This window comes from Lacerta agilis, chromosome 15 (genome assembly GCF_009819535.1).
Source record: "Lacerta agilis isolate rLacAgi1 chromosome 15, rLacAgi1.pri, whole genome shotgun sequence".
Lineage (NCBI taxonomy): Eukaryota > Metazoa > Chordata > Lepidosauria > Squamata > Lacertidae > Lacerta > Lacerta agilis.
The window spans coordinates 28,221,489-28,347,972 of record NC_046326.1 but is presented as its reverse complement, the minus strand read 5'-3'; the positions used below and the strand labels follow the sequence as shown (position 1 = coordinate 28,347,972).

Below are 126,484 nucleotides of genomic sequence, written 5' to 3'. Positions count from 1 at the left end.
CTTTTCCAACACTACAGTACCCTTTTAGAGGTGAGGCAACCAGAACCGTAGACACTATTGCAAAGTGAGTGCAAGGTCTCGCTCCTGGTCAGACACCACCAGCACCAGAAACTGTTAGTCTATGATTGCGGAGTCTATGGTATTCTTCTGAAACTTTTAACAACATTAATGCCAGCATTTCTATGTTGCAATGGGTATTTTGATTCATTTAAAACTTCGCATTTTACAGCATACATTTGTGTACCATGGGTTTTGAGTATGTGGTGCAGCCTTTCCAATGAGCTGCAGGAGAAGAGAAGGAGGACTGCAGGGCCTCTCTATCAGTGCTGTGGAAAGACCAGCAACTTGTGGCACCTTCTCTTCTGGAAATCTTTTGGCTTTAGCTGCTCATTACCCTAACTTTGTTAATTTAAAGAAACAGTGCCCAGATTTTGGATTCTCCTCCTCCCTCCCCAACCCATTTTCCTTATGCGTCATGCTTTTTTAGACAATAAGCCTTGAGGCTAGAGACTGAGCGAGTATACATTGTGTGATAATGTGCATTCAAGGCTGCAGATAGGCATCTTTTTTTGGGATGCTGTACACACAATGCCATCCCCATGTTGTCTCTGTTCCACTGTATTTGCCAATCCAAAGCACATTCTGCTGAAACGGTTTTAATCTGTTTTGTGCCGAGAATGCATTTCTCAAGCACTTCCTGCCTACATGTGCATTTGTGAATTATGCTTACAACTTCCACAAACTAAAATGCATTCATCAGCCCTCTGCTGATGCACTTTAAATAAGCTTTCCAAGCTGAGTTCAGCCTCTCCTCTCTGCCCTCTTGGGTAAATTTAAGGACCTCCCTTGCAAGGTCTTCTTAGATAAGGGACTTCAGATTTTATTTTATTTTCCAATTAGGGAATTGAAACCAGGATCTTTCATATGCACACATTTGCTCCACCATGGAGCTTCACCCCACCTAATCCCCACAGACACCACGAACAAGTCAGTTTCCCCACCTCTCTCTCTCTCTCGAACAATTTTTTAATGAGAAAACGATCCAGGACATTTGGTGTCACCTAAGTTTTGCTGATGCAGGGGAAAGCCTCCAACACCAACTAGATGAAGTAGGTGAGTAATTTTGGTGAAGCACACATGGGATCTCCTGGAGACATGCATGATCAGCAAGAGCAGAGAAGGGGGGGGAACCTGTGCCCCCAAAGGGGGCTCAGTCAGCAACAGGAGCAGCAGCTACCTATTGTCCTGCTGCTGCTGCTGCTGCTGCTGCTGCTGCTGCTCCTCCTCCTCCTCCTCCTCCTCCTCAAGAGAAGGATCCCATCTGAGGAAGAAAGAGGGAAGGCCTGAAGCTGGCAAGGGAATAAAGACGCTGTGCTGTAAAGCTGCCTTCAGGAGCCTCCCCTGAATCCCTGCTCGAAGAACACCTCATTCATCACTTTTAAACCGAGTGGCTCACTTGCCGGAGATGGGGGCGGGAGGACAAAAGGAGCAACAATGGTTGGCGCTTGCAGCCAGGCAGCCAGCCGCAAACTGACACATCGGCCTACTGTTCCAGCTCACTGGGGAAGAAAGGAATTTCTGTATAAATCACACCAACCATCAGGTTTCTCACTTCCTGTCCACAGGACTTCCCGGCTCTCAGAACCCAACAGTATGAAGGGACTCTCTCTCTCTATATATATATATATTTGGGGGGGGGGAATAGGAGAATTTAAATTTTTAAAAAATATATATAAAGAGAGTTTCTTTCAGCTAATAATGAAGTGAACAGTATATTAAGAAGGAAAACATTCAGCATTAACCTTGGAGGGGGAAAGACAGAAAACCTTTTCATAATGCCCTGGCCACAAAACAACAACTGCCAGTTAAATCAGCTCCGTTCCCCAGCCACTGCCAACATAAACTCAGGGGCAGCCATAGGAGAACATTTGAACCAACATCTTCCCCTCTTCTCACTCCCCCGCCCCACCAGGAAATAAAAAATAATAATAACTCAGGAAGGCTGAAGGTGCCAGCCATAGGCTTCAGAGCAGCACTTCTGCTGGCGCCACAGAGCAAGCAGACTCTGCTTTGAGCTCCAGACATGGCAGTGGAACCATAAAGAGGAGGTTGCCCTGCTCCGCACTTCTTAATTCGCCTTTGCTACAGCCTGTCAGTCAGGCAGGATGAGAAGTCCTTGCTGTGAAAAGGCACCCATGCAATTCTGCTCAGGGGGTGGTGGTGGGGAACAGTAAGCGTGGAAGACGGATTTGAAAGATCCATTCGGAAGAATGACACCTCAATGCGGGGACTCTGGTTTGGGGGTGAGGAAAGAACTCTTTCCCTCCCCGTGTTAAATTGGGCCACTGACGTATTCTCTTTTAATCCCTTCCCCTGTATGGTTCAACTTGGCTCAGAATGAATAATTTCCAGAGTGTGAGTATGTGTTACTCTGTTGCAGCAGAAACAAAGCATCTTAAAGACCAACCTTTAGAATTTTAGGGATTAAAAAAAAAATTATTATGGCATAAGTTTCCCTGGACGACAGGCTACCTCGACAGACACATGAAATGTTACCCCGCCACAAAATGTAGTGGTGGTCTTGACGGCCGTTGGTGCTTTTGAAACTGAATCGGACAAATTCATGGAAGAGGAGGAAGACGAGATCTAGTAAATTAGTTGTACTTAACATTTACACAGACAGCACCTTCCAGTCCTCAAAGTTCTCGCAGGCATCTAGTTTTAATCCTCACAACCACCCTTTAAAGTTAGGAATAAACATCCCCCATACTGCGGATGGAGGAAAGAGAAGCAGGGCAGACTGCCAGGCAAGTCTGTTAATGGCCATAAGTCACACTGGCTAAAGGGGATGGAGACATACACACACACACACCACAGTTGCTGAGGGACAGCTTTTATCCACTGCTTGTGGACTAGATGGCCTGATACACAGGGCTCCCTCTTAGATGATGGATAGCTAAGAAAGTTAACAGGACTGTAGGAGTTACCAACTTGTAAGCAGGGTGGCTGATCTTTGATAAGTCCTGCCATGGGGTGGAGGCAGGGATGCTAGGCTGCCAACTTGTTTTTTAATGGAGCATCAATAGTGACATAGTACAGGGCAGAGTGTATAAAATAAAGAGGCAGCCAAATGAGAGGGAAATGGAAATTGTGCATGAATGCAGTGACGTATTTTGGTTTTATTTATTTATTTTCCATTTACTTCCAACAATTTGTATGCTGTTTAATCACAGCTATTTCTAAGTGTTGCACAAGAGACCCAACACAATAAAGGTTGGAAATAAGTTAAAACTGTAAAATCAGAATTCAATTTAAAAGTCTGCTGGAGTTTTTAAAAGAAGAATCCAGTAAGCACCAGAAGTTCAACATGGTGTGTGTGTATGTCCTATGTGACCTCAAGTGGTCTGAGGACTTAAAGAATTAAGACAAGACCTTCCAAAAATAAAAGGAGGCAAGTTCTGAGCTAGATATATTGCAGCCAGAGAACACATCACTGAGGTGCTCTGGGAGATTTTTACAAGCAGAAAGGGGAAAGTGGACAGAGTTATTTAAGACAGCCTTGGACCTTTGTAGAGCTAGCAGTGGTGGTTAGATGAGAAAAGCTCCTAGGCTGTGTGTGTGTGTTTGGCTCAGATAGGGGAAGAGAGGTCTTTCGGCCTCTTTTTAGCCCTGAGGAGGAGCAGGAAGTGAGGTCCTTGGTGGAACTACATAACCACGCAGACCTCAAATTCTACATGCTGCCAAATGAAAGTGCAGTGCCTCAAAATAAAGTATACCATTAACAAATCAACCTGAAGCAGGAACACCAAGGTAGACATATTCAGTTATGTCAAATCTGCACAATTCATTCCAATTAAGGGAGTTTTGACCAATATGCCCTGAAATAAATGGGTGCCTGGATTTGAGCACAGAGAACCTGACTGAAATGAAGCAGGTGGAGGAAAGAAAAAGAGAAAACTGATAGCTAAGGCAAGTTATCAAAGGATCTGCCGCCACCTGCTGGTTTATACAGTTCTTCAGAGCCACAGGATGGCTGCAACCCACCCGCCACCACAGCACGAGGAAGGATCTGTTTGCTCAACTTGCACACACAGTGATATATGCAAGGAAGGTTTATTATTTCTATAAGTGCAGGAATATAACATTGTCAGAAAAAAGCACCTGGCATAGCGAGTTATTTAGCAGGGATTTTGGATACAATGCCCCAAACAGTAAATTCATAATCAGGTAATCCAAATTCTGCACCAAGGAAACAGAACATCAATCTTACAATAAGCTTCTTTTCTGCGGTGAATAGAGGTGCTCTATTGCCCTCCATTTTGCCCGAGCGAGCCAGGCATATCCTCCAAACAAGTTCTCAAATCCACAGACACAGGATAGATAGGTTTTGTCTGGCAGGACATCAGTCAGAGCATCAACATTAAGAATCATATACAGAAACGCCATGATGATGTCTTACTAGGCAAATGGGGGACAGTGGCTTCCATCTACAGACACTCATCATCCACAATGAATGGACACCAGCCATGCTGACATTTTCAGCTCAGAAACAAGTTTTATTTTCTACAACTAGGAAAAAAACATTTCTACTGTAACCATCTTTTCAGATAAGCAAAAACCATGGCTGCCTACTTTCACCAGCCTGAGTCCAGGGCAATGAGGGAAGTTAAGGAAATCTGATTTGTATCCAAACAGAGTAATCTGCTACCTGTGTCTGGCTAACAGGAGGAGTTCCTTCAAAACAATGAGAGAATGCTGAGCAAATACCTTCTTTTCAAAAGAAGGCTCTTAGTAGTCTTGACTTCAGAATGCCACTAACAAAGTATACATACAAATTGTGCTTATATATATATATATATATATATATAAAACAACCATATACCGGTAATCTTCTCAGCTCCAAGTACTCGGAATGAGGAAGGCCTTTTCCATATGGATTTTCAAAAAACAAGAAGGCAGTTGTTGGCTGTACTGAAGTGGGATCCCTTCCCATTATAGAAAAGTTTCTTCCTTCTGCATAGATGGATTCTGAAATGACCAGCATATCATGACTCAAAAAACCCATGCATTTCAGTTTGTCAGGACATGGTCGCTTTTAAAAAATGACAGCAATTAAAACACAGTGACCTATATTACATAGTGAGCTATCAAGGGCCCAAGCCCTTGTATCATTGCAATGTAATGGCTAGAATGGTCAGAAATCTTAAAACAGGTACTAATTTTGAGATAGGAAACCAAGGGTTAACCTTTAAACCTTCACACCCAAGGAGCTACAAACAAGTACCATAGCCCAAATCTACACCTAATAATACCACAAAGGGCTACTGCTAACACATTTTCCTTTGCTCAGGTAGTGTCCACCATTTTCAGCTCCCTGTATTTCCACTCCTTTCTTTCAATAGCTTCCATATTAGTATGGACCGACCTACGTACATATATCTGAAACTCCATGGGGGAAAGGCATAGCTTCCCACTTCTCCAATCACTACTCCTCCATTCTCAGTCAACCTCCCGGTCCCCTCTTCCCCCACAAACTGCTTTGCAGCCTAAAAAAGGGATGTTGGGGTACAGTTGCAAGTGGCAGCATGTAACATCTAGATTGGTCCAGAGCCTCGGTTACTCAATCTGGCTCTTGTCCATTGGGTTCCTGGCTGGCACAGCAACCTACAATTCTGTTTGGCAAGCCAAGTGTGTTGCTGCTTGTGGGTGTGCATAAACAGATTGTGTAGCATTTAGGAACCTCGCTATAGCAAGTGACTGAAGTGCCATCATGTAACACCCAGCCAGCTTCACACCTCCTTTTGACACCACCCAGAAGTCACAAAGAAATCCCATTCAGAAGCAAACAAGAGTTCAGCCAAGAATCTTCTGTCATCCTCTTTGAATACATCATGTCTGAAGAAGTCTTTACACTGAGCTAATTAAAGAGAGAGAAGTAGGCAAGCTGAAACCCTTTAGTCATTCTGAGTAGCATTTGATCGGCTTGTCTCTTTCATTCCCACCCAGTGGCTACACAATCAAAAAGGAGGCTCGAGGGGCTGCACAGATAAGATGGGCTGGATCAGCTTCAAAGAAAGGATGCTCCTGCAGGTACCAGAATAGCAGGCAGCTACTAGGACATTCTGCTGAAAAAACATTTCCTGCTTTCGCCAACAAATCTGCATGAACAACTAACCTAATTACACTAGCAACCATGTTCCAAATTCAAATAATCTTATCCTTACCAACCCATTCTAAGATCACACACATACGTGTTTTTAAGTGAATTCCATCATTCTGCAACCCCACCCCACCTGTTCATAATAAAGTTGTTCAGCTTTTGCTCTAGCTGCTTTTAACAATCAAATATGAACTTTAACACTTATCCTATCACCTGCTGACTGGCAGTGACTAAAACAGAAAGCAGGCTTTGTTCACCTAGGGTAGCCAACCATGTAATCTGGAACGACAGTGAAGAATGCAGATGCTTTTTGTTGTAATACCATTATCTAAATCACTGTATTTTCAGAGCTGGTTGTTGATAAATGAAAGGCACTTTTTATCCTGCATTGTTGAGTGGCACAATATAAGGGCTGCTACTGATAGGTAAATTTACATGATGTTACAGTCTTAAAGAGGGGTTCATGCCATCATTGGCAAGGATTCAAAAGACTAGCTCATTTTAAGAGTGCAGAGGACTGTGCTTGTGTTTCTTGAACAGCACATGCAATGCAGCAAGCCGATTTTGAAGCTGTTGAGTACAGTATTTTTGCAGTGGAGCTGAGAAGCAGTTTGTAATAGTTCTAGGAAGAAAGGTCAGGGAGGCAGGGCTATTACTTAAGTTACCATCCACTTACAGACATTCTCATTTCAGGGCAGGGTGAGGGGACTAGTCAACCATGTATCCTGTTTACAGTGGAATTCTGCTATAATGAACCATGAGAACTGGCATTTGTATCTAGCAGGAACAGGCAGCTGCCCAAGACGTTACCAAGATCTACCAAGAACAGTAACCTAAAATAGCCTCACCAACCTGGTGCCATCCCTGATGCTTTGGACTACAAATCTCATCAGCATCACCAAACATGACTGTATGATGCTGGAGGTGATGGGAGTTGTAGTGCAAAATATTTGGATGGCACCAGGCTGGCAAAGGCTGCCCTAAAGTTGGGCAGAGTGGCTAAGGACTATGGAAGTAGTAGGAAGATGAGGGGCTATACAGTGCATGGCAACAGTCATATTTCTGCTCAACATCCAAGGGGTGAAAAAAGCGAGAGAGTAGCAGAGGACATGTCCTGCCTCATAAGCCCTACAAAAATCTAGAGCAAGTTCCAGAGTGCAGTTGTCTCAGAAGACAACTCTCTTGGCACCTGCCTACCACTAAATGCCTTGCTGTTCATACATGCTCCTGCTACAATCTTCAGACAACACAAGGAGGGAGCTTAGTACCAAGATGAAACTGAGAAACAGAAGAGGCTCAGAGCCTGTTACCTTCAGGTTTTCTCCTGCTGAAGGAGAGTTGAGGGGGCCAAACATCCTGCAGCACATTTCCTTCTCCTTCAGCATGTAATTTCTGTAACAGCTGCAAAACAGGGCAAATTGTATGATCACAGGGTGTCCACCAGCCAAGTTTAAAAAACAACAAGGTCTTGAAATTAAGCCTGCCCAGAACTTGAGTTCTTCCTCAGAAATAGGAGGCGAACTGTTCCAGCACAGGCACAGCAGCTGCATCTGGCCACTTTTTGCCCTTATTTCAATGCTCAAAACCCACATCTCCTTTAACATAGCTCACTGTGTGCACAGCTTTGGTGATGTCTGAAACAAAGGCTTCGCCAAACAAAAGTCGAACCCAGGATTTAGTCTCAACTGTAGAACATGGCCAGTATGATTAAACTTAAGTTATAGTTATTCATGAACAGAGCAGCTCAGCAGCTGAGAGATCTTGCTTTATGCATGAAACTCCACAATACTTTTCAGTAGTGTTTATACCTATGCAGAACACCGGCCAAGTATGGAAGCCAGAGCTGCTCTTACTAAAACACGGCCAGAAATTCATGTGTTCAGGACAACCAAGGCTCACAGATCTGCTGGCGATCTATTTCCAAGCATGTTTCGGGAGGGGGGGGGGCAGCTTTTGAGGACCAAGGAATTCCCCCTCATGGCCTGTGCACTTCCCAGCCCAGGGAAAGGAAGCACACAAATGAGGGAGCAGAGGGACAGGTGGCCTCGGCAAGCAGATGTTTTGTCAGTCTTTTGCCGATGAAGAAAGCCATCTTATGTGAAGGATAAACATTGCCCAAGCCTCTCCTAACAGAACAGGGAAAGGCTGCCTGTCAAATGACAGGTAAGGCAAAGCCACAAAGGCTACTTGCCTCCTGTCAGGAGTAGCCCAGCTACTCACAAGGAGAGGGAGAGAGGAAGCCATGCTCATGAGCAGGGCAGGGAGAGCTGCTCTTCAAGGGAAGAAAGCTCACGAAGTTATAGGGAACCAGAGCCCCTTTTGCAAACGGACTCCTCCTCCTCCTCCTCATCCAGCTTATCACAGGAATTGTCTCCAAACGAGGGAGCGGAGCAAGGGCTCCGTGACACTGCTGAAAGACCCAGCACCACCAGCCAGACAAGGTCGGACAGAAGCTCACAGCTTCCGACACAGGCACCGCGCAAGGGGAGCTAGAGGACCCAGGAGACATCATTTCAGGGTGCCGAAAATCTGGTGTTGGGTGGGAAGAAGAAGGAATGTACTTCCGGATTCTGGTAGTGATTGAACGGTCATGTTTTTGATTATCTCCGCTTGTAAATAGCAATGCTTAATAAATAGCTTCAGTTTTTCAAAAGAGGCTCGGTTGTTACTCATGAGCAGCACTGGGGAAGAGCCTGACACCTCCATAAGGCATTCATTCAAAGAGAGCCAGGGAATTGCCTTATTATCCCTTCCCAGTACTGCCATGGAAGGATAACTCTATTCGCTCACACTCTACATACAGCACTGCCACGGTTTTGATAACCACACAGGGTTTTTTTCTGGATTGAACAGAACTCCTGAGAATGCTCCCAAAGGTGGAAAGGGGGTGGTACCCATGATCCTGAGGCCTACCCCACTGCAAGGACATTGACCAGTTTACAGTTTACAGAGTTTGTGATTCAATACCCCTAACCGCTTCTTGTGCTCCCACTTACTCAGTCTGCTAGACAGTTTAAACACTGCAAGAGTATAGAAGCTTCAACGCCACAAGGAATAAATCTGGACAATTATATACAGAGATAGCAATTCACAGCTAACCAATTATCCTAACTTCAGTAAGGAAATAGCTCCCTCACCTGGCCAGCTTTTTCAATTCATTGTTAATGGAATGGTTGAAGGGCTGCTGTTTTTGAGCTTTCACCAAAAAATCCCGAGCTCTCTCATACTCTGCCAGAGAGAAACATGCCTAGTAGACAAAAGAATCATTATTATTTTTTAATTTGGTATGGTGTTCCTCGGGGGGGTGGGGGGTGGAAATCCCAGCATGGCCACAAAGTTAACAACTAGCAAAGAGAAAACTCACCAGTACAAGCAATGTACAGAAAGCCCAGGAAAGGAAAAGTTGTGCATGGTCAGGTGTGCACCTGGAAACTTAAAACTTGTTGAATCAACTGCCCTAAAGAAATCCGGGCTGCCACCCCATAGATAGAATGATGCAAGTAGAAGGGAGCTCAAGTGGAAAGTTTTGAGTGGGAGGTGTGCCTCAGTCTTATCCCGCAAGGGATACTGTGCTCAGCCTGGCAATGATAAATAAAATGTTCAAGGGAAGGAGTTTGAAAAAGGTGTTTGAAAGTGGAAAAGATTTTGCTGCAGAAAGTGCTTGCAGAGGCTAGATGGCTACCTCTCTGCATCTCCTACATTAGACTAAGTGGCCTCTGGGGTTTCTTCCAGGTTCAGGTGCTCTCTTCCATTATTTTTACTGCCCACACCCCCCATCAGGCATTTGAAACTTGGAAGACTAAGCCCACAGCTGCTCCTCCTCCTCACCTGAGCACACCTGAAGAGGGCTTTGGCATTCTTTTCATCCAGCTTCAAGGCCTTCTCTCCATAGGCAAGGGCCCGAGCTGGCTGCTCCAGTTTCAGGTAAGTAAAAGACAAGTTCAGGAAGACCAGAATCTTGGCAGCATCAACTTTGACTTGCTCAGCTTCTTCAGCATTCACACGGCGCAGCAGCGAAGAGGCCTAATCAGGGATCGCAAACATGTGCTGTCATAGTCTTACACAAAACTTATATTGATTGTTGTACACACTGGGCTGTGTGGATGTTGACTTAGGAGACAAACATTTCCACATAAGAAAAATGCTATCAAGCAAAAATATTCTCTCATTTGTGGGCCAGTTACATATTTACATTGTAGATTTTGAAAAAAAATATGGGCAAAACTATTTTTCCGCATTAGGAATCTAAAGCAACTCTGATGGGAAAGCATAAAATAAGATTACAATGAACAATTAAGGTGGTTAAATGACAATACAGTGCTTTTAAACCATTCAACTAAACTTTCTCTTCCATCAGATCACCAACTCCTTTCACATTTTACATTTCAAAATAATTCCAGGAGGTGATCAATTCCCATCTCAAACTTCCGGGGCAAAACATTACAGCAGCCTTCACCAATCTGGCAGTCTTCCAGATGTTTTGAGCTACAACTCCCACCAGCCCAGTCAGCACACTCTGTCTTGGGCAGCTAACAAAGGAAGCAGGGTGAAGGAGAGAGGAAGTAAGTATAATATGCAAAGTTAAGTGTGCTGGCCGGGGCTGATGGGAGCTGTAGCCCAAAAGCTCTGGAGGGTACCAGACTGGCGAAGGATGACCTAAAGAAATTCTCTGACTTCTAGAGACCAGCCCTGCCTTTTGCTTGACCAGAAAGGACTTCTTGTTGTTCAGTCGTGTCCGACTCTTCGTGACCCCATGGACCAGAGCACGCCAGGCCCCCCTATCCTCCACTGCCTCCCACAGTTTGGCCAAACTCATGTTAGTAGCTTCAAGAACACTGTCCAACCATCTCATCCTCTGTCGTCCCCTTCTCCTTGTGCCCTCCATCTTTCCCAACATCAGGGTCTTTTCTAGGGAGTCTTCTCTTCTCATGAGGTGGTCAAAGTACTGGAGCCTCAGCTTCAGGATCTGCCCTTCCAGTGAGCACTCGGGGCTGATTTCTTTAAGGATGGATATGTTTGATCTTTTGCAGTCCATGGGACTCTCAAGAGTCTTCTCCAGCACCATAATTCAAAAGCATCAATTCTCCGGCGATCAGCCTTCTTCATGGTCCAGCTCTCACTTCCGTACATTACTACTGGGAAAACCATAGCTTTAACTATACATACCTTTGTCGGCAAGGTGATGTCTCTGTTTTTTAAGATGCTGTCTAGGTTTGTCCAGAAAGGACTACCAAGGTACAAATACTAGCATGTTGCGGAATGGAAAATAATTGCAGCAGGCCTAAATTAAATTTCCCTTTTGCATTACTTGTGAATCACTTGCCCCCACCTTTCTCATTTGCTTTACTTACCCGTTTGTATCTTTCTCTGGCATCCATGAAGTGCTTCTGTCGGAAGAGGTAATTGCCAAATTCCCGCTCGGTTTCAGCCACCTTCAGCACTTTCTCCAGTGGAAACTGGTCCTGTTGCTCCTGTGAAGAGAAGCCACAATCTGGTCATGGAGGTTAGTATTGCTGCACGCCACCGCAATGTTGCACACCGTCCCAATCTCTGAGTGCTGCAATATTCCAGGGATTCCAGGTTTCTTCAGAATGAGGGACAGCTGAGAATGTGGTGTCTGTATGATGCATTGTTTATTTACACACATATATACAATCTGATCCTACAATGGAGGGGTTCACAGCAATAACACCCTTGAAGTATTGCTTCTCTCAGTCACAGCCTTTGATTCAAACAGAAATCAGGCATAGCTCCATCTCCCAGCTTGCAGCCCAGCTTCTAGCTCACTCCCCATTCTGGCCTTTGTCTTTCTAATCGCCAGTGAGTTGTATGGTGCTTTATAGTATCTTTTAAAAACTGCTCGGTAACCATCTTTGGTGAAGGGTAGTACAGAAATCTCTTAATAAAAATAAAGAAAAACTAGCAAACTTACAGGAGTCAGATTAAAGAACTGGTCAGATTCTGCTGAGTCCAGAAAATCCAGAAGCTCAATCTCAAACAAGACTGTGGCATTGGGAGGGATCAAAGGAGGGCAGCCCGCAGCTCCAAAAGCGTAACTTGGCTTGAACAAAAATCTTGCCAGCTCTCCTTTCTTCATTGTCAGCAGACCAATCTCCATTCCCCCAAGAGTGATGTCTGGGAAAGCAAAAAAGGGCAAGGTTTGTTTCACAAATGTATGTACTGCAGTACTAGTCACAGCAGAAGACATCCTCCCTGATCCAAGGTACAATTCAGATTGGGCCTGACCCAGGGCAATTTGGCCCCAACTGAGGCCCCCAGAAAAATCAAATCTTTGGATGCATGAAATGTGGAGAGCAATCCTAGCCACCCTCTTAAAGGATCCCATATAGTTTGCTTACTATCATAGAAACTAGGCATGAATGCACCTAACAAGTCCAGTTTTTGTATTGAAGTGCTAGTGCGCACACACAATTTTATTATCTCTTAGGAACACATGGTCATTTTGGGCTTACCTTCACCAAGTTTCATGAGTCTATGATTCCTTTTGTAGCAGTTTGTGTCAAAGGGTCTGTCCATGTGTTCCAAGTAACCTGAAAATTTCACTGAGAAAGTTAAAAGTTAGAGGAGAGAAAATCAGTTTCAGTTAGGAAGGTTGAACATAGTTTCTATTTTCATTCATAACAGACAACTATTATATGTGTGTCTGAAGAAGTGTGCATGCACACGAAAGCTTGTACCAAGAACAAACTTAGTTGGTCTCTAAGGTGCTAGTGGACAGTTTATTTTTATATATATATTTTAACTGCGTCAGACCAACACGGCTACCTACCTGAATCTAGACAACTACTAGCAATCCTTGTTTCCAATAAGCCATGCTGTATTGTTCCAGGAGCTTGCTGAGAGCACATTGATTTCATCCATTATGGAAAAATTGCAAAATTAGAATTATGGTGTAGCATTTGCTCATGCTTTTTCAGGTTCTGTAATATTCATCAAACTACATTTTCCTGTATTCATTTAAAAACCTGAAGGCAAAAACCTAAGGGCTCCCCAGTAGCCTTAGAAGCTACTCAGTCTTTCCCAACCTGCTGCCTGGGTCCCATGGGACTGATAGGAATGGTAGTCCATAACACCTGAAGGGCAGCAAGTTGGGGAATATTGCATTAAAGTCTAAAGGACTTATATGACCAAAGAGTACCTGCTCACTTCCACCATACTCTTGGGTGCTAAAAAAGCACAAAAGAGCTTCAAACTGGGAGTTTGGGGTTGCTTATTAAATGGAAACCACAAACAAAATCTACAGTTTACACATGAGATTTTAGGTCATTGGCTAAATACGTAATCCATGCTTGGCTAAAGTACTAATACCATTCTTATTTAAATGTTAACATTCAGATTCAGAAAGCCACCCTCAACATGGCTAAAAGTAGCTTGTGAGGGAAAGTGCACAGGAAATCCTTCCACATAGTCCATATTAAATTGCACAATAAAGTGCTTCTTGGCGGGTTATAAAGGGAGTTAATGGAAATCAATAACTTGTGGTATAAACCACTATTCAAATGTCAAACTGGATGGTGCAGATGTCAACTGAAAAGACAAGTTAACTTGTTAAAAGAACAAAATCCACTTCAATTTGAGTCAAGACCAAACTAGGCATGAACATGTCTAGTTTTTTCTCTCATTTAAACAACAGAACTGTGGTGCAGAGTGCTCATCCTTTCCCCTTCATCAACATGGTCCTGATCCACATTCTCACACCCCAGCTCCTATTGGTCCCACAAGTCAGCTTTTGGCAAGAGGAGGGATTAACATCCAGGCCACAGCAAGAAATGGACAAGTGGCTGTTGAATGCAATACTATGCATTTAGAGGGGCTTACCCATTGCCTTAGTATGCCTGCTTAACACCACAACCATAGACTTGTCAGCACAAGGTTCTTTTACCTAATATGGATGCATCAGGAGGCACCGTTTCACCAGAGCCGGCACGGATAATCTCTTTCAACACTCCATGGTCTCCAGTAACATCCTGCATCCGTTGACCCAGCCGGTGGTAAGAAGACTTTGGAAACAAGGGCATGGCAAAGCATAATGTTATTTATGGACTGCTTAATGCCAAGACAGGCTTCTGTTGTATTATTAGCATTAATGTTGTATTGTGAATATGGATTTCTTCAAATGTCTTTTTAAATCTGGTCAAAGCTCAGTGGCAGAGGACCTGCTTTGCATGTAGAAGTTCCCAGGTTCAATCCCTAACAGGATCTTCCAGACAGGGTTGGGGAGTGACCCCCGAGTCTGAAACCCTGGAGAGCCAACCTAGATAACACTTGGAAGTACTCTGACTCTGTACAAGGCAACTTCCTAATGAATGAAACTATTGCTTAATGCCACAGCCTAGAATAAACAATGGAGCAGTATGACATATTCAATGGATACACACACACACACACACACACAGAGAGAGAGAGAGAGAGAGAGAGAAGTATTTGATCCCCTGCTAAATTTGCCCATTTGCCCTCTGACGAAGAAATGACCAGTCCATAATTTTAATGGTATTTTATTGTAGCTGTGAAAGACAGAATAACAGGAAAAAACCCCAGAAACCCAGAAGACAAAAGCCAGAGATTGATGTGCATTATAATGAGTGAAATAAGTATTTGATCCCTTTGCAAAAGATGACTTAGTACTTGGTGGCAAAACCCTTGCTGGCAATTACAGAGGTCAGACGTTTCTTGTAGGTGGCCACCAGGTTTGCACACATCTCAGGAGGTATTTTGTCCCACTCCTCTATGCAGATCTTCTTCAAGTCAGTAAGATTTCAAGGCTGATATGTAGCTACTCAAACTTTCAGCTCCCTCCACAGATTTTCGATGGGATTAAGGTCTGGAGACTGGCTAGGCCACTGCAGGACCTTAATGTGCTTCTCCTTGAGCCACTCCTTTGTTGCCGTGGCCTTGTGTTTTGGGTCATTGTCATGCTGGAATACCCATCTTCGACCCATTTTCAATGCCCTGGCTGAGGGAAGGAGGTGCTCACCCAAGATTTGATGATACATGGTCCTGTCCATCGTCCCTTCGATGCAGTGAAGGTGTCCTGTTCCCTTAGCAGAAAAACACCCCCAAAGCATAATATGTCCATGTTTGACGGTGGCGATGGTTTTCTTGGGGTCGTAGGCAGCATTCCTCTTCCTCCAAACACGGCGAGTTGAGCTGATGCCTAAGAGCTCGATTTTGGTCTCATCTCACCACAACACTTTCACCCAGTTCTCCTCTGGGTCATTCAGATGTGCATTGGCAAACTGCAGACAGGCCTTGTGGGCTTTGCAAGATCTCAGTCCTTCACAGCGTAGCATGTTACCAGCTGTTTTCATGGTGACTATGGTCCCAGCTGCCCTGAGATCATTGACAAGTCCCCCCCCCCATGTAGGTCTGGACTGCTTCATCACTGTTCTCATGATCATTGCAACTCCACGAGATGAGATCTTGCATGGAGCCCCAGACCGAGGGAGGTTGGCAATTATTTTGTCTTTCTTCTCGCTTTCTCTCTCTCTCTTGGACAGCTCTTTGGAAAAGCGAGACTGTGCCAAGTAAAAAGGATTGGATCAATAAAACACTAGAATATATAGAACTGGCGTTTTTAACAGAGAAAATTAAAGACAATCCGAAAGAAAAATTTATAAAAGAGTGGAACGATTTTATACAATATCTAAAGAAAAGGTACAACACCAATACAGTGGTAATTATGGAATAGCCCCTGCCGTATTACAAAGCGGGTGAAAAGAAAAAAAAAAGAAAAAGGAAAAGGAAAAGGAAATAGAAACAAAAGACACTTGGGCTTAGTCATAAAAATACATATATTGAAAGCTTATGCAATATTAATTTAATGAAGAGATAAAATGGGAAGCCCTAGGAAGGAGCTATGAATAATTTTAGCCCTACTGAAGTATTCAGGAGGCTAGAATAAGATATTATTTTTAGAGAATTTACTTAATTAAAATCATTCGGATTAAAATTACATGTAATTGCTTTTTTTGTGTAGGTATGTTTTATGTGTATTTGTATTATGTATTTGTATGTATTTGTATACGTGTATGTGTATGTATGTATATGTAAGTTTGTAATTTGTTTATTAAAATAAAATAAAAAAAATAAAAATAAAAAATATTTTGTCTTTCTTCCATTAGCGAATTATTGCACCAACTGTTGTCACCTTCTCACCAAGCTGCTTGGCAATAGTCTTGTAGCTCAGTCCAGCCTTGTGCAGGTCTACAATCTTGTCCCCGACATCCTTGGACAGCTCTTTGGTCTTGGTCATGGTGGCTACTTTGGAATCTGCTGGATTGATTGCTTCTGTCGACAGGTGTCTTTTGTACAGGTACTGTAACGAGCTGGGATTACAGGCAAGACCTCTCCCTTACCGCAGGTGCTTCTAATCTCAGCTCATTACACACAGTGAGGACACCAGGTAGCCTGACATCTGGCTGGTTGATAGGGGATCAAATACTTATTTAACTCATTATAATGCACATCAATCTCTGACTTTTGTCTTCTGGGTTTCTGGGGGTTTTCCTGTTGTTATTCTGTCTCTCGCAGCTACAATAAACCTACCATTAAAATTATGGGCTGGTCATTTCTTCATCAGAGGGCAAATTTAGCAGGGGATCAAATACTTCCCCCCCTCTGTATATATGTATAATACACGCACACACAAAGCCCTTGGCCTCACTCGTGTCACAGAATGTTATTAAACCTCCGATCCAAGAAAGCAGAGGGCATACATTGGAGACAGAAGGCTGTAGATCATTTGCTTAAATTTATGATGGATGCACAGACTTGCAAATATAATGTAAACTAGCTTTGGCTGTTTTGGACTCTTACATAAATTCAAATTTAGCCAAAACTGCCTAAAGCAAACCTATATATACAACACATTATATATTAAGAGACTTGCCTAAAGATATATTTTTTTGTTCATGCTAATTCTACTTGAACAGTAGCATAAGTGCATTTTTTTTTAAAGGAATACCTTGATTTGCACTGGCTTTGGCAGTCCTTATGTTACTGATATTTTGCTGCGTTGGTTTGTTTTGCTTCTTACTATTCCTCTCTTTCACAGCAAAGCTGTGCTTTTCATTGAATCCTACAGTTGGAAGGGACTATCAAAGGTCATCGAGTCCAACCCCCTGCGATGCAGGAATCACCAATTATTGTTTCATTTCAGCAGGTGCCTCCCCTCAGGTTGCCCTGAGCTGTTGGGCTCTATCTTCGAAGGGGGAAGGCAGAAGCTGAAGGGAAAAGGTTCCATCCCTTTGTGGTTCTCCTCTCCGGTAAAGGGAGCGCCAGGAGGAACTCTGCTCATGCCCAGAGGCACCAAGGCTTACCATGATGTCCCCCACCTGCCAGCTCTCTTCCTGGCCCCCGCCTCTCGCCTTCATCCCGCAACTGCTGCTCTCGCCGTCGTCCTTTTTTACAGGGAGGCCCAGCCTTCCCGCCCAAATCGCACGGGCCAATCACGGTACGCCTCTCCAGACCACGCCCCAGCCAAGGCCTCGTGCCGCAGACCACGCCCAGCCCCAGCGGCAGAGCCAATTCTGTGCCCTCGGCAGCGTCCGTGGAGCGGGGGCGGGGAGCGAGTGTGGTGCATGATGGGGCATGTAGTCCTCACCCTCAGAGTTTTTTTTGTTTACCGACACACCCGCTTTTCATCTACAATGGGCTCCCGAAGCGGCCTTAAATGCGGGGAAGCTCGAGTTAATAATAATGACATGGCGTTAACGCTAGATACCCTGTGGGTGTCGCTTTGTTTTGTTTTGTTTTTTACTCCCAATTAACTTGCAAGAGTAAACCCAATGAAATTAATGCGCCAAAGTTAGCTATGTCTTTTGAACCCTGCTCTGAATGTGACTAAGACTGGATGCTACCCCTTGATTTAAATTTTAAACTTTGCCCTCTTCTATCATTTATAAAGTTTTCACCATGACACAAAACCATGACAATCCTTAAACTTGGTTTATTTCATGCCTTTTGGTCCAGCAAGTGGGGGCAGGGGAGCTTGAAATAGCTTATAAGCACATTGGTTTACATAGTACAACATTTGTCATCATAAAAAAATTAGCCACCAAAACAATAATAACAAAATCCAACAACATGTAAGGTAAAAGTGTAAAGGTGAAAAGTAAAGGACCCCTGGACGGTTAAATCCAGTCAAAGGGGACTATGGTGTGTGGCGCTTATCTCATCTTCCTGCCACAGCAGTACCTATTTATCTATGGTCAGCTTTCGAACTGCTAGGTTGGCAGGAGCTGGGACAGAGCAATGGGAGCTCAACCTGTCATGGGGATTTGAACCACCAAACTTGGATCAGCAACCCAAGTATAGCATGAATGGATGGTGGTGCATTCAGTGACTTCTTTCTATCTCGAGCACAAGCACGAGAAATGCAAGTAGAAAGCAGACATTTCCAGCAGTGGGATTTGCATCCTGTGAGATCCCTCAGCAGCTGGAAGGACATTGTGGTGGATACTCTTTGGTAGCTCTGGAGGCTGACAATAACTCTGTATTTGATGAATAAAAATGCTACTGTATCGGGTTGCGCCGATTGTCTTTAATTGCAACGGGAATATTTGTTTACTCCTTCTACACTGCCCAGAGGCTGCAGCATTAGGTACATACAAAAATTTTAAAAGTCCTCGATCAAACATGTTACAAAAACATGGGAAGCAAAGCTAGTATGAAAACAACAGGACAATTCAGCCACCTTGGAGAAACTTTTTGGATGTCTACTAAACAAAGGAGGAAAATAAATCTGGATAACTTCCTGTTTGCTGCTTGAAGCTCCTTGGAGGATGGATGGATGGAACCACTGCTTCAATGGTCCTCTTCCATTTCTAGGCTCCTTTCCTTGTGTTCCTTTCAGCCTGCAGGTAGGGACTGTCAATTCTTAATCTTTCTAAAGCTCACTTTTTAGGTGCTCAAGGAAGTGGTAGAGAGGGAAGCTTCAGACTAAGGAGGATAGAACACTTAGGAACAGGCATGGGGAGTCCATGGGGCTGCCGTTGCTACTAACTACAGCTTCCATCAGCCTCAGCAAGCTTGGCCAATGGCTGAAGAAGATGGGAGCTATGGTTTGGAAACACCTGGAATGCTACAGCTTCTCTACCCTTGCTTAAGAGCAACTCATAACCAGCCTTCCCCAAACTAGTGCCACCAGATGTTTTGGACTAAAACTCACACCAGTCCTGACCAGTATGTCTGTACTCCCATCAACACTGGCATAATAGAGCTAAGTTGGCTGTGGCTGACGGGCCGCAAGTAATCTTGAAGGCACCATGTTAGCAAAGTCTGCCTTAAAACAGATTAAACATAATGCTCTGGTGCAACCTCTAAAATGCATTTGCGGCAGACCAAAGGGATGTCATGGGAAAACATTTTCAAAGACATCGGTAGGACAGTTTCAGCCTTTAATCTTCCCCCCTTTTTAATGTGGCCCCATGGCATTGGCAAATGCAGGATGATTGTAGCAATGTGTCAGGAAGCTGTATGAAATCTAGCCTTTAAACTTCCTGGTGAAGAAGACTAAAAAGCAGAGAGGGAAGCAACGGGCCTTTGAAGTTTAAGCATCAATTAACTGGCATGTTTCCTAGAGGCAGCCCAGAGGCAAGGTGAGGTGGTTGAACAGATTGAGAGTGCCATCAAGGACAGTTAGCAGGGAGAATGACTGAGCTGATCCATGGACTATGCCATCTAGAAAAAAGGAAGTTCTCCTCCTTGGGGGATCACTGGGTTTCTTCAAAGCAGGCACCAAAAGATATTGAGCTGTCTCTCTCACTTGCTCTTGAGATGCTTAACTTGGCTCCTCGATTAACCAGCCATGTTCTGACTCCTTCAGCTGAAGGCAAAAGGTTCTTAAATAGACCTCTGGAGCCCACCTTGTATATGTGGGGACTGTTTCCCTGTGAGAATATAAATCCAGTTACACCTTGATCAGGGTTTCTGTAGTCTAGCTTGCCATGCTTCGGAGCAGAGCAGTCTGTGGCTGGTGCCTTTCTCCGCTGCAACTGTAGCAACATGACACTCACTCTGCTGCTCAGCAGGCAGGAACTGCCCACTTACAACTTGGTGGGCTCCTGGGCATTGAGGCCATCATCTTCTTGGACCTGCAGCATGGTAGGCGTAGGCAGGACAATGGGCAACGTGTTGGTGCCCCGTTCATGCCAACACATGTCCAGGATGGGGTACAGCTTGCCCTGGAACTCTGTTTGAAAGGTGTAAATTGGTACCAGTTCGTCAGGGCTGTCGGCATTGTAGAAGGTCAGCTCACCCTTCTCGTAGTGCAAGTAGACCCCGATACGCTGGGGGCGGGCTGAGAGCGGCAGCACCACACGTGGGTTGTTGAAGGCCTCATAGACCTTGCCCTCCTTCAGGCCAATCAGCCACACCCCATGCTCAGGGCTCTTGTTCAGCTTGCCCTTGCGGTTGACCGTGGCTTTGACAATGCCCAAACGCCAGTGGCTCTTGAGGCCCACAATCACCTCCCAGTAGTGCTTCCCCCAGGAGAAGCCCTTGTTACCCAGGATGCAGTTGCTGTAGTCGAAGCGGTCAGGGTTGCTGCCTCGCCTCTGGAAGAACACCCCACACTGGACCATGGTGTTTCCCCTGGACAGCTCCAGGATGGGGTGTGCACTCACTGGGTCCAGTTTCAGCATCTCTGGAGCTACGAGAAGGGGTGAAAATCAGGAGAGACCCTGAGCAGGGGTCAGCCACCTTTTACAGGTAAATATGATTCATTTACAATGACAAGGAACCCACCCATCCCTTTACTCTTCACAAAGCTACCTCCTCCCTTTTACCTTGCCAAAGCCACCCACCTCCTCCCCTTAGACTCAACAAACCTTCACAGCTTACTTGGACCACCTGCCTGCTGCTCTGCTCTGGGCTGCCCAACTGCCCACTTCCATCTTCATTTATGTCCTCCTCACCCTCTGATGCTGCTGTGATGGCCCAGCTGCTCTTAGAGCCCAGCTTGTTTTAACACTCTAGTTTGCAGTGTCACGTGTCTGGGGCCAAGTGAACTACAGTGTGATGACACTTACATTTTATTATATGTGCAGAAATATTGTGCACTGCTTAAAGGTTTTTAAGCTGTTTTAAAAACCTGTTTATAAATGCAATACAATGGCTCTGGTGGAGTTGTTGTCCACAGAGCCTGGAGAGCACCAAGTTGAGGAAGGCTGTTTTAAGACCTCTGAGGAGCCTGTTGGCTTCCACTCCAACAGTGGCTGTACCTGGGAGGACTTTGCGTAGCAATCTCTTCCACACCATCATCTTGATGTCATCTTGGTGGAAGTCGGGCTTAAAGGAGACTGAGCTGAACATACCATCGGCCAGATGCTGGCGGGGGAGCTCAGACCTGGGGGAGCAAGGCAGCATGTTGATTTTCATCATGATTTCCTCTCAAATTGAAGACTTGAGTCTTAATCATCTGCTACAGCTTTCCAGCCACCTGGCCCCAATTTAATAGTTGGAGTGGTGCTGCTGAGGAAGCACTCTGAAATTGAAGATCTGCAGTGGCTCCTTCATATTTGCAGCAAAGTAGGAGGGCATAGCTCAGTGGTTGTGGACTACAATTCCCTTCAGCCCCAGACAGCACAGCTGGGAGTTGTAGTTCAGAGCAACAGGTGGGCACCAGGTTTTGTGAAGCTGCATTAAATAAATGCTATGGGAGGAAGATAATGAAGACGTGTTGCATCTCAGGGTGGGGGGAGGTTGGGGAGACTATGATAGACGTGCATCTGATCCCTTGTTGCTTTTTGACCATGGGCGCATTCCATGGACCCCCTGAGAGATCATGATGGAGCATGGCCTGACTCCACAGTGCACACATACACACACTTTCTCTCTCTCCTCCCCTCCCCTTTCAACATACCTGGAGGGAAGAGATCTGTATTTCTGTAAAACAAGAGATGAAGAAAGCCTTAGTGAACTTATGCTGCTACAGCATCTATAACAAAACCTTAGACTTACAGGCAGGACACAGGGAAAGGGGTGGAAAATGTGGGCAAACTGAATTGGGGCTATAGAGCACCCCCTGCTTTTATGGACCCCACAGCTCCCATTGCCCTCTGGGCACCTCCTCTATACCCCCCAAACCCTAAAGTTGAACTTTCCTCTATGTGAATCAGTGTGTGGTAGAGAGAAGGTGTTGTTGGCCATTTGGATTTTCTGCCTTAGACAGCACCAGGCAGACAGACATACCCTTATGAAATCCAACTGGCCTTCGTTGTTGAGTTTCTCCAGGGAATTCTCCAGCTCCTTCAGCTTCTGCAAGATGTCTGTCGTCTGATTCACCTGGACTTCGATGGAGGTGATAAGCTGGCTTGCCTCCCTCTCAATCCGACCCCAGGAACCTAGCCTTCTCCTCATCGATGTATCTGTGCAGTTCCTGGAACTGCTTCCGGACCACCCATTTGAAGACATCGGACTCGTTCTGAGGGGAATCCAGAAACACAACTAACACTAGAATGAGGCATGGCTTAATTTGAGTTGATGTGTGCATGGGTTTAATTCTGGCAACTGCCTTGTGGGGCTGTTTCCAAGAGGCTGCCCTGCCACAGCACTCTGGTAGGAGAAGCTGGTGGCAAAGCTTGCATTTCAAGTTGGCTTGACCCTGTGTCCTTGGCAGCAAGATTAAGAAGTTTGCATTTTAACATTCATCATTGAAGATTTTGTTGGATATAGGAGATATCAAATTATATTAAAATCATTCAGTAGTATGAGTTAAGGTTCAGATTTAAGGTTTTGTTTTGTTTTTTTAAATCTAATTTTGAAATGAAACCTGAACATTTTGGAAACTGGATGTTAACTTCCACAACTCAGTTCCCAGTGTTGAATGCAGTTAGCTCCCTGGACCCAACATATAGTCTGATTCCGTGGACGCACCGCAATGCGCGTCTTGTGTTCATCAGCCTGCTGACATGCTCATCCAAGCTCCCCTTCTGCTTCTGCACCTCCGTCATCAACGCAGAGAGCTTCTCCTGAGGAAACAGAAACAGCTTTAGCGGATCAGGCCAAGCGGAGTCCAGCTTGCCGTTACGTTTCCAACAGTGTCCAGCTGACGTAAAGGGGAACGGTTTCTAGGTCAGTAGGGTCAGAACAGCTGCTTTGCATGCAGAAGTCCCTGGCAACATCTCCTAGTAGGACTGGGAAAGATTCCCTGGCTGAAACCCTGGAGAGCTGCTGCCAGTCAGTGTGTGCCAGGAGTGAGGAACCTCACCTGGGCCTTGGAACTCTCCCCAGGCCCCACCCCTTCTTCCTAGGCCATGTACCTCCTGGCTCTGCTTTGCACCTGAGTGTTTTTCCCTGGCTGGAAATATGTCCTTGAACTCGACTAACACCTTTTGCTCATGGACAGAGAGGGGCATGTGACTGAGTGCAGAAACATCTGGCTACAGTGCCAAAGTAACACCCATTGCCCCTCCCACTTTTGCCTCTGGCTCCACCCACCAACCCTAGCACATGGCCCCCTCAGAAGCTTGCCTAGAAGACAGAAGAAACCTTCCAGCCTTGGGGTGGGCAATACTAAACTTAGGCCAATGCTCTGACTCTCAGAAAATGCAGCCTCCTATGTCTCTGTTTTAAGGTGGGATTCTAGGACATACATCCCCTACAACCATCTGGAACCCCCACCCCAGGTACCAGGGAAAGAGAAACTCAGATATGGAAAGGATACACATAAGCTGCCTTCTGCTGGGTCAGACCTTTGATCCACTTAGGCCAGAATTGCCTTCTTTGGCGAAAAGAAGCTCTTGGGGGTCTCCTCAGGCAGGGAAGAGGCTTTACACACACATGCGTGCGTGTGCGCGTGCACACACACACACCCCTGGCCTGTTCAGTTATCTGGGAGGTGGAGTCAGGCCAGGGGTCAAGGTCAGGGCTTTCAATTCACAAGCTCATTGTTAGCATAGGCATACGCTAGCACCAGAGGTCTGGCTCCGCTGCGAGTCGGACACACCCATTTGTGGGCAGGATAGATTCGACCACTTCTGGCTTATCTCTGTCCTACCTGGTAACAGGCACACTCAAAGGAGCCGGGACAGCCTTGCTTTGCTTTTCCATTCCCATTTCCAAGGCTCTTTGTTTGCCTCAAGGCAAACCTTGTGGCTCATTGCTTCCTCTAGCTGCCCTTGATCACAGGCACCTGATCTACACATGATTCCCCACACCCCCTTTTCAGAACACACCTGCGCCCAAGCACACCAGGAAGCAGGAAGCTGCTCTAGACCCTCAACAAGTGGCCATGTTGCTGAAACCTTCAGCATGCAAGGCAGGGGCACTATGGTCCTTCCCCATATTACACCAGAGAAGATATAGAGCTACATTTCACCAAGGAATGTAGATGCTCTACCACTGAATACAGCCCTTCCCCTTCCTTTTTTTTAAATTAAGACACTGAAAGCTGCCTTGCTGGATCAGACCAAGGTCCACCTAAATTGGCAACCTGCAGGCATTTGGTGTCCACCAGGAATCTGTTTGGGACCGACCTTCTGCCTAAGCCCCCCACATCACTCCCCCCCATACCACCATCCAAGCACTTACCTTCATCCGGCTGTAGATGGTCGAGATGGGGGTGACCTTGTGGTGCTGATGGGTGCGATGGTGCCGCAGAGACCACAGATGACCTCCTGGTCTTGCTCACAGAAGAGGCTGAGGGGGTGTGGTGGTTAGGGCAGGACTCCTCATTGGGATCTGAGCTGCCTGCAGCATGCAGTGCCTCATGATACGAGCCAGATGACGTTGGGCGGGGAACTGCTGCAGTCCACAGCCTTCGGCACACCGGGCAAAGGAACTGGCTCTCCAGGTCAACTGAAAGCGCGACCACACAGGTCTTGCAGTATGAATGCCCACACTGGAGCATCAGGGGCTCTTTGAAGACTTCCAGGCAAATGGGGCACAGCAGCTGGTCTTCCAGCTGGTCGATGCTCATCTTCCTAGCCATTTTGCCCACCAGTTTCTTTTCTAACCTAGTCCTGGAAGCCTAGCACCCTGTTGTGGGAAACTCCAGTTGTGGGGGGCAAGGGGAAATGAGAGCAATTCTTGTTCCTCCTGGTTAACAGACCTCCTGCAACAAACAAGAACCGATAGATGACAAGTAAAGAAGCATTGCAATCTTAGGGAAAAGTAAGAGTGCCCCTGAGCACACACAATGCAAAATAACAAGGCTGGGAGTGGGGGAAATTAATTTGCTCCTGAGTCATGAAAACAGGAAGGAGGAAGGAAGGTCAGCATCCAGGTAACTGTCATTCCATACTTACCAGGAGATCAGCACAAGGCTCCTTTGCTCAAAGACATCAGAAGTGCTCTGTAGTCCAGGGGCACCAGCCTTCAGGGAGCAATGCTTACAGGGCTCTCTGGCTCTTTTAAGGAGATGCAACAAATTTGCTTGGGAACGGCATTACAGAGCCGAGAGGGGAATAGTGTGTGTTTTCTTCAGTGGTGGAAGAGGGACAGTTAAAAGATGTTGAGGAAGCAAGGGTGACAGTGGAACTGTAACCCCCTTAAGTGCAGAGATGGTGAACCCTTGGCGGCCCTCCAGAGTTGGTTAGTCTCTGATGACTCCCTTCAACCTTGGGGATGGACCTTTGCTCAGTGGCAGAGTACCTGTCCCTGGTTCAATCCCCCATTGGCATTTCCAGGTAGGACAGGGAGCAACCCCATCTGAAGCCCTGGCAAGCCATTGCTGCCAACCTGTGTTGACCAAGGAGAGCATCCTTACCTTCCACAGCTCAGTTGCCTTTTGACTTTCTGCCTTCCTTGCTCACTTGCCCTTCACCTGTAATCACAGGGCTTAGAAAACGCCAAGGCTTGGGATTCAGAGACCCTTCCTTTTGGGGAAATGCTCCTGTCCACAAAGAGTCAACCACTTCTCTCCCCTCAAATCAATCCATGTGTCTCCCAAGCAGGAACTCCAAGCCACACCACTTACGGTGAATATCAGAGGTTAGCAGCACACCCACCCATTCATGCGTCTGCACGTTTACCTTGAATGTTCACCTTGCAAAACGTTCGCTCTCCTCCCCACACACCCTGGCCTGGCCACGCCTGGCACCCATTTATTTGTCCATAAGGTGCCAAAGACTTCTTTACACTTACCCGCTAACTGGCAACAGATAAGACTTCTGGCTCAGACATTACTTTTTTTCCAGCTTTATTGTTGCAGGTAGACTTGAACTCTCCAATGCTGATGTTCCTGAGAAGAGAAATAAAGTTGTAAAAAGCAGCCTTGCTGGCCTCTTGGGGTTCAGTGAACCCCAAGTTTCCTTGATGGCCACCAAAATTGCAAAAAGAAAATGAGGAGTAATGGGAGGGGGAGCAAGAGGTGTTAGGCTGTTCCCTGTTTGGTGGGAGTTAGCTAGGTCCCATCATCTCCTGGCAAATAGAAGGGGAAGAAATGGAGCCAGTGAGAGATTTTACTTTCTTGGGTTCCATGATCACTGCAGATGGTGAAAGCAGTCATGAAATTAAAAGACACCTGCTTCTTGGGAGAAAAGCAATGACAAACCTAGACAGCATATTAAAAAGCAAAGACATCACCTTGCCAACAAAGGTCCATATAGTTAAAGCTATGGTTTCCCAGTAGTGATGTATGGAAGTGAGAGCTGGAGCATAAAGAAGGCTGATCGCCGAAGAATTGATGCTTTTGAATTGTGGTGCTGGAGGAGACTCTTGAGAGTCCCATGGACTGCAAGAAGATCAAACCTATCCATTCTGAAGGAAATCAGCCCTGAGTGCTCACTGGAAGGACAGATCCTGAGCTGAGGCTCCAATACTTTGGCCACCTCATGAGAAGACTCCCTGGAAAAGACCCTGATGTTGGGAAAGATGGAGGGCACAAGAAGGGGTGACAGAGGACGAGATGGTTGGACAGTGTTCATTCTCGAAGCTACCAACATGAGTCTGACCAAACTGCGGGAGGCAGTGGAAGACAGGAGTGCCTGGCGTGCTCTGGTCCACGGGGTCACGAAGAGTCAGACACGACTAAAAACTAAACAACAACAGCTAGGTCTCTGTCTCTGTCTCTGCTGGGCGTTTTTAAAGGTGAAACTTGCCTCAAAAGGAGTTTAATCAGCTATCTGCTGAGGGTCCTGGTTGTGCCCTTAGAAAGAGGGCCTTGTGGCAGGACCAGTTTTGCCTTTAACAGATGTGTGTGCAGTGGGGTCAGAGGACCTTAAGGAAAGCTACTCCCTGCCAGCATTCCCAACAAGGGACAGCTTCTTTCCTGCAGGGGCCTGGGGAATTTCCAGTTGCTCAACCCCAATATCTTGTTTGGGAGGGGCAGCCTGCTGCAACTTTGCCTGGATTATCCTGCTTTTATTTGAGACTTTTTGGTCATCTGGAATTTATTCACAGAATTGTTCTCAATTGTTCTACATATATAACTGTTTATAATCGTTTTTGCACTTCTCTTGCTTTATGGTCCTGTCTTATAACTATGTGCAGCCTGATGGTAAAGGCAGGGGCACAGATAAGAAATCTGATTATAAACAAACTGAGTCACTTATTGAGCCTTTTGAGGCTGAAAGTGGTATACAAGTCTTTTCAGGCGTCAGCCCCGTTATTTCAAGTAGACACGTGCGATTGCTACACTGCGCATCGTTCAGAAAAAGACCAGCGGTCTGCATTGGGATGTGGAGCTTGAAGCCGCGTGCTGCCGAAGCCTTTGATTTCTCTCCGACGATTTTTTTTGGGAAGCTCTAGCAGCTGTGAAGAATGCCACATCGAACCCGGAAACTCGTCGAGCGACGAACGTCTAAAAATTCGCAGCTCTACGAGCACCTCCGCTAACCCACCCGCGAGCATGCGCGGCTCCCTTTCCCGGCGCATGCGCGTTCAGAGCTTGGAACCATGCGGGAACGCGGGCGGAAGAGTGCCTCCGCCGTGGGGCCCGGCTTGTACAGCGCGGCTGCCTCGGTCCTGGCCGGACTGGAGCGCCGGGAGGGTGCCCTCAAGACCCTGGTCTGGAGCCGATTCCAGGCGAGTAGAAATAAATATTGCATGTATTTGCATAAATTGGAGTGGCAAGCTTGGCCAAAGGAGGGGCCTCTACAAAACGGAGTCAGGCACATTTATGGCAGAGTCGGAGGCTGCTGCCGACTGCGATGGTGCAAATGGAATCGCCACCTGCGGGGGCTCTCTATTTTGGGATGTCAATAGCGAGTGGATGACGTCAGAGAAGGGGGCGTCACCCTCCTGTCCTGCATCAGATTGGCCACTGTGGGGAAGCAGCCTGATGGGACAGGGGAATGGATCCACTTTGCTCTGATCCAGCAACAGGTGTATTTTATAGGAGGATATAAAGCCACTTTGTTATACCAAGCCAGGCCTTTCCTAGAGTTAGAAGGGACCATAAGAGTCCCACAACCCTGAGATTAACAATCCTGCTCCACTAGCTCAGCTGTCCAGGTGTTCATTGATGCACCTAGCAGAGTATTGTCTACTCTACACTGACCGGCAGCAGTGACTCTCCAGGGTTTTTCTGGCAGTCTTTTTAAATGCTCAGGTGAGTTGCACAGATACAGAGCAGCTAACTTTAAAAAGGCAAATGGCACCTTGAATTAAAACAATAAAATAAGAAAAAGACGAGCTGCAGGCATTTCATAGTTTGAACTCGTAGCCAAGAGAGATGATAGAAAAGAGAGGGTTCTGCTGAAGCTGAAGTTGAAGCTGTGCTACGCTGTTAAGGGGGGGGCACCTGAGACCTTCCAGATGTTGCTGGACTCCAATTCCCATAAGCCCATGCAGCCTGTGCATCCAGTAGCAAGGGATGATGAGAGCTATAGTCCAACAACATACAGAAGGCCATGGGTTCCCTGGGGTAAAGTGCGGAGCCCAGCTGTCCATCAAATTATTATTTCAGGTGTGTGCAGGGGGGGGGTGTCCTTCCAAACTTAAAAATAGAATTCCCTGACCCCCAGGGCTTGTTACCTAAATCAAGTGGCCATAGCAGCAAGTAAAGCAGCCGCCCCCAAGTTGGCACATTTCAAGTGTTTTCCATCAGTACCAGCCAGCAGGGACTAAGGATGGCCCTGGGGCTGATGGGAGTTGTAGTCCAAAGCACCTTGGAAGTAACAGCATGGGGGAGGTTGGAGTAAAGTGGCCACTTAGCTGTAAAACACGAATAGTCTTTGCTCCATTAGCAACAATGATCCCTGTCCCTCTTCCAGAACCCCCGGCTGCTCTGCGCCCTCGTTTCGGAGACCCTTCGCTATTCTCCTGTGCTGGACTCTATACTGGAGGCTGCTGGCTTGCTCCGTGCTGAGAAGAAGCTGCAGCCGCACCTGGCAAAGGTGAGTATGAGGGGCAGTTGCAGCCACAGCCCCTGGGCTCCCCCATGCCCAGAACAAGTGCCCTGTTCTGTCGCCCACTGGTGCCCCTCTCCTTCCTTTTCAGGTGTTGGTGTATGACTTGCTCTTTGGCAAGGGCCTGCGTGGTGGAGGGCATGGCAAGGTCCTGGTGCTGAAGCATCGTGCCCGTCTGCAGGCCGAACTCGCCCGCTTGAAAGTTCAGAAGAAAGTGAGCCGCAATGAAGATCTGCTGCCACCGATGGTGGCAGAGGGGGGCCAAGGTAGGTGGCTGGACGTGAGGTGCCTTGCCAATATCTAGGCTGCTGAACTGGAAGAACCTATCTCAATGTTTCATGGCTGCCAAAATGCATACTCTCCAGAATCTCCCCAAACATAATGCTGTTCTTGGGAGAAAATGCACAGGCTCTACTTGGCTGACTCCCAGGGAAAGGTGCTTTGAAGTGGGGCGGAGAGACAGGGAAGCAGGCATTAAGAGTGAGCAGCTCTACAGCCTGTGTAAGTGCATATCCTGGTGGTGCAAGATGAGGCTCCTGGTCTTGATAAAGTTTCATTTACTTAGGATAATTTTTAGACTGCAGAATCACTGCTGTCTCTACACCTCAAGACCAGCTACAGGGGCGGAAGGGGGTGGGAGTCTTCATGGTTGATGATGAAGGAAGACCAGCATCTCAGTTTGAGAACTCAGTATCCCAAGTTCCTTGTTTGTTTCCAGCCCTCGAGTGCCGCGATACGTCCGAGTGAACACCTTAAAGACGTGTGAGTGACGTTGTTGACTACTTCAAGCGCCAGGGCTACTTACCTAGGTAAAGCAGCCAGGTGAGCTTGACATTCCTGCCCTCCTGCTCAGACCCTGCGTGATCTTGGGAGAGGCTGGTACTTTCAGGGTGTCTGCTTGCTAGCCAGCAATGGGCTCAAAACCGTGGCTAGATTAGCTTGCTGTTCCTACTCAGATCTCTTCCAGATAGTTGAAAGCCCTCCAATTGGAGAAGGAGGAAGAGCTTTTTCCATTAGTGGGCACATTCTCTCTGGCATGGATTCCTTGCCTTGGGAGGGCACAGCTAGCTGGCTCTGGGCTGTGGGGTGTTGGGGACCTGGAATGAAATGTAACTCCATATCCCATTGTATTTCCCTTCAGCCTGGAGGATGTGAGCTCCTTGTCCGGGAAGAAATTCCTGCTGGATCCCCACCTTCCCGAGCTGCTCATCTTTGCTCCACAGACGGATCTCCATGAGAACCAGCTGTATGCAGCTGGGCATAATTCTTCAGGACAAGGTAAGGGTGGCGTTCTCCAGCTGTGGCACAGGAAGTGGGAGAGGGTCATTTTTGCCCCAGCAGCCTCCTGCCTGTTGCCCCTGGAAATGCTGGGTTCCTGAAACAGACTTCTGTTTTCTTCTAACTGTGGCTTCGGGGTTCCTTCAGGAATTGTGTTTCCATGGACATTGGACTCTGCCTTATACCAAATCAGACCACAAAAATGTTGGTTGCTGACTCTGTTTTCACCATATTGGTGGGGCTTTTGAAATCTGGTGAATGCAATGCAGCAAATGCTCATCTTTGAGTAGATGTGCCCTTTAAAGACAATGTAAACATACCCTTACTAGGTTTTGTCTACAAAGGAGACACCAGTTTGGATGCTGTTCGGTCTGCCTGCTTGTCTCTAGGTGTGGGTGGGAATAGGCTGCCAGGGTTAACATGTGCTTGTGGGGTGCTGAGAACCCCCTGCTGAGGCCAGGGAGTTTTGGAAGAGGCAGGTCTCAAGTTCCGCTTTTACTTGGCTCCTCTTGTAGGCCAGCTGCCTGCCTGCTTTCCTCTTGAACCCCCTGCCAGGGTCCCACATCATTGATGCTTGTGCTGCCCCTGGCAACAAAACCAGTCAGCTTGCTGCTATCCTGAAGAACAAGGGGTAAGTACAGGGAAGCCAAGTAGGTCCTCAGTGGTAGGAGGGATCTCTGGGGAGCCAGCTGGGGCACTTGGGGGGGGGAGAGATGCATCCTGTAGCCCTAAGGCTACACTGCCCCATCTCACTCTAGGCTTAGACCTTAGTGAGTTTTGAGAGAGGCAATAAGTCCTGTGTGCCTGTCTCTCCTCTCCCCACCAACCTTCTAGCTTCCAGGCCTGCTTTGCCCTTTATGGCCAATGGTGCCACTTAGAGGACTGGAGCAGTAGAGAGAATAGGCCCTGCAGCATCTAGTTTGCAGGGGGGGTCCTGCTGGCCTAGTGTGGGTCTGAGTTTGCAGGGTGGGGGTGGAGTGTCAAATTCTCTTGGAAGAGAACTTGCCCTCCCTGACTGAAATGCTTGCTGTGTTTCTTCTGGGTTTCTCTCTCTTTCTGACTTTCTGACTGTGAACACTCACAGTGCTTTTCATACTCTCAATGCACAGGCAGATCTTTGCCTTTGACCTGGATGCCAAGCGCCCTGGCCACAATGAGCACCATGCTGGTGAGGGCGGGGGCCACTGCTACCAGCTGGCACACAAAGACTTCTTAGCCACAGACCCTGCTGATCCCAAGTACAGCTCTGTGAGATACATCCTCCTGGATCCCTCGTGCAGCGGCTCAGGTGAGCAGGGGAAGGGTCTTGGAGAGCAGATATACACATCCTGTGGAACTCCAGCTTTAGTCTTGCACAACTGCAAGCAAATGTGCCCTGGAGTGTCAGGGTTTTGCATGTTGAGAGATCAGTGAGGCAGTAACTGCTCTGGGGTGGTCCTAAGTGCTTGGCTACTCAGTCTTGGTACCACAGAGGTGGCCTCTGTGCCCCTGGCAATCATCTGCTGCCCCTCATAAGCCAGGAAGAGAAATTGGTGGAAGTTGGCCAGGTGATTATGGTGCATTTGCTTTTTTTTTTTTTTTTAGTCTAGCTAAGGATGCCTTTTGGCCCTTCCTTTTTCCGATGGGGTGAGTGATGGTCTCTCCAGAGTTTGTGAAACCTGGTGGAGTTGACCAGGGTTCACTTTATGAATTTATACCAAAGGCTTCCTATGGAAACTTCCATAATGGATACTCTGGTGGCCTGAATAATCTCTGGACTCCTACATTTCTACACTGTGAGCTCCAGCCCAACCCTATAGCAAAGGCTGCCTATTTTAGGGCAGGGCCTGCCCATTTGGTGTGCTCAGGATTGGGGGCCACTTGCTACCAGGCAGATCTCTGCCTGGAAGCTGAGCTCCAGCTACACCAACCTAACCTGCGGAGCCAACCCTGCAGCCTTGGAGCAGTTGTAGCCTATAGCACCAGGTTAGGGAAGGCTGGGTCCGTCTCATGTGCCTTTGTCCCAGGAATGGTCAGCCGGGTGCCAGTTGAGGAAGAGAATGCCAACCTCCCGAGCGCCTGCAGGCGCTGTCCAGGTTCCAGCGGAAGATGCTGGCTCATGCGCTGAAGTTCCCTGCTCCCAGCGCCTGGTCTACTCCACCTGCTCAGTGCATCAAGAGGAGAATGAGGATGTGGTGCTGGATGTGCTGAAGCAATGGGAAAAGGAGTTCAGGTACCGGAGAGGATGGGGTTGGGCAGAGGGTAATGGTGGCTGCAGGGCTTAAAACACAGGCAGGCTTGATAGAGCTGGCTTGGGGGCCAAGGCGGTTCAGCCTTATGCCACCATCCTGGGGGGCTTTACCCAATACATTCGGACATAGGAATGAGGATGCAAGGTCAATAAAGGAGAGGAGGCCAGAAGGGCCACTAGTTAGTTAGTTAGTTAGTTAGTTAATCAATCATACCTCCTCACAGGTTATAGCATTAAAACACAATACAGGCAACTCCCAATTTATGTGGACATTCGTTCCAAGGCACTGCACATTAAGCGAAATTGTGTATGTTTGAAACACCATTGAGAAAGCCTGCAATCACCCCTTTTTGTGATGTTTTGCGTCATTCTGGTTGTGCACATGTTGGATGCACCTAAAACGGTTGCTGCCTATATTAAAAACAAAACTTACCATAAAATAATGTGTCCTAAAAACACACACTTCGAGCGTCAAAACCCAGGATAGAGTTTAGCCTCCTGCCTCAGGAACCTGTACTACTTCCATCCTGAATCATTGGTGACTCCTGCTGCATCACTGTTCTCTCCGGACGCAGACAAGCCCGGTACAGCCTCCTGTATTTGTTACGAATGACTTGAACCTTGTTCAGTAGTTAAGGATAGGTGCCCCCCCCCCAAGAATGTAAGTGGGTGGGGTGTTATCTGCTGCTTCCATTCCACTGCCAGAGGGGGGCCACAAGGGAGCTTGCCACTCACAGGAGTCATGCCTTTCCCCTTCTTGCAGGCTGGCAGAAGTCCTACCTTCCTGGTCCCAGCGGGGCTTGGCCACTTGCGCCAAGGCAAAGTGCTTCCTAGGGCCTCCCCAAAGGAAACACTGACAAACGGCTTCTTCGTGGCGGTCTTGGAGAGGCAGCCGGGGGAGCCTCCGGGCCCAGGTGAGTGGGGCACTTGTTACCCTTTCTACTATGCTGGAGAAAGGACTGGAGGGGCATGATCCAGGCAAAACACTCAAGAGGGGCCGCACTGGGATTTCTGTCTTCAAACCTCAGAAGCTGCTGCGAGCTTCTCCACACCCTCCTGCAAACGCTGTGGGCTGATCTTTTCTATAACACATAGGAAAATGAGGATACCTTTGTTTAAAAACTTAAGTTAAATGTAATTAAATATGCATTTGGTGCTGCTGGGGATTGTTTACTGCTTTTTGTATAATTGAGTGAAAACAGCAACAATTTTTTTGTGAGGAAACATAACACTAATCCATATAGCCTAGCAGAAGGCGGCCAAGCTGGCCTTTGCAGGTTGCTTTGATCAGCCATGCTGATTCTTTCAATTGTGTGAAGCAGGGCATACACAGCCCTCCAGGCCTTTTTGATCTTCCGAAGGTCACACTCCACTCAGTCCTTCTGCTTGGCTGGAACTTGGTGATGCTCTTGCTTACCTGGCTAGAGGTGGTGGTGGGACTTGCAAGCCAGAGCCATGGAGCTTCAGGAAGAGGGAAGGCTTAGAGGAGCCGGGGATGGAGGGCTGCTTGTACCTTTGCTAACTCCTGCCATTTTTGTGCCCCTAGCTCCCCACAAGAGTTCTCCCCGGTTGTCAGTGAAGTAGGTGCAGACCCACGCCTTCTTCTTAAGAAAAAGAGGAGGAAGAAGAAACCACAGACTTAAGAAGCCTTGTAGCACTGACTTGTAAAGACCATTACAAGACAACACAGACTCTGCTATAGGAAGTCGGCACCAGAGAACTTTGCAGGTTTTGGAATAAAAGTTAGCACAGAAGTGTTATTCTCCCCCCTTCTCCAATTTATTCCAGAGTATTGTGAATCATGGCAGGATGTTGGTAGATGAAGATAGTGGATTGGCCAGTATTGGGGTGGCAGGTGCTGTAACTTAAAAGGCACTGACCCGGCACTGCTTAATTCTACTCTGGGAAGGAGCAGTCTCAAAACTACTGGTCTTTGCCACTTATGTCTGCCCAGAACATGCAGTCTGCAGGTACAGAAGGAAGCTGCTGCAACAACCCCCACCCCACCCCCACTGAAGCTAAGCGAGGTCAGTGGCCTATTACCTGCTTGGGAATAACGTGCGCGTTGCCTTTGTTGGAGTATAAATTAAGGAAATAATTTTCTGCTGTACAGATCCATCTGAAGTGGGCAGTCCTCCTCCATCATTCAGGAAAACCCGGGGGGTGAGTTGGCTGCTGCTGCCTTTGGGAAATACCTCCCACTAAAACAGAAAGACACTCCCCACCTCAAGCAGTTTTGTTTTTTAAATCAACATAAGCAAGGAAAAGAAATTGCACATTCACGCTAAAACCCTCAACAGGAATGATCCAAGTCTTCATCGTGACGTTTTCTTTTTTTTTTTAAAAAAGTCAATCATTCTCCCCATCCTCACAGAGACGTCACCCCTCACACAGTTGACGCTGGCACTCTGCACACAATCAATGGAAAGGATGCAGCCTGGGGTGGTGGGGAGGGTCTTAAGCTGTTTCCCTTAGCAAGCTCAGGATGTGATGGCTACCTGGCTGGGCAGAGACGTGACTGAGGTAAAGGGAGAAAAGCAGCCCAAGCTCAGGAAGCATCTGTTGTCTCCACCTTCACAGAATTGGGTTTCTTTGGGGGGGGGGAAGGGATACAAAGGGGGTTCTTAAAGACAGCACCATTCCCATAGCAAGGCACTGCTCTGCTTACTACCAGCATGCCAATGTCATTTATCCACAAGGCAGTGATCAGTCCTCATTCTTTTAGAAACCTCCCCCACCCCACATCCAGGGGCTGGATGGAAGCTTTTGGCTACTGCCCCTCCAACGGCCCAGACAGAACACTCACTCCCCACGCCAGGCACCCTCTAAATGTGCAAGAGCTCTCAAGCATTACAGGACAGACAGAGCCACATCCACATTATAAACAAGAACATGGAATGGGACGGGGGACGGAGAAGGGGAGGCAGGCGAGGGGCTCCCAGCCTGAGATTGCTGCAGCCCAGCCACCTCCCACTCCTCAGAGCTCCCCGCCCCAGCTAATTTCCTAATGAACAGCTTTGCACTTTCACACACTTCTATGAACCAAGCTTGAAGGAATTCAAAGGCAATTTAGCTTAAATACAAAAATAAAGTTTCATTTTGTTAAAAAATGTTTAAATATTTTTTTTCTTAAATTTAGAATTAGGCAGGCTCACGCACACACTCTCACACCGTTGTCTCCACTGTATGAAAAAAGCTGGCAGACACTAGGCTTTCGCGCTTCAAGAGGGAGGGGGGGGGAGCCGCTGGGATGTTCTGTCCCAAAATGAAGGGAGCTCCTTAGAAGAGGAGGGGGTGCTCTTTTGCTTGCTGGAGCCTCCTGCAAGCAGCGATGTGTAGTAGGGCAGCCGGCGTTGTGCCATGGCAGACTGCAGAGCCCTTCCACATTAGAGCCTCTTCTTTCCCACCAAAATCCAGTGCAGGGAGTCAAAGGCGCTGGAGCTGTGCAGCCTTGCTTCACCTCCCTCTCCTCCTCCCAGATGATGCACACAGAGCCCCCCCCCCCCCGCTTAGCACTGCCAGCCTCCCAGTCTGAAAACTCGAGTGCTTGGCTCCACTCGGCACACGTAGCCACGCAGTAGCGATGCTGCTACCACCACCGTCCACACCCAATTCGGCGGGGTTCGTCTCCCTTGGAGACAAGACAGCCACCCCCCAAAAGAAATGTTTACAGCAAGTCCGGCATTACCAACATGCCGCCACACATACAATTAAATTCTTCCTCCAAACTCGATTCACAGAGCAATTGAGAAAAAAAAAGGAAAGGGAAAGAAAACACATTCTGTGAGCAGAACAGACAGACGGATGTGGGGGTGGGGGTGGGGGTGGGGAGATGGAAGAGGGCAGGGGCTCAAGTGAAGCAGCAGCAGCAAGGGGGTGGGGAGCTACCTCTTCGCTCCCACCCCAGCACCTCCCTGACTGTGGAGGGGGTCCCAACCACGGAGGAACAGTGATTAGTGTTTCGGCGAAGGGCCCCCAGCGCAGTGACTGCAACCATGGAGCCTCGGCAAGGTGGCTTTTGCCAGCTGCAAAGGGGCTCTGAAGGTGGTGCGAGCAGGAGGTGTGAGCCACAGCATCATTGGGAAAGGACCCCAAGCCCTTGGTGTGGGGGGCCTCTGCCCTGGATCAGGAGAACCTTCTGTCACTTGTCTCCAGGAAGAGGGGAGGGTGCTCCAGGTGGAAACTGGCACACCGCTGCTGGCCTCCTCGCTGTACACCACCCTCCCTTGGCAGCCAGAAAAGGGAGCAGGTTAGGGTAAGGCAAGAAGGTGGATGGGAGGGAGGAGGGATCCACAGGGGCTGCTCACATGGGGAAAGGGAAAGTAGCCGATATGTACAAAATTTAATCCAGACTCAGTCATGGACTGTTCAAGTAAAAAGGGCATGGTTTCTCCTGTCCCGTTTGAGGGGGTAAAAATTGCTCTGGGTAACTTCCTGCGGATGTCACAGACAATGTGGCCCCTAGGCCAGTCAGTCCTGCTGAGGGTAGGCTGTAGAAGCAGCATCCTCTGTTGGGCAGGTGCTGTGCCCAGGCCAGTCTGGGCCCGACAGCAGGTTGGCTGGGAGCTGGAGCCCAGCCAGGAAGTCTCTCTTGGCTACTTCTTGCGGGTGTGCTGCCTCCGGGCTTGTAGCCGCTGGCGGGAGCCAGTCTTGGATCCTGCCCCAATGGAGAAGGTGGGGGCTGGGGGTCCTGCAGGGAAGGACAGAGAAGCAACAAGAAGCCTCCACATTAGTCTTGGCTGCACAGACCGAAGTCAGAGGACTCACAGCAACAGCCCCCTTCTGCCATGCAGGGGCAGCTGGATGAGGGGACAATGTATGCTGGGGGATACCACAGCCCCCCACCATTCACCCAACCCCCTCAAGTTCCAAAGGGGCAAGGAAGCAGACAGAAATCCTGCCCCATAAAACTCTGCTCATCTTCCCAGACTCTTACCAAAAGCAGGTCCGGCACTTCCAAAGGTGGGGGTGATGGATGTTCCAAAGGAAAGGGTGCTGCCCCCCACTGTGCCCGCTCCTGGTGCCGGTGAGTTCTGCCCAAATGCGGGTGGTGGAGCTCCTAGAAGACCAAAAGGTGGTGAAATGAGGGGCCCACCAGAGTAGGTTCATGCATCCATGGGGAAACAAAGCCAAGATGCTAGTCTCTGCGCTCTGCTGCATGGGACTGGGAGTAAAGAGCGAGTCCTCTCTGCCTTTGCCCTCCTATGCAAGGCCAATTGGACAGAATGGGCAGGTCAGTCTGGACCCGCCTGTCTCCCAGGCAAGGGAGAAATGCCCCCTCCTCTCTCAGACATGCCTCAGTCTGTCACTGACATGAAGGACTGAAGCTTCATGCTCCAAAGCTCCCCAGCAGGAAGGCAGAGCGAGTCCTGCAAAGCATAAAAACCTCGGCATCTGTGCACACACACAGCTTTGCATGATTTATTCTGCTGTCAAAATCCAGGCTTTGGGAAGATGTAAAATTTTAGACTAGGAGCGGAGGAAAAGGGATGGAAATAAGGAGGGGGGGGGGAGCATGGATGTAAGACCTGGATCCAGGGGAGTGTGCGTACACAGAACCTCCATGTGGCAGGGAAAGTGTTTCTCTTCTCCCTACCCCTACGTTTAACAGATTGTGCCTGACACTGTCTCACAAATTCTTAGGCTTTGCAAAGAGAAGAGGGTGCAGAATGGTGGGTTGAATGTCAAAATGGCTCACATTGGCATTGCAAAAGACAGTGGGCAAATGCAGTCTTATTTACAACCTGTTTTTTAAAGGCGGCCAACCCTGGAGAGACAGGAGCCAGGGACACGACTGCATCAGACCCACCCTGCCCTCCACCTCCCTTGCCCAGGACCCAGTATGTGTATCCATCCCAGGTTGGGGAATGACTCACCTCCAAAGGCTGGCTTGTTCTCTTGCGTGCCAGGGATGCTGAAAGCGAAGCCAGAGCTCTGGCTCTGGGCCCCCAGGGGTTTTGTGCCAAGGAAGATCCAAAGGGCGTTGCTGCTGCCCCTGCCCCCGCTGTCCCACTCTGTCCACTACCAAAGCTAAAGCTCACGGGAGCGCTCCGGAACCTGCAGTGCCAGCAGCAGCAGCTGCACCCATGCCAAAGGCATTGACTGCTCCGGGGGGCTGGTTGGCTGCCCCAAAGCTGAAGGGAGTGGGAGCTGAGCTCCCAAACACCGAGCCTCCTGCACTGCTGTTGCTTGTGGTCTGAGTGTTGGACCCAAAGCCCGACGTAGCGGAGGTTGTGGCCGTCCCAAAGGAGAAGACAGAGGTGGTGGCTCCAAACGTTGGCTGGGTGGTGCTTTTTGCGCCAAAGGATGGCAGGGGCGCAGGCCCACCAAAGGGTGTCTGTGAGGTGCTGCCAAAAGCTGGTTGGGCCGCTGGCTGGGAGAAGTTGAAATGCGCCCAAAGCTCACAGGCCCTGCAGACGGCTTGGTGGCTGCCTGCTGACTGTCGGCAACTGTTGTGTCCAAAGCCAGCTGGCTGGTGTCCGTTGGGTACGGAGGCGGCGGCTTGGAAGCTGTGCCAAAGCCCCCTGTGAATGCAGAGGCGCCGGACCCAAACGTCAGGGGAGGCTGTGTTGTGGCCGAAGGGGCCGTTGTGGCACTGCTGTTGCCGAAGAGGCTGAAGCCTGCCGTCGTGGTGGTGGTGTTGCTGGGAGCCACCTCTGTGTTGCAGGAGGGTGCCTGGTTGAAGGCAGAGCTCACCAAGGGGCTGAGAGTGGGACCTGTGGGGGCAACCAGCTTGCCAAATTGGAAAAGGGGAGCAGTGCTGCTAGTGGATGGGGCCCCAAAGAGCGAGGGATGCTGCGATGATGCTGGTGCGGTGGCAGAGGTGCTGCTAGGCGCAGCTGTGGAGACCGGCATGGTAGACCCAAAGCCAAAGACTGCCTTGCTTGAGGAGACAGCTGTGGTGTTGGCTGTGGTGGAGAGCAGAGCTGCTGCAGTGGTGGTCACAGTGGCCTCCAGGGGAATGGGGAACCCAGGCGTGGCTGGTGGTGGAGCTGCTGGCGGGCAGGGTGGGCACGGGCGCCGGCTGGAAGGTGAAAGGCGAGGCAGCTGCCACTGTTGCAGAAAGAGCTGAGGTGGCTGGTGGGGGCGCAGCCCCAAATACGGGCTTGAAAGTGCTGCTGGAAGTGACAGGAGCAGCCAAGGAGGAGGGCAGAGTCCCAGTAGCTGGGGCAGGCCCAGTCGTGGTGGTGCTGCTCATGGAGAAACCCAGCCCCTCGCTCTTCACCAGGCTGCCAAAGATGGGCTTGAACATGGGTGCTGCTTCAGGTGCAGGAGAGGCAGTTGTTGTTGTTGACACAGGGGCTGCAGGAGGGCTAGTAAGAATCCCAAAGAGGGTGGTGGGCTTCGGGGCAGAGGCAGGCCGTGCTGGAGTCTGGCCCAGGTCAGAAGAGGAGGCAGCCATTGGGCTGCAGGTGCTGCTGGCAGGCTGGGCAGCGCTGGAGGAAGGAGACAGTGCTGTAGTAGCCAGGGGCGCTGGGACACCGAGTGACAGCAGTGGGGCCTTGGCTACCTCAGGGGAGCTCATGGGCATGGAAGAGCCCAAATCCAGGGAAGGAGAAGGGGCTGACAGCGAAGGGGTCTCTGCAGCGGAGCCAGCACCTGGAACAACAGGGGAGGAAGAGCATTGTCACTATATCAGAGAGGAAATGCTGCTCAACAGGGAAAGCTCATCAACAACAGTTCTCTGTTTTGCATCAGACAACCACTATTTTCTCTCAATGCCCCCCTCCAGCCTCCTCCTTCATCAGATATCACAGAGTCTTCAGCTTGCCTTTAAGATGCAGTATCAAATGAGAAATCCTGCAACTTGTATATTCTCTTTCAGCCACCCCAGCTGTGATTACATACAGGGAGGTTGAAGAGGGCCGAGACTTAACATCTGTCTTGACAGAAACAAACATCTGCACACAGCGAAGAAGCAAACTGTGGGGGAGGGGAGTTTGTGCCCTCAAGAAACTTGTCAGGAATTCCAGAATACTGTGCCAACCTGTCTCTCCCCACCTCCTCTGATGTAGTTAACTTTGTCCATTAATCCCTGGAAAGTGGCTTAGAGTAACCAGCTGGTTTTGACCTGAGACTTAAGGTCTCCCTGATCTTAATAAGACTGGACATTCCTCAAGGAAGACTCTTCATGAAGCTACAAGCAAGTCTATCGCACACAGGAGTGGGGATTCCACAGACCACCTTAAGAACAGCCACCCGCAACTGAAACTCCCACCAGCTGTGGGCGAACACCTCCAGTCCCAACATCATACAGCACTGCTGGCTGTGGCTGATAGGAGCTGCAGTCCCAGAAAGGGAAATGCCTTACAGAGCACACAGAGGTAGAGCTGGGACAGCCAAGGCAGTGACCTCTCCCCACGTGGTTGGACTACAGCTCCCATCATGCCTAGTGACTGCTGGGGTTGGTGGTAGAAATCAACATCAGGCTGGCTACCCTGGAAGAGGTTCTCCTGCAAGTAGGCACTCTGAATTAGAGAAGCTCTCAAGGTAGGAAATTCCAGCTCCTTGAAAGGAAGTGTTACCCAAGCTATTTTTGGTGCCCCCTTGAAAAACTGCAATTGATCAGCTTTTAATAGTATGATGCCTTAAAAAAACCAAGTAACTTGGATCCGTTAGCCCCCAGGGTAATCAGGTGCCCTCCACCAGTTAAAAACTCCTCTGGGAACTCCCTCCCTCCCTCACACACCCTTTCCACACCAGCATGGCTAGGTTTCTGCAGCAGGAAGGCAGGACGCCCTTGGGAAGGGCTGTACCCTCAACCACATGATAGTCAAGGTACTGTCATCCCCCAAGCCTTCCAAACCACTCACCAGCTTGCCCTGAGGAGCTCTGCCCATCTTGCATCTTCTTCAGGCTCTCCAGGAGGGGGTTGGTGCTGGCAGCTGTGACAGCCAGCGACACAGCGGTGGACTTGTTAGGTATTGTCCCGAAAGACAGGGTGCTGGGTGGTGAGGTCATCGGCACTGAGAGGTTGGAAGTGGAATCTGTTGGGGAGGACCAGCATGTAAAGAGCAGAATGCTTAGGGCTTAAAAAATATATTAAGCAGGATATAAATGCAAAATAAACCAGGGGCACCCAAGCACAACCACCACGGATGCAACCCAATGTACAATGCCAATTGATAGACCTGCTGTTCCTGAGAGCCACTAAAGGGGCATTCTTGATGAGATCCACAATTCCCTGTTTTCTGATTTATTTTACTCTGCAAGTGCTTATTCCAAGGCCCTCCCCCTAAACTTGAGGCAGTTCATACCCAGAGGGGAGGGGGTGCTCCTACCAGTCTTATCCTCCAGGACTTTGTTGAACCACTGCAGAGCAGCCTTCTTTTCTGCATCCAGGTCAGCAGAAGTGACAGAATAGCCCAGCTGAGGCGGAAGAGGCTGTTGAGAGAAGAAGAGGTACATTGCTTGCTTCAGTGGGCACTAGAGCTGTCAACCTTCCTTTTTTTGCATTGGGAAACGGCCATAGCTGTCAACTTTCCCTTTTTTGCAATGGGAAACGGCGCTGGAATAAGGGAATTTCCCGCAAAAAAGGGAAAGTTGACAGCTATGGTGGGCACCCAGAGGAAGGAGGAAAGGCCCTCCAAGTGGCAGCAGAGGCAACAGCCTGACCCAAGACAGTCCAACTGGCTCAGCCTTGTTTACACCAGGGGCAGTCAAAGCAGTGCCCTCCAGATGCGGCTGGACTACAATCCCCTTCATTCCTTCCATTGGCCATCCTGGCTGAGGGTGATGGGAGTCAGTAGTCCAACAGCCCTGGTAGGCAACAAACTGGTGATCCTGGTGCAAGCAGTAGCTCCCCAGAGTTTCAGTCAGGGGACATTCTCAGTCCTACCTGTAAATATGGGAGATTTATTGTGTTTTAATTTGTTGGAAGTCACCCAGAGTGGCCAAGGTAGCCACTGGCTGGATATGATGAACGGCAGCATAACAATATCTGGAGACCCACAGGTTCCTCACTCCTGGTAGATACAATGCCAGCGGTGAAGTAAGTTCTGTGGGTGTCCAAGATCTGTAACCTTTGACTCAGTCAAGGCAAAGGGCGGTCAGAGTCAAGAGCTTGGCACTCATTCTCTCTCACTCCAAGCTTCTCATTTCTTGTCCTCAAGGCCAACTAAGTCTAGAAAAAGGAACAGAAGGAGCATACCATGGTGAAATTATCTTCCCTCCGAGTGGAAAGCAACTGGATCTTCCGCTTGCGCTTGCCAGTGCTGCCTGATGAAGGTGATGACACTGGTGAGCTGTGCCTGCTCTGTAGGGGCATCTCTACTGCTGCAAGAAGAAGAGGCCAGAGTTGGTAAGCCCGCGGTTTCATGCAGATGACCCTCCCCAGCCAAAGGAGGCTTGGGATTTTGCAGTACTGGTGGCCTGTTTCTAAATACTGTCACTTTAAGCTTCCAATAAACCCCAGGTGGACATAATATGAACATGGGAAGTGAGAGGAAAAACCTTCTAAAATGGGGTGGTTGAGACGTGTAGCATCCAGCCCTCCAGATGTTGCTGAACTACAACTCCCTTCACTCCTGACAGCCAGCATGGCTGAAGGCCAGGGATACCGGTTTCTCCTAAAATAAGACACCGCCTTATATTTTTTTCCCCTCAACAAAACACAGTATGGCTTATTTTCAGGGGATGTCTTATTTTAACCGCATCGCATCAGTACGCTGCATAGCCACGCCTCTCCAGGCTGTTTTAATGGGAGGTGCCGCATCACTATGGCTTATTTTCGGGGTATGGTTTATTTTCGGGGAACGGCTTATATTTCGCAAATGCATAGAAATCCTGCTATGGCTTATTTTATGGCCATGTCTTATTTTAGGAGAAACAGGGTAGCAGAAGCTCCAGGGAGATCTGGACTGCTACACATTAAGACACACCCCTGCCTCCAGCCATTCTAAAGTCTTCCCAACTAGCCTGTATTGAGATAAACATTCTGCCCGCCCGCCTGCCACCCACCAAGAGTTTTGCATTTGTTCGTTTTTTACTTTAAGATCATTACAACAGAATCAATGCCACATCAATTCTGGTTCCTGCTCCATGTATGTCCACTTTTTATTAGCAAAGCATCCCTGCCCCCTCCACCTGCCAACTCACACTCACTCTTCTCTGCTGGTGCCTCCTTGTCTGTCCTCACAGGTGTGGAGTTGATGGACTGATGAGACTCGTCATCCCTGGAGCAAAAGGAGAAAGCCAGTGAGACCTGACTCTTGAGGACTCATTGCTCTCAAGACTGGCTGGGTGAAGGGGTGTAGGGAAACGGACGCCTTGGAGGACCCTTGCTATAAAATGTACCTTGTGCTGTCCGAAAACACCCACGTTAAGGAGTCAGCTTTCCCATTTCACAGAATCCTTCTACCCAAGAGAGGGACCTTGCCTATTCAAAGGCAAAGTTGGTTTTGTACAAGACCTCTAATGCTTTCACTCAGGAACAGCACTTTTCCAGAGGGCTCATCAACATAGGAAAACTGTGGCAATGTGAAAGGAAAGGGAGGTGTTGCTCTGGATGGGAACCATGGGGAAGGGAGTCCTTGAACACACACCCCGGCCGGTCTCCTGGCCCTTCCCGGCCTTGGCCCCACACTGCCACAAGCCGGGCAGGGAGAAGGTGAACTCACGTGAGGCTGGCGTTGGGGTATCTTGCTTTTTTGTTCGGCCTCTCAGGCGTCTGAGAACGGGAGGATGCTGGGCTGGAGAGAGGAGAGGTGCTTGGGCGCTCCTCTTCCACAGCTGGAGGAGGGAAGGAAAGAGGACAGCAGAGGCAGAGTGAGATGGCAGCATCACACATCTCTTAGCTGGAGCTCTAGTGAAACCACTTAGCATAGTCTCAGCCAACCTGGGGCCCTTCAGATGTTGCTGGGCTACAGTGCCCATCAGCTCCAGCCAGCAGATTTAATCCAAGAATGGAGAACCTATGGCAGCATTCCAGGCATTGCTGACTGGAACTCCCATCACCCTGCCCATTGGTCGTCCTGCCTGGATGGGCTGCTGGAGTCTAACAGTATCTGGAGGGCAAAACAGATGCCCCCTGTCTTAACAGATATAAAATGAATGAAATAGTGGTGCCTGAGTATTCCCTAAATCCTGGAACACGGCAAAAGTCTCAGCAAGATCAGAGTCCTAGGTCTGCATCTTCTTACAGGTTTTGCTTTTAAAATGCAATTACAAAATCTTGCCATCTATATTAGCCAACAGATGAAGTAACATACTTTGTAAGCACGTTCACACCCCACTGTTCTCTCACAGAATTCAAGATGAAAGTGCTTTCATGGGGGCTTCCAATTCAAGCACTGACCAAACCCAGACTGGCTTCATGTCTGCCAGGTAGCTGAGTGAAGGTCTGACAGGCCAACCCAGAGAATTAGAAGATAAAATAAGACGAAGTACGATGATGCAAGAAGTCAGGACACGGAGCAACAATGTTCCTAGGAGATGAAAATATTTTTGGAACTCTGAGAAGCCTTTCATGTTCCATGTCCTAAAGGCAATTCATTTCAGGGATAACTTTCAAAGATTAACTAAAGCTACATGCTGTCAGCTGGGCCTTCTACAAGTGGGAACTCTCAGGGGCATCTCAGTTGTCCAGTGTTCACCCATGTTCAATTTTATCTAGAACTAGGGCAGCCTTCTGCAACCTGGGCTCCTCCAGATGTTTTGGACTATGACTCATCAGTCCCAGTCAACACGCCATGACTTATACCAGTTGAAAATGTATAATCTCTAACAGTAGGGGGGGGGAACCTAAGCTTGACTTCTCAGGTATAAACTTTTGATTTTTTAAACATGAGAAGAACAATTTAAAGATTTATGTTGAAGTTGAGACTTAAGATGTTGAAGACCATTGAAAAATAACTACTGTAACATTGGATTTAGAACTACTGATTTTCTTATTAATTTACACAAAGGGATTGCTGCTCAGTTGATATATCATGACTTGTGATGCTAAATATAAAGTATTCTGTTCCTATAACATCTACTACCAAATTGGGATACAAAATATGAAAATACTGCATAAAGGCAAATTAAGTGGTTATAATGAGACAAAGGGTGCTGCAGAAATGTTTAATATTTGTTGGAAATTAGCTTTCTTTATCAGAAACTAGCAAGGTAAACGTCACTTGTCACTTGTGAGGGCCTCCAGCCTCCCTGACCATGGGGAAAAGAAGCCAAGGGACAGACACGTACCTGTGAGAGGCCCCGGGTAGAACTGTAGGAGCTGGCGATGGCATTGCGGATGGAGCTGGGGATCCCCCCTACAGGCAGGCTGTTGACGGAGCTGAGGGAGGAGGTGCGCGACCTCTTGGAGGAGCCTTCTTCCAGGCAGTGGGACAAGAGGAGGCAGCGCTTCAGGGAGCCAGGCCTAGGGGCAAGAGACAGAGATGGCAGTGGCACTGTGAGCCACCTTCGACAGGGCTCTCCTTATGTCAAAGCCTTGCTGGGAAGACGCCTTTTGCAGAAATCACCCCTCAATTCATATCCAGGAGAGCATGGAGAGATTTGCCAAACCTCGAACTTCTCTCCACGCATATGAACAATGGCCTCTATCTGCCTCTCCTAGCACAACCCTGTGCACAGCAGCATTTCAGCGCCAAAGGACACATGATGAAGCAGATCCAATTATGGTTTCTCTCTTTTTAAAAATACTTTAATGCAGGCAAGGGAGGGGAAGAGGATGGAGGTCAGGCCTCTGAATTTGATTGGAATAACGAGTACTGCTTCCCTACACTTCACCATTATTTGTTAATACCATTAGGAGGAAGCCTTTTTCCAGGCAAAGCTCTCAGTACTTACTTGGGGACCAAAGATGCTGGGGCGCCATTGGCCACCAAGGGCTCAAAGGCAGACTGTCCACTCCCGCTGCTATCATGGCGCCTGGAAGGGGGGGGGTGAGAAAAGGGAAAACAAGGTTTTCAGAAAATGTAAGAGGGTAGTCGCCACAAGCATGGATCCAGCTCATTACGATACTGAGCAAGGCCAACTCAGCTTTCAGCCTGGCAAGGCAAGGGATGGCATAGTGGTGGATGCCAACAAGCTTGGAAGACCCCAGTTTAAATCTTGGTGCAACTTAGTTGATGCAGGAGGCTGGTGGTTTACCATTTCATTCCTTTTTGAAGGGGGCTATTCAGAAATTGAAGGGACACGGGTGGCGCTGTGGGTTAAACCACAGAGCCTAGGGCTTGCCAATCGGAAGGTTGGCAGTTCGAATCCCTGCGACGGGGTGAGCTCCCGTTGCTCGGTCCCTGCTCCTGCCAACCTAGCAGTTCGAAAGCACGTCAAAGTGCAAGTAGATAAATAGGTACTGCTCTGGCGGGAAGGTAAACGGCGTTTCTGTGCACTGCTCTGGTTCGCCAGAAGCGGCTTTGTCATGCTGGCCACATGACCCGGAAGTTGTACGCTGGCTCCCTTGGCCAATAAAGTGAGATGAGCGCCGCAACCCCAGTGTCATCCGCGACTGGAACTAATGGTCAGTGGTCCCTTTACCTTTATTCAGAAATTATTCAAATAGTTTTGAGAGAGGGGTCTTGCTCTTTTAGATTTTTAAGCTAATTGAAACTGAAGTCCATCTCAGCAGCCTCTCACCCTCACCCCCACAAAGCCACATTGCAACAGTGCCATGGTCCAGTTTGGAAGCAAAGCGAAGCCAAACCGTAACTGAGCATGAGGCTGAGAACGTGTGGGTGTAGAGTGAGAATTATGATTGCCACACTCCTCCTCCTGGCTGTGCAACCTGTAGCTAAGTCACGGTATGACATAGCAATACGGGCTTGGGATTTGTCTCCCCCATGCAACCACAAGCCCAGTTGGAGGTCCAGGGAGGAGGAAAAGCACCTGCAATTTCAGATGCAAGCACCTGAATACTCAAGCACTTGTGCACAGGTCCTTTAAAAACCATGTGGTTCACCCACTTAAGAGACTTGGGGATACAGAGAGTTCCAACAACATGTAGGAACCTGAGGCTCACTATGTCACCAACAACCCACTCCTGCCTTGATAGGGGCAAGGTACGACTTGGGTTGTTTCTGCCTTTTCTCAGTGATTAAGCACCAATGGTTCTGAGGTCTACATCTTCAGTCCCAGGATCTCAGCCCCTTTGTGCCCTAACAGATGTTGCTGGCAACCAGACAGGTCACTGCTGGCCGTTACCTCCTCTTGCTCTCCTGGCCACCTGGGACATTCTGGTCCTCCTCTCCCTCCTCCTCCTCCTCCACAGCCCTTTTTCGGCTCTCCCTGAGAGCGCTCAAGACTGTCTCTTTGGCGCATGGATCCAGGGTACTGTTGGGTGTTACAGAGAAAGCCACGGGGGAAGCCAGCTGCTCCAACCTGTGAATAGGAAGAAACAGTAGTCATAAGGAATCAGAGCTCTCCTGCATCCCAACAATATGCTCTCCCCCAGGAGGCAAGGTGTCCCCACCCGTCTGAATCTAGTGATATCTTGTTGGCAAGAGTTATGGCTGCAAGGAGTCTCTCTCCACATCAGCCTGAGGGCTGGCTCATGACCTCACAAAGCTCTTTTAGGGCAACAAGCTGATGCTGATTAAGAAGTCATTCTAGGGCCATCAGCTGAAGAGGAGGAAGAGAGGCTTGGCCACTCAACCAACCAATCAGGACTTGGCCTAATGAGGCAACAGGGCCAAGTGAGATTTAGGCTGTGTACACACCCCAATTTACAAAATCAAAATCCACCAGAAGGGATCTCCCCAATTTCTCCTAGCTCTACCCAACCATTTTAAACATTTATTGGAATTGTGTTTTAGTCTGTTTTTTAAAGTGTTTGGGCTTTTGTTTTGTCTTGCTGCATTTTGTTATACTTATTGTTTGTTGCTTGTTGTTAATCTTTTGATTATTAAAAAATAAAAAATAAACCCATGAAGGAATTGCTGGGCTTGGGACAGATCCTAGCCAGAGACTTACAGTGGGGAATGGCAGAGGCTGCTGTCTGGCCGAGCAATCTTCACCGTCACAGGGCTCCGGGCCAGGCTGGAGTTGTGGACAGACAGCCTGTTTTTTACGCCGATATCCATCCCAGCAGATTGAGGGCAGGGTCCCCAGAGAGGTGTACTGGGCCTGCTGGATGGGGTAGCGCCGCCGAGGGGACAGCATAAAAATGAGGTGATGCAGAGAGGTGGTCCCTGAAGAGAGAAAAGAACACAGTCAATCAAGACAGAGGGAAAGAAGATGCTCAAAGAGCGGCTGGCCTTTCCTCAAAAAGTACAAGCTGGAAAAGGAAACCCTCAAACTGAACAGGCAAGTTCTCTTCTTGGCCACTACAAGGGGTTTCTTTTCACAGCCATGATCCACTTTGTAAGAAGAACCTGGGGGAAATTACACACGTTCAAAAGCTGAGCACCGATGGCGCTCTGAGTGTCGATAACCTCAGCCACAAATAGCAAGTCACATGATCCACCAGTTTACACTGCCAGTTGCTTTACTGCCCTGGCAAAATACTTGGCAGACACTGTCCTCACTACATCAACCTGAATACTAGTGCAGCAGTGGCTGGATTAAAGTGTGGAAGGCTTCTGTTATTCATCTGAAAGATATACACCAAACAATCTGCATCTAATTGTTAAAATCACTGCTAAGCTGTTAAGATGGTTATCTTAACCTAACAAACACACATGGAGGTTATTAAGCTCAGATGCATCACATCAAATGGGGCTCCTCTAACAGTTTAAAGTTGGCTGATTCATATTCAAAGAAATGAGGTGCCAAAATGGGCTCCCCCCCTACTTCATAAGGAAAAGTTCTGGCTCAGCAGCCTCTCAGAGGGATATGCTGGAATGTGATTCCCAATTCCTTAATGCAAGGCAAGCACATCAACATTCAGGCCTTCTATGACTTCAGGGATGCCTTTATGTAAGGCAATTTCCTGCAGAAGACAAAAAGGTATTTCTCTCTTCACAGCACACATTTCCTGGACTTGCCATCTCTGAACTAATCACAATGCAGAAAGTTTTGGACAAGCCACTTCCACACAAGGGACTGGAATGAAGATGCTGAGAATCCAATCCTCTGTGAGGAAACAAGCAGATCACAATGTAGCTACAAGAAGAACCACACCTTGCATCCTGATGCTTCTCACATTAGCCATCCTGGTGCCTCTGGGAAGCCCCCAAGCAGGGGGGAAGGGGCAGAGGCAGCAACCCTTCCCAGCATCTGATTCAGAGGAAAGCTGCCCCTGAAGATGTCTGAAGGTTCCATTCAGCCATCATCAACAACCCTCCTCTTCCTCCTCCTCTGAACATGCCATCTAAGCCAGGGGCCAACACTGCAGCTTGCAGTAAGCAAGCCCCATGGATTAATCCTGCCTATAGGAAGAAGCATTTTCTTGTCTACTGGCAATCAAAGTAATCAGCCACCTGAGGTTCTAGTCTTATGGGGGAAGGAACTCTCCATATAATCTCACCATTTCCTATATGCCACGTGTAATTTGATAAACATCTATCTAGTCCCTACCTTAGTAGTGTTATTTGCTGCTAAACAAAAAAAGCATCCAATTTGTTAGCCTTTTAGAACACAAGAAGCTGTCCTACACAGAGCATGGACCAAAGTGGTCCACCTAGCTTAGTATTGTCTGTATTGATTGGCAGAGGCTCTCCAGGGTCTTCAGGAGGGGACACTCTCAGCCCTTCCTGGAGATTCTGTCTAGGACATTCTGTGCGCAAAGCAATGTCCTACCACTGGGACACAGCCGTACCCCCCACAGGAAAGCTACTGCCAGCAAAAGGACACACGCCTGAGTTGGGTCTTTTTCTTTATTGTTTCCCCTTCATGGATCACTGCCTTGTCGTGGCGAAGGGGCTTGAATTACTCAGGGAATCTATGGACAGGTCAAGATGGACAGGTCATAGTGGAGAGTTGGACCAAACGTGATCCACCTGGAGGAGGAACTGGCAACCCACTCCAGTATCCCTGCCAAGAAAACTCCATGGACAAAGACAACAGGCATATAAAAGATATGACGCTGGAAGATGAGCCCCTTAGGTCGGAAGGCGTCCAATATGCTACTGGGGAAGAGCGGAGGACAAGTACAAGTAGATTCAGAGCTGATGATGCGGCTGGGCCAAAGCCGAAAGGACGCTCAGTTGCGGATATGCCTGGAAGCGAAAGGAAAGTCCAATGCTGTAAAGAAAAGTATTGCATAGGAACCTGGAATGTAAGAACCATGAACCTTGGTAAGCTGGATGTGGTAACAGAGGATGAGATGGTTGGACAGTGTTCTCGAAGCTACTAACATGAGTTTGGCCAAACTGCGAGAGGCAGTGAAGGATAGGCGTGCCTGGCGTGCTCTGGTCCATGGGGTCACGAAGAGTCGGACACGACTGAACGACTGAACAACAACAACAACTTTATTGTTTAGACCATTTACACACCTAACTATTCTGGCTGAAAACAACATCACTCAAAGTGTCTAACCTGCCCTTTTCAAAATACAATGGCAAAGCTGATAAAGCACAAACAACAGAATCTCTCTCAACACAGTCTGGCACCAGGCACAACTGTTGATCCCAACTGGCACATTCAGCCTTGAGAAAAAAGCCTGGCTGGTTTCTAGGCAGTGATGGACCTCCCTCAGGAAATTCAGCACCCACTGCTTTCAAGTAAAGCACCTGGATTAGCACCACACATCAGGGTGATTAAATGTTCCAAGGCTTTGAATGAAAGTGAAACAGGAGGGAGGGGAAAGGGGAACCTGAGCTTTTATGTGTTGGAAGCCCCAAGAGGAATCTGACAGGAGCTCTAGAAGCAGAGCAGCAATAGATGGAGAACTTGGAAGGATAAAGAAGCCCAGGATCTGATACTAAAGTGATTTAATGAGAAGGGACTAAGAAGACAAAAGCTGAATGAAACACCAGTGCACTGTCAAATGAAAAGCCTGGCCAGGCAAGTTATTGTGACTAATTGCAACCAGGGCCAAGAGTGGGAAATGATGCAGAGCAGAAAGAGCAACAGGAAGTGGGAGGAATGCAGTGAGGTGGGCAGGAGAGGTTGCAGCCCACATGCTCCTCCAGGCCACGCTGGGGGAAAGGTCTTGACTGAAACAAAGTGTCCTGATCTGCCCTAAGCTCCCTGGGTCCCCCCACAAGACCTTTACCAAGGCCCCCCCCCCCCGACCCCTCTAGCAAAATCACTCTCTTCTTCCAATGTTATCCTGGAACGATCATAGCTACAGAAGCTGCCTCAACACAAAAGGCTAAACCCTGGGGAACAGAAACTGCACTTTTGGGCAGGTGCTCAACAGCAGGCAGGAGGAGTGCCTTGCCCCACATGTAAGTGAGAGGTGTGTGTGTGTTGGAGAAGAAAGGAAGGCTGGGTTCAAGGTGTGGGAGGCGAACATGTGGATGGTTGAGGAAGCTTTATTTTGCACATCCACATGGCCAAAGATGAAGAAGGAGCTCCCTAGACAAGCTGAAGACAACCAGTGGAGCAGAAAGAATAATGGACAGGGTCAGCTTCTCTTCGGTTTGCTTTTCCATCTCCAATATATGGGCATGGAGGCCCTGCTTATAGCACAAGCAGCAGGCGTCTTTCCTCACCACAACCCACCCACCCCGCATGTACAGAGTGCAAAAGAGCGCTCCTCTCTTCCTCCGAGCATGGTTGGAGGTTGTGGAGAGAGGAGTCTGCCCCCGGAAACATGTGCAGAGTGCAGAAGGGCGCTCCACCTTTCTTCCAAGCGTTCTTGGGTGGGGGGCGTGGAGAGAGGACTGTGCCCGCCGCCCTCTTCTTACCCGCAGCTCCCTTTTTGATGCTGCTGCAACTGCCGCCGCTTCCTTTCGGGCAGGACCGGGGCCGGTGAGGCGTAGCAGCATCCGCCCCCCATGGCAGGGCCCCCGTTGGCCACGGCGGGGGAGAAGGCGCGGTGGGGCAGCGACGGCGGCCCCTTCATCTCCTTCCCGAAGCCGCCTCCGAAGCCGCCTCCTCCTGCCGAAGACGAGGAGGCCGCCCAGGCTCCCCCGGCCGCCGCCGCCACGGCCAGCGAGAGCGCCGCCCCGGACAGGCCCAGTAGCAGCACCAGCAGCGACAGAGACGCCGCGGCCGCTGCCGCCGCGGCCGCAGGGAAGGCCCAAGCCCGGCCGCCCTCAGACGACCCTCCGCCTCTCCGCCGGCCCCGCTGCTGCTGCTGCTCTCGTTCGCGAGGATTCCGCCGCCGCGACGGAGGCCACCAGCCCCAGCCGGGCCCCGACGCGCCGCCGCCCCGAGACATCGAGGCCCCGACGCGCCGCAGCCGCCACAGCCACTCGCGCTCTTCCCTTTCCCGTGCCCGGCATGCACCGCGCGCGCCCGAAGAACAAGGGGGCGTGGTCCGTGGAGCTCGTCGGCACGGGGGGAGGAGGGAATGGGCGTGGCTTGGAGAGAACGAGAGGCCTCTTTCTGCTAGGGCGGAGGGGAGGGAAAAAAGGCGGGGAGGAAGGAAAGTGGGGCGGGGCGCCTGAAGCGCTGAGGAGAATCTGAATCGCGCTCTCTCGCGCTCTCCCCAGCCTGGGTTGACCCCTGGGCCATAGCTGTCAACTTTCCCCTTTTTAAAAAAAGGGAAATTCCCTTATTCCGAATAGGATTCCTCGCAAAAAAAGGGAAAAGTTGACAGCTATGCGCCCGGGCAGGCGGGGATTCAAAATGGTCTCCCTCCCTCTCAAGTGTCCCCGAATTGGCCATGAGAAGAGGAGCCCGGCTAACGGGTCATAGAAAATGGCCACAGAAGGAGCAAAAGGGGGAAACAAAAACACGAATTACGCGAATAAATAAGAATAAAGTAGAAACAGTAATATAATAAATTAATAACACGTATTAGTAAGTAAAACAACGCACACGGGGGCAACAATCCCCTCATGGAGATAGGCTGCGATAGCGCTTGGAGGTTCTGGGGCTGCAGCCAAGCATGTCCTCCCGTTGGAATGAATTCACCAATGAAAATGTTATTCATTTCAGTGGGTCCACTCGGAGTAGGACTGAGTAGATTAAAATCCTCCGATCAGCTGCCCTGGGTTAAGATCCAAGGTGGTGAAAGGGGAAAGGCAGTGCTGGTAGACTCAGCACCGGTCCTGCACCTCAGCCATGAGTAGCCAACATGGTGCTTTTAGGAAGTTGCTACAAGACTCCCAACCGCCATCAGCCCTAGCCAACATTGCCAATGTCAAAGGTTGATGGGAGCAGGAGTCCAGCAATACCTGAGCTCCCCACATATGTCCCCCACCTCTGGTTAGAGCAGCCTACACTTAATGTGGCCCAGTAACCATGTATATTGGATTGCAGCCTTAAACCAGTTTAAGGATTATCCTTCCTCTTCAGGAAAAACTAGTTCTGTGAAGGGGAGCTCTCCAGACGCAGCAAAACACAGCTTGAAAATAATCTTTTTTTTTTACCCTTTTAAAAGAAGAGGGTCAAATGTGGGGTACTTCTTTGGCCATATATAAACCATCACCACCCTCTGGCATGGCACCCATCATCAGCCATCACCTGGGTGCAACCTGAGATGCTGCACCGCCACCGGTTCAAGCACACCAACAACTCTCAGCTCCTTTTCTTCTACAATGGTTTCCATCACACTTGGTTCTAATGAGAACTCCGTAACCAGTAAGAACTAGTGCCAGTTTGCTGTTTCCCCCCTCCTTTTTCCTTTAAGGTCTTTTATATTATGACTTGTAGCATGAGGCTTGTATTATTATTTATGTTTGTATGTCACTTTAGGAAGCTATCTCCTATCAAGTCAGGGCATAGATCCATCAACCTTAGTATTTGCTGAGTGGGTGGTCTGCTACTGAGCTTCAGTCCGTTCCCAAAAGACTTTGGTTGCCTTTTCCTCTGAAGTGCAGAGTAAAAACAAAAGGTTTTAAGTATAATTGCCCAGGGTAGGGAAACCAGGTCCTTGCTCCTTAAGTAGCGCTTTACAGAAATAAAACAGCATTTTTCATTTCCTCAGATGAGACACCCCAATGAGGACTCTTGTACAAAAGACCAAGGGCCATTATAGCACAGGGTTTACCGAACAGAACTCCTGAAGGGTGTCAGAAGCTTTTCTACATTTGACAGCGGGGACTTTCATAAGAAATTAAGTGCTAGAAGAAAAGATCCATTGAGTGAATTTCACTGAGACCCAACCGAACCGGCACTCTGCAAGCTGCTTTGAGGGAGGGAGAAAGCAGGGTATAAATGTTTGTGGAGGGAGAAAGCAGGGTATAAATGTTTAAAACAAACAGTGAACGATGGTGTGGACAAAGGTGCAGGAATGAATGTGGTTATACGAAGTGCCTCAAGGGGCTATCAGGGTGTTGAAAGCTGGGATCTGATGCCCCATCTTGATCTCGATGCAGCTTCTAACAGCTCTATATATTTCATACTGAGTCACTCCAAAAGCTCTGGCCCTGTTCTCCCTAACCACTACCTTTCTCTCTGTGTCATGGCCTAAGGGGGCCATTGTTAAATTCCAGCGTCCCACAATGGCACAGAATGAGAAGTCAGACATGCATATTTTTGTGTTATTCTGACCCCAAAGGCAGGAGGACGGTCAGCACACTACTCTCTCCCTGCCTTTAACCCAACCTAGCACCCCACATATTATTTTGAACTACAACTCTCATCAGTCCCAAGCTGGAGGGCACTGGGTTGAGGAAGGGTGCTGTAGGTCAACCAACTCTACTTTGGATGCTGGTCTGGCTAGATTGATCACATACAGAGTAAGCTGGAAAAGTAGGTCTGCCAAAGGGAACACTGTGAATCCTGAATCTTCCTCTTCCAAATTACAAAGCCAACAGAACCGGGTTGAAATATTTATTTAAAATTGAAAACACATTCAATATATCATACAAAGGGGGGAGGAAATCTTGTATTTAATACAATAATTAAAAGAGAGCTGGCACCTGGGTCAACTGGTAACCTGGCCCCAGACCTGTGGTGAGTAATTTTAGTCACTTAGGGAAACTGCTCTAATGGAAGTTTTTGTTTGACACCTCTCACCCCAATTTAGGAAAAGTTTAAAAAACAGAGGAGAAAGAGCGAGCACTGACGAAGTCACTTTACTAGTGAGACAAAATGGCCTTTCTGCCAGGCTCAAGACATCACCCTGGCAGGCAGTCTTCTGTTTTGTCCCCAACATGGGTGGTCCATCAGCCTGAAAAACCTGAGGTAGTTGGGGGGGGGGAGGGGACGGAGGGCAGAAGGGGTTGCGTAAGGGTAGTTCAGTGCCATATAGAGCCCCTTCTCCTATCATGTGCTATGGCGGCAAGGCTGTTCCTGCTGCTTTGGAGAGAGAGGCAGGCAGCTGAGTGGCCTCATTCAAGCTGGCGGTGGGAAGAGAGGGCTATTTGGTTCTTGGGCTGCTGCCACCCAGATGGCAGGAAGGCCGGGGGCACTAACAGGCACCACTTGGAGAGGCTGTTGGTCTTAAGCAACGACTTCTTCAGAAGAACTGGAGAGGGGCAGGCAAGTCGGAGTAACACTCAAAGGGGAGAGCAAGAAACCCTGGCTCCTCTGTGGGTCCCTCCAGCCCTTGCACCCCAATGGCAGTGTGCGACAGACAGACTGATCTTGAGTGACTTGAGGGCAAGGAGGAGGGTCTGGAACAGGCCCAGGGACACTGTGGAACACAGCGCCACAAGTCACACTCACAAATTTCCCTGTTTTGTCTTGTCAAAGGCTGATCCTGGGCCCAGTCCAACCACCCACTCCATTGTTAGAGCTTCCAAAGTTCCCAGACTCTTTGGCAGCCCTTGGGGCCATTTCAGATGACCCAGGGAGAATGTTACATGGTTGTCACCTTTGTTTGGATTGTAGCTTGAACCCTCCCGCCCTCAAGTTGAAACAGGCTGGCCTGCCGGCAAATACCAGGCACAGGGCAGTCCCACCCAATGCAGCAGGGAGGTTCTCTGTTTCCGAGTGATTGCCCCAGCTGGAGCGAGGAGCAGGCACACATTGGATTGCCCCCAGTGGCAGGTTTTAATCTAGGGTGTACAGGTGTATCCATGCTTGTGTGTATGTGTGTGTGTGAGAGAGAGAGAGCGTACACACACACCTCTATCATGAACGAGGACAGTGCAGGGTTGCTGCCCAGATGTTTCCACTGCTGTATGGCTAATGACTCACAGTGATCACAAGGTGCCTGAGGCAGCCAGTCATGGAAGGCAGCATCAGTTGGGTGGAGGACAAGCCAAGTCTACAACAGGATCCACATCACCTCGTGTTGCTGGCTATTTCAGACTCCACTCGGTCCAAGGTGGGCTGATGGGTTGCGCTAATGGACTCCGTGTGAGAACAGGGCAACTGGCCAAGTCTACGTATGAGCAGTTGGAGTCCCTCAAAGAGCCCAACATGAAAGCAGCTGCTCTGGCCCCATCAGACCCTTGCCAGCTCTTCCCGCTCTGAGATTCTCAGCTGTTTATTGCTGGCTCAACACACAGTGGGCTGCTCTGAAGCAGCAGAAAGGCCTGCTTTGTTGGAGCGGGCAGTGGAGCCAGAGAAGAGAGGGGCTGTGAGGCCAAGAAGTGTTTCCTGCCTGTCACTGGATGGCCTGTGAGAAGATGGCTGCCACCCATCTCCGGTATGGACCTAATCCGTCCCTCTTATGGGCACCATGGTCTGTTTGTACTGTTTGTACTGAAGGCCCTCCAACCCTGTCATCGCAGGGTGGGCAAGTGTACACACACACACACACACACACTACAGTTTCAGCAGGTCCTGCCACCTTCTTGGTTCTGAGGACAAGAGGTGGCAGACAAAGAGAAGCAGCACGAGCAGAGAGATGTCACCACGGGCCCTGGTGTGGGTTGAAGACCAAGGTTGGCAGCTTGGAGGTTGTGCAAATAAGGAAGTGAACTGAAGGTGGTGGAGGAGAGATGGAGTACGACTCTTGCAGAGAGGCTGCAAAGCTGGAACAACGCCCATGAGGCCAGTGGGCTTTGCAGGCTATGGCAGGCAGTGCATGTGGATGCTGCTACTGTTGCTGCTATGGTGCTGGGGAGGTTCCTCACCTCCTCTCCCTGTGCCCCCTCTGCCATGGCTGCTACTACCTTCTTGACCAGCAGGGCACCCTGGCTGGCCCAAGAGAGAGAGAGAGGAATGTCTTCATGGTGAGCACAGGCTTTGCGGTATGTTCCAAAGGAGTTTATAATTTGTGTTTGGAAGGAGCAGCACCAATGGATGGTGCCTCTTCTCCGGCTGTCTCCTCAGGGGGCTAGATTAGCACCTGGGCAGAGAGAAAGAGAGAGAGAAGGAGAAGGAAGTTATCAGCATCACAGGGGACAGACAGCTCTTGGACAGGTATAGGCAACTAGGAAGTCAAGGTATTGGTGTATATGTGTGAATACAACCCATAACTAACCTGCTTTTGGAATAAATGTTTCAAGCAGAGTTTGGATTCAAACCTCAGCTATGGCTCCAGCTGGGGTTGCAAAGGAAGGAACAACAAAATAATTGGGAGCTCACTCAAAAGCATGCTTCTGTTTCTTCCTTTGATGTTTGACACCTGGTGGCAGGTGATTGACAGGTAGGCAGCTCCGCTTACCTTCCAAATGTGGTCTATCAGAGGAGGGTGGGCTTTTTCCCTACCACTGCTATAAGGTAAGCCTTTCATTGACACAATATTATTATCATTTTTGGCAGGGGTGTTCCACAAACATAATTTTTCCCTTTCTGTGGTTGCAACACTAACTCAAGGTGTTGAGAATTGAGATGAAAAGGCCTTCAACTGTGGCTCCTTTCCCTTTGCTGGTCCTCAGTGTCTTAGCAGGAAGGAGGCTACAGGCCCAAGTTGGGAGAACTGTGGCTAGGCCAGCAAGCCCAGAACCTGCTGTGGCCCAAAGGCCAGCATAGGAGCCAACAGGCCACCAGACTCACCGTTCTCATCCCAGCCCTCAGCTACCCCTGCCAGTTCGTAGTGCTTCTTCCGCAGCTCTCCCAGGCGCTGGCGTTCCTTCTGCAACTGGTTCTCCAGTTCCAGGACTCGCACCTAGGAGGAAGGAGAAAAGCTTCTGGAGTGCAAGTGACCAGACTGCAATGCCTCTCCCTTCTGCACTGCCTGGCATTCTTTACTCTCTTTTCTCCCTCCCTCCCCCAAATACCTGGGAATCCATTTCTTGACGCTTGATCTGTGTTAGCGTTATGGCGGAGAAGTCCATGCTGTCTGCAGGAGGAGAACACACAAGTTTACTCTCATTAATGGAAGCATGGAAGTGCAGGACTCATCCCTTCCCACATTGTGATGAGAACTGCCTGGCAGCTGGTGAGCCGAGCAGTGCTTCCTGTGGGACTCAAGCAGCCAGATGAATAAGCAAAATCAAAAAAGAAAGGGAGAGGCTGTAACTGAACTGAATGAAAAACAGAGACCGCTACCCCTCAGCCTTAGAGAAACAGGTGCCTACAGGAGGTGCCTACCTAGACAGCATCTTAAAAAGCAGAGACATCACCTTGCTGACAAAGGTCCGTATGGTTAAAGCTATGGTTTTCCCAGTAGTGATGTATGGAAGTGAGAGCTGGAGCATAAAGAAAGCTGATCGCTGAAGAATTGATGCTTTTGAATTATGGTGCTGGAGGAGACTCTTGAGAGTCCCATGGACTGTAAGAAGATCAAACCTACCAATTCTTAAGGAAATCAGCCCTAAGTGCTCACTGGAAGGACAGATCCTGAAACTGAGGCTCCAATACTTTGGCCACCTCATGAGAAGAGAAGACTCCCTGGAAAAGACCCTGATGTTGGGAAAGATGGAGGGCACAAGAAGGGGATGACAGAGGACGAGATGGTTGGACAGTGTTCTCGAAGCTACCAACGTGAGTCTGACCAAACTGTGGGAGGCAGTGGAAGACAGGAGTGTCTGGCGTGCTCTGGTCCATGGGGTCACGAAGAGTCGGACATGACTAAACAATAACAACAACAACAGGAGGGAAAAGGGATCTCCAACTTCAGATTTAGAAACTGACCTGTCTCCTGAATTTGTGACATTCCTGACTTGGTGGTAGCCACCACCCTGGCTGTCGCCTGGTTGACTCCCCGGGAGGCGGCCTGGAGCTTGCTGAGGTTTGAGCTGTCTTTATCTGCTTTCACCTGGCGTATCAAAGAGGAGAATCAGTGGCTTCTTTGCAGGTGGGAGAAAAGGATTCTACATGCCACATTCGGTGGACAAAGCAAGTGATCTGCAACGTGCTGCTCCAGAGGAGCTCCAGATGTTACAAAAAGGAAAGGGCAGATCCCCTGCTGGTTGGGAAGAGAGCAAGCAAAGGCCCCCCAGCACCACTCTAATGCCATCCTAGAAGAAATGCTCAAACACCAGGCACCACGGGTGGTCCTAGAGTATATCCCCAGGAGCAAAACTCATGAAATGCACTCTTGCCCACCCAAAGCCCCCTATTGGTTTCTTCTCCCCACTCCACAGATCAAACTTTTAGAAACTCTTATGGAAGTGGGATCCTGAGACATTAAATTGGCTTTTCCAGAAAAGCCTTTGGATGATTGTCTATGCAGGAGGAACAGCCAAAGTAGGAAGCTTTAGCAACTGATTTGTGATGGAGTTGCAGCTGCAGCTGTACTTAAGCTGGAACGAAGCCATGGATCATTTCGGTGAGGAAACATCACCAGGCTACAAATGGGTCCTACTGGCTCAGTTGCTTTGCCACTGACAGCAGATGAGAAAGAAAGCGCTGGTGGCAAATGGAGCAGGACACTGCCAGCCAAACGGCTGTTGGCATCCTGACTGCCCAGGAAAGCCTATTAAGCTTATTCATTCCTTGTATGACTGGCTGTTGGCCACTTGCTCAGGCACTCAGCTCAACATTCCTGCAGCAGGGGGTTGGACTAGATGACCCTTTGGACCTCTTCCAACTCTATGGTTCTAAGGAGGTATCACAAGGCAGTCCCTACCTTTGAAGCAGCAACTAGTTGGGCTGTGCTTGCTGCAATTTCATGCGAGCAGACCATGAGCTCCTCAAACTTCCCCTTGCCTTGAACCACGAGGTCAGCAGCATCTCTAGGGAAAGATGCGAAAGGGATGTTAGAGTGCCACCCCTCACACTCCAGGGCTACAAGCTGCAGCCCCTCATTGCAGCACTGCCTAGCTCGCCGGCCAACAGCAGGCTATAAAGTAACCCTAGGGGTGTCTGCTGCCTCCCCCCCCAAACACTTACACCAGCACAGTTGCTCCCCAGCCGACAGCCTTGGAGGCAGAAATCAGCCCCTCCGTCCAGCGGGAATTTCTGGCGTAAAACTCCTTGGGGGATGCTGCTCCCTAGACGAGAAGAGGAATGAGATCTAAGCATTGCCAGGAATAGCTGAAGGAGGAGTTCATTCTGTCTCTCAATTGCCACCAGAAGATCTGCACCCACCACAAGGCCACAGAGGTCAGCGCAATGCACTCCATTCACAGCCTTCTAGCTTCCATAGCTGTGAGCTTCAGCCTGAAAGTGGAGTGGCAGCTGCCTTATACCAGGTTAACCCTTGGTGCACCTTGCTCAGTATTGCCTGCCCTTACCAGCCTTCAGCTAGCCAGGGTTTCCAGGCAGGGAGTTTTTCCTGGCTCTGCATGTGAACCCAGGATCTTGTGCATGCAAATCAGGAGCTCCACCACTAAGCCACAGCCTGGGGTGGGCAGAGAGGTAAGAGCCACCACACAGAGCATCTTTAGATATTCCAGAACCTGGTGGTGTTCACTGGAGAACAAACAACCTGCTTTCTATCTTACTCTTCTCCCTCCTCTTTCTCTCTTGCCTATGTTCTGAGGTTAGGTAAAAGGTTCTGCAAAGGGTATCTTGATCCCAATGGGAACTCTGGACACAAACATTCTCTCAAAATGAACAGACAAGAATATATGTGAGTTATGAACTCTCCTTCTAATGAGTTACCAAGTGATGTAGCATCTGGACCTGCATCCTGATTGATGTCAAAAAACTGTTTCATTGGCAAAGTGGGAGCTGCATGTACCCTCTGTAAGAGTGACCATGGGATGCCCAGCTGTGCTCCACTTGCCACACCTGTTCCATTTCATCTGAGTTTTAGTTCTGTTTTTTGCTCTGCAACCCTGTTTATCCAGCACTGCACTTTTGAAAGACTGATTGGTGTTTTCAAAATTTTATGTATACTGCTTTGAGAGGCTTGATCTAATAATTACAACACAGCAGCGGCTTAGTCATGCTGGCCACATGACCCGGAAGCTGTACGCCGGCTCCCTCGGCCAGTAACACGAGATGAGCGCCGCAACCCCAGAGTCGGACACGACTGGACCTAATGGTCAGGGGTCCCTTTATCTTTACCTTACTCTAAATAAAGCAAATTAGTTTAACTCACCCAGTAGTATGAATTGTGTTCATGTTGGCCGATTCTCATACTCCTTTGTTAACTCCACATACACTGATAGCAATGAGAAAACAGAACCCCTGTGGGGGTCCCCTATCACCCGCCATTCCAGCATCCTATTTAAAAGCTAAAAATCCATCTGTCTCCAAGGCCCCTATAACACTTGGAAGAGAGGCACTTAAGACAGCGAGAGGCTGCAGCTAGGTCCCAGAAAGCCATCTCATTTTATCATCCTCCACCCAGCTGCCCAAGGAATCGGAGTGCTATTAGCATGAGCACAACACACCCCTTGAACAACTCAGGAGCACACTGGAACAACGGCACTTTCCTGCCCCACCTTTAATCAAGGAGAGGAGTATGTTTTATGTAAACAACACCACAGACTGACAGCATCTGAAGCACAGCAGTGGCAAGAAGGCACGCTGAGTGAGAAGCCCACATCCCCAGCTTGCAAGGCTGGCACTGCTGACTCACCCTTCCACTCTCCACAATCTCCCGCTGGAGGTCCTTGGAAGCCATGACCAGAACCTGGATGGCCTGCATTAAGCCTGTGCAGGAGCCCAGAATCCTGCAAATCACAAAGGGTTGTCTGTGCAGTGTCTGCTTACATCCAAAGCATATGGGCTCCACTGTAAAAGTCCCAGAGGCCCCCTCCCCACATTGTTGAGCAAAAACCACTTGTCAGGTAGAGGAAGCACAGCAGTCAAGGAATGAGCGGGCACCCTTCTCTGGCTCCGAGAGGATAGAAGACTAACCCTTTCTTTTGAGGACAGACAGCCTTCGCCAACCTGGTGCCACCAGGCAGCTGTAGTGGCTGGGGCTGATGGAAGTTGTAGTCCAAAACAGCTGGAAGGTGCCAGCTTAGCCATGGCTGCTCTAAAGCATGCTGTCCTGAAAACGGTGTGTCAGAGTTGGGTAGGGAGGAAGAGGTGTGCCAGTGGTGCCCCAGAAGAAACTCCAGGCAGGGAGGAGGGAAAGGCAGCTGGTGCCAGCCTTCCATACCAACCTTTCGTTAACCTCAAGCTTGGCTCCAGTGTCTCCTGCCCGTGACTTGCTCAGCATCTCCTGTGTTGACAAGGGTGGTGGGAAGAGAGTGGGGTGGGTGTCAGAGCTACAGGATGAACAGCGTTAGTCCACTGTCACTTATATAGCAAAGATGTGAACCAGCCACCCCTAGCATGGCACGGAGCTGGAACTGAAATCTAATCCCCTGCCCTGAAAAAGAAAACATTATTCTTCCTCCTTTTTGAAGGAATCCCACTGGGCAAACAGGAAGCCAACCCTCTTCTCTCTCATCTCACCTCAATTCTGGAAGCTGCCATCTCAATGGCTGCTGCTGTGGCTGCCAACTCCTTGTCCACCAAATCCCCTAGTTCCTCCTGCTTGATGTCCAGGCCCTTGGGGCACAGGTCCTGCAACAGAGCAGAGGGTGACCCACAAAGTTGCTACCTTCTCTTGTATCCCTCACTGCCTCATATCAACTTCATCTTCAGAGGTGCTCACTAGGTGTGGGGAACAGGATCCTTCCATTTGTCTCTGTCAACCGCATTCTGTTGCCTGGTACCAGCTGCATCACATTAGCTGCTTTTGCCTGCATGGATGGTCAGATGATCCCTGCAATCCCCTTTTGAGGCCAGCTGCATCTTTCCCTGTCCTGCACAATGTGGGCAGGGGTGTGTGGCTTGGTCTGGCCAAATGAGGAGGTCTGACAGGCCTACTGAGGCCTGTGGGGTAGAGGTTCCCCACCACTACCCTGGTTCTATACTTTGGGAGGAGCCAGCAACATGGGCTCACTGAGCTGTTGGTACACAGCATTGCAGAGTTGGAAGAGACCCCAAGGGTCAACTAGTTCAACTCCATGCAATGCAGGAATAGGTTCCTTGGAGGAGATCCACTCTGGGCTTGCAACCCCAACCAATGGCAGCCAATGTGCTGTAGTGCTTAAGAGTGTTGGGGCTAGGACCTGGAAGACCAGGCTTCAAATCCCTGCTTGCAGGGGCGCAGGGGGGGCATAGGGGTACCACTCTGGGAGGGGTGACAAGATGGCCCCTGCCTCCCCCCCCCCCAGCTGTAGAGAGGCCGAGGGCGTGCGCAGCATCCGTACGGGCAACCTTGCTGCCCGCTGCTCGGGCCAGCCCCATCTGCCTGCGCGGCGCTCTCCAACCTGCCGTCGCCCGCCCGTAGCATGCGCACAGCCCAGCATCCCTAAATGGAACATTTCTGTCCATCTCGTTGCTGCTCCGCTGTCTCCCGAGAAACTTTTGTCCTGCTGGCCAATCAGCAGAGGGTGGCAAAGGAGCAGGGAGGGGAGGTGGTGGGGAGCCGACGCGGGAGAGAGGGCTTTCCCGAGGAGCTTTTGCTCACTTTCGGCTCACGCTGCCGGCTATCAGTTCCGCTTCCTGCGCCACAAGACTTCTTTCGCCACTGCCTGCTTGGCCACAAAGCTCAATAGGTGATGTTGGGGCAAGTCAGTCTCCCAGCCTAACCTAACTCACAGGGTTGTTGTGAGGATAAGGGAGAGAACCACACCTTGACAAAAAGGTGGGATCACAAATGCAATAAATAAATAAATAAATAAATAAATAAATAATACATACATACATACATACATACAAATAAACCTTTTGCCCTCCCTATACCATAGAGTGACTCACCTCTCCAATGGCAGTGATCCGCCCAAGACAGTTCCTGACGGCTGCGCAGTTGGCACTCTCCAAAGAGGCTCTGTCCTTCAGGGTGCCCAAGTAGCACAAGGCCTCACTGCCACACTGCCTGCAGGCTTCCAACAGCACTGGAAACATGCAAAGGGAAAAGGCTCCACTCAGGCCCTGCATGACCTAGGAAGGCCCCTGTTTCTGTCCTACCCTTTTCCTGGCCGGAGGCAGGTACTCACAGTCTGCAGGCTCCATGGGTGCCATGTGTGAAGTGGCGCTTGCCTGGACGATGGTGTCGCCAACCAGGTGGCCAAAGAGAGCCACATGTGACAACAAGCTGCTCACATCTAGGAAGGGAGAAGAGAACACATGAGACCAAGCACAGGTGATCCTCCCAGGCTCATTGAGCTCTTCTAAGAGAAATACTGCCAAGTGCTTCTGCCACAATGGCCACCTTTAACTTTTCCATTGCAGAGTGGAAAAGAAAATGCCACTGACAAATGGGTGCAGCTGCTGACATGAGGGGGGTGGCTCTCAAGGTGTCCCACTTCCATGCTGCTTGTCCTACATGGGGCCTATTGCCTGGGCATCCGGAAACAGCTCTAAGTTTCTTACCTGACTGGTTGGAGAGGTACTGGGTACATGCCTCCTGCAGCCGCTCTACGCACTCGGATGCTGCAGAGGTCCTGGATAGAAGGTAATCTACACAGCACACAAAATAAAGGAAGCATTGAATACAACCCTACTAGGATGTGCAACTGGAAGAAGGCCTTAAAAGCTGATAATGTACAACCCAGCAATGAGGGTAGTCTTGACTTCCTCTTTAGCCTGGGCTTCTCCTCTTCAACCTTTTAAGAATTAATTTTAGTTTATAACCTGCCTTTAAATTATTATTCCCTCCCCCACCAAAGAAATAGATTAAGAATTTAAGAAGAGTCTGCTGGGTAAGACCAAAGTGGGCCCATCTAGTCCAGCATCCTGTTCTCACAGTGGCTAACAAGATGCTTCTGTTGGGAAACTCACAAGCAGGATTTGAGCACAAAAGCAACCACTCTTGTGGTTTCCAGCACCTGGTATTCAGAAGAATCACTGCCTCCAACTGGGCAGGCAGATCATAGCCATCATGCCTAATAGCCATCAATGGCCCTCTCCTCCTCCTCCTCCTCCTTGAATTTGTCTAATAATCTTTTAAAGTAATCTAAACTGGTGGCCATCACTGCCTCCCGTAGGAGGGAGTTCCATAGTTTAATGACTGATTGACTGAAGGGAGGTGCAGAGCGACTGGAAATTATTCTCCCTCTGGTAACTGAAGCCATGGCTTCTCCAGCTTCAGCAAGAACTGCCCACAGTTGCAAGTTGCTGAGCAAGTCTAAGGTGTCCCCTGGAAGCATGAGGGCCGGAAGCAAGCTTTGGTTGCAAGCGGGCTCTGGCCATGGAAATCTCTGCTGAAGGAAGGGGGTGAGGGGCCCCAGGCCTGCTTGGCTGACCTGCGGAGCTTGTGCAGCTGACATGTGTGGGGTCCTCGAGTCGGTTCAGGGCATCTTGCACCATCTGCTCAGCCTCCCTCGTGGCGCACTGCAGGAGGGCAAACTGCTTGTCCAGGAGCTGCTGCTGGAGGGCCTGTGAGTTGCTGTCCTGGGGGCAGAGGAAGACAGGCTAGACCTACGCTCTTGGTCTACTCGTGGAGCAGCGGAAGAAGAGCTTGGGGTGGCCTTCCATGAACCCCCACCACACAAAGAGCCTCTTGGGCTGTTCCTGGCTAATCACCACCATCCCACCTCCAACCCACCTCTTACCCTTTCCTCCAGGCAGCTCTGCAGCTCCTCCACCGCTTTGCCACTGTCCTCCTTCTCTCTCTGCAAGGTGGCCTTCAGCTGCTGCACTTCGGCCTGCAAATCGGCCAGCTGCTGGTCACGCTGGGCCACAGTCTCATTGAGGGTGGCTGTCTCCAGCTGCAGGCTGGCCAGCTGAGTGCTGTGCGCTGCTTCGGCCTAGCCAGCAGGTAGACGACAAAAAAAGAAAAAGAAAAAGGAGAGGTGAGGGCTACTCAACTTCGCCCAAACTGCACCAGTCCTGCAGGAACCTTCTCTGTCCCGAAGGCACAGAGGGGATGTATCAGTCCTGCCTTCCACACACAACTGGGCCAACCCAGCCTCTTGCTCCCTTCTCTCTCCCAACTGCTCTTTCTGCTTCCACTTCTGCTGCTTGTGGTGGCTGCAGCCCCGACAGCTGGTGTTCCCTGTGCTATTATGGCAAAGCGAGAAGTCATACAGAAGACTTGGTGTGTGTGTGTATACACACACAACTTCCACTGGGGCATCTGTGGAAGAGGCCAGGCTGGAGAGTCTCACCTGTGCACTGGACTCAATGGTGCTTCGGAGGGTCTGGAGTTCCTGTTTGCTGACAATGAGCTCCCTCCTCAATGCTTCCAAGACTTCCACCTGCTCCTGAGTCTGCGGAAAGAAAAGGTTTGTGCCCTTTCCCATCAGGCTTCTCCAACTGACATTCTGAACCCCCTTTCTCTTCTCTCCCAGCTGAAGCTTCCCCCCTCTGCCCCCCTGCTCACCTTCCACTGGGCCTGCTCACTCAGCCGCTGGAAGGAGTCCTCCAGCTCTTTCTTATCGCGCTCCACGTCACCTTGGACCTGCCTGGCCACTGTCACCTGCTTGGTCACCTCAGCATTCTAAGGGACAGGAAGAGGGAGGCAAAGGAAGAGAAGGAAGCAGGTTCAGCCACTTGTGCTCATGGGCATAACTGTCCCTCCTCCCATCTTCAGCGGCACCAGTGAAATTTCCTTGCCCTCTCCCTCCAAGTCTTATGCAGCGGAAGCACACTGCAGCAAATCCCCCCCCCCCCGGGCACAGTCTCCATCTTTGCCAAGAGGGCTCTGCTATTGACTTGGCTCCTCAGCCACTGACTGACTTTTGAGAGATTCATCGAATTCCTTTCTAATTCCAGGTAAAACTGAATTTTGCTCAGTTCAACGCAGAAGCATACCAAAGTGCTCTAGCTACTGGTTTCCTAGGTAGTGCTGAAGAGAAACGATAAAAGCTGTAAGTGGAAATCTAAGCAAATGCATGGATAGCTGACCCAGAAAGGGTGTGGAAATCCTAACAAAAGGAAGGCAGTGGTCCACAGCTACTGAATCTTAACTGGCTTAACAGGGCTATCGTTAGGGTGCTTCAGCAGATGCAATCCCATCTTGTTGCATGAAGTCAGAGGAAGTGACACCCCCCCCCCCGGCAACTCTCTAGTACCAAGAAGTGAAGGAAGAACAATGCAGGGATACCTTGCGCAGGAGATCTGCATGGTTCTGCACGAGCTCACTGTACTTTTCCTTCAGCTTTGTGTATCGCTGCTCGGTAGCTTGTGCTTTCCCTGTAGCAGAAACAGACAAGGGCGGTGACTTGGTGTCTAGGGTGAAAGTTATTCATTTTTTGCAGGAAGGGACCAATTTCTTATTTCATTAGCCCACTTGATTTTCATACAAGTTTCAAACTGTTACAGACAGAAACCGGAACCCAGGTTAGCTAGGCTAAGTGTACCGACATATTCTTTCACGGTTATTATGAAGATATAGTTTTAATTGACTTGTGGTGTGTTAATTCTTGCTCATTTTAATCACCCGTGTTTTTGCGCTTGCAAGTTGCTATCCACCCTGAGCCTTCAGGATCCGAAGCAAAACAAACGCGCCATCAAGTTGCCACCCATCTGCCCAGTGGCAGCTGGTAAAATTTTGACTTGGTAGGGCTGCAATTTTTAACTTTGCTGTTTTCATTACAATAGGACTTGTACAGCACTTATTTAGGAAATAAGGAAACAATACAAATCCTAAAAATGGGGGGTGGGGAAAGCTCCTTAAAGCAGGAAACACTCCCTGTTAGTCCTTTGGCCTTCAGGAAAATAACTCTGAACATGCTCAGAAAGAATGTATAGTTCCTCTAGGCTAGTAGGGCTGTTTTTCAAGCAGTCCTTCCATATCTGCTATAGTGACTGTGCTGGACAGGCCTCATAGCAACAAATGGAGTGAGTGCTTTTCTACTAGGCTTGACTTTCTGGCAATCCAGAATGGTGCCTCTGGGGCTGGCCAGGGGGTGCTGGTTGCCAGGAGCTGAGGCGGCTTCGGAGTAAGCAAACAGGCAGACGAGGGAGCCCAGCCTGTCCACCAGCCCTTGCTGTTGGAAGTGGACAGACAAGTCCCAGGCCCCTGTGGGGCAGTGTGAGGAAGTACCTCTCTTTGGAGGTGCGGGGGGGGGGCAGCTCAGAGATCAGGGGCGGCAGCAGCGGCGGCTGCCCAGAGGACTTCCAATGAGAGGGGAGAGGAGGCTGAGGGAACACTCTCCAAGGGAAGGTGTTCAAAAAAGGGTGAGAGGCTTCCAGTTTTGCAGGCAAGGGGTGACATAACTGGGCTCCTGAGCCCCACAGGGGTGCCACAGAAAGAACGACATTGGTCAAGAGAGCCGTGGACTCAAAAAGGTTGAAAGCCTCTGACTTAAGAGACACACAGGAGGGACTTTTTGTTGCCATAGTTAAACTTTTGGGTGAGGATTGGCTGACTGCTGACTGACCAGAGAACAGGAGACTGACATAGACGTCTCTTTAAGTTCAGCATGTGTGTGGGAAAGGAAAGAGTGTGTGGTTTTGAGATTTTCAGGGTTTTTTAAATTAAAAAACTGCTTGACGTTTTCAGTGGGAGGGCTATGCCCTGGTGTACCAGCCCCCACTGTCCCAGATGGGAGACTTGGTGCTGGGGCTGCCATTCAGCCCTCTGCTCACTCACTCTCTATCTCCGTGAGGCTGCGCTGGGCTTTCTCTGTGTCCTCGTGCCGCTTTTTCAACTCGTCCAGCTCTGTGCGCAGGAAGTCGCTCTCGTCCAGGGCCTGCTGCTTCAGGTGCTGCTGCTCTGCCAGCTCTGCCTCTAGCTCGTTGATGCGCCCCTTCAGTTGCTGCACCAGGCGGTGGCTCTGCAGGGCCCACAATGGAGAGGGGAGGGGATTAGGGGACCCGCTGACAAGATTTGCGGGGGCTCAGGAGAGGGTACACAGTCTTGGCTAGGGAGGCCAAGTGAAGCATGTCACAGAACACCCCCAAAACAAATTAAACAAGGACTGCACATCAGACGGAAAGCGCACTCCTGAGTTTGGGACACCTCCACATTCAGAAAATGCACCCCCATAATTGTGATGAGCTGAGGTGCACGTGTACACACATGTGTGTGTTTACAATGTTAAATGGCTACGACCCCCAACAACACATCTGTTTATTGGTCTTGGGCTGTGAGCTGCGAGTGCTGTCCTCACAGTCCAGTAGCCTCGACCATCCTGACTATTGATCACTCCTGCCCACCCAAAACACTTGCTGATGGATGGACACTCCCTGCAACCTGCTGCCCTCCAGGATTATGCAGGAGCTGATGTGAGTTTTAGTCCGAAACATCTGGAGGGCACCAGGTTGGGGAAGGCCAGCATGCTGTTTTGCCTCTGTTCCCAGTGACATTTAGCAGATTTGTCTGCCCATTATTTGAAGTAACCCAAACAAGAGATAGAGAAGAGAGGCAGGAACTGAAAGAGGTAGTGGTGGCCACATGGAGCAAAAGAGACGTCATTTCCCCAGGTCTAGCTGATGCAGCATTTTGGATTTGTGAAACCCTTTACAACTTCTGCCTTGATATTAAAAGCAGTGGAGGCTGTGTGTGCCATTGTCCTACCCCGCCTTCTGGGATTCTCCTGTTTTGTCCCGCAAACCTCCCTTCCTGAGAGCTGAGCTCTGCCCCAGAGATAGGTGCCAGTCTGAAAGGCAGCTTCCTTGCGTTACCAACAGCGACGGGGGCATTTCATTCACCTCGGCCTTGAAGTTCTTCAGCTCATCCTTGAGGGTTCTGATCTCCCTGTGCAGCTGCTCAATTAGCCGGTCCCTGGAAAAAGGGAGAGATAGGTTGGTGTCGTGTTTCCATTGTCAGGAGGACAGATAGCATTCATTTAAAAAAGCCCCTCACTCAGGACCATGGGAGCAGGCTCCAATCTAGAAGAGATGGGGGCATTCCATGACCCGCCAAACCCCCAGACTGATCATCTTTCTAAGCCATTAACACACAAACACCGTGTACCCTGGATGCAAGTAAAGCAGTGCAATGATGATGAAAGCCTCTAATGAAGGAAGGGCATTCAGAGAAGGACCCTCACTCACTTGTCATCCTTGGTCATCCCATTCTGGCTGTTAAAGTTGAACGGATCATTGCTGAATGAACTGCCAAAGAGGTCATCAAACTTATTGTCAAAGAGACTCTGAAAGAGGAAGAAGAGATGGAGGCTGTTAGCTCCATGCAATAGCAGGGCGGGTCTTTGCTATGGTCTTTAGAAGGTGGCAATAATTGCAATATTGAAAGGATGCAGATTTAACAATGTTCTGACCTTCCTCTCTCCTACATTGTCAGAGCAGAGGCTGTCTGCTGGAGAAGACTGGAGCGAAAGGGAAGGGAAGGGAAACACCTGGGAGACTTCAGCTTGTGTCCTGAGCTCATGCTTGCTCAGGTATTTAGCTGGGAGCCACCAGCCAGTGGCATGAGGGCTAAAAGGTTCTCAGCTAATGGATCAGCCAGCAGCCGAGAAATCCCTGTTGGTCCTTCGCTCCCTACAAGAATTTTTTGACCTCAACCTAAGTGAAGAAAGAGATTTAAGTGTAGTGTGGGATGCCAGCAAGGCAGTGTTGAGAGGTTTTTTTAATTCAGCAAGGTGTTTTTCATAAAAGGGAAAGGAGAAAAAAGAAGCAGGAGATTTCACATGCCTTATTGAAGAAGGAGGAGTTAATCACAAAACCAAAGGATAAAAGATGTATTTCAAGTGATTAAACTCCTGCAAGCACAATTTTTGATGTTGGTTAATCAAGAGATTGAGCTGAAAATTAAATTAAGGAAACAGAAAAAATTGAATAATAAACCTGCTAAACTGCTAGCATGGCAACTTAAAAAAGAAAAGAAGAATAAGACCCAGGTGGCGCTGTGGGTTAAACCACTGAGCCTAGGGCTTGGTGATCAGAAGGTTGGTGGTTCGAATCCCCGAGACGGGGTGAGCTCCCGTTGCTCAGTCCCAGCTCCTGCCCACCTAGCAGTTCGAAAGCACGTCAAAGTGCAAGTAGATAAATAGGTACCGCTCCGGCGGGAAGGTAAATGGCGTTTCCGTGCGCTGCTCTGGTTTGCCAGAAGCGGCTTAGTCATGCTGGCCACATGACCCGGAAGCTGTACACCGGCTCCCTCAGCCATTAACGCGAGATGAGCACCGCAACCCCAGAGTCGGACACGACTGGACCTAATGGTCAGGGGTCCCTTTACCTTTACCTAGCCCAAAAAAGATAAGGAAAGCGTTTGACAAATTTTATATTTCACTATACCGCTGTGAGAAAGAGGACTTTGAGAAAATGGACTGTAGCATATCCCAAGTATCTGAGGAAAACTGGCAAAGTCTGAATGCACCTATATCGATATCGGAATTGCAAATGGCTATAAACAGAATGAAGATGGGAAAAGCACCGGGGCCAGATGGTCTTACTGCAATTTATTATACAAAGTTCCTGGATGCACTTATAGAACCACTTAAGGACACCATGAATAGAATTTTGGTGACTGGAGTAATCCCAGCATCATGGAAGGATGCATTCATTACTTTGATCCCCAAAGTAATGAATGCATTGTTAAGATAATGACTTAACAAAGACTAAAAATTACAGACCTTTTTCATTACTGAACTATGATTATAAACTATTTGCTACAATTTTAGCTAATAGACTGAAAAGGACACTAACTGAGTCAGTCCACAGAGACCAAGCCGGGTTTTCACCAGGCTGACAAACGAAGGACAATATAAGAAATGTAATTCATTTAATAGAGTATTTGGAAGTAAGAAATGAAAAACAGGGTGCGCTAATCTTTCTAGAGGCGGAGAAAGCCTTCAATAACATTTCGTGTTCATTCGTGATCAAGGTTTTAGAGAAAATGGAAATAGGTAACTCTTTCCTAGCAGGAATTAAAGCAATCTATACTGATCAATCCATAAATATATTAATAAATAATATTATTTCAAATGCCCAATAGAAAAAGGAATGAGACAAGGCTGTCTCCTGTCTCCACTGTTGTTTATGGCATTAGAAATACTGCTTCAGAATATAAGGAGAAATAGGGAAATTAAAAGTAGTGAGGTGGGACGTAGAGTTTAAAAAATTAAGGGCATTTGCTGATGATGTGGTGTTGACACCTTGGGGAGCATTCCCAAAGTATTAGAAGAAATTTAAAGGTTTGGAGAAGTTGTGGGTTTTAAAGTAAATTCAGATAAAATAATTTTTGATGGATGTAAAAGTGGAAAATTGATTTGAATGGTTATAGTAATATATGCAGGGGTTTTTGATATGTAAAATGAAACATGGAAAGAGAAGAAGGGAAGTCATTGGATATTTTAAAGTTTGTAAAATGTTTATTTGAAATTGTAAAACAGAAAATCTAAATTTTTTTTTACAACAAAAGATAAATCCCTGTTGGCCCTAAACTGTGAAGGGCAGATTCCTCCTTCATAAGCAAGACAAAGAACAGCTGTGCTTCTGCAATCTGTTTTCACCAGCAAGCCCCACCCCTGAGGGGCTCCTGGAGATGCCCCAGTGGTTTCCGATAGAGACATTCAGCAGCAATGATAGGCGTGCCGACAGACAGTTATTAAGAAAACAGAAGGGAGCAATTTAGTGCATGAGGCAGTGTTGATTGGCCGGCACTGGACTTGGCACCCACTCTGAAATTGTGTTTCAGGATGGGGAGAGAAAAGCCGTGCATACTGCAGGCAGCTCAGTCATGGGCCAAAGGCAGTGGGGGCCACCCCTCTGGTGTCTCTCTCGGGTGGATGAAGGAGGTGGATAGTGGAAGGACCTGGAGAGAGAGGAGGGAAGGGAAGCTCTCCCAGGGTGAGAGGAAAGGAAAGGAAAGCTCTCAGGTGAGAGCTGGGAGGGTCTGTCATTTTTTTGTGGGGTTTGAGATTAAGAGTTACCTTTGGCTAGAGAGGAGATTCTGCATTTGCACACTGTTTTTGCATTTTAGATACCCTGCTGCTGATTTTCTGCTTCATTTTTGTGTGCTGTTGCTTTTATGAAAATCTGTATTTTATTACGTAATTCTTAAAAATTGCATTTATATAACTGTTATCATGTCTCTACTACATAAAAATCAAGTTATGTGTTGACATTTGTGTTCTATGTTGCAAACCACCTTGTGGTCTTTTGACAAAACAAATTTAAAAGAGGAGACTATGATCCGATCCCTCCTTTATTTTAACAACTCTGCCCCCAGGGACCAGGTGACACCATCAAGAGAATGGTGGCAAAACGCTTCCTGAATTGTTGTAGTTCAGGTGGCAGGATGATTATTTGAATGCAACAGATTCCCTGTACATTTTCAACATGCTGTGGAGAAATCTCAGCTGACCCCTTCACCTTTTTAAAATTTTATTTTTACATACAAGGAATTTTTGCTGGGGGTAGGGAGTTACGTAAACATGCAAAGCCAGCACTGCCTCCAAGCTGAAGTGTGCAGTCCAGGAAAATATTTTAATGTAAGAACATAATAAAGGCCTGCTGGACCAAGTCAATGGCCCATCTAATCCAGAATCCTGGTCTCACGATGGTTACACAGATGCATCAATGGGAAGCCCACAAGCAGGGCCCAAGAGCAAAACCGCCCTCTCCCTTTCTGCTGTTTCCAGCAACTGAGAACCATTGCTGCCACGGAGGCAGAGCATAGCCATTGTAGCTAATAGGCATTGACAGCCCTTCCCTCCATGAATTGATCTAATCCTCTCTTAAAGTCATCCAAGTCGGTGGCCATCATTGCCTCCTGTGGGAGAGTTCCTTTTTTCTTTTTTCATGACATTTTATTAAGGCTTTTTCATAAGGCAATACTATAAAAAACTAATCTAAATGAAGACACACACAGAAAAAGAAAGGGAAAAGAAAACACAAAGTCCCCTCTCAAAGGTAGAGCTTAACTCTTGTCTCACACAGAAAAGGGGTGGACCCTCCCAGCTCCCACGTGGGAGCTTCCCTTTCTTCTCCCAGTCTCCCACCCTGGTTGCTCTTCTCTTCCCTGTCTCTCAGACAGCGTCCCTCACCAACCACCCATCACTTCCAGGTGTGTATAATCCCAATAGTGGCCCAGAGTAGAGGACACAAAGAGAAGAAAAGAGAGAGAAAAGGAGGAAAATAAAAATAGGAGAAGAAAAAAAGAGATTAAAAGGACTTCTGATTTTCTATCTTTCAGTTACATACAAGTAGATTATTCAAAGTTTTCACTCTGAGGATGACAACCAGCTGTTCTTCCTTGTGCTAAGCAATATTTCCCCAGTCCCAAATGTCTCAAATTCATTCATTTTCCTTTCCACACAAAATTCTAAGAGCTGTTCTCTAATTATTCATCTTTGTTCGCACAACAGTCACAGTCTCTCTGCATGAATAAGTCCTTGTGCATTGGGCTCTGCTGACTGTATGAGCAGGCTTGTCCAGGAGAACACAGCAAGGCTGGAAACTGGTGAAGAGTTTACTTAGTTGAAATAATGTTCTGCAGAACAGTATCCTGTGGAGTGGTGCATATAGAGATATTCCCTGAAAAGAGAACACAGCTGCCTTCCCCTCCTTTCGTGGGCCAGGACCAGATTCTCACTTGAGGAGCTCTGCTCCTCAACTCACCTTCTGAGAAGACGTTTCCATCTCCACAAGGTCCATGATGGGCTCACTGTCAGGGGATGAGGCTTCCACTGGGATGACAACCACAGGGCTGATGTGCTCGGAGAGTGCCGAGGCCCGCAGGAAGTTGGGTGGATTCTGGTGATGGAAAGAAGGGTGAATCTGGGAAACTCGAGAACTGCAACACTGAGTAGAGGCACACGATGCAGGACGGAGCAATCCTGCCCTGCACATCTTCCACCTTGGGAGTTTAAAAGGCACAGCTGTAGCAGCACTGCCACTTAAATGCTAGTACAAGGGAACCTGTGGGTGGCATTCGTTGAAGGCCCACAAGGGTCTTACCTCAGGCAGCTGTGGGATCTGAATAAGTCGCTTGAAGTACTGAAGGTTGCTGGAGCGATAGAACAGATCCTTCAGCCTGCAGAGTACAAGAGCAAAGGCAATCAAGTCCATGAACACATCCTGAGTGGGCCTCTGGACAGTCGGGGGGGGGGAGTCTGCTAGCCTCAAGAGTGACGCAAAGCTTTATTGGTCCTATCTGTCTGTGTTTTTAACGATGATTGCATTTGTATATTCATTTTTTAAAATTGGTTTGTGGATTTTCGCGTTCATACACCGCTTGGAGAGCTCTTCAATCTAACGGTTTAAAAAATCTTCTCAACAAATAAATGTGAAATTCTGAGTTGTTACCAGCTCTCAGCCAGGAACTGAACCATTCACACACTTACTTTTTGAACTGCTCCAGGAAACGGTCCCTGTGGCCTTGGAGTGTGTCAGCTGGGAGACCTGGAGAAGAGATGCACAGAAAGGGAGTGAGATCAGGGAAAACCTGGATTATGCAGCCGATGGCTTTGGGGGTGGTGATGTTTGTGGGGGTGGGGAGACAGACAGATGTGCGCACACCAGCAAAATAACCAGCCAAGCAGTCAGCCCTGCTAAGGCACATGTGCGACACCTGCTCCCTCAGGCACTGTGCTCCCTGTATGGAACAGTTGCAGATTCCTGCATTGGAAGGGTCCCTTCCAATTCTGCAATTCTATGATGCTGTCAGGTTGGGAGAAGCAATGATGCACCTCCAGAAACCGTTGAGGGACAGAATGTTCTTGGTCACAGCCTTGTAAGCCTCCCTGAGCTCCTAACCTGAGGTGTGGAAGCTGGTTTAATATTCGGTGATGAGGGAAGGGTACTCTGCACATGCCCAGAAGTTTCATTGTCTACTCTACCTTGCACATTCCAGGATACTGGCGTATCACAATGGCCAAGATCTTAACTAAGTGCCCTTATGCAAGCCTCCTTCTCCCTGCTCCAATATGGAAATAGTTACATCAGCTGAACTGACAGTGAAATTGTAAGAACTGCCAATATATCTATCTGTAAAGCACTCTTGGCAGTCAGGAAAAGTTAAACATTATAAACTACTACAACATTAAGCAGGACTCTGTCTGCAGCTGGCTCCAACATCAAAGATGGAGAAGGGCTGCGGCTCAGTGTGAGAGCACCTGCTTTGTCTGCAGAAGGCACCAGGTTCAATACCCAATGGCATCTCCAGGGAGGGCTGGGGAAAAGGCCCCTTGCCTGAAGCCCTGGAGAACTGCTGCCAGTCAGTGTGGACAATACTGAGCTAGCTGGACCATTGGTCTGACTCCATATAAGGCAATCCTACAATCCTTCCAGCATGGAGTGAGGTGTGGGATGTCTCAGCCACCCCAACTATCATTGCTGTGATAACTGGAGCACAATGAATGAAAGAGGTGGGGGAGGGGAATCCAAGCCCCCCAAGGGGACAGTCAGATTTGTACTCACAGGAGTGGAGCTTGAAGAGGAGTTTGACTGTGTAGTCGTAGAGGTGGCTGCAGTCAAGGATGACCTGGATTAGTGGGGCCAAGCGGCACTGCCCGGAAGCCGTGACCGACACAGAGCGAGACATGTCCAAAGAGCTGAAGACTGCGAGGGAAGGTGCACAGGAAAGCAGAAAGGGTTGGATAAGTACATGTTCCAGTGACAACAAAGAGGGGCCATTTCTAAAGATTGTGCCCTAGAACAGCTGCCCAATTAACAAGGGAGGCAACCCCAGACTCAAAAGCAGCCCCCAGTGAGCCACAGTGGGTATCAAATGCAGCATATGCCAGTGAAATTAGAGAATGGTCAAGGAAGCCCAACAGTATCCAAGAGGAGACTTCCCAAAAATGAGATGATTGGTTAAAAATGAAGCATTTTCTGCACAGCCTTCTCCTCAACTTTGTTCAGGAGGACCCTCATGTCTCTTCGAAGAAGAGTTTGGATTTGATATCCCGCTTTATCACTACCCGAAGGAGTCTCAAAGCGGCTAACATTCTCCTTTCCCTTCCTCCCCCACAACAAACACTCTGTGAGGTGAGTGGGGCTGAGAGACTTCAGAGAAGTGTGACTAGCCCAAGGTCACCCAGCAGCTGCATGTGGAGGAGCGGAGACACGAACCCGGTACACCAGATTACGAGTCTACCGCTCTTAACCACTACACCACACTGGCTCTCCAAGAGATACAACCCATCTGTCCCGTGCTGAGCCTAGCCAGGAATCCTGAGCTGTCCCTCTTCCCGATCCTCATTTCACCCAAGGCTTCTTCATTGCAAAAGCTGCTGCCTTTTTTATTTTTTGTGGGCGAACGTGCATCTGGGCACCTAGTGCTCTGCAGACATCTGGCTAATTTCATTCACTCTGTTTGTGTGTTTTAAAATGAAGAGAAGCTGAACCTGGGTTATTTCACAGTCTCACTTCAGATCCCCCGCCCCTGTTTCCTGCCACACTTTATTAGATGTGTGGACCCGAATTGCCCTTTTCCTGCAAATAATGCTGAATTTGCAGGGAGCAGACAATTCCAGAAGGAAGCGGAAGAATGGTGCATACATAGGAAAGAGAGGAAAATCTGCACCAGGTCAGTGCAGGACTCAGCAGAAGGGAAACAAAAAGAGATAAGCACACGCTGGAATGCATGTGCCTCTCAGAGGGAAGATGAGCTCTCCTCCACTCTGCAACCTTCTCTCTAGTCTGAAACTGAAACTCCCATTTTGTGTGTGTGGTGTTTTTGTTTTCTGTTTGCAAAGGGAGATGCCTTCTGGGGGTCCAGGAACACCCTCTGCCCCAATGGACGATTTCTTCCTAAGGGAAGGGAAAACATGCTTGCCATCCATAAAGACTGGGGCAAACGGCCAATGAATTAACCACACCTCCCTGAATTGTGCCTTGCAGAGGTATCTGGCATGCTTTGGACTGTGAAACCTTACCTGTCTGAAATAGGTTCAGTTCACACTCCAGGTAATCGAACATCTCCACAGTGAGTTGGAAACTGAGTGAGAAAGAGAGAGACTGAATGGAAGATGCTGCAACACCGAGAATGTGGAGGCCGCGGTCTTTTACCTGCCACAGGACCATCGCAGAAACTTTGTGGAGTCCCAGAAGCAGCTCATGGCTTCACATAGCAGAGGGAGATCTGCAGCAGGGGAGCCAAGAGACTTGACAGAGCCTCAACCTGTGAGCCTGAAAGAAAACTGCCCCCCACCACCCACCTGGGGCCACCACCAAACAGGCAGCCCACCCTTCTGCCTACCATCATTGCCCTGATGTCAGAAACGAAAAGCAGCCGCCACCAATGCCCCCCCAACCCCGACACCCTGCCAAGCAGCACTTACAAGTTATTCACGTCGTTCTCGCCCGTCTCATCAAGCTGCCTGTCTGACATCTGGAGGTTTCCTGGGAACCTGGGGTTCTGTATGAGGGGAGACAGAGAGTCAGGCCAAAGCTGTGGCTCAAGGCAGGTCCAATGAAGTGGGCTCCTCCTAGGTTGGGAGTTTGTATCATTATCTGGTGGGAATGTAAAAAGATTGAGGTATTTTGGAACGAAATTCATTCAGAATTGGAAATAATCTTTAAAACCAGATTTCCTAAATCACCAGAAGCATATCTTCTAGGCATAACAACCCCTGACATACCCAATAAAATGAGGAACTTCTTTTTATATGCCTCTGCGGCTGCAAGAATCCTGGTGGCGTCACACTGGAAGAGCGAGATAACACCCAGCAAAAAAGAATGGTTTTATAAAGTCTTAGAATATACTGAGTTAGTTTACCTTTCAGAAAAAGTAAAAGACAATCCGAGGAATAGATTCATTGAGGAATGGAATAGTTTTCTGCATTATTTTAAAAAGCGGTGCAATACCAACACGGTTCTTGCGTTGGAATAATTCTTGTCCAATCCCGAAATGATACAATGGTAAAGTAATACATGAAATCTTATGAATAGTAAAAAGTAATATAGTTGTTGATGTCAGTGTCATATTTTCTTTTATTTTAGTTTATCTATTCTGGTTTAATGGAGAGATGGATTAGGGAAGTCAAAAATTAATATATAATTTAGCTTTCTTTTTGTTATGAATAGAATAGCTGAAAAGTTTTGATACATTTTTCTTTATCTAGTTATTGCTGCAATAAGGTATAATTGTAAAATATGAACGATATAGGTATATTCTTGTTTGTTTCTTTGGATGTTTGTCAGTGTTTGTGGGTGTTGTTAAAAAATTCAATAAAAAGTTATTTAAAAAAAAGTGGGCTCCTCCTGCCAGACCCCCTTCCAGGGCTTTTGCCTCTCCAGCTCCCTGGAGTGGCAGTGCCCAGGGGGAAGAGCAGTGGGCTGCAGCCAGCGATAGCCCTCAGCAGCTTCCCCTTCATCGTTTGGGCAGGTGAAGTTGAACTTCTCTCCCTCTGCTCCCCCCAGAATAAGACATGGCCTCTTCTGGCACCCCTTTTGAAGAACAGAGAAGGGTGGGCCCAGGGGAAATGTATCCATCCCTTTAACCACAGGGAGCTGCATCATAAACCCCAGCTGAGAAAGGAAAAAGTGAACAGAGGATGTGAAACCAGCCCTGGAATGTGGCTACAGGATCTCTGAAGAATGGGCTGGGCTAATCCTGGCCACAGTGGCGAAGCCTGGCCACACTTCAGAAGCAGTGGCAATCCCCTGCCCCACCTCGTTCGTCACTGCTAACTGTTCCGCTCCTTTTCACAAACACCCTCTGTCCACCAGAGGGGACCATGCTTGGCCTGCAGAAGCAAAGGCCTCCCCGCCTGCCTGCTTGCCTCAGGACTCTGGTTCTGAGCCAAGCTTCCTGGTCCAGTCAGCCAGATTCCATTCTATAAATACCTGCTGCCGGCTCCACTCCCCAAACGGGATGCAGGCGAGACAAATGGGCCTGTCTTGAGCCAATCGCAACGTGGGAAGGGAGGCTTGCAAAGGATCGTTCTGGAAGCCAAGGAAGGGCACAGGCAGGCAGGCAGGGAGGGAGGAAGTTCAGGCTGTTTGTCCCCAGGGAGCAATTTGCATACACGTGTGTGTGTGAGAGAGAATACACCCAGGTACATGCCACCATCCTGCCTGTCTGCTTGAGGCCACCTAACCCGACCCCTCATATGCCAAGAGGAGTTTGCAGATCTCTTCTTATTTATTTAGTATATCATTTATATCTCACCCTTTTCTCCAAGGAGCTCAAGGTGGTGCACATGGTTCTCCCCCTCCTCCATTTCATACTCACAACAACCCTGTGAGGAAGGTTAGGCTGAGAGACAGTGGCTGGCTGAGTGAGTGATTTGAACCCTGGTCTGTCCCTGGTCCTAGGGCAGCATTCTAACCACTACACCACACTGGCTCTCTTCTGCATACTGCATAGCTTCCCTGTAGTTCTCTGGGTGGTTCCCAAAGTTCCCGCTTCCCAGCCAGAAAAGGGCAGGAAACAGTAAGGAGTGGCTGGAGATGAATAAAAGCAGGGCACAAAAACTGTCTTCCATATTTTCCCTTCCCAGATTCTTTGGCCGTGTTAAAGCACAAGGGAGGGAAAGGCCACAGTCAGGTGGAGCCACCCACAGTACAAAACAGACACACCCGGAAGTATTGTGGTGGGTGGAGAGGGAGCTCCAGATTGGCCTCCCCTCCGGCATGCCTAGTCCAGGGGCCCACAAATCAGGGGCGTAGCAAGGTAAATTGGTACCTGGGGGCAATTTTTTTTTGTCAACCCCCCCCCCCCGAGGCATGGGAAGGTCAGGTGGTACCCGGTGCAGAAAATTTCTTGTCAACCCCCCCCATTGATTCCCCCCCACTGCAAAAATGGTTTAAAGATATTTCATATTTTCTAAAAAAAGGAATAACAAATAATAATAATAATAAACTTTTTTTATATCCCACCCTCCCTGGCCGAAGTCGGACTCAGGGTGGCTAACATCAGATACATAACATTGGTATAAAATCAAACAATAATTAAATTACCTCCTAAAAACATCTCAAAATCAAATTAAAGTCTAATTAGATGGCTTTCCACAGGGTTAGGGTTGGGAACAGTAAGTGTTCTCTGAACTAAAATGTCAGCCTTCATGACACAGGAAAACAGCCCATTGAACAGCTATTTTGGTGGAGGAGGGTCAAGATATTAACCGATATGCATGAAATTTCATATATAGCTATATAATCCCTAGTATAGTAAGATAAGACCTTCGGAGCACGCATTAAAATTTTTTTTAAAAAAAATTCAATCCCCCCCCCAATTTTTCAAAAAAAAAATTGTTCCTTGATAATTTGTCACCCCCTCCATTATGGAACCTGGGGCGGCCTGCCCCCCCTTGCTACGCCCCTGCCACAAATCAGGAGAGGGCTGTAGCTCATTGGTGGAGTATCTCCCTTTCATGCAGAAGGTCTCTCCCTAGCAGCATCTCCAGGTAGGGCTGAGAGGGTCTGATGCCTGAAACCCAGCAGAGCCACTGCCCGTCAGGTGGGGCAATACTGAGCTAGATGGACCGATGGTTGGCCTATGTATAAGCAGCCTACTCTGTGCCAGTACTATCATTCATAGAATCATAGCATTGGCAGGGACCCTGAGGATCATCTAGTCCTACCCTCTGCAATGCAGGAATATGCAGCTGTCCCAAACAGGGATCGAACCCGCAGCCTTGATTAATGGCACCATGCTTCACTCAATTGAGCTGCCAAGTCAATTTTAAAAGGAGCGATCCACAGTTCCACAAGACAATTCAGGTTGTTTCACTTGCATGAGAATTCAGACCCACAACGCCCTGTCGGTGATGATGCCGCCTCTCCTGCCAACTATGGCACCCAGTTCCCAGGTGGGGCTAAATCCTGCATCCCCAAGGGAGGCTGCTGCTGCTGCTTCTGGCCTTTTTGTTCCTCTGCCCAGCCAGAGATCCCCTAGGTACCCAGAGTGCTTTGCAGATGACTGGAAGAGGCAAACAGCCCCACTTACTTTTGTGTGGAACTCCATCTTGGTTCTCAGCAGTTTGAGGTAGATGCTGCACAGCTGCCCGTAGCCCTCGCTCAGGTGGCCCTAAGGGGGAGAAGGGGGCAGGAGAGAGTGAGGGCCAGGGCTGGCAGGAGGAGCTCTCTCCCTCCTGGGAATAAATAAGCATTTTGTACTGGGAGCTTTTACAGGGACAGGGACAGAGCATCTGCTTGGCATGCAGGAAGCATGCCCCAAGTCCAGCATCTCTAGTTGGAGCTGGGAAGTGTCTCCTGCCTGAAGCCACAGAGAGTCTCTGCCAGTCTGTGCAGAAAATATGGAGCTAGATGGACAAAGGGTCTGACTCAGCATAAGGTAGCTCCCTATGAGAATAAGGGGCACCTGCTAAGCTACAGAGAATGTCCAAAGCTCAAGAGAAATCTAGTTCAGGCAGACTCGGCCCTCCAGATGTTTTGCAACTACAACTCCCATCATCCCTGGCCACTGGTCCTGTTAGCTAGGGATAATGGGAGTTGTAGTCCCACAACATCTGGAGGGCCGAGTTTGCCTATGCCTGGTCTAAGATGCTGCTCTGGCACACGGACTTGCATGAGCTGGCCAGGATCAGGGGTGAGAAGGAGGGAGAGAGGGAAGAAGAGTCTGTGTGTGCCTGGGCACTATTTTATTTCATTTATTCAGGACATATTTATGTATTTATTTATAAAAATATTTGTATCTTGCTGTATCATAAAAATATATCAAAGTGGTTTGCAGCAATGAAACCACAAAGCCATAAAATAATAACCAGAAAAAAATGTTTAAAAACATACATCCATTAACCATTGTGTAAAGATGTATTCTGAATTGCCTGCATAGGCCTGGCAGAATAGAAAAGTTTTCAGCTGGCATTTAAAAGTTGGCACTGAAGGTTTGTCAAATATCTAGTGGCAAAGTGTTCCACAGGGCTGAGCCGATGACACTAAAGGCTTTGTTCCTTGTTTTTGTTGAATGAGCCTCGCTAACTCAGGGAACAACCAACGAAGCTCCTGCAGATGACCTCAGTGACTGAGCTGGGATATCAGGCTTCAAGCAGTACCTCAGGTACCTGGAACTAAGGCGTTCAGGTCTTTGTGAATTCATGCAAGGACCTTGGAACAGGCTCGGTAGTAGATGGGCTCAGACAGTGCTCTCTGTCTTACAACCAGTATCAAGCCAACTCACAGCTTCCAGGATGCGCAGTGCCTTCCCTCGCCCACATTCTCATTCTCTTGGGCGGGGAGACCAGCTTTCAAAAGGCTGGATCTCCTTCTCCACTGGTGCCTGCCCTCCAGAGACTGGCAATTAGCAAGAGTCTGAACTGAAGCATGTCTGGAAAGGCAGACTGGTGGGCGTGAAGAACTATTAGCACATGGCAAGTGGGTGTGTGGAACACCCATCCACCCACAACCCTTTGCCTTCCTAAGAGCCCCGAAGTCAACTCAGAAGGGCAACAGACAGGTGGGGAAGGAGAAGGAGCTGATAAGAGTAGCAACAATAACAATAGAAACACCAGCCGACTGTTCAGAATTGAACATGCTTGGCCAGCTGGCTCAACGAACAGGGAATTTGGCAGGGAGCTCAGGGGGCGGTATGATCCAAATTTGGTTTATTGAATGGGGAGTCATGTCTGTCTCAGAGCTTCTGAAAAAACATGTCCCATTACCAAGCGGACTTCCACACTCTCTGCCCTCCTGATCCAAAGGGGAGGCATCTAGCTTGCTCCCTGACTCAGGACCTTGATAGCAGATGAAGGGACTCTCTCCAGGCCCAGCCGGCACTTACCCACATACGGCTGGTGTCGCTGAGCTCGCTCTTGTACCTCACAGAGTCCTTCAAGACCTGCCAGGGAAAAGGAGACAAGGATTTTGATAAAATCTTCAGGTACTGGATGCCAGCGACGCATCCTGTATTGGGCTTGTGGTGGCAAAGCCTCCCATGCTGCTTGGCTGAGCTGGTGAGGTGGGACTGAATACTCAGCTGCATGGAGAACTACAGGCAGTTTGCAGACCAATGTCTGTGAGGGAAAGGACAGCTGGAAGTCTGGCTGGGAATAAAACCTCACACAGGGGCAGCAGTATCGCAGGAAGGAGTCCTGGGATATGGGAAGTTTAGGGGACAAAGCAGCACTGAAGTGAGGAAGCTGAAATATAGGTGCAGGGTAGGCACTGAACCCTAAAAGTGGAGGCTGAAGGAAGGGGAGGTGGACAACGAGGTTTGAGAAAAATGGTGCAGATGGCAGAGAATTGACGCCATCAGAAAGGGACCCTGGAACGCTCAAGAGGCTGTTTAAAAGAAAGCAATAAGATGAAGGCAGTGGACTAGGAAGCGGGACCCTATCTCAGCAATGGGTAGCAATAGGACCACATGGAACAGGCAGGGAGTTGTCATGTCTAGCACTGACCTGGGACCAGATTTGGACTCCTCAGGGTATGAGCCAGACACCCCACAGGTCTAGGAGCAGGCAGGGCCCCCTGGAACCAGTGCTGAGGACCCCCTTGAAGGGGTCAATGAACTCAGATGGCTGGGAAACTCTGGGGTGGCCCTTGCAGTGGGTACCACTTTATGATCCTACTTTGGGGGGGGTTAATCCATCTTTAAATAAATCTCAAAGACTTTTGCAACTTAAAAAATATGATATAGAGCTAGAGCACTATCATAATGCTATAATTAAGCATATATTTATCTCAGATTTCCTTACAAGTTATCACCATTAGCTATGTTACTAAATTGGTGGTGACCAAAAAGGATTTTTTAAATATATATTTTTAAAGTAACATTATACTATTTCAGTATTGTGGAACTCCTGCCCTGGAGGCCTGTCAGGCTATTTCTTTATTAATGTCTACTGAAAACTGGTTTCAACAAGGCTTTAGGTCCTCAGTTGTTACCTTTCGCTGCTGGCGTTTAAAGCTGCTCTGCTTCCTGAAACCTGGATCTGGATTGAATCTGATCTGCTGCTGCCTTAAACGATTTGTTTTTATAATGACAAGCAATTCCTTGATCATTTCTAAACCTTGTAAGCTGCTTAGTGTGTCCGTGGACAGAGAAGTAGGATAAAAGTAATGAATCAAAAGAGGGCATGGGTCCTAGTCGGCCCCCGAAAGAAAAGAGGTGGAATCCTGTCCCTCCTGCCCCTATGCTCTGCCACCAGCCTCTAAATGAAGGCCTTTAGTTGGCTCCATCCCAACAGGAAACAGGAAGCTGGTCAGTTCATGACCTCCAGAACAGAGAGAGGCCTTGGGAGAAGAGGCTGCTGCCCTTACATTTGGATGTCCATCACGGAGGAGCTTGTGGAAGACGTGGCAAAATTTCCAGCAGAGGACGGCATTGCTGGAGAGGGGCAGCCGGCTCACGACGGCCCAGAAGGTGTGGGCTCCTTTCTCGTGGTGCGTCCCCAGGATGCATGGTGAGAGATGCAGGCTAAGGAAAGAATTCCAAGGAAGGGAGCATAGAGAATATAGGGCAGTGCTTTCGGGTAACAAGCAGGCTCAAAGCCCAGCATCTACACGCATGGAACACACACACACACACACAACCCTAACACAGGTGCTTTGTTCCAGCTCAGCTTGGCCAGGCCACGATGGGCATTTTGCCCCAGCAAGGCAGACGCAGCCTCTGCCTCCACCTTCCCCCAAAGCTGCCAAATTCCAAAAGGATATTTCTGGCGTGTTTCTCTTTGACGGCAACTTCCTGAGCATTAATGGCCTTGTTGATGCTGACAGTCTAAAAAAGAAAGGAGAGGAGGAGGGAAAGCATTAGTAGGAGAGGTTGCAATTGTAGAGAGAAAGGTAATCCCCCTTCCCACAACCCTGCTAGCACCACCTGTGCCGTGTCCCCCCCCCCATCTGTCAATCCCCACACCCATCTCTGAGAAGATTCTGGTGGGTCTCTCGCACTCAGCAGTTGCCAAGAATTGTCCCCCTTGGCACAGTGGTGAGGCCAATGAGATGGGCCAAGGGATGTTGAAATCAGCCCAACTGTCCTGAACATAGGCTGGCTGCGGAGTGGCTGCAATAACTCAAGAGGCAGAATCTTCGTCCAGTGGAGGCTGGAATGTACAAACCCTGAAGGAACCTGGAAGCCTCAGAACATCCTCCTCCAGGCGCAACAATTCAGGGCAAACTTCTCAGACCCCCTCCAATTTCCCACTCACTACTCCTCATTACATGGGTCCATTAGCTTGAATAAAAAACTCCTCTGCTTCTGGAGAAGCCCTTAGTGGGACAAAGCACAGCAGCACGTGACTCCCAAGATGGTCCCCCCGCCCCCCGTACACGGTTCTTGGAAGCAGGCCTGGAGTTGAGCATCATGGCCTGACAGCCAAAGTCTTAGAATCATAGAACTGTAGCGTTGGAAGGGACCCAGCCTCCAGCAATGCAGGAACCTCAGCTCAAGCATCCATGACTTCCAGGCACCAGTTCTGGCAACTAGGAATGGCACAGTTGGATGGGAGGCTGCACCAGCCTGGCTGTCTGCCAAAGTTACAGGGAGATCCTACCTACAGCTTTCTCTATGAGCAATGATGCACTTCAGCAAGAAGTCAGTGTATGTCTGGATGTGATGGAGGATGTGCCTGTCTTGCTTGCAAACAAACCACCAGTGGTGGTTGAGGTAGGGGGCTTTGTGGTGAGGCTAAGGTCTGGGCCGCCCTTGGAAAAAAAATCCCTTATCCTGACAGATCCCCAGTTATCCTCTAGCATAGTAGTTTTCAGGCCACTGCCCTTTTGGTCCCATAAACTCAACCCGTGCCCGCTATCCTACCCTATAAATGTATTATTCACAATAGCGGTTTGCATGAACCACTAAGAAAGATAATAACACAATAATATTCAGAACGGTAACAATTAATTGCACATTTATTCAAAATCCAATTAAAACTATTTAGTTCAATTCAACAAAGCTGATGAACTTGACCCAGTGATACCAGCTTTTCAAAGTCTGATAGTCATTTACTCCCGCAGTAACCCCCCTGGGGGGCAGTACCACTCACTTCCAGAACTGCAGCAGTTACCCTCATTAAAAAGCCACCTGCGGAAGACCCTGGCTAGGTCTGCTCCTCCTACCAACACTATCTCACTTTACAGTGAAGCGATGTGAAGTGGATCTCTGATGTTCTATAGCAGAGCTTTCCAAACTATGTGTCATGACATGTTAGTAGTGTATTGGCTGCAGTGTGTTGTGTGAATGCTCCCCGCGCTCCTCCCAGGCCTGGAAAGGAGTTAGTTTAACCTCCGGTGTGCTAGTAAAGTTGAATTACTCTGTCACAAAATGATGCACGTCTAAAAACTATGTCACCAACACAAAAAGTTTGGAAAGCTCTGTTCTATAGAAATGAAATTATTTAGTGTAATGTTATCTGCAATCTGTATTTTTAATGGGTCTTATAACCATAGCAAAAGATAACTTACATGAAACATGAAATAGGTTTTAGAGAGCTGCAAAGGGTGTCACAATCATAGTTATTCCATGTATGGCATAGCCCACTATTCAGGAACATTCTGATATATAGAGAACATTTCCTAGCACAGCCCCTAGAGAGGGTTTAAAGTACGCACTGGAGGTTTGCACAATTAAAGTGAATTAGAGTGCTCTATAGTGACAAACCCGCCTAAAGAAGATGGTGGACTTTTGCAGTTAGGAAAGTGATGGGGAAATGCACCGAAAGGTATGTGATGAACAAATAATTAACTGGAAGGCATGTAACCCACAAACAAATAAGAACAAATGCTCAGCTATGACTGGACATGGTCTGCCCCCCCCCATAAGCTTTGTGCAAGCAGATCAGGATGAAAGATTAATAAAGTGGTTACCCAGAGGAGTACAAGGACAGAGTGGCACAACTTTCCCATCTGTGGTCTGCTCTAGATGAGATAAACAAGTGTCAGAAGCTCAGCACGGAAGCAGCCTCACATTTCACTGCCTGCGCTTCTCATCCTGACTGAGTAAACTGAGGAAATCTTACAGAGTGACTCAGCATTGCCCATCACCAGGCTCCATATTTGGGTATCTTAAAGGGAAATCGAGATTTGCTTTTGCCCTCTGCCAGGACTCACTAGTCCTGTCTTAAAGATCCCTCCAAAAAGCTGTGACTTTGCTTCGTCATACAACCTAATTTAGGGCTACACAAAAGCTCACTAGCCTCAGTATTTGCCTCTGCTAAGCTAGAGCAAAACACACCACCCACCCCAATATCAATTCAAGCTACATAGGGCTGGATCAAGGCCATCAAGTCCAGGTACTGAAAGTGGGTGCTCTGAAGGGAATCAAAACTCGAGTACCAAAAGCAGATCAAGGCATGCCATGCCCCGGGTGCCTCTTGGTGCAAAGCAGATGTTAAAATCAGTAGCCAGTCAAGCAAACGGAACATACAACATCACCATAACATACCATGGTCCCCCAACAGCTTAACTTGGGATGGGGCTCATCTTGTCACAGTTCGGATCAGTTCAGTCAAACCTCTCAGTCAGATCTCCCCAAAGCAAACTTCTGTAGAAGTCCACCCAACTCTGAGTCACCTGTAACCATGAGGACACGCCACAGGATGCAGGGAAAGACCCAACATTTTAGGAAGGTCCTTCTAAGACTGCGTATAAACCTTTTGGGGAGGTCAGAAAACTCCCAGGCAGGCATCAAAACATTGATGCTTTTCTCTTGAAATCTGTCATTCCTTTGGGGCTGTGCAGTGCCTTGCCCCCGAGAACTGGATTCTGCCTCCAAGGATTCCCCCAAGCATGCAATCTGGAGCGCTAGATTCAAACGCGTACAGAACATTCTGTGGAGAGTCACTGTTCTCTCTTCAAAACCACAGGGATCCCATGACTTTCTGTGAGGTGTTTATGCACCCCCTCTCCTCCCACAAAATAATTCCATCATCTGGGGGTGGGAAGAAAAGGAAGCCTTGCACTCCCGCTGAGCTGACAGCTGCAGTGTCACTCTGAAAAGGCTTCACCCAGGAGGGATTCCAGGCCCAGCTGCAGAGTCATGAATGAAGCTTCTCTGGCTGAGCTTGGGTGTGTGTGTGTGGGGGAATGGTTATGAAGGTGCAAGGCAACATTCTGGGGCCCTGTCTCCTCCCCTCTGCATCAGCTCACCATCCCTTTCCTGGAAGGTTTATACACTGAAATCAAAACCCTCAGGGCTGAGGGTTTCCTGGACCCACAGAAGGAAATGGTCAAGGCTCAGCTGAAAGGGTGGCATTGTCCAGCACTTCCTGCTCCAGCAGCTCTGTATGCAGCAAGTTCTGTAAAGGCAACGTGCAGGAAAATGCCAGCTTCATTCCACACCCGCCCGCCCCATGCATAGCAACAGGAAGCTACAGCCAAGGCAGGAGAGGCACCAGATGGGCTCATTGCTACTCCCCAGCTGATATCACAACTGGCATGAGATCAAGAAAGAAGCCACAGCATTAATGAGCTCCTGGTCCAAAATTATCCATGGAAATCCCAGAAACCCAACTCTTCCTTATCATAGCAATTTGTGGATATTAAGCTGTTTTTGTCTGGCAAGGTCTAAACAAGGACAATGGCTTCTTCAAAGCAGTCCCCACCCCTCAAATTAGGTTCACACTTGGTGCTTTGGTGATTGATTTGCAGATGTGGTGTTTAAGATGCGCCACCAAACCCTGTCCTCAAGAGAACACCAATCTCAGTGTTAGAAACCCAGATATAAGCTAGGCGCACTTTGGATCTAGGGTTTGGTCGCCACAACGGAAAGTCTATTTGCCAGGGGGTTGGACTAGATGACCACAATTCCACAACTGTATGATCTCAACTACATTGCTTGACTTGCAACAATTCATTTGTCCCAGTATGAAAGAAGAAGAAACACACACAGGAGTAACTGGACCCATGCCAGTAGCAAAATGCTCCTGGAGAAATTTCAACACCTGGACCACCCCCGTCTCCCCTGAATCCAGGACTTCCCTCTTGTCTCTGAGTGTTTCACTGATTACCTCAAAGTGGGTGTCCAATGATAAATTGAGCTAGGAGCTGCCAGGAGAGGAGCGGAATGTCCACTGCTGGCCCCATAAAAACCTTCAGCACTGCAGCAAACCAACCAGTGATTATTCTGGGCAAAGCTGAAAGCTGGGAGGAGGCCACTCTGGGCAGGCCAGCAGCATCAGTCGAGGGTGCTTTGGGGCTCTGAGATCAAAGGTGGGGGGGGGGGGAGACTTGCAGCTCAAATGTTAAGGCCACAGGTCACATGCACCAAGCACAGTTCTGGCTCTTGAAGTCAGCCTCTGGCACAAAGCCCACTGAGAATGGAGGCAGACCTACCTTAGGCCTACTTTTTCTCAACAAAATCCAGGTCTTTCCTGCCTGCCCTACAACTGCCCTTATAGGAAACTGGAACTATAAACTGCCCTGAATCCAAGAAGCAAGTGGCAGTTTCCAAGCCCTGCAAGAGGGAGGACTGCCCTGTACCCTTCCATCACTCCCAGAGTTATGACAGGGCACAGGAAGCTGGCCAAGCATCAGTTTACCAGTGTGCTCTGCCAAGGGCTTTTAGCAGTAAAGAGCCTTTGAAGATGCTCCCCCCCTTGCAGGCAGGCCTTCCTAGAGTTTTGGGGAGGGGCCACACAGCTCAGTGGCAGAGTGTTTGCTCTGCCTTGCAAGCAGAAGGTCTCAGGTTCAATCCCTGGCATCTCCAGGTAGGAGTAAGAGGGACTCCTGCATGAAATCCTGGAGAGCTGCTGCCAGTCAATGTAGACAATACTGAGACAGATGGACCAATGGTCTGACTTGGTATAAGGCAGCTTCCTATGTAACTGTGGAAGACAGAATAAGCAAACTGATTTGAAACATGTCACCATCACCATCATCATCATTTTTCTTACTTACTGAATTTGTTCACTGCTTTATCTTGCCCAGGTCAACCCTAAGTGATTTATGACTAACCTGGTTGTAGAGGAAAGTTTTTGCCTGGTGCCTAAAGATATAACAATGACACTAGGTGAAACTCCTTGGGGAGAGAATTCCATAAATGGAGAGCACTGCAGAAAAGGCCCATTCTTGTGTTGCCACTCTCTGGACCTCTTGTGGAGGGGGCACACAAAGAAGGACCTCAGATAATGATCACAGAGTCCAGGTCAGTTAATATGGGGAGAGGCGGCCGTTGAGGTATCTTGAACCATTTGAGGCTTTATATGTCAAAACTAGCACTTTGAATTTGGCATGGAAACAAATTGGCAGCCAATACAGTTGGGCCAGGATTGGCGTTATAAAACCGTCTTGCCCCAGTGAGCAACCTGCTCAATGAATTCTGCACCAGCTGGAGTTTCTGAACCGTCTTCAGAGGCAGCCCCAAGTATAATGCATTGCAATAATCTAATGTAGAGGATACCAGAGCACAGACTACAGTAGTTAGGCTATCCCTGTCCAGATAGGGGTGCAGCTGGGCCACTAGCCAAAGCTGATGGAGGGCACTCCAAGCCACCAAGGCCACCTGAGCCTCAAGTGACAGCAAAGGATCCAGAAGTACCGCCAAGATACGTACCTGCTCCTTCAGATGGGGGAGTGGAACCCCATCAAGAGCAGGCAACATCCAATCCACCCAGTCTAGGGAACCACCCACTAACAGTGCCTCAGTCTTATCTGGATTGAGCTTCAGTTTATTGGCTCTCATCCAGCCCATTACTGGGTCCAGCACATCCACTGCACATCTCTACCAGAATAAGATTTCCAGGGGAGATCCTCTTTTTAAAGAGATCTATAGAAAAACCCTAATGCTGCATTCAAATGAATGCATACCATTTAAATGGTGACAAAGCAGGACTTGAGGAATATGTAGAATAGCTATATAGGAAGGAAGCTATATAAATAATGTGCTCTCTGTTTACACAGTGCCCACACCCCCACGCAGTCACACGCAAGGTCTGAGCACTGGCAGCTTCTTCACACTCCAGGGCCAATGGGGTTGCTGGGGTCCTCAGTAACAGCTGCTTGGAATATCTGAGAATTTCGTTATTTCTTTAGAGTGAGTTATTTCACCTCCTTCCATTTGCCTCTTAATATATATATATATATATATATATATACATTTAGTTTGGTAAGCAATCAGATGTCTGATTTACCCAGGGAAACTGCTCAACACCTAAGCTATGTTCTACCCCAACTTCTCAAAACAGTATATGAAAACAATTTAGCATTTTGCCTGTATCATGAATTCCATTGTTTGTGGTTATACAACTCTAAGGACATGTAGTGACCCCCTCCCGTTTTTATCATTCTCCACCCCCACAAATTCTTGTGTTTCTCTTCCCCTCCCCAAATAAGAACTCATTACGAAACAGCACAGTGGTTCAAGGGTCCACAGGATTAAATTTCATCCTAAATTCTGAGCTCCATTGGCTTCACCTACACACTGGAATTTACACTCATAGTGCAACCTTGAAAAACAGATTTCAGACATGTAAGTTCTCTTTCTTTCGAACCCTATTAAGCTGTTGGGGTACATTGGATCTGCCTCCACTACAATCAGAAACAGGTAGGTAGCCGTGTAGTAAGGCTTTGGTGGTGATGTTACTACCAGGTGCCATCCGGTTGGCGCCAATCCATGACAGGGCCTTTTCAGTGGTAGCTCCCCAGTAGTGGAATGCACTCCCTAATGAGGTGCACCTGTCTCCATCATTATTAACTTGCAGGAGGTATTTGAAAACATTCTATTTATCCAGATGTTTGGTGGCTGAAGAATACTGTTGTAGGCAACCATAAGATCAACGAATTGAAAAATGTTTATAACTTTTAGATTATTTTTTTAAAATGTAACTTATTTTAGTTGTATTTAACTGTATTTTTTTTTAAAAATGTTTTACTGTTTTAATTTTTTTGCTTTGTTTTTGTTTTAAATGATACACTCATTTGGTGCCTGGGACACCTTGGGAAAGGATGGGATATAAATTTGATAAATAAATATTTGCTCAGAGCCTGGTATTTCATCTCTACATCTTCTGTTTTCTTTTCCAGAGCTTCCCAAAAGCCAAGTGAAGGATTTAAGTTAACATAGTGGGATCTAATAGCTTTTGTGACATACTATTTTATTCGGAATACAATGCCATTTTTTAAAAACATCTGTCAGAGTTGTATGCAACTAAGTCCCATTCAGAGTAGGCCTGCTGAAAATAATAAACCTGTTAATCATGTTCATCAACTTCAATGGGTCTACTCTAAAGAAGACTAGCATGGACAACCTCCTACCCCTTAACCTGGAATCATTTTGAAATCAACCATTAACTTTATTTTTGCAGTTAGAACTTCAAGGGGCTTGTTGGTTTATGCTGTCATATGTAAAACATGTTGCAGAAGAGTCTAGGAAATGTTCTGGAGGGAGAGTGATCAAGGAGCTCAAGCAGCCACTGGGGTAGGGTGGCTTACAGGAGCCACCACAAGCTTCCTTTCCAAAAAACTGCTTGCATTACTTCCCCATTCCAGGCAGCCTCACAGAGGCTTGGAAAGAGAAGGGAAGCCATGGCTCTTCAGCTCCAGGGCAGGAGGGCTGTGTTGCCCCAGGAAACAGGGCGAGGAGCCCCAGAATTTCCATAGTGGCAAGAGAGACTCCCCTAGGAAGAAAGATTTGCACAATTTGGGATTTTTTTGTTTAGAGAAAAAGCAAGTAAGAGGAGACATGATAAACGTCTGTAAAATTAGGCTCTTACGCTCAGGTTCTCCTTCCTGCTCAAGTGAACTTTCGTGGCTGAGTGTGGATTTGAACCCAGGTCCCCCAGGTTTGACTCTGACATTCTAACCACTACACCACAATGACTCTCTTATGCTAAGGGGCCCTCCCCAAAGCAGAGACAGCATCTGCCGGATCAAAAAGAGTCCTGTGAGGAAAATGTAACAAGGCTCAGTGCAAAGAGGGATGATAGTGGCGGCAACAGCCCGCTAAGCACCCGAGTGGCATGGCTCTTTCCACAAGAGGAAGCACAGAGAAGTAGCAAAGGTGTTTATCAAAGGCTGGCATATGCACCCTTTCAAGGCGCAAATGCACACACAGGATTCCAATTTTCAATCAGGCATATCAGCCTTGTTATCTCCCACAATTATGTTTTGCATTACAAATTTTGCACCAGGTTTTTTTTTGGGGGGGGGGGAACCTCTGCTGGCGCCACCCAACAGCTGCATCAAGAGTCTATCTGAATAACTAGGCTGTGCTTCTCCTGATTCAAAATGGCATCCAACAGTATCCAAACGTAAGCCCAAACCCACTGCTCCATCTCAGGAACCGTCACACCAAACTAACTGGGAGACAATGTATTCTCAGAGGCATTCCAATCAGTGCTAGTAAACCTAAAGTACCTCTATGGGCTCATTCGGATAACCCAAAGACCACCCCCACCCCTCTGCACAAAACAACAGCACTACCTCCCCCATTCTCATTTGGAGTGGGAATGCCACACCTTTCTAGCCCCCCCCCCCCGAACAGAATTCAAGCAAGCTCTAAGCACACAGTGACTTTGAGAAAGGGACACTCCCCCTTACCATGAAGGCAATTCAGGCACTGAAATGAAGAGCAATAGGGTTATTTGATCACAGAAAAGAAGCAGAAAGGAGATTGACTGTTCCCTCCCAGGTTCTTCAAGTGGCAAATTTCACTTGCCCCAAACAAGGAGAAGGTAGGTGATTTACAAGAGGATGTGTGTGTGTAATTGAAACATCCCTTAATAATCTGAATACATTTACCCTTCCACCATCAGTTAACATTTGGAGTGATCATTTTCTCTTATCTGAGGGGCTAACGCATCATTTTAAACCTGTAGCTCACCCTCAGCTTCTTCCAGAGGCTGCTGCAGCAGATCTCAAGGGCGGCTTCCCTGCCAATAGGTCAGCATCAACCTCATTATTCTACCCTTCAAAGCTTGCTGTTCCTAGCTTGAGCCATAAAAGTCTTTAGCCCTGCACTCCAGGTGCATCTGCCCTCTCTGACAGCTCAGAAGATGCTGCTCCCAGCAGCCCTTGAGACTGTGATGAGTTGCCCCTCTCTCAGTGGCAGTCCTGGACTGGAGCCAGGAAGCCCTGGATGCTTGTGTGTGTGTGTGTGTGTGCTTTCTCCTTCATGTCACTCTCAAGTCAACAGCTCACACCCTCTTGCCTCTAGGAATGTAAGAAGAAGCTTTATACCAAGAGTTATAGTGGTCTAGTTCAGGACTGTCTGCACTGACTGGGAGCAGCTCTCCAGGGTCTCTCCCAGCCCTACCTGGAGATGCCACCAGCGGTGGCACCTTCAGCATGCAACATAGTTGTTCTGCCACTGAACTACAGCACCCCCATGCCCTTCTGTGTGGCAAATTCAGACAGGAAGGAATGAAAAATGCAATGCCTCCTCTGTCCCTTCCCCCCCTTGCGCAACCGTCTTAAACCTTGCAATCTTTTTTTTTAAGCAGCTGGGGTTAAGCACACTGGTGGAATCATAACTATTAGTTTGAGCTGTATTCCGTATATCAGATCATTTAAGTGTTGGGCTCGTTCTTAGCTCTTGCCTCCTCTCCACCCACCTGCCACTTTTGTGACAGAGCCTACCTGTGGTTGCTGGTTCAGCAAGTACCCCTTGGTTTGGCTCCCCTCAAGGCATTATCACCATGCTCCAGAAACCCGCTACTCTTAAAGCACGAATTAGGGATGGAGGGGGAATTGTCTAGGTAGTATGATGTCACTGGCAGCCAATCAGTAGCTCGCAACCCCCACCCCCGAGGTGGGCTAACTCCCCCCCCCACCAAAGCCTGCCCCTTTTTGCTGCTTGAAAACAGCTCCTGCTCTGTAGGGTTCAACTGCTGTGGCTGCAGGAGGCAAACACCAACAGGCCACCCCCCCCACCCCCCAGGCAACGGAGTCTCCGGCGGGAGTCCTTCAAAGCCTTTCCTGCTGCTTCCGAAAGGCAGCCCTGGGGAACTCTCTGTTGCACAGAACCAACTTGACCCTTTTCGAGGTCGCGCCCTGCCCACTTCGGCCCAGATCCACCCGCAAAAGGAGGAAGGGAGGGATGGTGGTCCTGGACGCGCCCACAATGCCGGCTGCGAGTGTTTAGCTCAGCCGGAGACAGGTGGCGGCGGCTCTCTCTGCAACAAAGCAGAGCCTGGCTCTGCGCGCTTCCCCGCTAGGCATGTCCTAACCCAGGCTGGGAAGACGCCGCAAGGAGACTCCCGAGATGGGAAGGGGGGTGGATGGCTCCTGAGCCCTGCAAGGCTAGATAGATGAGAGGCAACCGGGGACAACGGAGGCAGCAACAAGCGCCTCCCTCCAACTCTCCTCTCGAGGAAATGGGAGGAGGAGGAAGAGAAGGCGAGCCCCACCTCGAGCAAGCCGATGTCCAAGGCTTGGGGTGGGACGGAGGACCACCCCGTCCTCCGGCTCTGGACCTCCTCCAGTGCTAAGTCTCTGGAGCCGAGAAGCCCCGAGAGTTCTACTGCAAGCGACGGCAGGGCACACAATGCGCTGGATTACCGCCCGGCCCGCTCCTCTCCCTTCTTGAAACGCCACCCGAGGCTAGTGACAAGCCCGGCACCCCGGAGAGAGTATCCGCGCCCCCATCCCGCCTGCCTGCCGGGGAGCATCCCGGGCGCCGCCCCTCTTACAAAGCCGGGCGCCATCTGCCCTCCGCGGCTCCCGTCCGCCTGGGTCGGCGGCGCCCTGTCCTTACCATCTTGCCCACCTCCATGGTCGGAGGCTGCTGCTGCTGGGGCCACCGCCGGTGGCGGCGACGGGGCGGGTCTCTCCCGCCCTCCTCTCCTCCCTGCTCCAGCTACAGCGAGATGCCCATGCCCGGGGAGGCGCTCCTTCCAAGAGAGAGGACCAGACGAAGGGGGCGGCGGCGACGATGGTGGCGACCCCACGGCCGCCCCTCCCCGGCGGTGGGATTGCGCCGCCCGCCCGCCGCGCCCAGGCGCAGCGCCGGAGTGAGCGAGCAAGCGAGCGAGCGCGGACGCGTCTGCGTGTGTGCTGGGAATGACAAAAGGCCGCCGCCGGCGCTCGCTCGCTCGCTCGCGCCCGCCCAGCTCTCTCCTCCCCTCCCCGGAAGGGCAGCAGGAGGGAAGCAGGCAGGCAGGGCTTCTCCCACCCCCCCACCCCGGGCTCAGGAGGCACAAAGGAAGAAACCGTGCAGAAGCAGCGGCCGCCCGCCGGGCCAGGCCCGGCACAGACCCAGCCAAGGCGGCGGGAAGGAGGAGTTTGCGCGGCAGCGCCCACGCGGGTAGAGACCCTCCTGATGCCTTGAGGGGTCACCAGGGCGCCGGGCAGGCAGCTTCATCGCCCCCCGGAGGATCGCCACTTTGCACAGAGACGGCGATGAGAGGAGCGAAACTCCCAAGCAGCAGTTCCCACCCCCCAGGACTGCCTGGAAAGGCAGCACAGGGGGCCTTGGTAGGATAGCCTGAGGTTAGGAGGATTGGGATGGCCTGAGGTTAGGAGGATTTATTCTGTTTTTAGTGTTCTGTTGGGAGCTGCCCAGAGTGGCTGGAGAAACCCAGCCATGTGGGTGGGATATTAATATTAATAATAATTTCATCTAGGGAAATAGAATCATAGAATTGTAGAGTTGGAAGGGATTCCGAGGGTCATCTAGTCCAAATCATTGCAATGCAGGAACCTCAGCTAAAGCATCCATGGCAGATGGCCATTCAACCTCTGCTTAAAAACCTCCAGTGAAGGAGAGCCATCACCTCTCATGTGAGGCTGTTCCCCTGTCCATGTGGCAGCTCTTGAGATATGGCTATCATACATATCTCCTCTCAGTCTCTTCTTCTCCGGGCTGAAGTTGCTTCAGACATTCCTCCTAAGGCTTGGTTTCCAGACAGACCCTTGATCATCTTGGTTGCTCTCCACTGCACATGCTCCAGATTGTCAACATCCTTCTTAAACAGTGGCACCCAGAATTGGACACAGTATTCCAGGTGCGGTCTGCCACGCACCTGGGTAATAATAATAATAATAATAATAATAATAAGTACCCCGCCCATCTGGCTGGATTTCCCCAGCCACTCTGGGTGGCTTCCAACAAAAATCAGATACAAAAGTATATAGCTCACTACTGGCTGGCAACAGCTCTAACCAGGGTTTTCAGCAGGGACCTTTGCTGAGGATTGAGCCTGGGCCCTTCTGTGGACAAAGCAGGCACCCTTCTCTCATTAACCCCCCTCAGATTTATGTTCCCTTAGCTGCGCCTCCTATTGCTTCTCACAAGTGTTGGATGGAAAAGAAGACAAAGGTGTTCATCCTGCCTCTGAGGTCCTTTGCAGTGCCAGCAGCTCAACTGAAACCATATCTGCACAGACGCCACCACAAAGAATAAAAGGCACAACACTCCCTATAGCAATAAAGCCACATTGTCACAGTAGCCTCTGAAAGAATGATGTAGAAATGTGGGATAGAATTTTTTTTTTTATAAAGAAAGCAGTGCTGGTTTTGTTTCCGTAAACTCTGGCACTTTTCACATGCTCCTTTCCCCCACAACCTGCATTCAAAAGCAATAGCTTCCATAAACTTGACCTTTTCCTCCCTGCCTCTCCTTTAAAATTTTGTGGAAGGGTACAACAAGAGCCTTCTGGCCCCTTCCTCTGAAAAGCCTTGACCATATCACCACTGAACAGAAACAAAGGAACTGGAGAGGCTTGTCCCACAACAGCCCACCAGCACCAGCCTTCATCATATTACACCTTTATGTGGATTTAATTGTAAGCCAACTTGGAAACTGGAAACTGGTCTTAAAACACACACCAAGTTGCAGGATGAGATCTGAAGTGCAGTCAAGCTGAGGTGGGGTTAAAAGTAGAATTGAGGGCAGAAGTCACCTGACCTGAGTGGAAGAAGCAAGCCTTGGCACAGTGACTGTGTAAGAAAGTAGGAAGAGTCCTGCTGGACCAGGCCAGTGGCCCTTGTGGCCCAGCATCCTCTTCTCACAGTGGCCAACCAGATGCTCAGTTGGGGAAACCCACAAGCAGGACCTGAGTGCAACAAGAACCCTCCTATGGTTTCCAGCAATGGGTGTTCAAAAGCATTACTGCTTCCACAATGACAGAGCATAGCTACTGTAGCTAGTTAGCCATCAATAGCCATTTCCTCCATGAATTTGTCTAATCCTCATTCAGAGCCATCTGGGTTGGTGGCCCTACACAGTCTGCACTGTAAGGAGACTCCTAGGAACTCGGTACCACAAGGTCTGCTCTTTCTATCCCACAGAAGCCTACATGAGAACTGTAATGACAAGCTCAACAGTGCAGTCACTTGCCCACCACACTCTCCCAGCCATTAGCACACACACTGCCCATGTGATTGCAAAATGCAGTCCTGCAAAACTGCACATTGCTGATTTCCGGTTCTCTTTGTGTTTCCCACCCAAAGTGCTAAGTCATTTCCCCTCTGAGAGACCTGGAAGTGACAGGAAAGGACATGAAGCCTAAGGAGGATAACAGGATAGCAGAATCAGTGCAGTCCATACACTTAAATACCTGGACTTTAAATGATATTTTCGCCTAACTTGTTTTTGAGTGGTGTGTGATTTTTAAAAACATGAAATTTTGCCACACAGTGTCAGCTGAAGAATTGGTCAACTCCACCCCTCTGCATCCAACTGTGGCCCACCAGGAGCTACAGGAAAGCTCACATAGGCAGGGCAAGATGGGCAAGAACCTCTTTGGTTTCCAATACCCCATAACTGAAGCTATCCCAATTCTGAATAAAGAGACTTTGAGCTATTATGATCAACAATATACCGGTAGTCATAATGTCTATTAATGTTTCTTACTGTTCTTTGAAAGCTATCACAATGTACTGTGGCATTGAAACCTACACGAGTTCTTTTTTTCCACCCAACAGGCTGCAAACCTTTGGAATTTCATACGTGCAGTGAAGAACAAAGCCACTTAAAGATGACAGATTGAAGTTTTAAAAAGGAATTTAAGATCATGATTTGCCTTTTAGTTTCTTGGAGGCAAAACAGCACACACTCCAGTCAGTTATAAAAACTGATGGGACACTGCCTTCTAACAACAGAAGCGGAACCAGGAAGCCAGCGCAAGCAGACTCACAGGTGACAGCCACCAATACCTGGCTATATCCAATTAATGAAAGCCAATAAGGGGGATGGTTGGGGTTAGCACCCCCGCAGAGGCCCAGCTTAGCTACCAAAGGCCAGAGTTTTTAAAAAGTGTCCTAGCATGCTGTCTCAAACCTGAGGATGGCACCAGGTATATTTCTCTGGGAAGAGCATTCCACAGATGGGGCACTACTGAAAAGGCCCATCCTCATGTTTTACATTTCTTTTTAGGGGGGTGGTTTCTGAGCATTGCTAGTTTTTCCTTCTGTCAAATAGGAACTGTGTAATTTACTAGATTTCCAAATGTGTACCTGGGCTTAAAAAGATTAGGGACCCCTAATCTACTTGCAGAAATCTACATCCAGAAACATATGCATCATAGGTTAGGCAAGAAAAGTGGAAGTTTGATGTGCCCATTGCCTCAGGAAGGATGTAAACTCTACAATTCCTCAAGCTCAGAGCAGAGCAAAAGGCAGCTCCAGCAGCTTTAAAATCAACCAGCTGAATTGTGTGGGGTTTGGTTTTTTTCCATATAAAAAGAGGTGTCAGACTGCTTCTGCTTCATTATTGCAACTGAAGAAAGGGGGGATGCTCAGCAACACCCGCTGCCTCAAGCATCTTAAGAAAAAGCAGTGCTGCTATTGCTTATTGTGGCTTCCAGCTAACAGGAACAAATTGTCCAAGTAGCACAGAACAAGAGCAAAAGCTCCCACGCCAAGCTGGGCTAAATGAGGGTTTGGGTGGAAATGCCGTTTCCTTTGCTGTGAAATCCCAAGTGGGCCAACAGCCAGCTTCTCCTTAAACAGGCGATGCAAAAAACAAAACAAAAAAACAAAAACACCCCCGTTTCAGTGCAGCCTTGGGCAAGACATTATGTAGGAGGCTTGTTTTAGAATACAGAGGCCCCTCCCCAATTTTGCTCAAGCAGCCTATGGAGCTGCACAACCTGGCTCCCATACCCAACAGTGATGGAAAATCTCCTCGTTAACAGCCACATTGGTGAAGCACCCCTGCACCTTGCCACTAGGCTTGGGAGGTGGGGGAAACATTTCTCATTCTCAGGGGCCAACTTTGTAATGTTTCTAGATTTCAAGGTATCTGCCTTAGGAGAATTGTTTGAAGACACAGGACACCATTTGACTGCTGGCTAGGCAGGGTTGCTTATAGCAGCTGCCTGGAGATCACATGCCAGCTTCTCTGAGGAAAAACAGGTGGCTCACCTGTCATTGAGGTGCATGAATTGTGGTTGTCTTTGCAGTCATATATGTAGCTCCTGCATCTGCTGCATGGGTATTGTTTTGGAACCTTCTGGAGCTGGGCCAGCGTTTTGATGGGCCAGTCTCCCCCACCCTCCATGTTTATTCTCAAGGGGGCATGGCTGCTGCCTCCGAAGCCACATGCATCAGCTATGTAAAAAGTACCCTTGTCAAGAAGCCCACAAAAGTTACTAGCCTGCAAAAAATGCCTACTGTACTGTACTGCTGGAGCACTGGCAGAGGAGGGATAGGGGACTCCGTTCCTCTCCTAGCATCCTACTGCATTCCTATTCTGGCTGCAAAGGAAGGGCCTTCACTTTTTCTGGCAAAGCCACTTAGGTTTCTGTACTGGGGACAGAGGAAGGACTGAATGCTCTGCTGCCTTCCGCCAGCTCACTCACTTGCCTGCATGGAATTACTTGTCACCTATGATTACCCAGTAGGCGTGTAAATACGAAGCTTTGACCAAGAGCAGGCTAAGGTAGCAAGCACAGCGGGGATGGAGGGTGGATTGTGAGATTACACAGATGACCATGCAAATAATTACAGTTACAGGAAAGAAACCAGTTCTTTTTCTTTGAGGTCACACACATGGAGCTCAGCACAGTCCTTTCAAAGGAAAAATCCACCCTGAGATGAGCATCAAAGATGTAGTGGTGGATAAAGGCTACTCTTTAGCATTCCCATTGGAGATATAAGCAACCATTAAAGTGTTATCCAACACCTGCTGATAGATTTAGGCTGGAGTGGCTACTACAGGCAATGGAGTATACAGCAGTCTTTGTATGGAGTTGTGTGTGTGTGTGTGTGTGTGTGTGTTGGGACAAGGGCTGATTAGTTTACTAGTCTGTTGACAGTATGCTCCATTAACACCTTGCACTATTACCGGTACCTGGGACAGCATCCATGTCTGGTGGACTCAGTCTCACTACGAAGGAACAAACAAATAATATTGAGCAGTACACTTATTAGTGAAGACACAGGCACTTTTCCAAAAGACTATGGAAAGCCTCTTCTGTGTCAGTTGCTTTTTCTCCCAATGCCTCTGTTTTCAGGTGGCAACAAAGGAGGGCTCTACCAGATTTCAAAAGGGCAAATGTTCTGGCTGGGCACCCTCTGGCAGCTCTGAGAGGCCACAGATGCAGAACCACATGCAGAGATCTGAGGGCCAAGAGGGGGAGGACCAAACACCGAGATCCAGGTTTTTCTGAGCTAGGGAAATGGAAAAAAGTCATGAAAAAGATGAACCTAGGGAAAGGAAGTTGTCAGTCAGAGCAGTGGTGAAAGGGTCACAAGAGGAACAGAGAGAAGAGGTCCCTGTAGGCTCACACTTTCATGCTTGAACAGAGAAGGGGCAACTACTTTAAGCCCCATGACCACACTAACCCACTTTTTGCAGCTGCCTCACAGCTTTCTCCTGCCACCATACAGCCTTGGGAGTGTAGGTGGGTGAAGAAGGCTTGGACCAACTGTGGAGGCAAGGAAGTGCCCTCTGCCCTTAAGCAATTCCATCCTGGCTCAGATGACAAAGAGAAGCAGCAGCAGCTGCATAACAACTCCTCAGTGAAGAGCTGCCAGTCGTCCCTTTCCCCTCACAGCCCTTCCCCAAGCAGCTCCTCCTCCTTCAGCACATCTGTTCTCTCCAGCAATTGAAGTTCACTGCATCATTCTCAGGACAGATTGGATAACAACTCTTTGGTGAAGAAAAAGCACAGCACCCTACACATCATGGTCAAGCAGGAGGAACTAATGCCAAGCACACAAATAACTAGTGGGTGAGTTGGAGAAAGCAGAGAAGCCTCCACTCATCGGTTTTGCTCATTTAGCACTTGGGGTTGCATCCCATGCTAGTCCTACTCAGAGTAGACTCATCAAAAATAATGGACATTACTAAGTTGGGTTCATTCATTTCAATGGGCCTGCTCATCTAACCCTTGGCTTCTGCATCTCAACTCACAATATGCAGTCTCTCAATTCATTCTGATATTTAAAGGTCACCTTTTTGGGGATTAACCTTCCCAAGGCAACCCACAACACATTAAAAACATAGAAAAATAATTCATAGCTTAATTGTAAACCATAAAACCACAATATATCAGACATCTAGAGATGTTTTTAAAAGCAGTAGTAAAGCAGTATCAGTATAAAAATAGGAAAACAAGCAGAAAACCATTAATGGAAAACTGCCAAGGAATCAAGTAAAATCAGCTGAGGACAAAAATGGTATTCTGGGCCCATTTAAAAGTCATCAGTATCAGGCCACATGCACCTACTGAGGGAAAGGGTGACAAAAGCAAGGATCAACCATCTTTAACACCCATCAATCCAACAGTTCCTGATGGCAAGCCCACCAGCAGGGCCTTCGAGGCTGATCTTAAGACAGTTTTGATACAGATGCAGGTGACCCTCAAAATAACCTGATTGAGCAGCACTGAGGAGATTAAAATATCTAGAACATTAAACTGAGCTTTGAAGCAAATGGGCAACCCGCACTGCCAATACATAGTTCATGTTATATGCTCCAATTGTCTGGCCCCCACAAGCAACTAGTCTGCTGCATTCTGTACCACTTGCTGTTGATGATGTTATTTATTACTACTACTACTACTACTAATAATAATAATATTTATATCCTGCCCTTCATTCCAAAAGAGCTCAGCATGGCAAACCCACAAGCGATAAAACAATTTATATGAAAACAATTCCAATACAGATGCAGACAAGCTGGTTGTCCCATTCTAAGCACATTGCAGTAGTCTGGATGTGACCAGAGCATGTACAGTATAGTTCTTTCCCCCACATCCCATTTACACAATAACCACTTTTAGACACTGATGGTGCTGTCCATATAAACAATAAGTTGAAGGATGCTGCTGTCTGCAATTAAGGGACTGGTAATGTTTATCCTAGAGAAGACGGGGGCAGAGGCAGAATATGATAGCACTCTTCAAATACTTTAAAGAGAGTTCACATGGAAGTACAGGCTAGGCAGCTTCCTGCATCATGCAGTGGGTTGGACTACAAAGCCTACAAGCCTCCCCCCCCTTCAAACTCTATGGCAATAATGGGGCCTAGCAGAGACTTTCACTTGCTTTACAGATGTGCACAACAGTGGAATCTTGGGTTTGGAGGCAGGTTGCCATATGTATTGCTGAAAATACCTGAAAGGGGTAAATCACTGGGGCCTAGAATCAATTTGTGTAACCCAGGATGAAGAGCACTGGGTGCCCTTCTCTCTGTGCCAGGGAGTGTGGGCAATGAGCCCAGTCTTAGGTTAGGAGAGCATTACAGGAATCTGCCTCACTTGCTCTGTGAAATATACATATTGCCTCTTCTTTTTTCAAGGAAGGAGAAAGGGAGGCAGAGGTCTCATGCTGTAATTATTGATCTGACTATTTTTAGTCTCCGTTTGCCCAGCCTGTTCTTGTCAAGCAGCCACAAGGCAAGCTTTGCACAGGATCATTGCAAAGACGGCAATGCCTAATTCAGATGCCTGCTTGGACAATTTCTTTGGAAAATATTAAGTGAAGAGGCGACAGAAAGCAAAGAAATCGTAGGCAAATGCTGGTACTCCTCTTCCTCCACACCATTTCACTGCTTCAGATTTATAAGCAGAGCTCCAGTTTCCCCCTCTAGATTGGTTGATACAGAGCATCAAGCAAGAGACATGGGGAGGTGGGGGTGGGGTCATGGTGTGAGCCAGTGATTTGTGTTAAGTAGGGCAGCCAAGAAGATTTATTCTGAAACCTTCCATTCCACTAGCAGGAGATGGCCAGTCTAGTTAGTGCTTCTTGCAACACTTTCTTTGGGGCCAGGCACTGGTCCAATGCTTTCTGCACCAAAACGAGATGCTAGAACTCAAGCTAGCCTCAAAAATGGCTCCAGAGTACAAATGTGGTTACTTAGCTATGACGAAAGAAGGCCTGAGATGTTTGGATATGTTTTTCCAGCCAACCTGCAAGCACATTCCTAGTTGATACACAATATGGGAGATGTGGGCTAGAGGCATCTGAAACAGATTTGAGGCCCGCTATCAGAAAAGGGAAGTGGGTGGGTGGAAGTATGTGCCCTTCCAGCTACCGCAGGGTGGTTAGAGGACTTGCGTGAACGCACAAGAGGCTGCTGTATTGGTGAAAGGGAGGCTGTTTGGGGATCCTGCCAGGGTTTGGCCTGGAACATGTGTGGACTCAGAGCCCGGTCCAAAGCTAGCTAATCAGGGCTGCGAATCCAGTGCTTCCCAGCCAACACCCAACATGCTAACTACTGCTTTGCCAGTTTACTATTTGATCACTGTCAGTTGATCCAAGCACATTGTGTATTATGCTGTGTGATGCTGTTGGCGTGTAATATAAAATCAACATAGCTGCCTGCATTTTTTTACTGTCTTTGGGGGTGTGCCTATGGGAACTGTCATGATGAGTCTTTACATTTCACAATGCATCATTACAGGATGGCATATTAATTTGGCATCCCACCCCAACTGGGATGAGAACTTAGCATGAATTCACCATTCTGTCCCTCAGAGATCAATTTGTTGCCATTCCTCTTCCCACCCTAATAGGATTAGAGCAAATGTCTTTATTAATATTCATGAAATCCCTGAAACTTAAGGGGAGCTTAGCTGTCTCTGGAAGCACAGGATACCGCCAGAGGCAACAGGCTGGACAGGATATTTATACAGAACATAAAAATTCTGATACAATAGCAAAAAAAGTAGTCACTGCTTGGATGCACACCCAAGCATGCTGTAGGCCCCCTGCCCTTCCATGATCCTGAGCAGGTTTCTTGGGAAGCTGCCACATGGCAAGGGTTTTGACCTTCCCCATCATTAGTGAGTCTCTTTCAGAAGGCCAGCTCATTTCACTCCTGACTGCTCCCCTTGGGAAAGACCTATGAAGAGACAGACAATAAAGAAGGGTGGGCTTTTGCCAAGCAGATTCACACAGCCAAAGCTCAAGGAAACTTCAAATAGGATATTGCATGTGTGCACAGCACAACAGAAGACCTCCTCGCCCCTCTCTGTTTGAGTACGCAGAGCATACATTTTGCATACTCCAAACTTCACAGCTGAAGCTTTTCCTTTACCATTTTCCAGAAAGACTACACTTGACATGTTTTATCTGTCATAAATCTTTGCAAAAATGAAGGAAGCAAAGCTGGAGGCTGCCCAACACACTTTTCTCTACAGACGCCTCTGTGTTGCATTTTTTTCTCAAGACACACCTTGAGTAAGGAAAAAGCAGACCTCATCTCAGCTGGTGAGGAGGAGATGTTCTGAAGGAGCACTAGGTCATCTGAGGAAGCAAGAGGCAGAGTCAGCTTATAAAGGAAACTTTGTTCTTGCAACCTCTGTGGCTGGACTCTTGACAGCATCCAAGCACTGAATTGCCAACAGTAACCTCCCTCCTCTTACCAGTGGCTGCAGCACCCCCTTCCTGTCACCCAACCTTTTTCTTAGAATTAAAACTACCTAGTCCGAAATGTACAGAAGGGGCACAGCTCTGCTTACGAATAACAAAAACAGGAAGTCATCGGACAGCAGCTTATGGAAGAAATATGCAGTCACACCCTTTGCCTCTCAATACTGGCAAATTTACCCAATATGGAACCTCTCCAAGTACATCATTGCCTCTATTTTGTTTCTTTTACATAATTTTTAATGAGATTTTCAAATACAGTATGACAAACAAGACACCAACCTAAAATACATAACAGAAACCATAATAAAGACAAGAGTAAAAATACAAGATAATAAAAAATAAAACTTAAAAAGCTTGAATAGCACAAAATATATTCCATGGTTGGAAACAAGGATCATATTAATGCAAAATATGTCAAGAATTCATACATGTTGCCAAATAAAACCATATTTAGTAGGATTGTGCCAGCCATGAGATTGTTTGATCATATAAATCACAAACAGCTCCCAAACAGAAGCAAAGTTAGAGGGGTCTACATTGCCCCTGGCAGAACATAACTTATGAGCCAGTTTTTCAGAGATGGCAATAAACATGACTTTTAAAAACCACACGTCCAAAGAGTAACAAGATGCATTCTTCCATCCTTGAGAGATCACTAAATGAGTGGCAACCAGAAGACAGAGAACTGTTTACAAACTAGATCAGCATTAGCACCATCAAAAATGGATCTTCAATTTCTGATTCAAGTCTATGTTGTGCTGTAGACGAAAATGGCACCCCAGAACACACAAGAGGGAAGGATTGGCAAACTGAAGATTGGCAGTTACTAAAAAACCCTTATAGGGATAAAAACTCTAAGAAGGAAAACCTCAGAGGCCCAGAAATCTAAAAATCGCAGAAAGAACCATCACATTGTCTGAACAGGTCCTTTTCTGGATCATACTAAAAAACTACTATAACATGTCCCCAAGGAAGTGAGCTGCACACAGAAACCAATAGAGAAACGAAAGATTTCAATGTAGACAGGACTGGGCACAAGAGTGTTGTTCACTCCCATCCAAAACGGAGACCAAGGTAGGGTGAGGAAAAACAGAAGGTGCTCAATGAGGACTAGACATGCTCAGTGGAGACGGATGGCTGGCTGACCATTAGGTGGTGAAAAAAAAGGGAAAACCAAGTTTGGGGGAGGAGTATGGATTCTCTGGAACTCTGAACAGAAGTGCTCCGCACTACAGGGCTACTGTTGCAGAAGTCTAACACCATTCTGAAAGAACAGCTGCTAAAAACCACACAAGTCTGAGCATGCCACAAGCACATGAATCCACAGGTTGAAAACCCCAAAAACTGCTGTGAAAAACCCAGTGAATGGACATTTTGATATCAGTGGCAACAACTGGTGCTAAACCCCCTCCCCCCACTGTTCATCTCAGGTAGGTTAGCAATCCCTGGCAGGCTTCTGTACATGGGCAGTGGTCTGTATTCAGCTGGATAGCAGTTTAATTGCACAACTGCTGATAGGAGTCTCTGAACACAACCTCTCTGGCAGGATAACAAGCCAACACAACTGGTATGAGGAACGGATTACTGTGAATTAGGATGCATCTGTGTAGAAGTAGGTTAACATACTATCTTCCCATCAGCAGCGCTGGGAGTCCAGGGCAGTGCCCCTTAATCTGAAAGTCCCAACATCTTCCTGGGTGGGTTGCATAATGAGGGGCTTTTGTTCCAAGGGCTTTGACCACTAGCACATCATTACTGTTGAGACCCTTTTAAAAGAAAGGCTTGTAGGAGGCTTGAAAGGCATTGATGAAAGGCATTGATGATTTACAAGTGGGTCCTAAAAGGTTCAGTAAGTTTGCAGGTAGGTTCCACTTCAAAATGTTTGTGAAGCACTTATGTAGGGTGATGCCACAACAACCACATCTCTCAGGGCAGCTAACCCAACAGTTCTCTGCAGAGCACAGGTGTTTGACAAAGCTGTTTTCAGAGTGAGCCTGATCAATATTTACTCTCAAACAGCAGTGGAATACCCCCAAAGACTCTAGACAGAGGCTTCACCCTGAAGATGTAAATAATAAGTCACCAGTGAATCCCTGAAAAACAACTATTCCTCTTCAGTGTGCACTGTGAATATTTTGGGTTTCTGTGCTGGGTCTCTCCTTCCTCAGCCAGCCTGAATGCAATTCCTTGTTGCCTGTGGCTGCCATGCAAGTAATTAAATACAAGAATGGGCTAATATGTGCTCATATCCATTTTATTTAATAACAAAATAGTTATCATTTATTAGTATTTACATGTTCAATTTGCACGATTCCCCTTCCCTAGCGCTCATTTCTGCTTTCAAGAAGCACAGCTGCCATACAAGCGCTAGGAGCCCTTCTGGATGGTACAGCAAAAAAGGCAATCTAAACTAATATGAACACAGTGAATCACAGGCTGGGGAAGTTGGACAGTGTAAGGAAGAGGTTTCATACCAAGCCCACCAGGAGCTCCCCCCCCAATGGCATCCTATGTGTCTTCATGAGTTTCAGGATTACCAGTTGCTCCCAATTTACTACTTTTGAGCCTAATTTCAGTATGTTCTGTTGCCATTCCAGAAAACCCCAGAGTTCAGGATGATCTGACCCTCCTCAACCTAGGATCAGCAGCAGCAATCACTTATTGCCTTCTACTGGTGAAAAGCAGAATGGCACAAATAAATAAGAGGAAGTTTGTGGATGGAAGAGAAGATGATTGCAACACCTGCACAGGGGCTTACTCAAATCATCACAACCCATTAACAGCCATTCAGAAAAGAAGTACCATGTTCTGTAGCACGTTCAAGGACAAAGGATGCCATCAGTGAAGCCTCCTATAAGACTTGCTGTGGTACAAGTGACTTCTAGTAGGCCAATGTCACAAAAAGACTCCACTGGATGGCTCCCACCATCCACTCTCACCTCCAAGGGTATCAACAGCTCCTTAAGGAGGGAGATCCTCTGACAAGTGCCAAGGTTTAACAGTCCCACTATCTTGGACAAAGACATTTCCCATATGATTCAGAGCCATATGTTTTTCAAATTCCCAGCAGCCCACCACAATTTTTGGCAGAAGCAGTGCCAGTTTTGGCTCCATGTGGCAGGCAACATCATGGATTTGGGCAGAAGCAGTGCCAGTTTTGGCAGAAGCAGTGCCAGTTTGGGGTCCATGTGGCAGGCAACATCATGGATTTGGGCCGTGGGCAGACTGGAAAAAACCAAGTTGCCTAAATTTAGAACTGTTAGCTTAAGAACGCATACTATAATGATCGCCAGCCAATCCTCTAAAGCACATAAAGGAAACATTCAGATGCCACAAGGAAAGCAAGAGAAAGATTTGTCTTATGCACTCCTCACACACGACCTATAAATTGTTTGTGTGTAATTATCAAGTTGGCTGCAGCGGCACCTGTTCCAAGCAGTTGCATTAACCACAAAACACCAATATACGGAGTCAGAAGAGAAAAAAATAAAATCCTTTCAACGTTAAATGAAGCAGTAAGGAAAGCAAGTACAATCACTACTCCCAACAGACACAACTACCCTGAGCCACAGCTTAAGCCTTTGCATGTATCCAGAGTATGGTAAACTTCTAATTTGCAGCCATCTAGACAATGTGCCAGTAACCCACAGCTATTCATGCCCCGAGGCCATCATGGCCATTAAGCAATGAACCCTCTCAAGTCAAAGAGTGTGAGCTGCTAGTGGCCAAGGTCCAGACTGCCTGTTAGGTGCAGTTAATCAGCTTTTCCAGAATTGAATTTTTACAAGTCTCACTGTTTCAAGCCACTCTGAGTAGGTAAAAACCAGAGAAATGTTGCCCTTTCTTTTGAGAGCACATACGGTAGCTGCTCACAACTGCAGTGCAAACACTTTTTAAACGAGAGGAAGTTGCTTTTCCAAACCCCAGAGCAAATTCCCAACCCCCTAATAGATCCTTTGTTTGTTGCCAGTTGCGTCATTTCTGTATGGTAAATATTTAATATGCCATCTTCTGCCATGCAGGAATTGATAGCTGCCTACACCAGCTGCCAGAATAATGGAGCTATTCGCAGAGCAGCTTACAGCTTGGTCTTTCAGGGGATGCAGCCTCTTCACTACAAAGGAATTAGGTCATCCTGCAAAAGCAAGCACCAGGCTGTGAAATCGGCATGCTGGGAAGGGACCCTGAGGGACGGGAAATGAGAATGCCACTGTGGGGTTGGTACTGCTGACCCTCCATGCTTAAGGTTCATCTCAGCTGCCTTTCCACCGAAGTCTAACAGGCCTGCATAATCAGACAGCATCACCTATCCAAACCACAAAGCTAGTTCTTGTTTCCTTATCCCAAACTGCTTTCTGCACCAAAATCCTCTCTTTCCCTTTGTAGACAGCCTAACAAATTCATATTTTGTATACCTAAGCAGAAGCAAGTGTTGGCCTTGGGTGGCCCAACTTTTGACAGGGCACATTTGTGGAAGAGGCAGGATGAAGAGACTTGCTCTACTGAATCACCTCAGACCTCCTGTTGTTCACAGGGGTCGGTGGCCAATGCAACCAATATCATACACACAGCACCCCCAGGAATGTACTTCCCACCCCATGTTCAACAGGATAGTAGCTAATGCTACCCAAGCCCAGCGGACATTTCCACCTGAGTTCACAGAAGCCTCCCAGCTACAGCAAACGTAACCAGACCAGAAAGAGCACACACATATTAACTACCGGTAGCTCTCCTTACGCGGAAAGGGATCTTTATAGGCCGTGAGAAACAGTTCACCTGCGTAACTCCAACATAGATGACAAAGCCAGCCCCAGCAGAATCTAAGCCGCCTTCATTTCCCACAGTAATGGCCTCAGCCTGTTTCATTCTCCAAACTGCAGTTGCTCAAATCTACAGCCTAAAGGGACGCTCCCTCCTGCAGTCAAAGCCCATTAACTAGGCTTCTGATTAGCCCACTAATGAAGACCACATTAATGTCTTCCCTCTTTCACCTTTGGAGGAATCAGAGCTTCAAGCTCAACTCCCTCCCCCACCCTTGTTCTGAAGCCTTCCCCTCAAACATCTTATTCTTGTCATTCATCTGTGGCTCTCTGTCCTTCAGCCACCCAATTAAGCACATTTCAAAGTACAGTGGTACCTCGGATTACAGATGCTTCAGGTTACAGACGCTTTCAGGTTACAAACTCCACTAACCCAGAAATAGTACCTTGGGTTAAGAACTTTGCTTCAGGATGAGAACAGAAATCGCGTGGCGGTGGTGTGGCGGCAGCAGCGGGAGGACCCATTAGCTAAAGTGGTATCTCAGGTTAAGAACAGTTTCAGGTTAAGAACGGACCTCCAGAATGAATCAGGTACCACTGTACTGTAATGGTTCCTTTGCTGGGTACTTGGGGCTTGAAATGTGCGGAAAGGAATGCTGAACTCAAAGCTAAACTATTCGCAAACTGCTATGAGAGGAGCAATAAAATTACACAGTCCAGCAAAAGTCAGGATAAGAAATTTACTATTATGTAGAGTCCCCCTCACAATGCATCTTGTTTCAGAGGATGTGTGCTTGCACCTCTGTCAACCAATGTTGTCTTCTTCTTTGGCGATGACTCGTAGCCGTGTAAGATTGTCTTCCATGAACACGGTCTTAACAGTGAGTTCATGACTGTGGAGGCCAATTCAGGATCCACACATCCTTCCACAGTGGGGACACGTTTCTGGGTGGGAGTTGATCATGGTGAGGGTTTGCCAAGCGTGCCTTCCTCTTAGCATGTTTCTTCCTTTTGTCCTCAGTTTGAGCATCTTCAAAGTCCATGACACCTTTGGTAAAGGTTGTTCTCCAACTGGAGCACTAGCAAGCCAGTGCTTCCCAATTGTCAGTATTTATACTACATTTTAAAAGATTTGCCTTACCTCTTTTGTTGACCACCAGCATTACACTTTCCATTTTTAAGTTCAGAATAGAGTAGTTGCTTTGGAAGATGATAATTAGGTATCCAAACATGACCAGTTCCTACCATCCTCCAATCTCTGAAGACAGTACCCAGTACTGGAAGCAGAACAGGGAATACTCCAGTAACTAAAGAGTTCAATTACGATTCCACACTTTAATACCAAGTGAACAATGAGGTTCACCTGCACATCTGTAGCTCCCAATTCCCTAGGATACTGCAAGGTGACATATTTGATCCATTAAATGCATCCTGCTTCATTCACCATATTTCTTCAGCACCAATTTGTGCAATTGAAAGCAGGAAAGCATGCATATCCTGAGATTAAGGAATAGGGCTTCATAGGCTTGGGAAACAGACTCAATTTACTGAACATACCCTGAAGGATGTTACAATGAAGTGCTTTTACAAAAATATGCGTGTACAAAGGGGAAGGCTTCTAAAGGTGTAAAGATATGACAGCCAAAGTGCAACCTCCACATCAAGAGAGAATGCTCTCACCATGTTGCCCTCTTTGTGCGTTTCCACCAAGCATCTGAGTGGTTACAAATAAAATACATAATGCACAACTGGATGGATATCTGATATGAGCCTGCAGGGCAATTTTTATGGCCCACAATCTCATAGATCAAATTGCTTGGCCTGGCCCAGCACTTGCAAGAATAGTCAGATTTGTGGGGGAAATTCTTCCCATGAAATTAAGCATAGGTATTTAGCAGTGGAAGGACAGATCCTGAAGCCGAGGCTCCAGTACTTTGGCCACCTCATGAGAAGAGAAGACTCGCTGGAAAAGACCCTGATGTTGGGAAAGATTGAGGGCACTAGGAGAAGGGGATGACAGAGGACGAGATGGTTGGACAGTGTTCTCGAAGTTACGGTACCAACATGAGTCTGACCAAACTGCGGGAGGCAGTGGAAGACAGGAGTGCCTAGCATGCTCTGGTCCATGGGGTCACAAAGAGTCAGACACAACTAAACAACAACAATTTAGCACCTTATGCCAGATCCATACAGCTCTTTAGAGCAGGGGTGGGGAACCTCAAGACTAGGTGCCAAATGCAGTCCTTCAGACCCCCTCTATCTGGCCCTCAGAACTTGCCAATGGTCACACTTCACACCAAGTGATTTTGTCTGGGTGGAATGTGCCTGCCACTGAATTCTGATAGTGCCTCTTGCTTACCTAGATGGAGAATACAGAGGGAAGTGTGAATGTGTGTAGAAGCTAGTTTACTGTACAAAGGGAACTTTTACATTCATTTTTCTCTGGACCCACCCACCACTGGGCATGTGGCCAGAAGGGAAAGTGGCCCACAGGTTAAAAAAGGCTCCCCACACCAGTTTAAGACGGTAAAGACTGATAAACTAATCCCGCAGTAGCCAAACTGAAAAAATGGGCATGCTTCTGGCTTCTTCCCTTGTTATCACCTGCCAATGACAAAAACACTTGCTTTTTTTGGTCTGTCTGTACTGATGTCAATTCTTTAAATAGCTGTTCAGCACAGAAATATATTTTTATATATAGCAACACTGCGGCAATTTCAGAGAACCCAGTTTCCTGTGTACAAATTTAACTTCTTAGCAAAACTGGTGGATGGCTCAAATTTCAAAAAGGAGTAAAGAGCAGGTGGTTTAGGGTTTTAATGCTTTTATTAGTAAGTCAGTATTTAGATAAAACTAACAAATCCTGTTTAATCCATGCATGGCCTTTGCAGTGCTGAATTGGCAAGGGGCTCGTACAAGGCACGAGCCAGGAATAATGTGCATAAGAGCAAATAAGAAGCAACGAGCAACCAGCTCTCCAGGACATTATTAGAAGTATATATTGGGTGCAACCAACTAAGTTCTAAGACCCACTGAAATGAATGGTCACGACTAAATTTGGTCCACTAAATTAGACCTACTCAGTGTAGAATTTCGTTTGATACAATGTATCGTGTCTGAAGGAAAATGAACATTTTCCACAACCATTCAGCTTTGCTCATGGTACCTGTGGAAAGCAAACTTACTTAATTTCTATTGTGATACAACAGGGCAGGAGAGATTCCTTCGTTCAGTTTGCCTTGTTTGTATGTGTGGGCTTTTCCTTCTTCCATATAGTGTCTGTCCCACCCCACACTGAGATCACACAAGTGCTATGGTCTTTGCAGAATGACTTAAAACAGATATGATGCCCAAGAACTTAGCTGTGCTTTTAATTTCCATTTGTATCTGAAATCCTTCTCCTAGTACATCTTTTCAAATACTGGCAAACAACTTCTGTCTTTTTAAAAAAACATACATTATATACTTCTAAAGAGAACCAGTTTTCCATCACCTTTCCAGGTTTCCCAGGGGTCAGCATGAACTGATGTGCCTCAAGCATCCACAAGCAAGCTACCTTGTGCTCAAGCCTTTCCCCTACCAATTATCCCACATATGACAAGTGTCAGTTTGTGGAGGGGGACTCTACATGCCTGCCTGCTCAGTGGCTTATTATACACTACCTTCAGCAAGGACACTACATCTGGGCAGCCAAATGAGACAGATATACACAAAAGCAGCACAACCATCCCCAGCAACAACATTCCAATTGCCAGACTATTCCTAGAGAGTTGCCTCGCCTTGGTAAAGCCTGAGTGACAGCAGCCACACAACAGCATGTCAACTGCAGGGCACACTGAGCAAATCTGCTTTAAGTTCCCTTCACCTGAGTTACTTGGAATCAACAGCCACTGCTCAAGGCCAGTCCATTTTCTGCCCATTTCCAGAAGAGCTAAACTTGCCATAACCCATGTCTTGTCTTCACTAATACACTTTTTAGTCAGTGATGGTGATGTGAATGCCTGTTAGGTGTGCCACCAACAACCTTACCATGGCCTACTTTTCTAGCAGGCTTTTGGGTGAGGGGAGCAGTGGCGGATATGAACTTATAAATAGTTTGACACTGCTGTTTTTATTATGAGTTTTACAGTATGTAAATAATTGTTTGAAGTTTTGGTGATATTAGGTTGAAAACTAACCTGTGTCCTTTTGGCAAAGAGTGGTACACAAATTTCTTAATAAAATAAAAGTCTTGTTTATGTCTTTCAGCTATTTTTTAACAGCTTAATCACCAAAGTTTCAAAGCAGTGTATCCAGACAATGGATGAAGCAGGTTACTCATGGGTCTTTTAGTTCACATATGTGCACATTTGGCTCTTTCCTTCTATATGACATGTGTTTCCTACAAGAGAACAGTATTTAATATTTCATCAAGTCCTTTCGTTAGCTGGATAGGAAGGGGCATGCAATGCTTTTACACCTGAAACAGGGAGTTTCAGATAAGCTAATGTGACATTTTCTGGATAAAAGCCATATCTGCCTTTGTATCTCACAGAATTCTAAGCACTGGTCTCCCGGGTGCATTTATCCATTCTCACTGGTGAACAGATTTCCTAGCATTTGGGGAGTCTCTTCACTGTTTGTGCTTTGCATCTACCCCCATCCCCACATCCTTTGCAATCCTGTTCCATCTTCCCGTCACCTTGTTTCTTGTCCTCAGCGTTTCATATACAGTCCCTGCCATGCTAGGTAGAAATTCAGTTGTCCCACTGCATGGATCATTCACTGGTTCACCGGCATTGCACTACTCATTGCTTCTTATGGGCAGGTGTGGTAGGTGAGGTGGACAAAATCAGGACACAGAAGCCAAGCTGGGCACTTTGCCCTGCCCATTATTTAACCTTCCAAGGGCTGCATGGTCTATCTAGGACACCTACCAATTGGCAGGCACCCTGGTGAAAAAGGAGAACGTTTTGCAGGTGTCAGAATTAATCACATGCTGCAGGACACGTGCCTTGAATATGTGGGACTTCCAGCTAACTCTCTTTCCCAGCCATCACTGCACTGCTGTCTAGCTATAGGAACCAAGTGTCAGAAAACAGAAAATGAAGAAACAGCAAACGACCAAGAACCTACTGATACACCTTTCAATAACTTTGGCCAGCCTCTTATTTGCAGGTGCAGGGTTTGTACTAATTTCTAGGAAGGAAGGCAGTTTCTGCAGTTTTCCGGAGCTGATTTCCTCCACGTGATAGCTGAAGATGGAATCTGAAGCTGTGCAAAGGAAGAAAAGCAAGCCACACAGTTGCATCTCTTTTGGCTGAGCCTCTTTCATTTAACAGAAAGTCCATTAAGACTTGGCATACCACCCAGAATTGGAGTGGGGGGGGGGGAAGAGACCTGTGTGAAAAAGGAAGGGCAATATGGATTTCATAACTATTATAGTCTTTTCAGGAGATAACTCCAAATACTCTCTTACCTAAAGGAAGGAAAAGAATAGCAACTACACAAAGCCCTCTCCCTCACCTTTACACCACAGCCAAATACTGTAACCTTTCACTTTCTACTGGGAAGCAGCAAGGTCACTTTCAATTTTCTGCCTAGCTGCTGTCTTCTCTCTAGTCTCTGTTACCAGTAGTTTGTCACCTTTAGCTGGAGGCCATCTGTGGACTGAAGCTGGTCTTCCTTTATCTACCTTTCCACAACCATTATTTATTTGCTCTGTAAGCATTTGCCTGCAGCTGACGCAGAACACTAAATAAAAGGATAAAGCAAAGTACAATAAGCAATGCAACAAATATATGCACTTCTCTTGTGGAAAATGCCAAATCCCTAGACTGTATAAATGGAAAGTTGGACTTACTGTGAATTTCCTTTCTTTTTATCCTTGTAGGAGGCCAGAAAGCAAAGGGTTTTAAATGTGTTTTCTTTCATTTGCTAGGAAGCCCTAAAAAGTATTCCCCTTTTCTTTCTTTCTTTAGACTAGTCAAGGTGGCTCAGAAACGTGTTTAACCTCAAACATATTGCAAGAAAAGCATATCATACACCAAAATGCTCAGGAAGACGAGCTGTATCACAAAAAGTCTCCCAGATTTGTCCCGTGCTCCTGCAAGAAAGTAAGATCCTTGCTGGGTCAGACTAAAGGCTCATCTGTCCAACATATGTTCTCACCTTAACTTTGGATACTCTTTGAGGTTAACTACAAAGTGATATGCAGAACTTCACACACACAGAACTGCAGTTTATATTTTCCTGGGCTGCTGTGTTTTACAATGAGAATATTAACTTAATAAGATACCCATCTCCATCCCTTCCTTGTGTTGGGAGGGCTCTCTCCCTGAGATATCCAAACAACACAACAGTATTTCAGCACCCAGGCTTCCCTTCCTGAACCTAATAATAGCCCTGCAGCTGATTCAGGCCAGTGGCCCAGCTAGTCCAGCATCCTGTTTTCACAGTAGTCAGCCAGATGCCTGTAGGAAGCCATTTGTTCTCTCAAACCTTTCACTTCCATTTCACACCTTCATCTACAGAGCTGAGACTGACGCAGCTTAAAAGAGCAGACAACTTGATATGCCTTGTATAAGTCTGATCATGTTATCTAGGAATTAAAAAAAAACCTATCCAACCCTGCCACCTCACATCCAGAACACTTCTTCCAGGTCCTCGCAAGACTCTTTGTTTGCACTCCATTTAACATTTGTGGTATTATTTTGCAAAGCAAACCCAAATAATCTAACAAAACAAATCAATATCAGAACAGCTTATTGCTCAGAAGAAATTTTGATTCCTGCCAGTATTGCCTACTGAGGGGGGGGCAGCCCGTTTGAATTTTAAGGGCACTAAACTCACATACTGGATAATTTCAAGTTAAATGGGGGCACACATTTCAATTTAGATGCTTGCATAATCTATTCAGACAGATAGTGTTGAATTCAAGTATCACAGGGTGCCTTACGGTTTTGCTGAAAGGACATGTCTCCATATAAATGAATTACCCTTCTATCCCTTTCTCTTCTCCTGTTGGTCGGTTTGTTTGTTTGTTTATTTATTTACATTCTATTCTTATCTTATCTTGTTCAGATTAGGCTGCTCAGGGCAAACATGTAGTAAAACAGATCATTCTTGGTGCAACAGCAGCTACAAGATGCAGCTACAAGGAAACTGATTAGCCTCTGGTTCACTTTGCCATGTCATGAGAGCCCAATTGACACAGCAAAGAACTGCTCCCAGCTCTCTGCCAAACCAAGAAACAATGCACAGCCCCCCTCCACAACCTAGAGAAGTAGAGAGCAAGTGACATTCTGAACTCCTATTGGTTTGTTATACAGCACAGCCAAATCTCTGAGAGCTGGACCATAAAGAAGGCTGATCGCTGAAGAATTGATGCTTTTGAATTATGGTGCTGGAGGAGATTCTTGAGAGTCCCATGGACTGCAAGAAGATCAAACCTATCCATTCTGAAGGAAATCAGCCCTGAGTGCTCACTGGAAGTACAGTGGTACGTCAGGTTACAGACGCTTCAGGTTACGGATGCTTCAGGTTACAGACTCCGCTAACCCAGAAATAACGCTTCAGGTTAAGAACAGAAATTGTGCTCTGGAGGCACAGTGGCAACAGGAGGCCCCATTAGCTGAAGACCACTCAGGTTAAGAACAGTTTCAATGGACCTCTAGAACTAATTAAGTTCTTAACCCGAGGTACCACTGTACAGATCCTGAAGCTGAGGCTCCAATACTTTGGCCACCTCATGAGAAGAGAAGACTCCCTGGAAAAGACCCTGATGTTGGGAAAGATTGAGGGCACAAGGAAAAGGGGATGACAGAGGACGAGATGTTTGGACAGTGTTCTTGAAGCTACCAACACGAACCTGACCAAACTGTGGGAGGCAGTGGAAGATAGGAGTGCCTGGCGTGCTCTGGTCCATGGGGTTACGAAGAGTCAGACACGACTAAACAACAACAACAACAGCCAAATCTCTGGCAGAAAGCTGTCAGTCTAATTATACTGTATAAGCATTGGATTTTAAATGTCGATACTGGTCTATAGTGTATTTCAGGGCTACATATAAAGTACTGGTTTCACAATTCAGGTCCCAATGGTTTGGGACCAAATTACCTGAAGGATCATCTTCTTCCTTATGGACATGCCTATAGTTTTAACTTAGTTTTAAATGCAAAATGTTGGATATTCCAGCCAACTCCTAACCACCATCAGCCCAGGCAGCATAGCCAGAGGACAGGGATGGTGGGTGCTGCATGTATAGGGTAGTCCATCATGGGATCTCTGTGGTTGTTTGCAGAGGAGTGAAAACCTCTTTATGGAATTTGCTCCCACAAGACACAGTGATGGCCAACCGCTTGGATGACTTTTAAAAAGAGGATTAGATATGTTCATTGAGAGGAAGCCTATCAACAGCTACTGGCAACAATGGCTATTTTCTATCTCTGCTAAAGGAAACAGATATGCTTCTGAATGCTAGTTGTTGTGATTCAGAAGTGAGGAAAGTGTTGTTACACTCAGTTCCTGCTTGTGGGCTTTGCATTGAAACACCTGGTTTCAACAGGATGCTGGACTAGATGGATCCCCTTTGGTTTGACCCAGTTGCAGGGCTCTTAGACAGGGGGCTGAGCCCCCCCAAAATGATGATCACATATGCAAAAATAATTACTGTTGAAGTCAAGGCTGATGGATGATCTGGGTTTTGCTATGTTTTTACTTTGGTCAATTACAAGGGGATTCAAGTGCAAGATTGTGATATTGTAAACACTGAATTTGACAACTTTTTTCTGCGGTTAGGCCACCTTCCTTTTTCTTTGCATTCCAACAGCACTCAAAAACTTCCTTATTTTATTTATATATATAACAAGCTTTTGAATCTGTTCCTGCTTAAGGTATTGTTAGAGCTTACTTCCTCCTCTCCCCTTTTCCTTCTGCTATCTGTTTTAGTTTGGATTTTTTGTACGTGTGTTCTTAATGGGTGGATTAGGGTAACTGTTCAATTTCTTTTTCCTACTATCACTATTAAAAAGATTTACATGCCTGATTATTTATTTGCATTCCAACAGCACTTGTGGGGAGGGGGAAGTGTGTATGAAGTCCTGTGTGTGTGTGTGTGTGTATATATATATATATATATATATGGGTTTTTTGTATTTTATTTTATGCTGGTTCTAATGCATGTGTTTGTTTGTTTGTTTGTTTGTTTATATGTTCATTACATTGATTTTGGAGGATGCCGAATTTGCACCTCTTTGCCCTGGCTTCTGACACTTAAGGTGTATATTTTAAGGACCTACCCAACTTCTTTTAAACTTCTTTTAAACAGTTACAGGTAGGTAGCTGTGTTGGTCTACCGTAGTTGAAACAAAATAAAAATTAAAAAATTCCTTCCAGTAGCACCTTAGAGACCAACTAAGTTAGTTCTTGGTATGAGCTTTCGTGTGCATGCACACTTCTTCAGATACCCTTCTTCTGAAGAAGTGTGCATGCACACGAAAGCTCATACCAAGAACTAACTTAGTTGGTCTCTAAGGTGCTATTAAGGGACCCAGGTGGCGCTGTGGGTTAAACCACAGAGTCTAGGGCTTGCTGATCAGAAGGTCGGCAGTTCGAATCCCTGCCACGGGGTGAGCTCCCGTTGCTCGGTCCCAGCTCCTGCCAACCTAGCAGTTCGAAAGCACATCAAAGTGCAAGTAGATAAATAGGGACCGCTCCAGCGGGAAGGTAAACGGCGTTTCCGTGCGCTGCTCTGGTTCGCCAGAAGCGGCTTTGTCATGCTGGCCACATGACCCGGAAGCTGTCTGCGGACAAACGCCGGCTCCCTTGGCCTATAAAGCGAGATGAGCGCCGCAACCCCAGAGTCGGACACGACTGGACCTGATGGTCAGGGGTCCCTTTACCTTTACCTAAGGTGCTATTGGAAGGATTTTATTTATTTTTATTTTGTTTCTTTTAAGCAGTTTTTAAGAATGCATCTCAATTGCTGTAACCCGCACTGGGAACTTATGGTGTGGAGGGGTGCGGGTAATAACAACAATAAAAAACTGAAGGTCACTTTGTGTTCCTTTGGTAAACGAAAAGCAGCTAATACACGTAACTGATAACTATAATAGCAACTACTGCTTCTGGCTGTGGAGGCAGAGCCTGGGCACTGTGGCTAGTAGCCTTTGGAAAGACCTTTCTTCCATGAGCTTGCCCGAACTTCTTTTTAAAGCTGGCCAGTCACTGCCTCCTGTGGGAGAGAGTTCCACAGTTTAACGCGGCGGTACTGTGGAAATGACTTTTCTCTGCCCCGAATCCTCCCCACATTTCAGCTTCACTGGATGCCCACCAGTTCCAGCGCTAAAAGTTTTAAGCTTCGAGTCACCTCTGTAAGGAAAAAAAAAAAAGCGGCCAATACACGCACCAGCAACATAAAGGACTGAGCCTGAGCAGGGCTGGGTACAGTATTCGCCAGGGGAGCTCCTGGGGCGACGACGACCACTGCCCCCCCCCTCCTCCTCCTCTGGCTTCGCTGCCCCTCTCCGCCCACCGACCCGCCCGCCCTGCCCCACGGGAGGGTACCTGCCCCCTCTCGAAGGCGTCCCGCTCGGCGGCCACGGCGGCGTCCACCATCCCGCCTCCGCCGATAGCTCAGGAAGGCCTCGGGAAGCGGGCGGGCGACGCGCCTGAAGGAGCCCCCCGAGAGCCCCGCGGCGGCCTAGAGAGAAGCGAAGGAGGCCCCGGCCGTCCTTCTGACAGGAACGCCACCCGCCCCGCCCGTTGGTCCGCGGCGGCTGCCACTCACCGCCCGAGGCGCCGCGATTGGGCCTCCGCGACGAAAGGGGAGGGCCTTTCTTTCCCGCCCGTTTCCTTCTCTTGCCGACGGAAAGGGAGCATCCTTCGGGCGTCTCCGCGGCAGCCCCGCCTAAAAGGAGGGAGAATTCAAGAAAACGCCTCTGCGATTGGATGCTGCTCTAGGCTCCGCCCGTTTCCTCCACGTGCGCCGGCCACCGCCCTTCCACAAAGTTTGCTGTCTTCCGAACGGCCAGGACTGCGACTCCCATCGGCCACAGCTTAAATTCCCCTCCACCGCACTCGCTGGGGCTGATGGGAGTTGTAGTCCAAAACATCTGGAAGGTGCCTGGTTGCCTCTATGCAGGGGTGGGGAGCGGGCGGACCTCCAGAGGTTGTTGCTGGGCTCCGACTCCTCTCAGTCCTCCCAAGCATCATGGTCCAGTGTTTAGGGGTGGTGATGAGGGGAGCTGTGGAGTCCAGAAACGTCTGTGGGGCCACGACAGGAGGCCTGTCTCGGCTGTGTTAATTATTATAATCCCATAATCGTTATTAATCCCATAATCATTATTAATAATACTGTGTTAATTCGCAATCCTCTTTTTAAGATGTGACTGGCTTCCAAAATGACTCAGTGCAGGGAAATTCAAATAAATATTAATATGAAAATACGTTGTATTTCTTTTAGGAAATTTAACTGTAAAAAAAGTTTGCAGTTAAAATAGAATTATTAGTAAAATAAATTAAAACAGTCAGAAAATTAAAACCACAATAAACTAAAAACACAGCAGCAGCACCAGATTCAGGGCAGTGTGAGCAATCCCCCCCCCCCCAGCACAGAGGCCTGGGGGCACAAAGTAATAATAATAGGAATAAAACTATTTATACTTACTGAGAAGATGCATTTAAAAGCAACTGTACCAAAAGAAATGATTGTGGAAATAAGAAATATTGGGGGGGGGGCAGATTTTGTGCCATATCTCACAAGAAAGCAAGAAAGCAAGAAAGCAGAGAGAGCTTAGAAGGCTCCCACAACACACACTAGCATCATCATCATCATCATCATCATCATTTGTGTGTGTGTGTGTAATTATAGTACAGCTGGCTGCTTTACAATAATAATAATAATAATAATAATAAATAAAAATAGAAATAAGTACTGGCTGGCAGCTCCTAAGGCTTTTTACGGTCAAGCAGTGTACAGATTTTAGGAAATAATAAATAAAAAAAAACAAATTTATCATTTATTTATTTAGAGTACTGTATTTGCATCCCACTCTTCAGCCGGAAGGCTCCCAGAATAGGTTACATGCAATCAATTAAAACAAGGCTGGCTCTGCCCTCCGGTTTACAATCTAAAAAAGCACAAGGACAAGGAAGGAAGCAGGGGGAGGAATGAAACTCAGGCACCAATTCTTAAAACAGCTGTTCTTATACTGAGCAGCTGGCAGGGGCAGGAGATGCCTGATGGAGCTGGGCTTTTGGCAAAGATGATGGAACCAAGCCTCCTGCTTCCCATCTCCCCCTCTGATGGCGTAGCTGCCCCCAGCTGGCACTTGAGGTCCAATGGAGCTGGCTTGTCCCAGCACAGCTGCCGCCTTTCTGTTATTGCTGCAACACCGTTCCTGGTGTGCAGGCCTACCAGAGCTTAACCCTCAACATGCCTGGTGGAGACGCAGCACCTGGCATGAGGTGAAGCTGGAAGTGATGCTGCCTTCCGCTCCTTCCCGCTCTCTTATTGCAGCAAGCTCTAGCTCCAGTTAGCACAGAAGCATCTGACGAGAACCCCCCAAGGGTGGTGACTTCCCCCCTTCCCCGCCACCACTTTGCTGCCTCCTCACTTCGTCCTTCTCTAATTCACTTGCTGGAAAGCTGCCCCCCCTTCATTCGGGGTCTGTTCCAGATGGGGCTAATGGACGCGATGCAGCCCAGCCGGCTCTCCACAAAGCAAAGGATGAATAATTGAACTGTTGCAAGCCCCCAGATGAATGGGGGAGGCGGGCACACTCAGAATGGCAGGCCAGATCGCTTGGTGGCTGCCTGGGCAGCCCTGAGTCCTGGCATAGGACAACTCTACCTGTTCTAGATGGGATGCCTTTGTAGGGTCACCCTATCCTCACAATCCTTCCAACCTCATAGAACTGTAGGGCTGGGAGGGACCACATGAGTCATCTAGTCCAACCCCATGCAATGCAATCTCTCCCCAAAACACGATGATGAAGTGGCAGCAGCTGCTGCTGCTAATAATAATAACAGTATTATTATTATTATTATTATTATTATTATTATTATTATCCCGCCCATCTGGCTGGGTTTCCCCAGCCACTCTGGGTGGCTTCCAACAAAATATTAAAAATACATTAAAACAAGAGTCATTAAAATCTTCCCTAAACAGGGATGTCTTCTAAACGTCAGATAGTTGTTTATTTCTTTGACATCTGATAGGAGGGCATTCCACAGGGCAGGCACGACCACCAAGAAGGTCCTGTGCCTGGTTCCCTGTAACCTCATTTCTCTTAATGAGGGAACCACCAGAAGGCCTTGGGCCCCGGCGCTGGACCTCAGTGTCTGGGCTGAACGATGGGAATGGAGACGCTCCTTCAGGTATACTGGGCTGAGGCTGTTTATTGCTTTAAAGGTCAGCACCAACACTTTGAATTGTGCTTTGAAACATACTGGGAGCCAATGTAGGTCTTTCAATGTAGGTGTTATGTGGTTTCGGCGGCTGCTCCCAGTCACCAGTCTAGCTGCCGCATTCTGGATTAGTTGTAGTTTCCGGATCACCTTCAAAGGTAGCCCCACATAGAGCGCATTGCAGTAATCCAAGCAAGAGATAACTAGAGCATGCACCACTCTGGTGAGACAGTCTGCGGGCAGGTAGGGTCTCAGCCTGCGTACCAGATGGAGCTGTTAGACAGCTGCCCAGGACACAGAATTGACCTGCGCCTCCATGGACAGCTACGAGTCCAAAATGACTCCCAGGCTACGCACCTGGTCCTTCAGGGACACAGTTGCCCCATTCAGGACCGGGGAGTCCCCCACACCCACCCGCCCTCTGTCCCCCAAGAACAGTACTTCTGTCTTGTCAGGATTCAACCTCAAACCGTTAGCCGCCATCCATCCTCCAACTGCCTTCCTTACTTGTGCAGAGGTTTGAAACACAGCTCAGTCAGAAAACTTTTTATAAAGGACAAGTGATATGTCGCTGAAGCCCACAAAAAGCAGTTATGATTCCCAACCTTCTTCTGGCCCCTTTGATTTCATGAACTCATCTCCAGTGCCCCTACCATATAAAAAACATTATTCAGAACTGCAGTTTGCAGCAGATAATAACAGAATAAAATGCAAAGAAGTTAACA

The 126,484-nt window shown here is 48.1% G+C and overlaps 5 protein-coding genes across 8 annotated transcripts; 1 reads left to right on the top strand and 4 right to left on the bottom strand.

The window, feature by feature from the left end:
- Positions 1-4,870: 4,870 nt before the first annotated feature.
- On the bottom strand, positions 4,871-17,581 carry FKBP6 (FKBP prolyl isomerase 6). 2 transcript variants are annotated; one of them, XM_033172274.1, is made up of 9 exons: positions 17,500-17,578; positions 14,064-14,181; positions 12,634-12,723; positions 12,093-12,295; positions 11,512-11,631; positions 9,989-10,183; positions 9,298-9,407; positions 7,471-7,561; positions 4,871-5,028 (listed from the first exon to the last, which is right to left on the bottom strand). In XM_033172274.1, exons 1-9 carry the CDS (start codon positions 17,551-17,553, stop codon positions 4,993-4,995), a joined length of 1,017 nt encoding a protein of 338 aa, XP_033028165.1. In that variant the 5' UTR covers positions 17,554-17,578; the 3' UTR covers positions 4,871-4,992. The 2 variants fall into 2 exon arrangements, with proteins under 2 accessions (XP_033028165.1, XP_033028164.1); XM_033172273.1 differs by lacking the exon at positions 4,871-5,028 and adding an exon at positions 6,347-6,439 and having other exon boundaries at positions 17,500-17,581.
- A 2,604-nt stretch (positions 17,582-20,185) lies between these two features.
- TRIM50 (tripartite motif containing 50) lies at positions 20,186-26,060 on the bottom strand. The gene is given in 11 exon segments (XM_033172437.1): positions 20,186-20,831; positions 21,403-21,527; positions 22,044-22,066; positions 22,373-22,516; positions 22,518-22,604; positions 23,057-23,073; positions 23,076-23,151; positions 24,713-24,768; positions 24,771-24,830; positions 24,833-25,235; positions 25,890-26,060. Coding segments are annotated over 10 exon segments (1,473 nt in total). The 5' UTR covers positions 25,113-25,235; positions 25,890-26,060; the 3' UTR covers positions 20,186-20,226.
- A 1,915-nt stretch (positions 26,061-27,975) lies between these two features.
- Positions 27,976-34,564, top strand: NSUN5 (NOP2/Sun RNA methyltransferase 5). Its single transcript, XM_033172556.1, is given in 18 exon segments — positions 27,976-28,147; positions 29,338-29,460; positions 29,564-29,742; positions 30,191-30,235; positions 30,237-30,272; positions 30,274-30,294; positions 30,614-30,733; positions 30,735-30,750; positions 31,266-31,381; positions 31,860-31,893; positions 31,895-31,931; positions 31,934-32,038; positions 32,757-32,801; positions 32,804-32,866; positions 32,869-32,962; positions 33,744-33,808; positions 33,811-33,894; positions 34,527-34,564. Coding segments are annotated over 18 exon segments (1,350 nt in total). The 5' UTR covers positions 27,976-28,018.
- Positions 34,565-37,280: 2,716 nt separating this feature from the next.
- Positions 37,281-52,740, bottom strand: LOC117060401 (nuclear envelope pore membrane protein POM 121-like). Its single transcript, XM_033172622.1, is given in 19 exon segments — positions 37,281-37,670; positions 37,917-38,039; positions 38,857-38,931; positions 38,934-39,026; positions 39,029-39,370; positions 39,373-39,958; positions 39,960-40,579; positions 41,794-41,967; positions 42,262-42,364; positions 43,131-43,255; positions 44,078-44,154; positions 44,599-44,695; positions 44,698-44,710; positions 46,166-46,340; positions 46,772-46,852; positions 48,125-48,301; positions 48,893-48,978; positions 48,980-49,110; positions 52,714-52,740. Coding segments are annotated over 18 exon segments (3,144 nt in total). The 5' UTR covers positions 49,082-49,110; positions 52,714-52,740; the 3' UTR covers positions 37,281-37,575.
- A 4,016-nt stretch (positions 52,741-56,756) lies between these two features.
- HIP1 (huntingtin interacting protein 1) lies at positions 56,757-122,993 on the bottom strand. Of its 3 annotated transcripts, none has more exons than XM_033172607.1 (31): positions 122,916-122,993; positions 86,570-86,633; positions 86,174-86,316; positions 84,693-84,749; positions 82,899-82,979; positions 79,288-79,364; positions 78,883-78,944; positions 77,423-77,563; positions 76,348-76,405; positions 75,962-76,037; positions 75,623-75,757; positions 71,096-71,193; positions 70,751-70,823; positions 69,690-69,873; positions 68,199-68,287; positions 67,476-67,592; positions 67,261-67,362; positions 66,706-66,900; positions 66,397-66,544; positions 65,525-65,611; positions 65,149-65,256; positions 64,910-65,046; positions 63,557-63,667; positions 63,262-63,320; positions 62,730-62,823; positions 61,091-61,191; positions 60,828-60,933; positions 59,891-60,014; positions 59,035-59,096; positions 58,811-58,922; positions 56,757-58,160 (listed from the first exon to the last, which is right to left on the bottom strand). In XM_033172607.1, the coding sequence occupies exons 1-31, from the start codon at positions 122,964-122,966 to the stop codon at positions 58,141-58,143; spliced, it is 3,072 nt and encodes a 1,023-aa protein (XP_033028498.1). In that variant the 5' UTR covers positions 122,967-122,993; the 3' UTR covers positions 56,757-58,140. The 3 variants fall into 3 exon arrangements, with proteins under 3 accessions (XP_033028498.1, XP_033028499.1, XP_033028500.1); XM_033172608.1 differs by lacking the exon at positions 122,916-122,993 and adding an exon at positions 97,545-97,807; XM_033172609.1 differs by lacking the exon at positions 122,916-122,993 and adding an exon at positions 89,298-89,317.
- Positions 122,994-126,484: the final 3,491 nt, after the last annotated feature.

Coding starts and splice junctions, on each gene's coding strand:
- FKBP6 (XM_033172273.1), bottom strand. CDS start 17,553: ATGAAGGCGAGAGGCGGGGGCCAGGAAGAGAGCTGGCAGGTGGGGGAC. Junction 12,296..12,633: donor ACTCATGAAACTTGGTGAAG/GTAAGCCCAAAA, acceptor TTGCTTTCCCAG/ACATCACTCTTGGGGGAATG. Junction 7,562..9,297: donor GAATTGAAAAAGCTGGCCAG/GTGAGGGAGCTA, acceptor CCTGTTTTGCAG/CTGTTACAGAAATTACATGC.
- HIP1 (XM_033172607.1), bottom strand. CDS start 122,966: ATGGTGGACGCCGCCGTGGCCGCCGAGCGGGACGCCTTCGAGAGGGGG. Junction 77,564..78,882: donor ACTGAACCTATTTCAGACAG/GTAAGGTTTCAC, acceptor CTTCCCTCGCAG/TCTTCAGCTCTTTGGACATG. Junction 62,824..63,261: donor AAGCTTGAGGTTAACGAAAG/GTTGGTATGGAA, acceptor TGTGATTTGCAG/GATTCTGGGCTCCTGCACAG.